The sequence below is a fragment of the Malus domestica genome, chromosome 07 (genome assembly GCF_042453785.1).
Source record: "Malus domestica chromosome 07, GDT2T_hap1".
Lineage (NCBI taxonomy): Eukaryota > Viridiplantae > Streptophyta > Magnoliopsida > Rosales > Rosaceae > Malus > Malus domestica.
The window spans coordinates 21,131,937-21,261,930 of record NC_091667.1 but is presented as its reverse complement, the minus strand read 5'-3'; the positions used below and the strand labels follow the sequence as shown (position 1 = coordinate 21,261,930).

Sequence of the window (129,994 nt, the reverse complement as noted above, 5' to 3'; positions counted from 1 at the left end):
TATATGCCCATAATAGATACATCCAAACACTTTTACGTGTAAAATACCTGGTTTTCTCCCACCGAAAGCTTCAAATGGGGTTTTATGTTCCACTGCCTTAGTTGGACACCTATTGAGCAAATACACATTAGTGTTAATTGCTTCTCCCTAAAACTCATAGGGTAGTCCCTTGTCATGAAGCATATTGTTGGTCCTATTCTTCCTCTCAGTAACTCCATTTTGCTGTGGAGAATATGCCACTCTCAACTGTCTTTCAAGTCTTAAATCATCACAGAATTGCATAAACTCATGAGAATTGTATTCTCCACCTCTTTCACTTCTTAGTTTGAGAATTCTATAACCACTCTACAATTCAACCATAAACTTGAATTTCTTGAACATTTTTAACACTTTTGATTTGTGATTCAGAAGTAAACCCAACACATTCTGGTAGCATCATCAATGAATGTTAAGAAATACCTGTTTCCTCCAAATTTTGTAACTTGCATCGGTCCACACACATATGAGTGAACTAACTCCAGAGGCTTGCTTACTCTCCAAGTTAACTCTTTAGTGTAAGCATCTTTATGTTGTTTTCTAGTAATACACCCTTCACAGAATCCAGTTGATTTCTTGAGCTTTGGTAGACCCAATACCATATCTTTATCAGACAATAGTTGCAAGTTGTTAAAGTTTAAATGCCTTAGCCTTTTCTACCATTCCCATGCATCACCTTCAACATTGGCTTTTAATGCATAACCATTCATATCTTCATGAGTAATGGGAAACACATGTTACCAATCATTTGTATAGTAACAACATGACCCTCCAAGCTTCTATCCTCAAAGATTGCAACCTAATCATCACCAAACAGCAAGAAATAACCATGTTGCATCATTTGGCCCACACTTAGAAGAATTTCATCTATTCTTGGCACCAGCATTGCTTCTTTAATGTGCCTAACTCCTCTCTTGGTTTCAATCACCAATGTTCTTTTTGCAATTGCCTAAACAATTTGTCCATTTCTCATATTGATCCTTGTTAAAACATTCATGTCCAAGTTAAATCAACATAGACTCATTTGAAGTCATATGATTACTGCATCCATTATCAATATACTAAACATGCTCATTCTTGACTGTTGCAACAAAATTAAAAGTAAAGAACATAGATGTTTCTTCCTCCATTTGTAGTGCAACTTGAACTTGTTGAACTGGTTTACTTCTGCAATCTCTAGCAAAATGATTGAATTTGCCACAGTTGTGACATTTTGGTTTTCCTTGAATCTGCATTCACTATAGTGTATGTTACCATAAATCTCACATGCCTCCCTTATGTTCCCTTGTTAAACCAAGGTTTGTTTGCATATCGAGGCCTGTCATTGAACTTGGTATCACCCTTCCTATCTCTAAACCTGAAATGCTACTGACCTTTGTATCCAGTGGTCTGTGATCCACTCTTATTTTGAATACTTAGGCTACTAAATGTTTTTTCATTTACTTCCTCATCTTCAGAATGTCTCTTCAACCTCTGCTCAAACACTTTTAGAGTTGTAACAATCTCATTTAGATCAATCTCATCCAATTTCTTTATCCCCTCAATAACAGATACAATATTATCATATACAGGAGTTAGACTAATTAACATTTTCTTAACTAGTCCCTTGTTTGGCAAAGTTTTACCAAACATCTTCATTTTATTCATAAGGGAAAATAGTCTTGTCAAGTTGTTGACCCTAAAAACTACCAAGTCTACATGGCGCATAGGCCGAGTAACTAATAAGCTAACTACGTCTTTCAGTTGTATGCGGGGCATGCCAACTCGTCGGCCGAGCTCGGCCAAAGAGTAAAATTTGTTGATGTTGCGTTGAGCGCTCGGCTGACTTCTCGATCTTGCGACTGCGGCCGAGGAAGGAACAAGCCTCGGCCTTCAGGTTCTAGAGCTTGAAGACAAATCTACTTGTTCTGCAAAGTTCACAAATCGTCAGTGCCGGATTCGGTCACCGTAATTATATTCATAAGAGTATAAGCACGCCGAATCAACACCAGAGTATAGGGACATAAGTATTCAAAACAAATATATATCTTAATTGTGAAAGTGGTTCGGCCGTCAGAATGCCGAACTCTAAAACTATTTACGAATAACCAATCATAAACAACTCGGCGTTCGATGTGCCAAGCCTAGTAACTCGTAACACCTCACTTCGTCGAGAAGGCTAATGAGATGACCTTTGTCGATAAGGATTCGAAAATCCTTCTCGACCGAGACTTGGATAAATAACCAATCGGCCCTGTCGCAGTGCTGTTTATCTAAACTGAAGGTGTTTCACAGTCGGTTGATTCTACGGCAATAGTGTTGTTTATCCAAACTGAAGGTGTTCACCGGTTGCCTTCATAGTACTGTTTATCCAAACTGAAGGTATGTTGGCGAAAAAAGGAAAAAAAAAATCTCAAGTTTGTTGAGAGGTTTCACGTAGAGAAGGAGTTTCGATAGGATCAGGATGCTGGAATTGAATACGGCCTGATAACAAGTTATGTTCAAAGTCCTAGTAGGAGTAGGATTTGCTGAGATAAAGTTGAATCAGGGAAATAAGTTCTAATCCAAGAGTGATTGAGATTCAATACAGGTTGGCTGCTATATATAGGGAGGGAAAACATCGAAACAAGCCCCTCCAATTGAACACACAAATTGCCCTGCGCATTCTTTCGCTCTACGCGAAACCTCTCAACAACCTTGAGATTTTTTTTTTCTTTTTTTCGCCAGCATACCTTCAGTTTGGCGAAAAAAAACATCCCTAATTCCCCGATGGGATATGGCCAATCTTGATTGCGTGGCCCATAAGCTAGATAACCCTCAACGACACCCATACACAGCCTCTGGGCCGAGAACAATTCTAAACTCGGCCCAACCAACACTGGGCCGAGAACAATTCTAAACTCGGCCCAAAACAATATTTTTAGGCCCAAACATTGCCCTCTTGCTTCTGAGGTCACCAACCTATACTCCTTAGTTCGAGCCTTGACCTTGAAGAAGTGAGACCGACTCTTGGGAACTACCACCATGGGCCCTTATCAGACGTAACCCCATGATCTCAATTTCCAAATCGTCCTGCCACATGTCAACCCCCTGGTTACCCTAGCAGCCTTTAATCATGATCCTCGAAAACATGTGACCGTCGAAACGTCTCTCTCGCATTAAACCTGCCGTAACACGCCATCGTGCGTCCTCAAACTGCGAAAACCTCGATCCTCTCACCTCGATTTTCTGAGCATGTACAATGATTAGTACCTCTCCCGCTTGATTTTACCCTTGATTTTGAAAATCAAACGTTTAGCTTTCCGTCCCAAATGCCTATAAATACCTGGATCCCTTCCATTCGTACCTTACGCTCTCCAAAACCCTTGAAATTTTCTCATTACTCTATTCTCAAAACCTTCAAAAAACCAGAGAATCTGAAACTTCCATCTCAGAAATTTTTAACCTTCATCAATGGCCTCATTTGTCTCAGAACTCTCCCCCGAGTGCAACAAGTGCAAGGATTTCATCGATCAGCACACCATCAAGATTCTGCACTTCAAGGGTGAGTTAAACACTACTCACCAAATTTTGGGCCCACTCTTCAAAGATACGGTGCTGTCATCCATCACCAACTTGTTCAAAAAAACACTGCTTGGTAGGTTTGTTACAGGGATTCGATTGGTCGAAGTGGTGCCAAACAAAACCCTAAGGCTCCTAGCCCTCGACCAATGCGAACTGGGTGGCTTGGGTCGTACGAATGGAAAAATTCTTCGGTAAAGAGTGGAAAACTATTGGTATCTACGAAACTATCAAGCTCTCGACCATGGAAATTACAATGGATAAAGAGCTCCTCATGGCAGCTCTAAGCCTCTGGTGTTTGGCCAACAACATCATGGTCATTCCATTCGGCCCTATGACTCCTACTATCCTCGACATCTCGGCTATCATCGGGACTCTTCCTTCTGGCATCCCATTCGACGCCACCCTTATTGGATGTCCATCCAATCTTGACCTCAATGCGCTATTCGACGACCTGGCCGTCGAGACATTGAGCCAAGAAGGTTAAAAGCCTTCAAAAGACAACGTTCAGAAATTGCACAAGAATTTTCTGAACTACAACAAGATTGATCCATACCAGAATGGACCTCTCTAGGTGTTCTAACTCTGGCTGCAGGTTTATTTCTCCACACTTTGGCCAGAAGTCTCCAGCCTCCAGTCTACTATAGCACTCAGCCTTTAGTTGGCCTCTCGACCAGTGCCCCATCACCAAGTCGAAGAAGTCTTTAAACACCTCTTCGCCCTGGATGTCCTTTCTGATGACAAATTTTTTATATGTCGTCGTCAAGAATACCCATGTTCCATTAGACTTCCCACATAGACTTGGAGTGAAAGCGAAGATGCCGCTTTTTGTCAAAACTGGGGGTCATTCGTGTTAACTCGCGACCTTTCCCTTGGTTGTGATGCTCGCCAAGCAAGTTGGGAAGTCTATCACCCCTATTTTGTCGCCTTTACTTTCTTCTCGCTCCCTTCTAAGCTTAGGGCGCTTTTCTAGTTCCTCAGAAAGGGAGTGTAGAGACACCGAGAAAGAATTTCAGGAACGGTGTAAGAAATTTCACCTTCGACCAGCTGTTCCTGAATCTCTCGGCATCGATACTTCGGTGACTGATGGGAAGAATATACTCACAAATTCTTTGGCTCTTCGGTCGAGGAAGTAGTCAACAAAATTTTTGGTGACCGGCCCAAGAAAACCTCCGCCCCTCAATCTAAATAAGCGCCCCAAGGTATACCCTTGTTTCTACCTTTATTCTACAAACATTTGAACGGTTTTACTAACGAGATTTCACTTTCTTAGGCGTTCGAGTACTGAAACAGGCGAACGTGGTTGTCCCGGCAATGGTCAAGAAAAAATTGGCCCCTTCCTCTAAGACAACCAAAGCCGCCACACAAAACACACGGAGCAAACGACCTCACCCGGATGCCGAGACGGTAGGTGAAGCTCCCCGTCCCCCAAAACGCATCAAGAAATTGGCGAAAAAAAAAGCACGGAAGATTTATATTATCTCTAGCCACACCACCGGGACATCTGTTCTGAGTGCCTCTCTTCCTACTCCCGTTGTTCAAGCTTCGGTAGAGAATCGGCCTTCTTCGGTCAACCCGGCAACCCAAGCTCGACCAATACCTGAAGTCCCCGAGGTCGTGGTTGAGCCAGTTGCCGTACCATCGATCGACTCACCTGCAGCTCCAGGGTCGACAGGAGTACATGTACTAGGGGGAACAACCATTTCGACTGGGAAGAATCTCCCTAAGAATCCAAAAAATTCGGCGGTCATCTTAGAAGAGGTATGATTATGCTGTCAAATCCCTTTACTTGTTAGGTCAAAAAGGTATTAACACTTTTTATTTTAGGATAATGAGAGTGACGAGATTCTACCAGCTAGTCACTCTCGACCAACCCAAGCTCATTCCGTTGATCCTCCCCCCGTGGTTGAAGCGGCCTATCAGGTTAATCCTCCTGTAGCTGATCGCGGAAAGAGGCCTATCGTCGAACCTGAAGCGACGTTGGAAACTCCAATTCACCCGTAAGGCCAAGACCTCGGCATCCCCTTTCAATAAGTGACCTCGACTTTTGTAAGGCTCAATTACTTTCTCTTGTCAATTTGTTATAACAAGTATGAACCGAGAAAATATTAAATGTCAGGTGCCCAATTATTCATTTCACCGAAAATTTTATGCGCCGAAAGGTGTTATCTATATTTCCTGGCCACCTCAATGGCCATCGAACATAGATAACCTTCATCAGCTTCGTGAATTAAGAAGCAGTCTGAAACATTGGGCTGGGCCATTAAGTTCTTTAGGTTCGAGCAAATGAACCCAAAGACATGGCCGAAGTCTCCTCTCGGCAAGTTTAAAACAAATCCTCCCTGCTACATTCTTTTATGATTTTCCTTGTGCCTAAACCGTTTTCTTGTGCAGCCTTCATGGGAAGTCAAGTTTGATGCTCTTTTATCAAGCACTTCGGGAACGGCTGGTCATTCAGTAGCTACGACTGAACCTGCCGAATCAACTGTTCTTGTTCGATTGCAAGAGCTTTTGTCTCGTTCAGCTTCTCAAGTCCTCGAGCGCAAAGGCCTTGATTTGGTGGGTGCATGTTTGAACGACCTCGGAGCCGATAGTCAATTGAGCGTCGAAGCTATCACTCAGGCGTTGTCCGCCTTGGAACAAACCTGAGAATATTCAGTATTTTCGAGAAAGCTCTTCGGGCTGACAATGACTTGAAAGCTGTAACAGCTGTTCGAAACGCTCTTTGTCCGAAGGTCGAAGTTTTAAAGAAAAAAAAAGAGACCCTTGACAAACTTAATCGTCAAATTGATAAACTTCAAAATCGAAGGTCGGCAATTACTTTTGAACTTGCGAAGGATTTTGAGTAGGGTGGTAAATCTTGCCTGACCGAATATGCGGCGAGCGTGAAGCGAGTCAAGCAGCTGAAGATGGACAAGAGGAATCGGCAGGGTAAGGTCACGATGGGCGAGGTGAGGTGGTTGGAGCTGAAGGCTGTTCTTGAAACTCTTCTTCCTTCATCACCCTAGGATTATTGTAAACTATTCAACCAATGTAGTGAACTTAATGAAATGAAATGAATTTTTATTCTCGCATCTCCCATGTGGCTGGATAGTATTTCTTTAAAACCCTTCCATTGATTGGCAACTTGTGAACAATGCAGGTTCGATCTTTAAGATGGTATGCCTCATTGCCGATGACTTTATGAATAACGAATAACCCTTCCCAATTCAACGACCATTTGCCAAACCTGGGGTCTTTAATTCCTACGGGTGGTACGGTTTGCCAAACAAGTTCTCATTCGCCGAACGTTTTTTGTCTAACTTGTTGATTATATGCAAACTCGGCCACCTTCTTTTGAGCCACTAATAAATTATAAGCATTAATCCGAGCTTCTTCTAAATCTTCGAGCTCTTATCTCATGGCTTGACTATACTCGGTGCTGAACAAACTACTTTGTTCAATTATTCGCAATGAGTTTATAGTTAGCTCGACGAGCAACATTGCGTCGTGTCCATAAGTCAACGAATACAGAGTGGTTCCGGTAGCTGTCCGTAGAGAGGTTCGATAAGCCCATAACGCTTTGTTTACCCTTAAGTGCCACATGTCTAGCCTTTCTTTTATCATATTTTCAAGAATACCAATAAGAACCTTGTTACTTGCCTCGACCTGTCCATTCGCCTGCGGGTAGTATGGCGTAGATTGCTTGAGTCGAATCTTTAGATTTGCCGTATAGTCCTTAAATTTGTCGGATGTAAAGATCATACCGTTATTTGTTATGATTGTTTCTGGCAAGCCGAATCTAGTCATAATGTTTTCTTCAACGAAACTACAAACTTCCTTAGACGTTAGCTCAGCATATGGCTTAGCTTCGACCCATTTGGTGAAGTAATCCGTTGCAACAAGTATCCACGCATGTTTGGGTGCACCAAAAGATGGTGTAATTTTACCAATAACATCCATGGCCCATCCTCAAAACCGCCATGGTTTGGTGACCGAATGTAATGATTCGGCTGATACTCTCCGTATAAGCCCATAGATTTGACACTGTATGGAACCTTTTGTGTACTCAATACAATGCTTTAAAATACTCGGCCAGAAATAGCCGTGTCGTCGAAGTAGCCAACGTATTTTTCGTCCAGATTGGTGGGCTCCGCAAATTCCTTCGTGTACTTCTGCCATTGCTTGAGCAGCTTCTTGCAGGCCGAGACAAAGCAACAGTAACCCATCCTCACCTTTTCGATACAGCTCATTCTGGTATAATACATAGTTTGTGGCATGCACCCTTGTCCGTCGGTCGTGTTTTTCATTTAGGTTATCAATATATCGCATAATCGTCCTTCTCCAATCGTCTGGTAATGTTTCGACGGCATAAACCTCAATAATGTCCTTCTGTTCTAACAACGAAGGTAAAGACATGACCCGTGTATGGATCACACAATCACGTTGGAGAACTTGCTGATTAATCAAGGTCGAATGTACTTGTCGTGACACAGGTATTTCGCGGCCTAATTTGCCTCCTATAAGTTGAGCTCTGGAGGTTATTTGAGCCAATTCGTCGGCATCAGGGTTATAAACTCGTGAAATGTGTTTGAAAGTTACGCCGTCAAAGAATTCGGCCAAATAGCTGGCAACCATGTGGTAAAGCGCCAGAGTACAACTCATGCAACGAAAAGTCCCGTTAAGCTGATTAATGACAAGTTCAGAGTCACCAAGAACAAAGACACGAGTTGCCCGCAAATCGTGCAGCATGCCGAGGCTGATAACAAGGGCTTTGTATTCGGCCTGATTATTCGTACAGTCGAAATCGAGCATGAGAGAAAAATACCAACGATTGTGAGTGAGGGATTGAATAACGATCCCAATGTCAGCCGAGACTGAAGTATTAGAACCATCAAAGTACATCATCCAATAATTATCACGTGTTTATATTAGGCTGATGTCGAAGTCATTGCCCCCAAACTCATATGGAGAAGGGTGTTGGGCCAAAAAATCGGCTAGAGCTTGACCTTTGACAACTTTCTGAGGTACATATTGCAAGCTGAATTCAGAAATGGCCATCGTCCACTTGCCGATTTGGCCCTTTACGATCGGAAGAATGAGCATATAATGAATGATATCAGTCTGGGCGATGACCTGAGTGACTCACAAGAGCATGTAATGTCTGAGTTTTGTCGCAGTGACAAATAAGGCAAGACAGAGCTTCTCGATCGTGGAGTAATTAATCTCTAGTGGGTTAAGGTGTCGGCTAAGGTAAAAAATGGCTTGTTTACGTCCGGCATCATTATCTTGTGCCAAAAGGCAGCCGATGGATTCTTCGGCCGTAGAGATATATAGTTTAAGAGGGCGATCCCGTCGTGGTGGAACAAGGACAGGTGGAGTTGTTAGAGAGACCTTGATTTGTGTGAATGTTTCTTGCCATTTGAAAGTGTCGGAGTCCTTGAGTTTCAAAAGCGTGGAAAAAGCTTTCATTTTCCAGGTCGGGTTGGCAATAAATCGTTGGAGAAAGTTGATCTTGCTGAGCAACGACTGTAATTGTTTCTTAGTCATCGGTGGTGAAGCATTAATGATTATGCGGGCCTTGTTATCGTCTACCCCAATACCACGGTGATGTACAAGGAAGCCTAAAAAATTTCTGGCTGATACGCTAAAAGCACATTTGGTGGGATTCATCTTCAGATTGTGCTAGCTTCAAAAGCAGGAATTCCTGATAGAGGTCATCCAAATGCGTCTGTCGTCGTGCCGATTTGGTGACCACATCGTCAATGTAGACTTCAACGATGGTACCAATTAAATGATGGAAAATAGTGTTCATAGCTCATTGGTATGTTGCATCGGCATTCTTGAGGTCGAAGGGCATGATAACCCATTCGTATGTGTCGAGTGCCCCAGGACACCAAAAGGCAGTCTTATGGACATCAGCTTCAGCGATGAAAATCTGGTTATAACCGGCATGCCCATCCATGAAAGATAGGATCTCGTGATGTGTTGTGGCATCAATTAGCAAGTCAAAAATCAGCATCGGGTACTCGTCTTTGGGCGTTGCTAGGTTCAGATTACGAAAATCGATACAACTGCGTAGGGCGCCATTTTTCTTTAGCACCGAAATAATATTGGCCAGCCACTCGATGTATCGAACAGTCTGAATAAACCCAGCTTTTAAAAGCCAAACAAGTTCATCTTTTATGCCGAGCTGTACTTCGGTTGATAACCGACGAGGGAGCTGGTGGAAAGGATTACAACCAACATTAATGCATAATTCATGTTCAACAAGGGTCCGATCGAGGCCCGGCCTCTCATGATAACTCCAAGCAAAACAATCTTTAAACTCGTTGAGTAATTGACATAGTTCGATTTTCATGACAGGGGGTAACAGTGCACTAATAAATAACAATTGAAGGTTATCGGCCGTTCCGACATTTATTTCCTCTAAGAGGTCCTTAACTTGGGGTCGATTATCTTTGAGTTCGGCCGGTGCAGCTTGAACTCTGTCTAACGACAGTACTGGGCTGTTATCTTTCTCGACTAAAAATTTGATTAAATTGATGCCCGAATTTGGGTGCTTGGAAATAACATACTATTGGGCCAACAAGCGTTCCATTGTGGATGAAACCGTGGCCCGACACATCTCGCCTTTGACATCAATCATCAGTGGTAGGGATCAAGTTGGCCAAGCTGAGTCTTACCGAATCCTGATGGACAGTCTCGGCGCCTACCTCGATGGCTTTCTGTACTAAGATCCGAGTCGACCGTCCATCTTCATTAAAACCCTGTAAGGTAATGTAGCCAACGTGATCATCATAATAGCGGGCCTAAATCATGTTGTTTTCAAATGGCTAAGTATAGGCTGGGTGGACCACGATCGATTTGCCATCCCAAAAAATGAGAACTTGGTATAAAGAAGAAGGGATGCAATTCGTTTGATGAATCTAATCCCTACCGAGCAAAGCATTATATTCAGTCTTGGAGTCGACGATAAAAAAATGCGGTCATGTGATTGCGACTTGCAATGTTTACCTCTAGAGGGAGTACTCCTTTGGTTTGAGACTTGTCACCAACAAAGCTGCTCATGGTTATTCCTGAAGGAATGAGTTCGTCGTTGGATCGTCGTAATGCAATGAGTTCGTTGTTAGATCGTCGTAATACTTTCATGACGAATACAGGCATGATATTGACCGTTGCCCCGCAATTGATGAAAATTTTAGAGATTAGATAACCTTCAATGTGGGCCGTGACACACAACAGTTTTAAATGCTGAAGATTAGCCGATGAGGGACGGGGAAACAAGATGTCCAAAGCTGTTTTAAGTTTATCATCATTGTTTGTTGACTCATCTTCAGTGGTGGTCACAAAATCACCTTGTGTTACTTCCAAGGTGACCACATCGCCATCCAAGGAACTTGGTTGGTGTATAGTCAACTGGAATTCAGCAGGTAGAACATGGAACATGCTGATTTCCATATTTTCAAGGACTGAAATACCCATTGGATCCTGGTCGTCATCTTCCGGGTTAGTGAGGACTATAGCGTCGTGTGTTAGAGCATCCTCGGCCTGATTATTGTGTGTCTCAACATGCTTTTGCTCTTGTGCCATGTAATCCGGCCTTGTGTCCTTTTGACTATCATCGTCGGGCTTACATGCGCCTGGTGTCTGATTTTGCTCCTGTAATGTCTTACGAGCTCGTTCCTTATAGGCGATCCGGGCGTCCCTTGTATCTAGGTAGGTGTCCAGACATGCCACCCGATCTTTCTTATTGTCCATTAAACCGAATAAGGATACGACCGAGAAGACTTCGAAGTGATATCGAAGGTGTTGAAGGTCTTCGAGAGAAAAAATGAGTTCGGCTATGTCAATGTCTGTGTATGGGTCGACCTCGAAGCCGAGAACCTTAGCCTCTCGTATGTGCTGGAATCTAGCTTTCATCGTTGGATCAATGATTTTTTTGATGATTTGTTCAACGTCGGGGCAAGTTAGTGCCAGGTTAAGAGCTTCTTGGCACGCCTTGGGTAAACCATACAAATCGTTGGCAGAATATTTCTTGTGAAACTTTTTCATGTATTCCAAAGATTCACCGAGGAATAGGGGGTGCAGATTCCACCGAACTCTGATTAGCGGTTCTTTTGAAATGTAACGGGGACAATTGGCTTTCGGCCTCTTTCTTAAATTGCTCGAAGCGAGCTTTCATTTCCCCGAGCCAAATGAGGAGTTTGATGCGCTTCTCGGACTCTTCGATGGTAGTTTCAAAGTCGCGATTGGTTTCCTTCTGCCCTTGTAACTCAGCCATGATTGTTAGGGTTGGCCGGTTATCTCCGCTCCCTATCTCTTTTTTCGGTTGCCATTTAGTGGCGGAAACAGTCTGGGCCGCCTGTCATTGAGCCATGCAATCTATACGCTGACGTCAATGTTTCTGAGATTTGGAAAGCGCGGTATACATGCCGGTGGGAGAATTGTAGCTGTACCAACGTTGGTCACGTGGTTCAAGCGGCCTAAAGGTTTTTGGATTCGCTGATGAGCTTGAGCTACTGGAATTACATGAATAATAATCCTTGTTATAAAACGGTGCGTCGAAATCAAGGCACCGTCAGACTGAGGTAGGGTCGTCCGTCTGTTTCTTGGGGCCGAGCCTATCAAACACTTTATGGCGCTGGCCTTTACTAGGTTTATTTGAAGGTGCCGCCGTGGTAGTCGATTGTTGTCGTGACATTGGCGTCTGAGTCTGAGGCAGTTTCTTCTTGGGTTCGGTTAACACAACGCATGCCTTACAATTGTTACACAAAACTCAGTAGGTGGCGCATTGGAAAATAGGTCGATCTTGAGTCGTGGTTGGGAATGTTTCTTTAAGATATGTTGTACTAGGGCAAACCCGACCTTCTCTTTCCCTTTGCTCTTGGGTAAACGGGCATCTACCATGCCAACTGTTGCCGAAGGGAATGGATCCGTGTCAACCATCATTTGTTTTTCAGGAAACTTTAGCTTGCCTTTGTTAATCCAGCTCTGGATATCATCACGAAATACGACACAATTGTTTGTGGCATGCTTGGTCGAGTTATGATACTTGCAATATGTCTTTCCTTTAAGCTCTTCGACCTTGGGAATGTTATGTCCTGGCCGAAGTTTGATGATCTTTGCTAATAACAATTGATCGAAAATTGCTTCAGCCTTTGTGATATCAAAAGTGTAAACTTTCAATGTTTTCGCCATCTCTTCAGTGGCCGAGCGGGTTTTGGTATCCTTGAAATTAATTTGAGTCAATGCCTTGAAAACGTATGGTTTATCTATTACTATTTTGGCCGCGTCCACGCTGACGTATTGAGAATCCTCGCCTTCAGTCGATGCGTAGCTAACCGTGGGATTTTTGTAAATCGTCCCTCGGGATGGGTATTCCAAGATCTTCTCTTCTCAGAGAAAATAAGCATATTCCTTGACATGCTGTGCTAATTCATACATATCCCGAAAGTTTGCCCCCAAGAATTTTTTTTTGTACTCCACGTCGAGTCCGTTCAGAGCAAGCCTAACAAATTCAACTTCGGGGAGAGGTACTCGGCACCAATTCCTAGCCGATTTAAATCTAGTAAGATAATCCATTGGTGACTCATCAGAGGCTTGGCCATCCTAGCCAATGAAGAAACTGACATTTCCTTCCCTGGCCGATAAAACTGTTCGTGAAATATCTCGACCAACTCCTCCCAGCTTTGGATAAAATTAGGTGGGAGGTTGATATACCATGCAAATGCTGAGCCTGTCAACGAAAAGTTGAACAACCGTAGTTTGTGAAAGTCATTATTAACATTTCCGCATTGCACAGTGAAACGAGCCACATGTTCTAACGAGGATAAAGACGATTCTCCAGCAAAAAGGATGAAATCTGAAATCTTGAAACCTTTAGGATATTCAAACTTTTCAACATAAGATGGATACAGGTGGATGAATTTAGGGAACTTCAACCCTTTTTTCATAGCCGAATCGATCATCCGCTGGACCTCGGTCATATCGACGGGTGTTGCTTCCACTCTCTGGTCGGATCCATCTGACTTACTACTTGATCCTCCCATTTTTTCTAAGTCAATCGTTTTAGGCTGAGTAGATACTACTTCGGCTTGTAAGGAATTATCTTTAAATGGAAGCTGCCAAGCCTGATCGACAAGTTTCTCTTCGAAGACTTTACTAACTAATAGTTCGAGCAATCTGGTTTGGGTCTCACCATTGCTTTGTATCACTTCAAGCAAACGGTTCATTTTGTGGCCCACTATCTGTTCAACTTGTCGAGATTGCTCATCAAGTTGTTTTCCAAGACACGACCTAGTCGGAGGATCAGAGCCTTTACTACCGTCTTCATCGCAGTCCTTCACTATTCCTTCAATGAAAACGTCTACGGTTCGGTTAGGTACTTATGTATTTCGAGGCTGGGCACCAAGGCACACTTCCTTTTCTCGGTGTGTCACACTTGCAGCCTCAGGGGTCACAGCGACGATAGGATTTCGCGCATGTGACACCTCTTGTCCAAGACTTTGAACCGGCAAATCGATCGTTGATTTTCCCATGGTTATTTTCTTTTTTACTGATCGTGTCTCGATGGTCATGAACTTCATAGTCTTAGCACTGGGTCCCACTGGGCGTGCTAAAATGTTGACCCTTAAAACTACCAAGCCTACGTGGCACGCAGGCCGAGTAACTAATAAGCTAACTACGTCATTCGGTTGTATGCGGGGCATGCCAACTCGTCAACCAAGCTCGGCCGAGGAGTAAAATTTGTTGATGTTGCGTTGAGCGTGCTCCTGACTTCTCTATCTTGCGACTGCGACCGAGGAAGGAACAAGCCTCGGCCTTCAGGTTCTAGAGCTTGAAGACAAAGCTACTAGTTCTGTGAAGTTCACAAATCGTCGGCGCTGGATTCGGTCACCGTAATTATATTCGTAAGAGTACTTGCGAATAACCAATCATAAACAACTCGGCATTCGATGTGCCGATCCTAGTAACTCGTAACACCTCACTTCGCCAAGGAGGCTAATGAGATGACCTCTGCCGATAAGGATTAGAAAATCCTTCTTGACCGAGACTTGGATAGTTAACCAACCGGCCTTGTCGCAGTGCTGTTTATCCAAACTAAAGGTACTTCACGGTCGGCTGATTCTACGGCAACAGTGTTGTTTATCCAAACTGAAGGTGTTCGCCGGTTGCCTTCACAGTGCTGTTTATCCAAACTGAAGGTGTGTTAGCGAAAAAAGGAAAACAAAAATCTCAAGGTTGTTGAGAGGTTTCACGTAGAGTGAGTGAATGCGCAAGGTAATTTGTGTGTTGAATTGGAGGGGCTTGTTTCGATGTCTTCCCTCCCTATTTATAGCAACCAACTTGTATTGAATCCCAATCACTCCTGGATTAGAACTCATTTCCCTGATTCAACTTTATCTTGGCCAATCCTACTCCTACTAGGACTTTGAACATAACTCGTTATCAGGCCGTATTCAATTCCAGCATCCTGATCCTATCGAAACTCCTTCTCATGATATGACTCATCCACATCCCCAATTCCCCGATGGGATATGGCCAATCTCGACTGCGCGGCCCATAAGCTAGATAACCCCCAACGACACCTATACACGGCATCTGGGCCGAGAAGGATTCTAAACTTGGCCCAACCAACACTGGGCCAAGAACAATTCTAAACTCGACCCAAAACAATATTTTTGGGCCCAAACACAAGTAATCAAAGATAGATTCATTGTTTCTCATCCTAGCATATTCAAAATCATGACGAATACCTTGTAGTTTCACAGCCATGACTTGAGCATCACCCTTGAATTCTTGCTTAAGAACATCCCAAGCATCTTTTGTAGTCTCCTAGTTTGCGATTCTAGGGAAGATTTCATCACTCACAACTCCTTGTATCAATCCCAATGCCTTTGCATCTTTGGAGATGAAATCCTGAGCTACAAGAATTTGCTTCTCATCCGTCTCATTCCCTTCCTTCGACAATACAAAGCCATCTTCAACAAAACTCCATAAATTATGAGACTTAAAGATAGTTTTCATTCTGATGCACCAAAATTTGTAGTTGACACCAGTGAAGAATGGTGCCCATAGATTAGTACTAGATCCAACCATATTTATGCGTCTGAGTTCTTCGTCGAAAACCCAAATGAACACTCACATGTTCACTCCTAGATTTAATTCCAACCTGGCTGTGAGACCATGTTAGTGTTTGGGATAGTTTTGAGCTAGATTTCTTAGTGTATTTAATCAAATCAACAAGTAATTGAAATGAGATTGAAGATGATGTATTGAAGATGGAATTTAGATGGAGTACATAGCTCCATCAATCTTCATTGGATTTGATCCACAGAACTCGGCTACAAAGTAGGTATTATAGCCGTTGCAAGCCCACCAAAGCATCACGTGCAGCTTACATGCTTTCACTTAACAGTTAACAAACTGGACACGTGTCAAACTATACACCATTGAGATGTTATAATCTTGACCATTCATTACAAATATATAAACTTAACTAAGAAAAACACTTGGACATTTTGAGCTTCTTCTTCTTCCATATTATAGCAACCTTGATGCATTGATCCAGCTACCATGCTTATGCTCCAACACTCCCTTCTAAGCTAGGAGCTAGTTTGACTCCAAGTTTAGAGAATACATAATCTATCTTTGGGCAATGCCTTGGTGAAAATATCAGCAAGTTGATCTTCTAATTTGCAATAGATTAAGTTGATAATGTTTGACTGCAAAGCTTCTCTAATGTAATGGTATCTCCTTCCAAGTTCTTTGATGAAATATTGGATTCCTTGTCATAGCAATGACTGAAATATTATCACAATAGACAGGAGTGGCTTCAGTGTGTTCTTCACCAAAATCTTGAAGTATAAATCTCAACCAAACAGCCTGAGTGGTTGCTTCAGTGGCACTCATGTATTCAACTTTTGTTGTTGACAAAGCAACACTGTGTTGTTTAACAGATGCCCAAGAGAAAGCTCCACTTCCAAAAGAAAAAGCACATCCAGATGTGTTTTTTATATCAGTTTCATCTCCACTCCAATCACTATCACAATAGCCTATTAAGATGGACTCCTTGCCTTTCTCATATTCAATCCCATAGTCTAATGTGCCTTGTATATACCTGAGAACCCTCTTGCCTGCTCTCAATTGTTTCTTTGATGGTCCATGCATGAATCTAGCAAGTAAGCTAGCTGCAAACATGATAACTCGTCTAGTGGCAATCAAATATAAAAGCCTTCCAACCAATTGTCTATACACGTTCTCATCTGTTTTCTCACTCTCATCATCCTTCTTGAGCTCGTAACTAACCACCAATAGAGTACTAACAGGCTTGTAGTCCTTCAATCCAAACTTTTGCAGCAAACTAATAGCATATTTTCTTTGGTTAATGAAGATCCCATTCTCAGATTACAGGATTCCCATTCCAAGAAAATGATACAAGAGACCCAAGTCTGTCATTTCATACCTATTCATAATGTGATAATTCCTATACTTTGAGTACTCTTTTGAAATGTGTGAAAATATTGAGACTAGTTTCGAATCACACAAAAGGGGAGGATTTAGTTACTTAATCCAAAAAATAAAGAATTCGAATTTGCAACCCAAACTTACAGTGAAAAGAACATCGGTATTGACAATTTTTGTTGCAACGAGGAAAATATTTGCAGTGTTATGCTGCAATCAAAGACTGAAAGCTTCAAAGGAAAAATAAAATATATTCCTGGCGTTCCCAGGAACAATGACGAGGATCTTTTATTCTCCAAAAATTGTTGTGATCTTCTGTCGCTTTTGTAAACCTTTCCCCACCATCATGACAAGAACATTGTGATTCGGACAGATGAAATCGCATAACTGAGTGATTTTGCTCCTTCAAGGTAGGTCCGTCTACGATTAAAAAGCCCGGTGAGCTTTGTACAAGTATACCAGAATTCCGAAACTAAAGCACAAGAACGATCCATGAATATGTTAGTTTTGATCATTGAGTGGTCAGATGTCTATAATGTAGAAAATACTTGACGACTTCGTATGAGGAGACAACTATGCCAACAGAAGGGCCAGCACGACCAACACGGGGAACGACTCCCATGAACAACCCCTTCATCCCTCCGTCCCTATCCAACACAAAAAGATTGAGGCCATGGTTGGTTAAAACCATTGAAAAATGAACATTAATTTAGGGAATTCAAATCATGTGATTGATGGCTTATATTGCAGATGAAGTCTCACGTACCTCCAAATTTCGAGCAACATTTTTCTTGTTGTCATCATTATTGCTCTTGTCGGATCCTTCTGCAAAAACAAAACTGTTAAAATTCAAACAAATAATCTTTTCAAATTTTGGTGCGCTTGAATCTCGTGAATAAACTCTGTAGCATATTTAGGATTGCCTTGTTGTTTCTTTCAGTACAATGACAAGAAAGGAAAGGAAACAAAACCATGGTGAAGCTTTTTTAGATAAATAACCTCTATTTGTCTCCGGGTTTTTGCCACATCAAGTGGACATGTAGCAGCAGCTGCAAGGCTTCCTGCAATAAATCCAGCAGAGAAATTTGCCCCGAGGACACTGGCTGCGGTGGGTTCATCACCCATCAGACCAATAATTCTTCGCCTGATCTGCACAGAATGGGCAAAAGAATAAGTTGAATCAAGCTATCTACACCTACTGGTGCAAGGCATAAACATAAATGAAAGTCAGAAGGTTGCTCCTGAATTTTCTTGAAATAATGTGACTCACTGGCTCAAGGGTTGACCAACAGATTGCAGAAAAAGGAACATCGCGAGCAAGTTGCGCCCCAAGGCCAGTCCACAAGAGGCGATAGTTTTGTACTGTTACATAAGACAAAAAGAAAGGTCATCAAAATCAGCTGCAAATCCAATTACTTAAGATAGATGGAAAAATAGTGATAAAATCAAAACTAGAAGTAGGGAGTTCACATACAGTTTTGAAGGGGCGTTTTGTTCTTGACAGGGTTGATGACCCTATTCAGTGTCCCCCAAACTCCTGGAGGCTTCACACCAGCTTGGCTTTCCTTGAATGCCTACATTTCAAGAATGTAGAATTGAGAAATTTCAATTTTGGGAGAAAATGAAAGAAAACAAAAGTTACTATCCACATATAGAGTAGTTCTCCTTGCCTAATCATCAAGATAAGTAGTCACTACATGAAGGACTGTTTATCAAAGATTGGAGACATGGTTTCTATTGGGCAAAATATATAGTTAAAGAAACTAATCACTAAACGTTAGTTAATAGCCATCTTCTTGTCTGATGCTAATTGTATTTTAGGGCTTTTAGATTCAGGTCCAAAAACATAGAATGTTTTTAGGAGTGAGTCCACTTATCTAATTTTATGTTTTTATTTCTTTTATACTCATTTTATATTTTCTAAAAATATTAAAAATCAATTAAAATCTTCTAATATTATGCATTTTCCAACTCCAAAAAATATAATTAATATCTTATAACAAAAAAACTAATATACTAACATAAATTTATCTGCAAAACATTCTACCCTAACTCAAGTAACAAATATATGAATGTATATTATACCTATACGTGAGATATGAAACCTAATTAAAAGGTAGAAAAAACATAACATACCTACAAGTAAAACACATTAATCTGTGACAGGTTGATTATTAAAAAAAAAAAAATGTCATATAGGTAGATAAATATAATTAACCTGTGATACAGGTTAATTATAAAAATTTAAAAAAAAAATCTATAAATAGGGTTTAAAGCAGAAGGAAGAATGAGAAATAACAAAAAGATAAATAAAAAGAAATAAGCAAAGAGATAATTGGGAAGAAATTTGATTTTAACAATAAATCTTAGGGAACTTTAACGAAAAGCTCCCGGTACTGTTCACTTTAACGAAAAACCACATTTTAACACTAAAAAGTCAATCTTGGTACTATTCACTTTACCCTTTATTTTGTCCTTATCGTTAAAACTCAAAGTTTTCAAGCCCTTTTCATTAGTTTTCCTTAAATCTTATCCTTGAACAGATAACTATTGATAATTAAATAATTAAATATAACAAATTGGACTTATTTTAATAAACTGGACTATTCCTACTATTGGCTCAAAAAATTGGACTTATATCAAGTTTCCCCTTGTATGTATTTTTATTCTGAAATAGGTCACAGATCCTCAATAACAATTGTTAATTCTTTTTCAATTTCAAATCACATCATAATTTGTACTCATGCCAGAAACTAAGATAATTTGAGGTAGAGTTATTGACATCACATTCATGGGATTGGTCGAGAGGTGACATATAAAAGATAAACGAGGACATCAAATCTACATATAAGATACCTGCATGCGCGTCCTTGCCAGCTCAACAGGGTAACAAGAAATGCAAGCTAATGATCGTGCTATTGACCCTGCAACTAATGGCACATATGGTGTTAAATTTGGAGCATTCTGAATCGTGAAATCTTCCATCCAATTGCGGAAAATGTCATAACAAGGCATGTAGATCCCCACCTGATTGACATATAGAAAGTAACTACTAGCAACATAACTCCCAGAACAAAGTGCGTGGAATCTAACGCTACAAGGAACCATTTGGATAAAGAGGTAATTCTTGGAAAGAGAAAGACTTACAGTTGGCATGGCCAATGCTAAGCTTGCAGTAGTGCCTCTCCAGAGTCTCCAAAATCCTTCCTGTGAAACCCCTCTAATATTACTTTAAGTTTGCCTACAAACTGAAAGACGATGATCTGAAATATAAACACATTGTCCCTTAATGGGGATACATTAGGCACATGGACAAGGCACTGAAAAGTGTCTTAACATGAAATATACCCAGTTACTCTCTATCTAATACTGTACACAGCACTTTCAAGACGTCCGCAATTAATGAGAGAGAGTGAGTAGATTTTTACTAAAGATTAATTAAAAAACCTATGCCTGGTTTAACCTATGAAACAAATACTTAAAGTCGACACTTTACAACACAATATGACAGGAGCACGCTATTGGATTGCAAAAGTTGTTTTAATGATAAATACTTTAACTATAAACACAAAGGAAGATAAGTTACTTCTTTTCAGATATTAATATGCTAGATAGAAATACTGTGTATATATCCACTACCTGGCGTATGACTTTGTACAGCACATCCAGTGTTCCTTTATACTGGTTACACACCGGAGGGCAGACAGTCTTTGTTCCAAGTAATGACCTTATGCGTGGCGTGGAAGATCTCAACTCTGAAAGCATCTAAAGACAATCCCAAAGCCAAAATTAAAGGTGCTTCAGTACAAGGAAATATCCATACATGAAACAAACTAGCTACGATTCAAGCTTATTGCAAAGTAATTACGAATCAAAGATGAACACAATAAAAGAGTAGTACTAAACTACGTAATCGAAAGCCAGTTGCTCACATACCGCGTTTGGTTCCGGACAAGCCACATCACATAGCCCTTGATAAGGAACTCCAGCAGCCTGTGCTTGCAACCTTGTCTGAAGGCAATGCAATAAAAATGCATAACACCAATCAATTCCCATAACACAAACATTAAAGCAGAGAACTTTCTAAACACGCAAGGGCAAACGCCAATCAGTTCAAAAGGGTAACTTCTAAATCAATAAAATTACCCTTTTATCAATTCACAGCAGAAAAAATATATGATCTTGTCAATCACAGCATATGGGAAAATGGGAATTTCACTATACAAATTGTCCAAATGATGTAGAAATGAACAAATTTAAACACAAATAATCCAAAAAAAAAAAGAAAGAGAAATTGCAGAACCTTGGCAACGTCAAGAGGGTTAACGACAATCGCAGAGACGAAGGCGGCGCCGGCGGCGGCGAAAGCCCGCTCTCCGAAACCCAAATTGTCGTCGGAAACGCGCACGGAATGGAACTGTTTCTGATGATCTTTGGATTCTCTGAACATGGTATCCACGTTTCCTTCGAAATCAACCCTGCTGCCAGCCGCGGTGCTCATCCGTGAAGGCAGACCATGCCATGAACCCACCATTTCCTCCTCCTCCTGGTCTTTGTCGGTTGGTCTTGCAGAAAGCCCGGAGATTTATTGAATATTTGGAAGAAGATTGTGAAATTGTTCATTGGGAAGACGCGAGAGAGTGCGTCATTGCGTATGAGTTTGAAACGACGTATGATTCTTGGCATAAGGTAGCGTGGAGCTGAGGGCGCCAAACAAATTGGGGCTGTTGCGGTGCTGCTTGCTGGCGGTCGATGTGGACTCCCTGTGGGAGAAATTTGACTGGGCTCTTTTTCTTTTTAGTTGCATTATGACCGTTAAATGGTAATGTGTTAAGTAAATACATGTATTATTTTTGCTTCTTTTAGTGCAATCATTCTTCGAAACTCTCACTCTAAGAACTAGGGGTGGGCACGGGTCGGGCCGGGCCTAATTTTGGAGGAACCGGACCTTACCCGTTTTAAACAGTAACGGGGCGGGACGGGCCGGGTAGAGGGATTTTGAGTTTTGGAACCGAACTTAACCCGGCCCGTTTGAAACGGGCCGATTCGGGACGAGTCCACGGGTCCAACTCTTTTTTTTTTTTTTTGTAATTTATAAACTTCACTGCACAGCAACACATACATGTTTTAGAAAATTACAAGACCTAAAGCTCCACCACATACTGCAATACATAGCTATCCAAGGTCTTAAGATCTTCTCCACATAAACTGTCGCAATAAAAAAAAATTTCCATAGCTCATAGAATCAAAATTATACCACCAAATATAGCAACCAAAATACATTCCACAACATTAGGCATCAAAGGGACATCTTGAAATTAGCAACAACAAAAAAACTATAGCCAAATATGCAGATATCCACAATATCTAAGCACGTTGAAACAAAAGTTCACACCTGTCAAGCAGATCTGAGCACAACTCCTCAAACTTCACCCTTGTAAGGGTTGTCTCAATGTGCTTCAGCCCATAGGCAGTTGCAGTAATGAAAGGCAGACTGGAACAAAACAATTATCACCAAACAGATGATCACAAGAGAATACTCAATGGCTAAAAAATGCTTTGGAATAATGAAGGTTCTCAGATATTGAAAGCATACCTAATGTTAGCCTGAGTCAAAGATGACAACTCCATCATGGTGAACTTATCAACCTCAATGATTTGAGAATTGCCAGATGTATCAACGCGAATCCAAGACCACCAAAACAAAAACGAAAGCATCAGAAATCCAAAAGCTACAAGCTTGGTGGCTCAAATCTGTGATTAATTTCAACATGTTCAGAAGGTAATAACTAAATCAGAACCAACCTTCATTTTTTTCTTATGGCAGATTATAGGTTTTATCATGTATCATCACCAAATATACAATTCAATAAAACGGATTAGAACTTTATCATCATCATCATCCCAGATGGTCAACTTTTAACTCATGCAACTTTGACCACTTGTTGGATTCAGCTGAATCCATAAATCCCTCTCGGTTTTCTCAACAATCCATCATAAAAAAATAAAAATTATCCAATGAATTATAGAAACAAAACAGAATTAGTACAAGATCAAACCTTTAGCTATTCATCTGACTAAATTGGAAAATAAATTAAAAAACAAAAAAACAAAACCCTAACTCAAATTCATCAACGGAAATCTAAAGCTCAATCCAAACATACCCAATCGCAATTTCGAAATAAGACGGAATATGAATTGACAAATAAAAAAATTGGTTTTAGAGGGACTCACTAAGTGATCGGATACGGGAGGAGGCTGATTGACGAAGGTGAATTACAGGTTTAAATTTAATTAAATAAAGATATTAATTAATTAATATGGAGTAAGAGATTAATTATTCATCCCGGTTTACTGCTGAGCCTGCAAGTACAAAAACCCAGATCCTAAACCAGAGTGCGAAATTAAATTAATCCCTAGAATGGAACACAATAACTCAAAATCCCTAAATCTAGAAAGAAAAAAAAAACCCTAATTCCATAAATCCCTAAAGGCTAAAATTAAATACCTTGTGTTTGAATATTTGGCTTCGAGATGGACTCAGAAGTTTGGAGACTCAAGATCGTGAGGTGGTGGTTGAAGTTGAGAGGAGAGGATGGTGGTGGCCAGAGACTCGGAGTCAACTTCTGAAAAGCTGCGGGATCTCAACTATCGCGATTCGAGTGGGAGTCCGTCTGGACGATAGAGATCGCAAGGGAGGAGAGTGAGAATCAACGATAGAGATACTAGAGGAAGACTGAGGAGAGAAGATTCAACATTCAATCTGGGAGTCGAGTCTTTGCGAAAGTGAACGGTAGAAAGTTCGGCCCTAGACTGATTTGTGGGTGAGATATGAACGGCATAGATGTAATCTCCAACCAAATACACTAGATACGGTTCGGGCCGGGGGCCCGTGTCTTCAGGAATTAGGAACCGTCCCACCCCGTTGTGATATAAAAAAATATGTACCCGCCCCGAACCTGTCCCGAACCGCTAGTACCCGCCCCTACCCGCGAGTCCAGGACCCGTTTGCCCACCCCTACTAAAAATCGTTGAATTTGTTGGAAATGTGCCCTAAAACCAATCATATGATGATACTTTACGGACATTTCACATGTTAAACTAATCTAGTTTAATATCAAGGGCAAAGATTATTGTTTTAAGCCGTCTCATATAAATGTTATATGCTTAAACGATAAGTCCAAGGAATATGTAATTAGGAGAATGTAATTTAAACAAGTTAGATTAATGAGACCATTCTCTTTCGTATACATATCCTAAACGTTCCTGATCATAGGATTGCCAATTGGGCATTGACAGTCCGTTAAGATCAGTACATGCTATCTCTTCTCTTAGTGAGAGTGACTAGTCTTGAGTCATTTGTGTGATTGACACCAAGACAAGCATGTAGGTGCTCAATAACGAATGAGTCCACTGAACACGATCAACGAGGAGTTCTCATACTCATGTCACATGAGAACTCATGGTTGGGATAATGCAAAGTAGTCCTTTGACCTGAGGCATCATAGTTGTCTTGTGGTTAAGTCCTTGATCTTTGATTATGTCAAAGTCACTCCATCAGGAGGGTGTCCACGGCATAGTTGGGATTAGGCCACTTAGCCATGGAGGCAAGTGAATACGCAACAAGGGATCTCTAACCTTCAAACTGTTTGAGGGAGAATACTCTATGATATGATTAAGAATCTCTGGCCAGAGTATGAATGAGATTTAGGAAGTCGTTCCAAATCACATTCGAGGTAATCATATAAGTAAATGAATCACATTGGATAGTAGACATGATTAAACTATCAAACCAAACAATGTGGTCAAGAGTATTGTATTAGAGAAAGACCGTATTGCATTGTAATCCTAAACTGAATAAGTTCTCCACCTCTTCTGATTAGCTTGGGTAACCATGACATACTGCTAGGTGTCACTCATGGTTTGTGGAAGCCCTAAACATGTATAATCACTAAAGGGAGAATTGAAAGTAAGTTTCAATTCACAATCGATTTGAAAGAGTTCTAATCGCCCACTGCCTCGTTAAAAGGAACCTAATGGATCGTACACCGTGTAAGGTGGAGATTGAAGAAACAATGGAGATGAGTAAGAATAATTAAATGGTTTAATTATTTATGGTAAGGATTAATTAATATGTTAATTAATCAAACGAATAAGTTCGTTAAAGACCTCGGGATAGTTTTGGACCTTAAGGCCCAATGGGCTTCGAACGTCAAGCCCATTGAATTAAGTTGTATGACAACTTAATGAATAATGATTCACAAAAGCCCAATTAGCCCAATAATACCCTAAGGCCGGCCATTTAGAGATGGAGTGAGTTTTGGACTTATTTACAAGTTTGTCACTCCAATGAATTAAAGTATAAATATGACTTTATAGCCAAAATTCATTTAGGGTTTTCTTTTGGGGAAAGGATGAGAACATAAGCTCTCCTTTCTCTCTAAAGTGGCCGGCCTCCTTGAAAGGTTTAGCTAGCAATCCTACTACTCCAAGGTCACTCATTTCTTCTGCAATCTAACCTTGGTGAAGAGACTTAGAGGTTCTCAATTTTGGGAACTTGGAGAACCATTTCATCCATCCAAATCCATAGATCTAAGATGCAAGGAATGAAGGCCCTCTCTTTGGGTGATTAGCCTTTGCTTATGCAAAGAGGAATCTACAAAGGTATAATTTCTTAACTAACAAATGTTGTTTTAAGTTGAGTCAAGGTTCACCAATCTACTAGGCTTTGAATTTCATGGTTGATGTTTTGTTTTTGAGTGCATGCAAGCATGATTCCGCCTTTAATTTGTTAATTGCATGCTATAGATGTTGCTCAAATGAACATGTTTTTCACAAAATTTCCTTCAGAATTATATGTCTGTTTGAAGTATTAGTAAGAACCATTGGATTATATGACTGTTTGAAATCCAATGGCCCATATTTAGCCACGTGTGCCTACCGTTGGGTTTGAATTCAATTTTTTCACTGTTGGAAATCCAATGATTAAAATCCAACACACAAGAACAGGCCACGTCGCCCATGCGCTGGGAGTGTTGTAGCACGGGCCCCATAGACCTTTTTTTGTCCCCTGACACACGTTTCACTCTCACGTTTAATGTACACGCCTGACGCAAAAAATTATAAGAGCCATTTTGGTTCCGGTCTCTAATTAACCTAATTATTAAATTGAAACCTTGTCTGTTTAAATATTTTGATTGAGGTGATTAGCATCATTTAATATATTTAACTCGTGCAATTATGCATTTAATGTCTCACAAATTATGAAATCTAAACAAATTCTAATTATATTTTTAAGATATAATAAATAGTTAAAAATCAATTTTAGAGTTATATTGTTCTTCACAAAAAGTATAGCAAAATTATAAATGGGTACAAATACAAATAAAAGTTAAAAAATTATGGGCACAAAAGGGAATTAATATATGGGTACAAATTAAAAAAGAAAATGGGTAAAAATTAAAAAAAAATGGCTGCAAATTAAAAATGGGTACCAACTAAAAAATATATGATAAAAAAATTTGGTCATAAATATGGATATACCAAATGTAACATTTCTAACACTAAATGAATATATTTACTTATTTAGAAATAAAAAAATATTTTATTATTGAAATAATTAATGATGTTTATTAAAATCTAAGGACCTTGATCAAAAATTTAAAAGGAATAAGATTTTAACTAATGGAGGAGGAAAAATAAGGATGAGAACCTAATTTTTCCGCTTTTGTTTATTTTGGTTCTTGTCACATCCTGGCCTGGACCCCCACCACATCCCAGGCTCGACTCCACCGTAGCAAGATATTGTCCACTTAGGACTCCGACCACGCCCTCACGGTTTTGTTTCTAGGAACTCACACGAGAACTTCCCAATGGGTCACCCATCCTAGGATTGCTTTCGCCCGAACTCGCTTAACTTCGAAGTTCTGATGGAATTCGAAGCCAGTGAGCTCCCAAAAGGCCTCGTGCCAAATAAAGATGGGAATATACATATAAGGCTTACAAGATCCTCATTCCTGGGTGAAGTGGGATGTTACATAGAAGCCAGTTGTTTTAACGATGTTTTCCACTTAGGTAATCAAAACCTTTTCAACTAGTCACATTTTCGATCACTTCCACAGGTAGACAGTAAAATCAGAGTACAAGTCGATTTCTCACTGTTAGAGTAATTTGAGTATCAAGAAAGATACGAAGACCTATTCGCACGTGGCATAGTGAAATGAAGTAGTATGGTACATCCGAAGACATACACCTCTGGCGTTAGATTGGATATCACCAAATGGTGGAGTGAAGTACAGCATCGATCCACTTTCTTGTACTACACCGGTTTTTCCTTGCATCATTTCGTACAAGTCCTATATCATTGAGAGAACCTAGTTACAAAAGCTTACTGATTAGAAATTTACCCAACCAAACACCTTATCTAGGGAACCTCGAACTTATTCGTGAAGGCGAAAGATCGAACCTTAGTACCGTACCTAGGTTTTAGCAACCCAATCAAGTGACGATTAAAACCGTTAATACCCATACTTCGAATTACTGGTCTACACAACTGACCTTTGTAACCCGAGTTTTCCTCCATGGCCTGACGAATTTGTAGTGGTCTTATCGACGACCTTCTCATCTACCTCGATAGTGAGACCAAATTCTCTAAATATCAATAGTCGCTTTATACCAAAGTCCTTAACTATTAAATTTGATTAAATTGGTACTTTTCTTGGGAGACGTGATTTCCGTAAACTATTATATTTTTTTTTTCCAAAAAGGGTTTAGCAGAAGAAAGTTGAAATTCTCACAAACTATGGTGAAATTTGAGATATCTTTGGTCTTGTCGATTTTATCGACAATTTGTTAACGATCCTTCAACTATAGTGTTTTTCGTCATTCACAACCAAGGAAAGTTAGTTTAGTTGTGATGTTGATTATGAATAAAGTGTCTGACAACTGAATTGTTGTCTCATCTTACCTTTGTTTTACACCTTTTGATGATAATGATCATTTCGGAAATCCATGATGATGTGTTCTTTGGACGTTTCAGCTGTATAGAGGAAACATGACAAAATATCGCTTATATTGCCCAACGTATAGAACTGTTCGAAATGAACCATCTTATTCATGACTTAGAATCAACATTTACCATCTTTACTTGAAAACCGGATGACACTTCTCTGTAGAGAAACGTGTCCAAAATCTCTATCAATCTTAGACCTCGCAAGTACATATCCATTTGAAAAGAATTAGATTAATGACAATGGTGATAGAGGAACCAAATTAACAGCTACGATTACATAATCGTGTATCATCCCCGTTGTGTAAACGTAATTACTGTTTACCGCAGCAAAAGACATTATCTACTCCCGAAATGCTTTCGGCCTGTCTATTTCATTTTAGTTGAAACTCACGAGCGTTGGGTTGACATTACTTACAAATTATCAAGAAATCGTTCAAGTGGTTATACTTAATTTCTGTATCCGAATGGAGATGGGAAATATCACCATAAGCTGCTGGTACGAGGTATCTTGTACAAGTGGATATCATGATAATGTTTTAGTGACTATCGACCGATTTAACAAGTCAGCTCACTTTCTGTTGGTCTAAAGGGACAACATTTTAGACCATTTAGTTAAATTACTCATTCTTGAATTTTTCAGATTTTTTGACGTTTTGGTCAACATCTACTTTGAATGTGATTTCATATTCACCTTTTGTGCCGGAAGGCATTCCAGTCACCCTTGGGTACATGTCTACCCTATTGCACTTCATACTAATTTGAAGCGAACAGACTGTTTAGGTGAATCGCCCGAACATTTATATTTTAGTTGTGACTATTAATTCTTCAATAACCCAACAAATACTCTGATAAGCAAATCCTTACAGTTGGTGATTGAATGTTCCAAAAGCTACCATTGTAGCAAGATGTCATGCATTAATTTCAATTACCTTGTATTCTAGATTTGATGGACTTGTTTAACCCTCAAACTCTTGATTGTTCTTCTTGGCATAGTTTTGCTAAACTCGAGGGAAATTCAGTATAAACCTGCTCACTATGGCGTTATGAACTGGATTGTTTGGTTATATGGTGTGTGTGTGTCACTATTATATCTCACCGTAACATGTGTTTCATTTCCAAGTCTTGGGAAGCCTTCTTGAAGGCCATGTGTACTAAGCTTTGTCACATACCACATTTCACCCTCAGACTAACGATTAGTCTGAAACGAGCTACTTCAACCTTAATGGACATGTTGCATTTTGTCCGTTCTACAATTAGCATGGTTGTAACACATAGTTATCTTTATTTTAGTTGCTTGTAACTACGATTACAATTTTTGGTTTTGGGTATGGCATTGTTGAGACGCAGTACGGAAATTTTATGCATAGCACATGATTGACAAAAGAGTATTGTGAACAGGTAGTTGAATCATCGAGATTACAATGTAGCAAATTGTGTGCTATTTACGTTGTCGCCTGAAAAGGCAGTACGTGAGCACGATTGAGGCACTAATTGGATGATTTATGTGTTTTGTCCAAGGAGGGGCATGATGGTAATATTGCATTCTCGGGAATTAGTTACTTACTTATCAAGACAACTGTAAGTTGTCGATATTGCGTGCTGCAGACTGTAATATCGATAACTTATTCATTGGACTAGTTAAGCAAGTGGACAATTAGGCCGTTTACGTTAGTTTATTTATTTATTGTTTGGGCTCGACCCAAAGTTACTACATGCTTATTCTCGGAGTATGTGACTCTACAAGTGCGTAAGTGAAAGTTTTCTATGTTCAGTTTTGACTTCAGCACAACTATTTTAAATTGTACGTTATATTATATACGTATTTTGACTACATGTTACTATATATCTATTTTGACTTGATGTTTTGATAAAGGATTTTATATTGTGGTATTGTATTGAAGGAGAAGGAAAGTTTGAGTTTGGAGGCATGAAAGAGGAATCACTACAATCTGATCGCAACAGAATGGCATTCTCTTTTATGCAACCGCTCTAACTTGATATCTTCTTTACATATTTATTTTTCTACTATTTTTTCAATATTTTTGTCTAACAAATGATTTTGAATTTCGGGGATGAAATTTTTTTTAAGGTGGGTAGATTGTCATAACCCGTCCCTAATTTTACAATTTTATTAATTTATAAAAGAGTGAATTGACAAAAATGCCCTACTAGCGAGATTGTTGATTTTCGTTAACCATCATTTAGTGACGCGTGCAAGTTACTATTTTACCGTACTCTCAAAGTTCTCGACGGGAGGATTGCATAAGCGTAATCTAAATCAAAACCGAAGTTACCATAGGGATTTTACAGAACTACAAATCCGAAAAGTAATTTTGTAAAGATTACTATTTATTATTTTATATATTTCTCCTAATTATTATATTATTATTTTAATATAATTTTGTGAGAAATGAGTAATAAAGGAAGAATGAATCGGAAAGGAGGGGAAATGAGGAAGGAGAGAATGAGAGGAATTGTTCGGTTCCCTTTTGACCTGTGACCCGGTTATGACCGATGAGTTTCTCCAGCGAAATTCACCGTTTTTCCGATGAATTGGGTAGATCCACCATTCCCAATCATCATCTCGGCCCTTCCTCTACCATTTCCACACAAATTTAAGGAAATTGGGTTCGGAATTGTGGAAAATTGCAAAGATGGGTGCGACGGGCTTCGGGGTGGCAATCCATCAAATCTGAAGGTAACTCTGTCAACCACCCCCACCAATAGACTTCCCTCAACCCCGGGAACAAAGTCCAAACAACTATAGGGGCGGTGGAACACCAGAGAAGACTAATTGAAATGCACCCATTTCTAGGGTTCCAGCGGGGCTCGTGGCAATTTAAGGCTTTTCCCAGCCAAATTGGACTTGGCCACAGGTATAAAACATGTTCTACTCGTTGAGATCTTCATTCCTGTAAAATTTGACAATTTTTTAAAATAGTTGAATTTTCTAACGAGTCGAGGCAGTTGGTGGTGCGTGAGCAGAGACACCATTTGACATCCCTAGGCTAAAATGGGTGCCTCGATTTCATATTAGACATCTGATTGACGAAATTCCGTTGTTTGGTTATATTTCCGTTAAGGGCCGCCATTTGGTTATTATATGATTGGACGATCCGACCTTTGGATCGTCACCAAACTTTAATACATAATATTTAAGGATATTAGAAACTGACGGATTAGGAATCTGATTTACGGATCTTCTCGGATGGGTTTTCTAAGTTTATAAATCTAAATGACAGCCGCCACTTAATTTTAGCGATTGGTAAAGATCCGACCGTTGGATCGTTCCGAAACTTTAGGATGTTGTTCTAGAAGCTTATTGAAACTCTTGGGATACTATGGATCAGAAATTTGAGGTGTGGATCTTCTGGATCGAGTTACGTAGGGTTGTGGACCCTACCTTTGACATACGGTTGACTTTTGGTCAATGGGTTACAAATCATCCTAGAACGTCCTTGGGGATGTGTTTTATGTAAATTACATATTTTATCGATAACAATTATGAGACGTGATTTGATATTTATTCTAGGTGACGATCATTCATGATGCCTCGATATTCATGTTAGAGAGTTGTAGCGCGAACTTCAGGTGAGTGGATTTTTTTTTTATATAGTATATACGTATTTGTTAGTTTTCATTTATACATTGAAAGAGAATTTACTACGTATGCCTAGCTTAGACTAATGCTTATAAGAATTAGCAAAATAACGGAAAATTACGAAGTAATCATAAACCCTACAGGATGCACAGGTATGCATATGTTTATTGATGCCATAATTATACCTACAGCTACGAATGATATTATGTTGATTAGAAATATTGAACCATTATGGCATGACTATATTTATGTTTTATGCTCATCGTTTGCTGCACCGGTGTTAATGCTTGCCTAGGGCCAAGGCCAGTCTTTCACGTGTATGTTCGCATCCGCACCGCACATCGCCTTGAATCCAAGTAGGTGTTAGTTCTATCGTACAAGTTGCAATAAGCAACTCCGACTCGTATGTGACCATGAATAGTGCCAGTCTTCACCTTGATTATAGCACTAGAGCGTATATCATTATTACACCCAGTCATGTTCATGTTAGAATAACTCTACATGAACTTGTGCGTCAGCATGTGTCAATGAGCACTTGATTTGATATGTTTGCTTATGTGAAAGTATATTACTGACGTCATGCACTTATATATAAACTATTGTGCCGTATTGATATCTTGATATTTTGCAGGATACCATGAGTATTTTCATATTATATGTAGTATGTATATCTTGGAAACTATACATGTTTTACGGCGAGGGATTATAACATTTTCAAAGGTTTTTATTAAAATTTTATTTTTAGGGCTGAGTTTTCTTATTGAAGTATGATTGGGGCAATAAAACCTGTAACCCTTAGTTCTTTCTGGATACCCTATAAAGAAGCATGTGATTGTCTAGGGTACAGCTTTTTTTCCATTGGATTGTATGTTCTTGCTTCTACGGTGCATCCCCAAATTCTCAAGTGATTTAGCACTAGTTTTCTGTTAGTCCACAACTCGAAGGGTGTCTTGGGGACAAACTTGCTAAGGACCCTATTTAGCAAGTAGTTTGCAGTTTTGATTACTTCTCCCCAAATAAAAGTAGGTAGCTTCGAATTACTCATCATGATTCTTACCATTTCAATCAAAGTTCTATTTCTTCTTTCACTAACACCATTTTGCTCAGGGGCACTAAGATTGGTGTATTTAGTAACAATTTCATGCTCTTGCAGAAGCAATGCAAAAAGACCAGGTTGTCTACCAGATTCACTAAACTTTCCATAGTACTCTCCACCCCTATTAGACCTTACCACCTTGATTTTGTAGTCTAATTGATTCTCTACTTCTGCTTTATAAATTTTGAAAACAGCAAAGGCACTAGGCTTCTCAGTCAACAAGTATACATACCTAAACCTAGAAAAGTCATATGTAAATGTGATGAAATACTTATAGCCATCATGTGTTTGTGTTGGGAAAGGTCCACAAATGTCTGTGTGGATTAGTTCTAGCAGCTTTGTATTTCTAGTCGAACATTTCTTCTTCCTATTCATCAATTTTCTCTTAATGCAGTTAGTGAAAATTTCGAAATCACCATAGTTCAGTGATGGCAGGATTTGTTCTCTAGTTAATCTTTGCATTCTCTCTTTAGAAATATGTCATAATCTCTTATGCCATAACTTGGATGAGGTATCGTTTGTCAATGTTTGTTTGTGCCCTATTGTGTTAACCACACTCATTGGTATATTGCAGTTAAGCTTGAACATGTCACTAGTCAACACTCCATCACCAATTAGCTTGGAACTTCGAAATGTTGAAAAACCAATCTCATTAATATCAAACTTAAACTTTGATATAACAAGTCTACTAACTGACACTAAATTCCTTCTCATGGAAGCTATATAAGCAACATCAACCAAATGTAGCAAAAAACCAGAAAATAACTTAAGCCTAACTACTCCAATGAACTCCACCGCAACACTAGCTCCATTGCCCACGAACACTGACACCTCATCATTGTTTGGCACCCTTTTACTAATGTACCCCTGCAATGAGTTTGTTACATGAATTATAACACCAGTATCAAGCCACCAGGTATCATAAGATATCTCAACCAAATTTGTTTCAAAACAAACTGAAATTTTATGCACCATACCTTTTTTTTCTTACTTTCTTTGTTTTCCTTCCAACGTTTATACCTAGTGCACTCCTTTTTTTTTATGTCCCACCTTTTTGCATAAGAAGCATTTTATTCCAACACCGTTATGAACTTTCAGATGGTTATTACCCCTATTAACCCTTCATGCAGCCCTTTTATTGTTTTTCTGTGGAGCATTGTCTTTCTCATTGGGAAGATTTGCAGGGTTGACATTCTGCATTGCATTGACTTGTTTCTTCCTTTATCTTGTCGAATATTTTGCTCTTCATGCACACAGATGGCAATCAACTCGTTCAAGTCCCATTTTTCTTTATGAGCTATGTAAGTACTCTTCAACTGAGAGTACTCAGGAGGTAAGGAATTCAGGACGAGATGAACTAGGAAAAGATCATATATCTTAATGTTAAGTGTATTAAGTTTTGCAGCTACATCAACCATTGAGAGAATGTGCTCTCTCACATCACCACCAAGGTACTTAGTGGTTATAAGGGTGTTCATTAGTGTTCCAATTTCAGCCTTCTCGGATTCCTTGAACTTTGCTTTTATGGAGTCAAGGTATGCCTTAGCATTGTATGACTCAGTGATTGCCTTCGAACCAGATCAGACATTGATCTTTTGATTATTAGCAACACCATTCTGTTAGCCTTAACCCATCTTTCATATTCATTCTTCTTTTCTGCAGTTGCATCGTCAGCAGGCTTGGCTGGTTCATTATCTCTTAGAGCTAAATCGAAATCCATGAGCCCTAGTGTTATTTCAATATCTTGCCTCCACTTCTTATAATTGGTTCCATTGAGTGTTTGAATTGAATTCAAGGAGCTAATTACTAAAATATTTTCAAACAAAATAAGTATTCAAGACTCTATATTCTATATAACTGAAACAACTCAACCTTTGTTTGGTTTTTCAAGTTTAATCAGTATCAGTGCAAAACATATAAGTTGCATAAGTAATGGTACAACATGAAAGCCATCCACCTTTGTTTGGTAATTAACTTTCGCAACTTATGCATCTTGTATGTTTTCATTGAGCTATCAATAATTGAACCAATGTCGATTAGTCACACCTTTATTTGGGGATATAACCTCATTGTTATGGCTACTGATACAAGCTGATCAATTAAACCTTGAATGTTTTAGCAGTTCTTGAATGATTGAAATGAATTTGTTTGTGTTTCATTCATTCAATTACATCTCAAAAACATTGATCATGTTATAACTTTCAGCATGCTATGAACCTTAAAACTTTTGATCATTAAACATGCTTAACAATCAAGACTTCTTAAGCAAACAATTTATGAGTTTTAATAGGCCAAAATTAGTTCTTACATCAGTTATGCATGGTAGACAGTTTTAGGGTTGTTGTGAATGCAATCATAATACAAGAAGCAGTCATGGCACTTGTTTGTAGTCTTATATGTATATGTTACTTAGTTTTATATTCAGTCGAGATTTGCATACATGTGCAGGGATATTATCTCTCAAACTTTGTACATATACATATGCATGCAAGCATTAAATATAGTAGCGGAAAAGAAACCAAAATCAAAACATGAAGAAACATCAGTTCATTCAAGAGCCCTTACTCTCCAATTATAACCGGATTATATACCTTTCTTGGAGTCCAAGTTATAACTTATGACTAAACCCTAATCGCACTTACATTCCACAACAATCCTTATTAACTATATTGATCTATTAGCTGTTGGATTAGAGTATAACATCCAACATAAAGCCCCCATTGGAAGTACTCTCACAAGTTCTCGCGGGGGAATCGACGAATACTTCTTTCTTTTGTCAGGAACAGTGTACAGAAGAAAAAATGATGATTCGTGGGGCTGAAGGGAGCAATCAAATTGGGCCTGCTGGCTGTGGATGAGGATTCATGTGCGAGAAATTTGAACGGGCTTTTATGATATTTGGGTTAAAAGTTAAATCTGATCCCAAATGACTCCCTCGTAGTGAATAATTTGATCTTAGTAGGTCATATTTATTCTGCTTCTTCTATGATATCATTCTTCAAAGCCCTCCATTTGAAAGTTTTTATTCATGCTAATCTTCTTAGTTTCTTATGCACAGTTGGATCGCTAAAAACTGAGTTTTTCTTCACAATCGCACCTTGTTCTAAAATTCTTCCTAGTTATATGTGGTGAGTTTGATATCCGCACTCCAGTTGTCATTTGGGTTTATGGGTTATTTTAGGGTTTTGGTGGTTTTAGGTTCTTTAGACTTAGGATAGTGATTAAGTCTAACTTTAATGAGTGATTAAGTTGATTCTCGTTGTGTGTATTGTTAAAATTCATAGTCATCACACATGACCATGATTTTTAGATTGCTTGTGCATTTTTTGTATGTTTTTGTTTTTTCTATTCTTGTTCCAAAGAGCTGTTGAATTTGTGTCCATTTTCAAATTAAAAGTGCCCACAAGAATACAAGATATACACAAAAGTTGTAGTTTTCAAGTCCTTCCAACTATCAAATTTTGATTTAAATTTACAAGGGCAGAACTAGTTGAAAATATCATACAAGACATTTGATGACTACCTACTCTTACAAGTGGACAGCACATGCTTACATGAAAAAGAGAGAGATCCGATCTCATAACATTTCACATTAATGATCATTTGGTCTAGTGACACTCAGTCTTTACTTAATTTCTTGTCATGAATTTAACTCTCACAAACTTTACTGTTACGTAAATTTAATCAAAAAATAAATCTCTAAAGTTTTCTTGACAAACTACGAGACAGAGTGACATAAAAAATAAAAAGAATTAAGAATCATCCCCTACCAAAGAAGACATCAAGAGGGTTCTTTGAGAAGGTTAATAGACTACTACTTTTTCCTGCTTCTTTGAAACTCAAAAATGGAATCATCTTTCTTGAGCTGGTGCATAATAATTGCCTGGTACTGTAAGCAGCAATTACAGAAGAAATGCTCACAGAAACCATTGCTAGTTTCACTGCAATACCATAAACCTTTTGCCACTTCCATGAGACGAGCAACTTTCTTATGCAGTTAGTGAGAAAACTTCTGCTGTGAAAACCACCTGCAGGTTCATTCTTTTTAATCAGTCTCCCTCCAAAATCCCAATTAAAAGGGACATTATTTTCACTGCCAAAACATGCATTCAGTTCTGTCACCACATCAAGTTCCCTTCTTCCTTTATATTCTGTCACCTTTGCTACTAGATTTAGCCTGCTTTCTTCCAAACTGTTGAATGCTGCCTGCCTATCCATCCGCTGCCAAGAACTCATTCTCTGCGTATGTATATTCCCACAAGTGTAAAAACCTAAATAAAAGATCATACAAATCTAAAAATTGGTCAAGGTGCAATATTGCACATTCCGATTTAGCATATATTTCTTGATGCAGCGTGATATATAAACTGGAAAATCGAATGGAATACCCTGAGCTACGTTGGAGTTCACCAGGAATTGAGAAAACCACAAAGTTTATTGATTGAACGCGACTTACTATTAGATACAAATTGGACAACTTTGCAGACTTGGGCTTAATCTAGTTGGCTTTAATTAGCAATGTGTTTCTACTTTCTACCTCTGCACAAATGTTCAATTTCCGCTCCTCGTAGTTTAAACAACCTAATTAGTGTAGATTATCCTAGATTTTGTCATAAAAATGAATTTACAAATTGAACAACCGCCACAAAGGAAAAGGATGAACAAATAATGGTGAGGGGGCAAGTAATTACCTGTAAAAACATGAATTTGTTCTCAACTTCCTTCACTTGATCTTTAATTGCAATCAGTCTGTTCCTCTCCTCAAATGGGGCCTCTGCAATGTAACAGTAACACCCATTTTCTGAACAGAAACTACACAACCTGCTATTTGCCCCAGTTTCTTTGCTGCTGAGCCTACCATGAAATCCCATGCTAAAAAAACTGCAGGTCTTTCTTTCTTAAAACTCCCTCTAACAGATACATTTCCCTCAATCAAATACCCGCTACAATTTATGATTTTCAATGGCCTTTTTTCTTTAATATTATTCTTGACTTGCCATGTTAAATTTTACCAGGTTTTCTTTTTCTTTTGCCTGTGGTTTGGTTGGAATATGATGAAGTAGGGCTCCTCTTCTTTTCTAGTTTTGTTTATTCTTTTCTTTGAAGGGAAGATTTGGTGGCTTTAGCTGTTCATGCCCCCCCCACACCCTCACTATCATCACGTTCTTCTTCTTTTGAAAAATAAAATATAAAGTTCACATCAAGTTGAGTCATGCATGTGATACATTTATATTGCATATCATCATAGCTTACTTATGTATAAAGCCATGCTTAATTATGACGTGCACAACTTGTATATTAGATTTTATTTCAGAAAAATAAACAAATGCAATTGATTACGAAATTTTAATTAAAAATGAAATTCGAGGAACACAAATACATCAACAAGGAGCATAAAGCTATGGTTTATTATTAGTTCACCTTACTATTAGATTTTCATTAAAATTTGTTAAAATTTCAGAGAGTGTCAATGGGAAAACTACTAATCATCATCCATACTTTCTTCAAGTTAACTACACGTGTATTTCAAGAGGTGTGGGTTTTTATTACAAAATGTATCGATGCAATTAGTAGTTGGACGATTTAGTATAAGCTATATGTAGTTCAATCCCAATACGGGATACGCTTTAACAAAATTTATAATGAAGTTTTCTAGTAGTGCATTTCTTAATCCCTCTTATCACATTTTTGTGATCCATTCCTTTTGGTCTCAATCTAGTGGAACTCAACATTTACTCACCCAAACATGACTATAGAAAAATGATAAACACACACATTTTTTTCCTCTTATACACTCGTGTTTAATAATGTTCGTTGTTTTCGTTTAATTAATTCAATTAAATTGTTAAAAATAAAGAAAAATGTGTGAAGCTAAAAATCAGGTCACTTTCTCTTATTCTTTGAAATCTTTCTAGCATTAGGGCCCATGTGATTTAACTAAAATCATGTTGACAAGCTTAACATAAAGACAAATTTGGGGGCGGCCCAAGTGCTTTACAAAAGTGGGATATGGACCCAAAACTTTGAATAGACACCACCATCCTTCAATGAGAGCAGCATGAAACACATCGGGACTTCCTCCGACTGGTTCTGCACATATGCACCATATAAATGGAAAAAAGTCAAATACAACAGAAGCTCTGCTGCATTTGAAATTGGCCATTTTAGTTAGTTATACACCACTGACCATGCACCGTTCACCACTCAAAAATGTATGTAGTCAAACGATTTAAAACCACATTTTTACAATAAATTCTTGTTCTCAATGTGAGTAGAGGAAAATGTGACCAACTCGACCTTGCATTTCCATAGGAGGTAACAAAAGGCTAAAACTTGAACGTGTTCCAATTCCACAACATTCATCAACTTCTGTTAACCTATATTAGTGGAACTATACGTAGACTACAATGTCTAAATGCGGGTTTTAGCCTCAAAAACCAAGAATATTGCTCCACTCTTCTATTAGAAATGGTTCTGTAGACATGTAAAATTCATTGCATACAAATGATGCATCGCAAAGCTCCACGTGGCATATGACTCATCACAAATGAACAAGTCATCAATGATATGTGGCACAAAACAAACAAAGGAAGTATAAAACTTCCCCAAAATTCGGCAACAAGGGAGAATCCCCCTTAAATTTGGCTAGGGAATCCAAATTGATCATAAAACTAGAAAGAAAGCTAAAGCATCTTCATAAAACAAGTAAAAATTAAAGACTGCTCACAAAATAGGCAACCGGATCCTTAAATTCGGCCAAGGGACTAAAGTGGCTGAAATTAAGACACATAACAAGCCTAAAATCATCCCAAAGACAAGCCTTGAGAAGCCTATACATACAAGGTCCTCCCACAAGCATAATAGTCAAAAAATCTCTACACAGAAGAATTTCTGTCAAACCTTTGAAGACTAATACGCTGCCAAATCTCTTCGAAGAACATTCAACCAAAGCCGAAGCTTTCTTTCGACCAAAGTCGAAGCACTTCCTTGAAGAATCAACAAGCACTCATGCCGATTCCTTTAAGACTTTGTTGCAAGCTTATAAACTTGTAGCAACGTTCATTTCAAGATCAAGTCGCCAAGATCCTTGAAGCAATGAAATCCCACATCAAGCACTATTTTTACCGCACCCTTGAGGTGAAGATCATCCACGCGTTGTTTTCAAGCTCAAAACTTGAAACAATCGTTCAACTGTTCGTCCGAGATCAAGTCATCGCGACCCTTGGATCGTCAATCACGCATCTACATCAAATTTGAAGACTGAATCAGAGGAAAAGTTGTAAACAAAGATTGTAACCTACAAATTCATTAATACAAATCTACTTTGCACACGTGTTCTCATTTCATTCGTTACAGAATTTTTGTGTTTACAGGTTCTTCCTTATATACAGATAACGGTTTGTTATAAACAAAAACATATTATTAAAAACAACTCAAGCTGTAGTTTGTCTTTGATGGAAAATGTCGTTGCGAGAAGGACCTGTATATTTTCAAGTTAGAAAGGTCATCAATGGCTTCATGGACCCAAAGATCTCAAGTAAATATATATCCTTGTTCTAGTGGTAGGTTGAATGGGACCATTGATCCCACCTATTCTTCTAATTCATTTTCCTGTTGATGTGTAAATTGATGAACTGATGTGGAGAAGATTACATTTTTTTATTAATGTAATGCTTCAGCTCATTGATTGAGCTTATCTGATTAAAATGTAACTAGTTAGTTAAGTCTCATAGGGCTTGATGAGTGACAAGTGTTCTAATCTTAGTGTACTGTAGGATGAATGGCTGAGATTGAAACTTGAGTGTACCACTCTCCCTCTTCTCTCTAACGGTTATATTTGTCTTGTATGAGCTCATATGCTCAGTGTGTGCAAGTTTAATGGAAGGAATTGCAGAGACATATTCTCTATAAATTTTGATCAAAAAACTTCCATTTTTCTTCGTTGAGTTCTATGTGTATTTCTCCATAACTCCTAACATTATTTCTTTTTAATTCAGTATCTGAAAACCATCTCTAACATGGCTTCAGAGCCAGGTTGGGTTTGAATTTCTGGGCGTCGTATCTGTGGAGGATCAAGCTCGGATTCACAGCAAAAGCTCATTACAGTGATTTTGTATCAGTGATATAATCTAACATGGCTGGATCTGGAGAAGGAGAACTCAGAGCGTCAATTTTCAATGGTGAGAATTTTGATTTATGGCAAATCAAAATGAAAACTATTTTCCGTTCACATGAATTGTGGAATCTGGTTGAAAAGGATTTTGATACTTTGATGAAGAAAGAGGAGGAGCACACAGAGGCGAAGAAGAAGATGTTGCAAGAAATTGTAGTCAAGGATGCTAGAGCACTTGGAATCATTCAAGGTGCTGTTTCAGATCAAATTTTTCCGAGGAACACAACTCAAGAAAGTGCAAAGGCTCCGTGGGACATTCTGAAACAAGAATTTGTTGGCGATAAGCAAGTAAGATTTGTGAAACTTCAAGGTCTTAGGCGAGATTTTATGTATACTCGTATGAATGAAGATGAATCACTCTCTGTGTATATTGCTAAATTGTTTGATCTGATTAACCAAATGAGAAGCTATGGTGAAGATCTGAGTAATCAAAGAATAGTGCAGAAATTGTTAATTAGTTTGCCTAAATCTTATGATAGTATTGCATCTATGATATAAAATACTAAGGATCTGGATACCATAGATGCTCAAGATGTGGTTGCTATTCTAAAAGGTTATGAGCAAAGACTTGATAGGCATGGAGAGAGTAACATAGAGAGGGCATTTGCTAGCTTGAACATTGCATTTAAACCAAACAGGTTTAATGGTCAAGCTAACAATGGCAAATATCAGAAGAATTTTAATTCAAAGGAAAACAGTGGAGTAATAAGGCTGATTGGAGCAATAAGGTTGAGTAGAGTAATAAGGTTGTTGCTGTGAAAAATGATGCACACAACATTGGGGATAAGTGTAAATTCTGTGATAGACTTCACTATGGGGAATGTTGGGTTAAAAACAAAGTCAAGTGTCACAAGTGCAACAAAATTAGTCATATTGCAAGGTTCTACAATACAAACAAGGTTGTGCAACAAATAAATTTTGCTCATTAGGTAGGAGAAACTGGTAATCTGTTTTATGCTAGTCATTCTAGTGAAGTGAAAAAGGTAAATGATGTGTGGTACATAGATAGTGTCACGTCCCGGCCCGAGCCCCCACCACATCCCAGGCTCGACTTCACCGTAGCACGATATTGTCCGCTTTGGACCCCAACCACGCCCTCACAATTTTGTTTCTGGGAACTCACACGAGAACTTTCCAGTGGGTCACCCATTTTTAGATTGTTCTCGCACGAACTCGTTTAACTTCGGAGTTCCGATCGAACCCGAAGCCAGTGAGCTCCCAAAATGTCTCGTGCTATATAGTTGTGGACATGTACATATAAAGCACATCACCCCCTCTTCGTTGGTCGATGTGGGATGTTACAGATAGTGGATGTAGTAATCACATGACATCCAGAGAACATTTACTTGTTGATATTGATATAAATGTGAAAGCCAAAGTCCAAGTAGGCATTGGAGTTTTGGTTAATGTTCAAGAAAGGGAACACTGATTATTGAGACAATGAAGGGCATGAGATATATAAGGGAAGTGATGATTGTACCTGGTCTCGCAGAGAACTTGCTTAGTGTAAGCCAGATGACTGAGCATGGTTATTTTCTTCTGTTTAGAGACTATAGATTGGATGTGTTTGATGACAGGTCTCTAAGTAATCTAGTGGTTAGTGTGAAACATAAGGGAAATATAAGTTTTTCTTTGATCTTCAGTACAAACAAGGAGCTTGCATTGAGTACAAGTGTGCAAGAATGTGCAAAGATATGGCACAAGAGATTTGGTTACTTAAATTTCAAGAATCTCAAGCTATTGCAGAATCAAGGAATGGTGTTGGTGCTGCCTAAAATCCAAGATAGTGAGGATGTGTGCTAAGGGTGTGTATTTAGGAAGCATCACAAGGAGTCATTTCCTAAGGAGACTACTTGGAGAGCACAAGAACCACTCGAATTGGTGCATTTTGATGTTTGTGGACCTATGCAGGTTCCAACCATGAGTGGAAACAGGTATTTCCTCACATTCATTGATGATTATTCAAGAATGTGTTGGATCTAATTTATGAGAAATAAATCAAAAGTTACTACTGCAACAAGTCACTTGCACTTGTAGCAACTATCAAGCAATGAAGTTCAGGGCAATACAAAATAAACAAATTAAAAAGTTAATTACCACTGTGATGACGCTCTCAATCTCCACAACCATTCAAATTCAATGGAAATTGAAATTTAAGCCCCAAACGAGAAGTGACTTGCCCTAGATGAGAGGAGCACTCCTCTTGCCCTTACTCCACCACCACAACCTTGTCGTGCTTCTCCTGATCCTATGTGCTTCTCCTGATCCTATGTGCTTCTGGCCGTGGTGGTCGGTGCAGAAGCCAAGAAAAGAGAGATGAAATGGAACAGAGAAGCAGGGATGGAGAGAGACGATAGGGGAGAAATGGGGTAGGGGTTTAAAAGTCTTTTTCTAAAATTATAAACATGTTATTAATACTTTTGAGATTTTTTTTTAAAATATAGGTGGGAAAATAGAACAATGGGGTGGGCTTATTAACACTCTTGAATTAAAGCCCAATTGAAAGTAAATGTTTGTTTTCCAAAATTGCCCTTGACAGAACCCAACCAACCCCGTTAGCCTTCTAGTTCCCTTGCCACCGTTTCTCTTTTTCCTTCTTGTTCCAATTTCCTCGGTTGCTTCAAAAGCCAAACATCTCCTTAGCCTCTTGTTTATGTGTTTTTTATGGGATTGATCACCACCTGTACAGTTTTTTTTTTCTTTTTTTCTTTTTCTTGTTAAAGTGCTTTTAAGGTTATAATTATTAAATATTGGTTTGAATTAAGTAACACTCTTCAATTTTTCAAAAGTATCACAATTTGATCATAAATATGGTAATTGGGTTTGGTTTCGCCAAGAAATTTGTGTTATTGGTCAAAATCAAACATTTGTTTTCTACTTTTTTTATGATTTTGTGGTGGTCCCTGATGAGTAGATTTTATATTATATATTTTACCCTAATCTTAGTATATTTTGGTTAATATATTGGAAGAATTTTGATACTTTGAATTGTATTTTCAATATAGGACTTTCGACTTCCTCTGGAGCAAAACAGGACCAAATGGACGAATTTTGGAGTAATTCCAGTTGGAGGACGTTCGTGAGTCACTTAGCTTGATCGTATCAAAATTTGGGATTTTTCCGCCAAGCGGTTATTTTCTGGCGATGAAATAAAGAAGCAGTGCACAGTGCTGGAAAATGACGTTTTTGGGCTTAAATTGCGTTTTTGGAGCCCAAGATGACCTCGGATGGGTTCGTGGCCTTCTGGAAAAGTGTTCAGAATATTCCAAACATCAAATCCAGCTATATTGGGCCAGTTTTGGAGCAGCTTATGGGCCAAAACGTGGTTGTTCAGATTTTAGACGAATTTTACTATTTTTATTTAGGGTTTTTATTAATTTTAGTTTGCTAGGGTTTGTGTGGGGGGCTTAGCAGATATATTGCTTGGCCGTCTACAGTTTTAGAGAACACTTTTATTTTATGCAATATTGGAGACAGAGAGAAGTGCTAGGGTTTTGAAGATTTTCTACTTGAAGGTGTTTTCAATCCTTTTCTTAAGAATATTTTCTATGATTTCAATTATGAATATGTGGAACTAATTTCTTTTGCTAGGGCGAAGCCTTGAGCCTTAGCATGAATATGTGATTTTTATTTAATTGCTTATGATTGATTGCATGCATATTTTGAATTGTTAATCACCGGGATAAAAACTATCTAATTGTCTTAATGCCTGATCACCATTAGGATCTTTAGAAAAGTAATTTGATGCAATTTTGGTCGGAAGGTTCCCTGAAATTGACGCTGGCTTCTTGTGATTAATAATTGTAATTTCTCTTAAGATGAATATCACATCTTAAGGATTGCATGGTTTTTCAAAGGATTTTCATAAAGCATAATGAGTCTTTCATGTTTAGATTTGATCCGAACGTCCGGACGGGTTGCATGTTAGATATACGTTCTATGTTGGAGGTTCCAAGTAGAATATGAATTAGGAAAATCTAACCTTCAAAGTGGCATGTGTAGATCATAAGTAATTGGTAAAAATTCATAGGATTGCTAGGTGATGGTGGAACCCTAGTGCTTTCTTAATTTGATTTTCTCAAAACTGTTTTCTTCTCTCTAATCCTAATATTGCAGATTGTTTATTTTAATTCAATAAATTCGTTTTTATTTTAATTAGGTTTTAAAATCAATCACTTCAATTTCTACTTTACAATAATTAAATGAAATCTGATTAGTTCGAGTTATTTAATAATCCCTGTGGAGATGACCTTGCAAAATCCGTTTATACTACAACAACCTTGTGATTCTTGCAAGTAAAATAGAAGATTTTTATCGCATTCACATAAGCAGTAAAAATCCTATCAAGAAAATGGCGCCGTTGCCGGGGATTATTTAAAATAATCCCTACGAATCAGATTTTCAATTAGTATTGCTGTTTATACATATATAAAAAAACAAAAAAATATTTAATTTTCGTTTTCATCTATTTTTACAGATTACAACAGTACAGATTTCAGAAATCTGTGCATGGTCAGCACCCGTTCAACAGTGCAAAAATTGATTCCATTTGATCCAGAATTTGAACAGCATTTAAGGAGGAAACGCAGGGAACAACATTTGCAGCGGGTTCGTCCTCTGCAGGAGAGGTTTCTGGAATCAGTCTTTTCTGGGGACCTGCACAACAAAGAAAAAATGGCATTTATAATTCCAGAGGCAGGTCTGCCCCTGGGTGATTCACTGACTGCCCATTCCACAAATATACCCAGTTGCATTACATATCCGGCAGTAGAGGAAGGGACTGCATTTGAAATAAAACAGCACATGTTGAATATTCTACCTACGTTTCATGGGTTGTCATCTGATGATCCTAACATGCACATTGCAGAATTTTTAATGGGGTGCAAAAACATTTTGGTGAGAGGATTTTCAGCTGAATCTATTAAGCTGCGGTTATTTCCATACACTCTAAAAGATCAGGCAAGGAGATGGCTCCTCACACTCCCATCAGGAAGCATTACAACTTGGGCCCAACTCAGTGAAAAATTTCTAAACAAGTATTATCCGGCTTCTAAGACCCTTGACATGAGAACTCAGATTTTATCGTTCGCCCAAAAACCAAATGAAGAGTTTCATGAGGCGTGAGAGCGATTTAAGGAGTTGATTAGAAAATGTCCGCATTCGGGTATTAACACTACTGATCAAATGCACATATTTTTCAGAGGGTTGAATATGACAACAAAAACTCTTGTCAACGCTTCATGCGGAGGTACGTACAAAGACAAAAATGCACAAGAAGCTTGTTTGTTATTTGAAAAAATGGCAGAAGATACTCAGCAGTGGGCAGTGGAGCAGCCACAATCTAGGTCAGCTTTTGAGATGTCTACTGGTTCTCCATATGTTACAGCACAAATTGAAAAAATGGAGAAAAGGCTTGACGCAAAATTTGACATGTTATTACAAAGAATGCCAGGTTCTCAAGTTGCTGTACAGCAGCCCTTACAAGCTGCCTGCAACATTTGCAACATGATAACTCCCGATTTTATGAGCTGCCCACATAAAGATGTTTCACCAGATTTTACAGCAGAGCAGGTTAATTCATTTAACAATTTCCAGCGTCCTCGATATGACCCGTATTCTAATTTCTACAACCCAGGTTGGAGAGATCATCCTAATTTAAGGTGGGACAAGGAACAGCACACTAGGCCTCAATTTCAACAGCAGGTACAGCAACCTGCTGCACCTAAGGCTGCTTGGGAAGTTGCAATTGAAAAATTGGCAAATACTACCACTCAAGAAATTCAAAATCTACATGCAGCAGTGAAAAACATCGAAAAACAGATGGGGCAGATTGCTTTACAGGTTTCAGAAAGAGCTCCGGGTACATTTCCTAGTCAAACAGTACCTAATCCAAGAGGACGAGAAGAATGCAATGCTATACGGACTCTACGGTCTGGCAAAAGTTACAACAACAAACATGAAAATTCTGTTGGGAATTCACAGGCAGCAGAACTATCCCAAACTAAATCTGTAATTTTTGCAGATTCTGAAATTTCTGCAGATTCTGGGCAGTCCCAAGACAGATCCGAAAATACTGCAGAAGCTTCCACAAAAACTGCAGAGCGTGTTTACGAGCCCCCTATGCCATATCCAGAAAGGTTGAGACCTAAAGCTAAAGATCAACAGTTAACAGATTTTATGAAAACTTTGGCTAAAGTTCAAATTAATCTGCCGCTAATTGATGCCATCAAGAACATTCCGTCTTATGCCAAGTTTTTGAAGGATGTTTGCACAAAGAAAAAGAAGCTTGTTGATTTTGAGAAAGTGATTCTTACAGAACAATGCAGTGCGGTCTTATTACATAAATTGCCTCCAAAGAAAAAAGATCCAGGGAGTTTTACTATCTCTTGCACCATTGGAAATTATGATTTTAGTAGTGCTTTAATTGATTTAGGTGCTAGTGTAAACTTAATGCCATATTCTGTTTTCAAACGTTTAGGTGAAGGGGAGCTGAAGCCAACCTCCAGTATTATTCAATTGGCTGACCGTTCAATTACCCACCCTAGAGGAGTCATTGAAGATGTTATTGTGAAGGTTGACAATTTATATTTACCGGCTGATTTTATGGTGTTGGACATGGATGAGGATTTGACAACGCCCATTATTTTGGGCCGCCCATTTCTGGCAACAGCCCGGACTCTTATTGACGTTGAAGCCGGAACATTAACATTCCGGGTTGAAGATCAAACTGTTGTTTTCAAGTTGTTTGAAGCAAGCATACATTCAGGTGACAAGCAAGAATGCATGCGTGTTGATGCACTGGATGGTTTACCAAGTGCCAAGTTTATGAACAGATCATCAACTGACCATCTGTCCATAAAGCCTCCGAATTTAACTCGTGATTGTTCAAGTCCTAAACCACAGCAGCAAAGGGTGATACATGAAGACCAGCCAATTGACACTATGAAAAAACATGAAAATTTGCCATGCAGCCCAAATTTTAAGAAAATACAGCCTGGTAAAAAAGTGTGGTTATTAAGTTCAGATTTCAAGTCATTTCCAGGGAAACAAGAGTCTAGATGGAAAGGCCCTTTTCTGGTTACTAAAGTTTTTCAGAATGGTAATGTGGACATTAAGGCTAAGGGCACAGATTTCTCATTGAAGGTGACCAAACATCAACTAAAACCATGCATAGAGAAATTTGGTGTAGGCGAGTCTTTGACTCTAAAGGCACCAATGATCTAGCCACCGGACTTCCGCAACGTCTAGCTACAGACTTAAAATAAAGCGCTTATTGGGAGGCAACCCAATTTTTCTAAACTCTTTCTTTAATTTTATTTTATTTTTCGTTTGATTTTCTTGCATCTGTGAATGGCTTTTTATGTGGACTACTGTAAATTTCCAGCATAGTGTAGATGTGGTTGATGTGAACGTTAGGCTTGCTGCTGGGTGCAGGATTCCAGCATAGGACGCGCTTTATTTTCCACGTTCGCAACCTGCAATTAACCAATATGCGTCAAAAAATTAAAATAAAATCAAATAAACTGGGTAAATAAAATCAATATGCAATCTTCCATTTTTTTCAAATTTTGTTTTTTTTAGTTTTTATTTTAGTTTCCACACCTTGAGGACAAAGTGTAATATAAGTTTGGGGGTGGGAATATAACATTTTAGGTCTTTTAATTTTGTGCAGTTTAAAAATTTTCATTCTTGTTAAGTTTGTTGATGCACAAAATCAGCGAAGACTTTGGTACAACAGAAAGTGTCAGGTTTTGTGACCTTCGCTTGGTTGCTTGGTTGCTTCAGTCACTAGTGAGGATAAGTACGTAAATGAATAGAGACAGAGAAGCAAACACAGGATGTACGTGGTTCACCCAGATTGGCTACGTCCACGGAGTAGAGGAGTTCTTATTAGTAGTGAAGGGCTTACACAAGTACAAAGGATCAAGCTCTCAATTTAGTGAGTTCTTGTGAATGATTTAACACAAAATGGCATTAGGCAATATTGTGGGGGAATGACCCCTATTTATAGAAAAACTTGTAGCTTTGTCACATTGACATGTGTCATGTTATGATTGGTTCTTGATGTCGACACGTGCTGCGCTCTGATTGGCTTCTAATCTTGACACGTGTCGAGTAGTGATTGGCCTCCTGGTCGGAGGGGAACTCTTCTGGGTCCTTGACAGTATAGCGTTGGCCGGTGCTCGGTAGTTTCGGGATTGGTCAAGTATGGTACAAACAGTGCTCCCCTAAGTTCCCGAGTGAGGGAAACTCCTCGGTTGGGGACTTGCAAGATCCAATCCCTTGAGTAATCACGAAACTTCTAAGTACCGAAGTGTGGTCTGATCTTCATATGCCCTTCTCTGGAAGTACCTTTCCTCCATCCGGGAATGGTGTACTTAGCTGATGTTGACGCACAAGGTAATGTATCAATTTCACTTGAAGCTTAGTTGTAGTTTCGGGCTTAGTCAAGTGTGATACAAACCCTATAGTAGGAGTCCCCCAAGTCGCCGAGCTAGGAGATCTGCCGAAAGAGGTGACAGACAAGGTAAGCAGTCAAACTTCCAAGTAAGCAACCCAAGATCAGAGGTTTGACTTCGGCTTCCGGTTGATTGTTCTCCTTCTCCTTGTCTCTCATTCAACTGCCAGGATAAGGAGAAGCAAATGGATAAGAGATGATATGAGATACTTTTGCTTTTGAAGAAGTAACTTTCCACAGGCTTATTCTTGAACTGTGCTGGAGGGTTTTCTGGTGCCCTTCAGAGTATAAGGCCGACTCAAAAATTTGAGGGTCAAAACAAGTCCATCAAATCTAGAGTACGTTCGACCTTGATGATATGGGATACTTTTGCTGTTGACGGAATAATGAATGTGGTATGGAAAGGTGTCGTGCTATAGTGATCTGTTTCAGCCCACCGTTGAACCTTCTGCTTCAATCTTTTGCATGGCAGAAGTGGTGTGCAACCTTTGCATTTAAATGGTCCTTCAGAACATTCCTTCGTAGTGACTCATCCCCGCTTGGCAGCTTCAGTGTAAAGAGCCAATATCTGATCAACTGTCATGAGGTATTTGCCGGTGGAATTCGTGACCTTGACAGCAGTTGAGGATGAGTACTCGAGAGCAATGCTAAGTAAGCGACCAGGCAAAGGCTCCAGGCAGTCAGTTCCAAATTGGAGGTTTGATTTCAGGTTCCGACTGACTGCTCTCTTTCTCCTTGTCCTGCAGGTGTGGACAAGGACAAAGACAAAGACAGGGAGAAAGCATGATATGGGATACTCTTGCTTTCGACCCTGATGATATGAGATACTCTTGTTCTTGGTGTGGCTTATTTGCTGAGGTATTATCGGGGGGAAATAAAGCTGAGTATTTCGAGAGGTTATGTTGAGGGTGCCTTTTCGAATGCGAGAAAGGGTTGAACATTTTTATAGGTTTGCCTGTCCGTTGAGGAGGGAGGTCAATGTATATAGGGATTTCCCAATAACAAGTAGTAATGCTATTCCTTTACCCTTCTTGGTCACAGCAATGTAGTGGGAGCTGCCAGCTTCACGTGTTTTAATTTTGTCAGAGCACTTTGAAAAAGTGGTATGTGGTATCTGGAAAGCTGATATTACGTGTGAAGATTACAGACAAGCTTTATCTAAGGAAATCTGGCTCTCGAAGTTCTGAGAGTTGTGCCTCTTCGGTTTTCGAACAAGCAATCCCGTCGAGGATCTGACTCTCGAGATTCGGAAAGCGGTGCTACTCCGGTTTTTGAGAAAGTAATTATGTTGGGAGTCTTTTCTCGAATGTGAGTAAAGGTTGGACGTTCTTGCCAACCTGTCTTGCCGCAAAACACGGAGGTCGACACACATAGGGACTTTCCAGTTGTCAAGCAGTGGTGCTGTTCCTTTACCCTCATGGGTAATAGTAGGGTAGCTGGAACTTCGAAATTCTCGTGCCTAAACTTTGTCAGAGATCTTTGACAAAGTTATATGTGGTACCCGAGGAGTTGATGGTGCATATGGAAAGCGGTGATTGAACAGTAAGATTCACGTGCTTTCTACTTCACCAGAAATCTTCGACAGATTGCCCGTAATTTCCGCAAAGCTGAGTGTGCATGTGACAGGTGCTGACGAGGCTGAAAAAGCAGGTGCTTCTTCGATTTCTGAGATCGGCCCTCGTGGTCTCTGAGCAGCCCAGCTTTTGAGAAATCAAACGCCTCTTCGATTTCTGAGATCGGCCCTCGTGGTCTCTGAGCAGCCCAGCTTTTGAGAAAGCAAACGCCTCTTCGATTTCTGAAGCTCCGTCGAGTGCAGATTTTTATAGAGGCTGGCATTAAGTTCCACAGCACACTTGAATCTCTACCAGTAGAAGCTCATTTCTTGCACTTCTAAGATCTTGATTTGTCTGACCTCTTCCTTCTTCAACACATTTGAAAATGTCTGGACCCTCCGACCGTCGTTTTGACTTGAACCTTGGAGAAGAGACAGCCACGCCTTCTCCAGACAACATATGGCGCCCATCCTTCATATCCCCTACTGGTCCTCTTACCGTTGGGGATTATGTGATGAAGAATGATATGACCGCTACAGTGGTGGCCAGGAACCTTCTCACTCCCAAAGATAACAGACTACTTTCCAAACGGTCTGATGAGTTGGCTGTTAAGGACTCTCTGGCTCTTAGTGTTCAGTGTGCAGGTTCTGTGTCTAATATGGCCCAACGCCTATTTGCTAGAACCCGCCAAGTTGAATCATTGGCTGCTGAAGTGATGAGTCTCAAACAGGAGATTAGAGGGCTCAAGCATGAGAATAAGCAGTTGCACCGGCTCGCCCATGACTATGCTACAAACATGAAGAGGAAGCTTGACCAGATGAAGGAATCTGATGGTAAGGTTTTACTTGATCATCAGCGGTTTGTGGGTTTGTTCCAAAGGCATTTATTGCCTTCGTCCTCTAGGGTTGTACCTGGTAATGAAGCTTCAAATGATGAACCTCCAATGCCTCCTCCTTCTGGGGTTTTGTCAAGTACTGAGGCTCCGGATAACCACCCTCCGGTGCTTTCTCTTTCTGGGGCTCTACCGACTGCTGAGACTTCCCCTAAGCAACCTTTGTGAAGGCTCCCTTTTGTTTGTTTATTTTGACTCATGTATATGTACATATTTGTGGCTTATCGAAAATATTAATAAATAAGCTTTGCTTCATTTCAACATATTGTGTTAAATACACCAAAGCCTTCTTCATAAAGTTCTTTGAATTTTTGCTTTTGTTGAAACCTGTATTGTTGAAGCTTTGTGAGTGAAGCATGTAGTTTGAGGTAGTGTTCCCTTAATTTCCCGAGTGAGGAAAACTTCTCGGTTGGAGACTTGAAAAATCCAAGTCACTGAGTAGTCACGAACTTTTGAGTACCAAGGCGTAGTAGCATATGGTGGGAGTCCCCCAAGTCTCTAGTCGAGGGAGTTGACGAATGAGGTGTCTTGCTAATAGTCCATGTCGTAAGTACCAAAACTTCATTCTTTTGTTTTCTAAGTGGTAGCCCCGGACTTTTTCTTCATATATTTTGTTTATGAAGGTTGCTAGGCCCGAATAAGTGGAATTGCAGAAGGTGTAACGGTTGGTAGCTGTTTTATGGAAAGCCATCTGACTACGATAGTCTTGCACATGATGACTATAGGGAGATACACACACATACTGCTATGATAGAGGGTGTAGCCGTTGGTGCATTACAATCATAATGGAAGCATCACAATGATGGAAGCATCACAATGATGAAAGCATCATAATGATGAAAACACCATAATGATGAAACATCATAATGATGTTTCTTTGGTGGAATTGGTTTTCATTTCCCCTAACAACCTGAATTGGTTTTCAATATAAGACCCTCAGCTGTAGCTCGAATCACAAAGTTGTCTTCATGAAAGTTGTTCTTTAATTCCTTAACTACAACATATCCAAATTTGAGAGCCATCAGATCAGTACAACTCTAGAAATTCAGGTACGACGAGTGATTGTTCATCATTTGTCTGTCAACACGTCAGACCTGTTGTGAGCTTCAAAAACTCCATTCTCTCTTGCTTAGATCAACATACTTTCTTCAGCGAAGTTGTTCCTTAACTTGTGAACTACAACATATCCAAAATTGAGATCCCTCGGAGCTGTATAACTCAAGAAATTCAGGTATGATGAATGACTGGTTATTATTTTTCTGTCAACCCGTCAGATTTGTTGTGAGCTTCGAAACTCCATTTTCTATTGTTCAGATCAGCATGCTTTCTTCATTGAAGTTGTTCCTCATCGTCTCTTTCATAACATATCAAAAATTCAGAATGAACTAATGGTTAAATATTTCCAGATCTTCGAAACATCACAGCAGCTTCGAAATCTGCAAGAATCCGACTGTCATGCTTGGAGCTTCAACACTTTAATTTCCGTGGCTCAAACAGAAATGGTTCCTTCTTGAAAGTTGTTCATCTGCTCAAGAACTAGAGGGTGTCCAAAATTCAGCTCCATTGGAGAGAAGCAGCAGCTGCAAAAATTGGATAGAGAAAAGGAGGCGAAGCTTTGTTGGATTTCTAGGCTGGGGAAGATTCCAGTTTTTGTAGCAACTTCAGTACTGGTGAATTGCTTGTATTTTTGTCCATAACTAAATTTTGGACTTTGAATTATTATTTGATCTATCATAATATGTTTGGGAACATATATAAGTGAATAAATAAGAAGGAAGATTTTGGGCCCTTGTGGGTGTAAAACAAAAAATGTTTAGGTTTTGTGAACAAAATTTGTTTATTTGGAGCAAGGTTTTGTGTTGAAGCTTTGTAGGTGAAGCTTTGGTGTTGAATTGAAGCTTTCTAGGTGAAGCTTTGATGGTGAAGCTTTGTAGATGAAGCTTTGTAGATGAAGCTTTCTAGGTGAAGCTTTGATGGTGAAGCTTTGATGGTGAAAGTATGTAGATGAAGCTTTCTAGGTGAAGCTTTTTTAGGTGAAGCTTTGTAGGTGAAGCTTTTTTAAGTGAAGCTTTGGGCCCTTGTGAAGCTTTGGAGGTGAAGCTTTTCGGGTGAAGCTTTTTTGGGTGAAGCTTTGTGGGTGAAGCTTTTTTGGGTGAAGCTTTGTGGGTGAAGCTTTTTAGGTGAAGCTTTGTGGGTGAAGCTTTGGAGGTGAAGCTTTGTGGGTGAAGCTTTTTTTTTTTTTTTTTTGGCGCTTGACACGGTCTTCATTTGCTTGTTTTGTAGTGACTGTGGAAGACGGATTGCTTTCTGATTGAGAAGGGTTCCGGCATCGCTTTGCACCATCTTCATGTGGGTAATATAGGAACTTCCTTATGTTTTGATTATGCATGTAGTGATAGAATTTGTTTCTTCTTATTGTAGATGTCAGAGCCTGGAAGTTCTAGTGATGAGGGCTCTTCTAGCTTTAGCTCTAAGTCTGAGTCTGCAATGTCGGAGTCTTCAGGGTCTTTGTTAGAGTCCGGTACTAGAGAAACATTGGATGATCTTCCCAACCGTCAAACTTTAGCTATTGCTAGTTCTTCCTCCATGGCGTTGGGTGAGGGGGTTGTTTTTGATGCCATACCCATAGTTCGCTCTGAGTTCACAGCAGACCATCTAAAGAATAACTTGTTAGATAATGAGAAGCAGGTTGAGGCGTTAAGGCAGTCATGTAATATCCCTCGTAGTGTAGGGATACGTTTGGTACATGATGAAGAATGGCCTTCTGAGCCTCCCCAGGGTCATGTTATGTTCTACACCCAGATATTACTGACTTTAGGGGTGAGACTACCTTTACATCCGTGGTTGCAAAAGATGTTATCTTTGATCGGATATGCACCTGGGCAACTCAATCCTGGTTTCTGGGATACTTTGATTGGATTTTATATCATTTGGATGGAGTGTGGGTTGTGTGAGCCTTCCTTCCATCAGTGGCGTTACTGTTACAAGATGCGCCCAGCAAAATCATGCACTGGTTATGCCGAGTGTGCATGTCGGAGTGAGAGAGAGCGTATTGTGTATGGTAAGAAAAAGGCATACTACACATGGAAAAACCGTTGGTGCTTTCTGTATAATGATTGGGAGTATGATAAGGGTGTCACGCCTGAGCGACGTGTGCTTACTCACTTCCAGACTGTAGGTTGTAACGTATCAACCGTTCGTACTATTTGCTATTTGTTGTGGTCTTTTCTTGCTTCTAACACTTTGCTTCATGTAGTGACGCGGGGCACCATCCAACTGTTTGGGCAGGAGCTATCTGACATAGAGAAGGTGTTGAGGGTGCCCAAAGAGGATAGACACTTAAGCAAGCTACGACCCTTATTTCGTCGGTACGGTTTCCAACCCTTAGTTTCCGAGAGCCAGGGACGATCGAGTAAGTTGTATCCTTCATGTAAACTTAGCTCAATTCCTTACTTTATTTGGAAAGTTGTATTTCTTATTTTGATTTTCCTTATGCAGTGGAGAAGGTAAGCAAGAAAACAGGGACTAGCACCCATAAAAGGAAAGCACCAGTGTTAGTTCCTTCGGAAGACATCCTACCGCATAAGAAAATTCATAAGTTCCGAGGGGAATCATCCGTTAGACCTAAGTCCCAAGATGGGGTCCTTAAGGGGCCTGCCTTTAGGAAGACTGGAGTCGAGGCCGTTGAAAATGATGCTGCCGTAGTTGCAGGAGAAGGGAGCCGACTGTTGCCTCATCCTCTTACTATGGAGCACACTGTCCAGGAAAGTGATCCTGGTTCCCGCCATGAGGGGAAAGGCAAGGAAAGAGCTGGCAGTGTCCCGTGGAAAGACTTGAGGGTTGCCACGCGGCCAAAGGATTTTGGGGATATCAACAATTGCTTGGCAGGGCGTCGATTCGCCTTCGATGAGCTCGGAGAGCCCTTAGCTAAGGATGAATCGGATTGCGACCGGATGTTGAAGCTGTCTTCATATGTGAGTGTTACTTTGTCATTTCCTTACTTTTTCCTCTTTATTATCATTATTTAGGTAGTGATGATCGTCTTGCCATGCAGGTCATGGCCGAGTATCACGACAGACTGCAAGAGGTTGAGCGGTACAAGGCAAAACTGAAGGAGAATAAGCAGCTTGTGGACGAGGCCCGAAGGAATAAGGGACTTTTGACTCAGGCTCTCCAACTGAATGACGAAACCATGGAGAGCTTGAAAAGGCGAAATGGTGAGAACCTAAGGCTTAAGAAATTGTTTGAGGCAACTAAAAAACAGTTGGAGGTGGCTACCTTGGAAGTATCCAAGGTTAGGGGAGAATTGGATGGTGCCTTAGTTGAGATTTCTGAACTGGAGAAGAGCATTCCAACTGAAAGGGAGGCTGCTGTGCAAGAATACTTAAGTTCTTCGACCTTTCATCTTGCTATTAAACCCCACTGTGCTCAAGAAGCTCGCTTTGAAAAAAGGAAATGGATGGCCGTCCTTGATCGTTATGATGATGGGAGCATTCTTCGAAAATACCACGAAGATATAGATGAGCATCATCGAAAGGGCGAGACATTTGTCCTTGCTGTTGATCCTAGCAGCGAAGATGAGTCTGATAATGAAGGTAGTGCTGATGCACAGACTCAGCATGGTGAAGAGGGTCTTGGGGATGCAGAGGATGATGGTAGGACGCGGAGTGATACTGCCAGGGGTTCGGCTTCAGATGAGAATGAATAGCAGTGTCTTTACTAGCTGCATGTATTCTGGATGTAGTAGTCTGATGTGTGTATAACATGTGCCCATGTTATAAGCTTGAGAGTTTTGGATTTTAGGTGTTTATGAGTGTTTGCACTATTATTAATGCATGTTTGGCTATGTATGAATAGATCTATTGTTTGGATATAAGCCCTTGTTTGGTTGTTCCTTTCTTTGTATAGTCTTGTCGACACATACTTAGATTTTGTTTCGTGTTGGATATATCTGCTTTGAGGTTTCAACACTTGAGTGTTCCATTGCTAGGAATGTAAAAGAGTGAGGGCTGAGTTGGCTAAATTACCTCTTTATTGAATTCATTGCCAAATGGCCTTCATTACATAGGATGCCGAACGGCTATAGCTCAACACTTGTACATCGTGAGTCTATTTGTAGTAGTACTTCAAGTGATCAGCGTTCCATGGATGGCCAAGGGTCTTGCCATCGGAGCTTCTAAGTGTGTAAGAGCCAGGGCAACTGATGCCAATGACTTCATACGGTCCATCCCAGTTTGGACTAAGTGTGCCTTCACTCGGGACTCTGTCGCAGAGTAATCTTTTCTTTAAGACCCAGTCTCCTATTTTGAAAGAACGAGGCTTGACCCTAGAGTCATAATAGTTGGAGATGCGCTGCTTGTAGGCGACATTCCTCAAGTGAGCTTGGTTTCTGTGTTCCTCGACTAAATCCAAGTTGAGGGTGAGTTGTTTGTCATTTTCACTTTGAATGTAGTTCTGGACTCGGAATGTTGCTTGCTCGAGCTCAATAGGGACAACCGCCTCTGTGCCAAAGGCAAGTGAGAATGGAGTTTCTCCTGTTGAAGTCCGATATGAAGTGCGATATGACCAAAGAACTTGGGGTACAAATTCTGGCCAACAGCCTTTAGCTTTGTCCAAGCTGGTTTTCAAAGTGCGCTTGATTATTTTGTTGATGGCCTCAACTTGTCCATTAGACTGGGGATGAGCTGGAGAGGCAAAGCATAAGTTGATGTTGAACTTAGAGCAGAACAACCTGAACTTCTTGTTGTCAAACTGTCGCCCATTGTCAGTGACTATCGCATTGGGAATGCCGAATCTACAAAGGATGTTCTTCCACACGAAGTCTTCTATCTTTGCCTCAGTAATGGTTGCCAAGGGTTCTACTTCGGCCCACTTTGTGAAGTAGTCCACTGCAACGACTGCGTAACAGACTTTTCCTTTCCCTGCCGGCATTGGGCCGATCAAATCAAGTCCCCACTGGGCGAAAGGCCAAGGGCTGATCATAGGAGTAAGAGGCTCTGGAGGGGAATGAGGAATAGTTGCATATCGTTGACATTTGTCACATGAGCGGGATACTTTGATGGCATCCTGGTGGAGTGTTGGCCAGTAATATCCTTGGCGAAAAGTCTTGTGTGCTAGGGACCGAGATCCAGCATGATCTCCACAGACTCCCTCATGTATTTCCCGAATGACGATTTTTGCCTCGGCAGGCGTAAGACACCTTAAGTATGGCAGGCTAAAACCTCGCTTATAGAGTTGATCATTGATGATCAGGTAGCGGGTAGACTTGTATCGAATTTGCTTAGCCTGGACTTTATCATTTGGGAGGGTGCCATGAGCAAGGAAATTATAGATCGGGGTGATCCAACTATCCCCCTGTTGTAAGTTGCATACTTCTGCGGCCATGGTGCTTGGTGTTGCCAACAGTTCGACATGAATTTTTCTTCCAATCTTGTCTTCCACAGCCGAGGCGAGGCGAGCCAGGGCGTCTGCATGACTGTTTGCCGCTCGAGGAACTTGGGTGATCTGGTAGTGGAAGTGCTTGAGCAAAAGTTGTGTTTGCGCAAGATATGCTGCCATGGAGCTGTCCTTAGCATCAAAGTTGTTGGTAACCTAGTTGACCACCAATTGGGAGTCACTGAAAATATCAATTTGTTTAACCCCGAGGTGTTTGGCCAAACGTAATCCTGCTAGAAGGGCTTCATACTCGGCCTCATTATTTGATGCCTTGAATTTGAAACGAAGAGCATACTCCATTGCTACTTTGTCGGGTGTAGTCAAGACTAGTCCCGCTCCACAGCCCTGTTGGTTGGATGAGCCATCAACATACAGACTCCATGCTGGGGTTGTTGGTTCTATCTTCTGAGCTTCCGGGGGTAATGAAGCCACTGCTTCAGGTGTAGAAGCAATGTCAACCGGATATGTGAAGTCGGCAATGAAGTCTGCCACTGCTTGGCCCTTCTCAGCTGGCTTTGGTTGGTAGGAGATGTCAAACTCACCCAACGCTATTGCCCATTTGATCATTCGCCCTGAAGTGTCAGGACTTTGGAGTATCTGTCGAAGAGGATAATTGGTAAGCACGATGATGGAGTGCGCTTGGAAGTAAGGGCGGAGTTTTCGAGCAGACATGACCAATGCCAGAGCCAATTTCTCAATGTTAGAGTACCGTGTCTCCGCATCTTGTAAGGCTTTGCTAGCGTAGTAGACAGGTCGCTCAATATTCCCATCCTTTCGAATGAGAACGGAACTTACGGCTGAAGCTGATACCGATAGGTAGATAATGAGAATGTCTCCTACCTCGGGCTTGGAGAGTAGAGGGGCTTTACTCATGTACTCCTTGAGGTTTTTGAATGCCTCGGCACATTCATCAGTCCATGTAATGTACTTCCTACTTCCCTTAAGTGCTTTAAAAAAGGGAGCACATTTGTCTGTGGCCTTAGAAATGAACCTGGTTAAGGCTGCCACCTTGCCAGTAAGGCTCTGGATGTCCTTTGAAGTTACCGGTTCCTTCATGTCGAGGATTGCTTTGATCTTCTCGGGATTAGCTTCAATGCCTCGTTGGCTAATCATGAAACCTAAGAATTTGCCAGAGCCTACGCCGAAGGCACATTTGTTGGGGTTTAACCTCATTCGATACCTCTTCAAAATAGTGAAAGTTTCAGATAGGTTGGTGATGTGTTGGTTAGCATGTTTGCTCTTGACTAACATATCATCAACGTAAACTTCCATGCTCTTCCCAATCTGCTCGGCGAACATTGAGTTGACTAGTCTCTGATAAGTCGCTCCTGCATTCTTTAGGCCGAAAGGCATGACTTTATAGCAGTATCGTCCTCTGTCGGTAGTGAAGGCTGTGTGTTCTTGATCCGAAGGGTTCATGAGGATTTGGTTGTATCCTGAGTAAGCATCCATGAAGCTCAGGAGTTCACACCCGGCCGTAAAGTCTATAAGTCTGTCAATAAGAGGAAGAGGGAAGCTATCTTTCGGACACCCTTTGTTTAGGTCGGTGTAGTCAACACACATTCTCCACAAGACCTTTTGAAGCAAAAGACTTTCTTTGGTCGGATTTTTCTTAACAAGGACCACATTTGCTACCCATGTCGGGTAATTGACTTCGCGGACAAAGCCTATGCCTTTGAGTTTTTCAACTTCTGCTTTCATTGCCTCGTATCGTTCAGCGTCATAAGATCTTCGCTTCTGTCTCACCGGCTTGATCTTGGGGTCAATACTCAAACGATGACAGATGACATCGGGAGAGATGCCTGGCATGTCCTCGTATGACCAGGCGAAGACTTCAGTGTTCTCTTTCAAAAAAGATATCAATGCTAACCGAAGGGGTGGTGACAATGTGGTGCCAATCTTCACCATGCGATCTGGATAATCTCTTGAGATAGGTACCTTCTCCAACTCTTCAGCAGGTTGGGCTTGCTGGGTGAAAGAGTCATCTCGAGGATCATCGGGTTGATTGTTGCTATCAGGAAGATCCAAGTTCGCTTCATCTAGGCTGGTCTTTGTGACTTGGTCATGTACAGACAGGGTTTCCTTGGGTCCGGGCAAGTGTTGTTGCTTAACTGAAGTGTTGTAACATGATCGTGCACTAAGCTGATCTCCTCTGATGTAGCTGTTGCCATGGGGGGTTGGAAATTTCATCAACAGCATATGCGTGGATACCATAGCCTTGAGATCATTGATGCCTATGCGCCCAAAGATGACATTGTATGTCGTTGGGCAGTCAACCACTAGGAAGTTAGTGGTAATGGTAGCCGTGTAAGGGCCTGTACCAATAGTAAAGGGTAAATGTATGCTCCCTAAGGGTTGCACGATATCACCGGAGAAGCTTATCAGAGGAGAAATCGAGCGATCGAGCAAGTGTTCAGCTACACTGAGTGCCCTGAAAGCTTCGGCAAACATGATATTGACCGAAGCCCCCGTGTCTACGAGGATTCGTCGAACATCAAAGTTGGCTATGTGAGCCTCCACGATCAATGGGTCGTTATGAGGGTAGATGATACCTCTTTCTTCCTCAGGGTAGAAACATATCGGATCCCAGTTAGGTTTTTGATACTTCCCTCCCCTGATGTCTTCCACGTGAAACACTTGGTGACCAGGCCTCAGACTTCGTTCACTGTTTTTCATGGCCCTATTGGAAGATTCAGATATGGGTGTGCCGCCACTTATGGAATATATGACATTCACCTGGCGTTGGTTACGGTTATCCCTTTGAGGGTGAAGAAGGAATTGATCAATTTTTCCTTCTCGTGCCAAAGCTTCAATACGATCACGGAGGATGATACATTTCTCGCTATCATGGCCGTTATGCTCATGGTAGCAACAAAACATGCCCGCGTTATTCGGGGGCGTGTAATCTGGGTGCCTCGGCTTTGGCTTTGGTATCAGGTGAGCTATGCTGGGGTAAATGGCCGCGCATGTGGCATTCAAGGGCGTGTATGTCTCATACCTTGGGGTAGGGGGTATCTTGACGCGGGTTTGACCCACTGCATTGACTGCCTGGGGGCGAGCGTTATTGTGGCGATACCCTTGGTTATCGGGATAGTGTCCCTTACTCTTTTTACTGAAAGGAGAGTGGTGAGGATGGAAATCCTTCCTCTTGCCTTGAAATTGATATGTCTGTTGATTCGGTGAAGCATTATGCAAGGCATGGGGAGGTGCCACTGCTGTTTGGGAAGTCGAGGTCTTCTCATTTAGGTGAGTCTGGCTTCCACCTCCCACTTGTTGATAAATGATGGTTGTAGGGGGTTTCTCCTGATATGTCTTTGCCTCGGCGGAGGCATGGTTATAAGCCTGCGCCATCACCTCAGAGTAAGTCTTCCAAGTATTGGCATTGATCATGTATTTAAAGAAACAATCACGTAGGCCTGCCGTGAAGGCTTTGAGGGCAGTCTTGTCATCTGCCTCGGCACACCGGGAGTATTCATGGCTGAAGCGGCCAGCATACATACGTAATGACTCGTCTGGCTTCTGGCGGATAGTGTACAAGTCATCTGCAGAGTGCAAGCGATCGGTTTGGAAAATGTGTTGGGAAACAAATAGTTTCCTCAATTCCTCAAATGAGTCTACCGTCTCAGGTGTAAGACGACAATACCAATTTAGAGCTCCACCAGAGAGGGTGGAGGGGAAGAGAAGACATCGCTCTTCGTCGGTGTGCATCCGGTATGCCATGGTGGACTCAAAGAGGTTAAGGTGCTCAATCGGGTCCTCTTTTCCAGTATAAAGTTGCAAGCCAAGCTTTTGCTTTGTCTTTGCTTGAAGGGGGGTGTTGAGGATCCTCCTTGTAAGAGGGCCAGGCCTGGGTTGGTTCCAGTCAGGTATTTCAGCCTGACGTTCAGCCTTCAACTTGTTTACTTCCTCAAGAAGTTGTAGGACAAGGGGGTCCTGAGCGGAGTTATGTGTCACTGGAGCTTTCTTTCGTAAATCTCCATCTCCTCTTGGAATTAGGAAGGTTTGATCAAGGGCATGTGATTTTTCCCTGGACTCGCTGTACTGGCTTCCAGGGTATGTCTGTCGGAACACCTCTGAGTCCCCTGTACCCTCATGTCTCTCTGGGACTTGTTGCCCCTTCCCCAAATTGGTGGCCGGCTTGGGCCGTGGCAGGGGACCGAGTCTCTCAGAAATCCTTGGGTCATTAATCTTTGAGCTTATATGGATGGAATTCTCTCGACGTTGCTTCAGGAAATCCCGACAATCGCGAAAGACGGCTTTCGATCCTTCTGCCCCTTCAGTAAAGAGGTGTCTCCCTCCACTTCTCATGGTTCGGGTCGAAGCAACTGGGTTAAGAGAAGCCTCATGTTGATTATCAAGTCGAGGGGTAATCTGTTCCCTATCAGGGATATCTATGTCGAATGCATGTGACCCTCCATGTTGGAGGGCACCCAGTTGATGGTTGACTTCCACGGGGGCAACAAGCTCGCGTGTCTGAGCTTGCCTAGCTTCGTGGAGTGTCTCGAAGAGCTTCTCATATTGCTCCTGGAGGACCTCATTCCTCATTGCTATCTTGTTGTTCTGAGCTTCCAACTCATCGACTTTAGCTTGAAGAAGAACTCGTTTTCCTTCCTTCTTTCGTTGTTTCGCACTATGTGCAAGGGGGGTGTCATTCTGTGTGCTGTGGCTTCCTTCGCTTCCCATGTTGGAGAGGGATGCCTGGTCAAAAGAAAGTGTACGAATGATAGAAACCAGCTTGACACAGCTGAAGAGAGTAGGAATAAGTGTCGTTCCCACAGACGGCGCCAAATGTTGATGCACAAAATCAGCGAAGACTTTGGTACAACAGAAAGTGTCAGGTTTTGTGACCTTCGCTTGGTTGCTTGGTTGCTTCAGTCACTAGTGAGGATAAGTACGTAAATGAATAGAGACAGAGAAGCAAACACAGGATGTACGTGGTTCACCCAAATTGGCTACGTCCACGGAGTAGAGGAGTTCTTATTAGTAGTGAAGGGCTTACACAAGTACAAAGGATCAAGCTCTCAATTTAGTGAGTTCTTGTGAATGATTTAACACAAAATGGCATTAGGCAATATTGTGGGGGAATGACCCCTATTTATAGAAAAACTTGTAGCTTTGTCACATTGACATGTGTCATGTTATGATTGGTTCTTGATGTCGACACGTGCTGCGCTCTGATTGGTTTCTAATCTTGACACGTGTCGAGTAGTGATTGGCCTCCTGGTCGGAGGGGAACTCTTCTGGGTCCTTGACAGTATAGCGTTAGCCGGTGCTCGGTAGTTTCGGGATTGGTCAAGTATGGTACAAACAAAGTTAATATCCATAGATTATTTTAAACATTGGAACAAATGGACATGGTGAAAGTTAATCCCACATTAGAGTCTTTTCTATTTATCGTTGCTTAGACACTAATTCATGAATTATACTTTGAACTTTGCACATCACACCAACATGGTTTGTGGGGAGTGAGATTGAAATACTTGCTTTTAGTCTAAGTTTATTTTTATTTTTTATTTTTTATTTTAAGTAAAGTCAGTTATTAGTGTGAAAAAAAAAATAAATAAAGTAATAATTGTCTCACCCGAGGTTCTGCCTAGTAACCGGGCCAGTCCTGCCTAATCAGCAGTGATTCTCGCGTCAAACGGTAGAGTTTTGGCATGAGGCAGGGTGGTTAGTTGGTTTCGTAGCCTTTTCAGCTCGGGTTAATAAGTCCTTAGGGGTGTTCTACACCTAGTGCCCTAAAGCCCTAGTGGTTTGGGAGTCATTGACCTAAAGCTCGCTACATGGGTTGGATCGAAAGCTTAAGTAAACCGACATTGCACGACCACTACTGTTACTGGAGAAAAAAAATGTTATATATAAAAAAAAAAAAAAGCGAAAAAGAATAAAAAAAAGAAAAAGAAAGAGAGTTATATTTAAAGTTACTATGTGTGAAATAAATAAGGACGAGAGGTAAGGGTTTTAGTCGAGTCTCCTTAATTATGTTGGTTCACTTTACACCAAAGGAAGTTTGTAAATTCTTTTCTAATTGATTCTAAATGGCTTAGACTCTGTGGTGGGATTGGTTGGAACTTTTGAAAAGATGTTCTAGTTTTTAAAATTTGCTATGGATTGCAACTTTAAAGGTGAAAATTTTTGTCAGTTAAATTGAGCTAGTTGTCTAGTTTGTTAAGTTTTTATTTTTGGTTGAGTCTTGTTTTGCTTGAGGACAAGCAAAAAGCTAAGTTTGGGGGTATTTGATGAGTAGATTTTATATTATATATTTTACCCTAATCTTAGTATATTTTGGTTAATATATTGGAAGAATTTTGATACTTTGAATTGTATTTTCAATATAGGACTTTCGACTTCCTCTGGAGCAAAACAGGACCAAATGGACGAATTTTGGAGTAATTCCAGTTGGAGGACGTTCGTGAGTCACTTAGCTTGATCGTATCAAAATTTGGGATTTTTCCGCCAAGCGGTTATTTTCTGGCGATGAAATAAAGAAGCAGTGCGCAGTGCTGGAAAATGACGTTTTTGGGCTTAAATTGCGTTTTTGGAGCCCAAGATGACCTCGGATGGGTTCGTGGCCTTCTGGAAAAGTGTTCAGAATATTCCAAACATCAAATCCAGCTATATTGGGCCAGTTTTGGAGCAGCTTATGGGCCAAAACGTGGCTGTTCAGATTTTAGACGAATTTTACTATTTTTATTTAGGGTTTTTATTAATTTTAGTTTGCTAGGGTTTGTGTGGGGGGCTTAGCAGATATATTGCTTGGCCGTCTACAGTTTTAAAGAACACTTTTATTTTATGCAATATTGGAGACAGAGAGAAGTGCTAGGGTTTTGAAGATTTTCTACTTGAAGGTGTTTTCAATCCTTTTCTTAAGAATATTTTCTATGATTTCAATTATGAATATGTGGAACTAATTTCTTTTGCTAGGGCGAAGCCTTGAGCCTTAGCATGAATATGTGATTTTTATTTAATTGCTTATGATTGATTGCATGCATATTTTGAATTGTTAATCACCGGGATAAAAACTATCTAATTGTCTTAATGCCTGATCACCATTAGGATCTTTAGAAAAGTAATTTGATGCAATTTTGGTCGGAAGGTTCCCTGAAATTGACGCTGGCTTCTTGTGATTAATAATTGTAATTTCTCTTAAGATGAATATCACATCTTAAGGATTGCATGGTTTTTCAAAGGATTTTCATAAAGCATAATGAGTCTTTCATGTTTAGATTTGATCCGAACGTCCGGACGGGTTGCATGTTAGATATACGTTCTATGTTGGAGGTTCCAAGTAGAATATGAATTAGGAAAATCTAACCTTCAAAGTGGCATGTGTAGATCATAAGTAATTGGTAAAAATTCATAGGATTGCTAGGTGATGGTGGAACCCTAGTGCTTTCTTAATTTGATTTTCTCAAAACTGTTTTCTTCTCTCTAATCCTAATATTGCAGATTGTTTATTTTAATTCAATAAATTCGTTTTTATTTTAATTAGGTTTTAAAATCAATCACTTCAATTTCTACTTTACAATAATTAAATGAAATCTGATTAGTTCGAGTTATTTAATAATCCCTGTGGAGATGACCTTGCAAAATCCGTTTATACTACAACAACCTTGTGATTCTTGCAAGTAAAATAGAAGATTTTTATCGCATTCACATAAGCAGTAAAAATCCTATCAGTCCTGCAATTCATTTTGGGCCGGCATGAATCCGAGGTAACAGTGACGGCAGTATCCGAATGTTCGTTGATAAGACAACTATCTCTCTTCTCCTATCCTCTCCTCTCCTCTCCTTTGAAAGGAGATCGTTGTCATGTCATGAAGAAACGGGGGAGAGAGCATAGCAAAGATTAAACTCTCAAAGGCTTGTCATTAAGGTTAAATTTGGAAATTCATAATGAAGAAATAGTTCAGTTCTAGAAATAATGTGTTTTTGCACTACTTCTATATGAAAAATTGGTTCATTAACTACATGTTTTCTTCCCTTTTCAGAAATAATGTAGGTTATTTTGGTTCAATTTCATAAATAATGTAGGTTATTTTGGTTCAGTCTCAAACACCATAGAAAGTAATGACAACAACTTCACTCATTTCTCTTACTCAAACATTCTTTCATTTAACCCGATTTCCGACAAAACTCGAAAACAAAATTGACACTGATAGAGAAAAGTGCATGGCGTATAGCAAGAGGTTTGTCAGGTATTTTTTAGCATGGCACAAATTGCTTCCCTTTGCATCTCCTCCCCTTAAGGTCTATTTTTGGTTTGAATGCATATGATGTGAGAAGTTCTTCCTTCCTTCCCATCTATATGCTATCTTCTAGTAATTAAATTTAGAACCCACTCAACATATTCCTCATTTATTTCCCATAGTCATATACTCTTTTACTTGCAGAACATTAATCATATATAATTATTATTCTTTTTAAACAAACAATATTTTTACACTAAGAGGGGGGGAGGAAGGCTAAGTTTCACAATGGTCTAGCAATAATATGGTTCAAATTCGCCTTTGGTGAAAATTGAACCTAAGACCTCTCACTTACAAGTGAAGAGGAATACCACTAGACCGTAATACCAAATAACAATCATATATAATTAAAATTAAATTGGTTAAATCTCGATAGGAAAATTGGGCCAAGTTATGTATTTTATTTTTGCGTGATGGGGCTTAGGAGCTTCAACTACATTTATGGCGTGCATAAAAATTTATAAATGAAATTAAAGGAACTAAAATGAAAAAGAATATTTGCTTATTTACTAATTTATAAACTAGTAAACCAAATTAGAGAAATTGAATTGAGAAGGATTTAGATTGAGGAAGATTCAAAAACAAAATCGTGTTGAAATGCTTGTTGAAATATTTATAGAATCAAAGTAAGATTAATATAAATTTCACATATAAACTATTTATAAACTAAACACTGAATATTTCTTAAACATAAACACACCCTCTCTCCCACCCTCATTATTTCTTAAACTAACTATTTCTGAAACTGAACACGAATACTATACTATTTTTGAAACTTAACACTGATTATTTCTGAAACTGAACACGAGTACTATTACTATTTCTTAAAATAAGTATTGGTACTATGCATTAAACTGAACATAACTATTTCTAAAATTGATCACAGGTACTATCACAAATTCTCAAATTGAACACTGGTACTATTACTATTTCTAAAACTAAACATGGGTACTAAATTATTTCTAGAACTAACTATTTATGAAACTCAACACGGATACACTATTTCTGAAACTGACTATTTATGAAACTCAACACAGGTACACTATTTATAAAACAAACTATTTATGAAACTCAACAAAGGTATACTATTTATGAAACTGAAAACGAGTATGCTATTCCTAAAAACCGACTATTTATGAAACTAAAAATATATACGCTATTTCTAAAACTGACTATTTATGAAACTGAAAACACTATTTCTGAAACTTGGATGCACCACATCTGTAATTTTGATTGAAGGCTAAACCTTAGCAGTCCAAGTTGCAATTTTATTTGCATATGTTATTATATATATACATGCTTCTCATCCTTTTGAAAAAGGCACCTGCTAGATACGCCGAAGAACCTCCTCTCTCTTAGGCAACTTCTTTTTTGCTCTCATTACGCCCGACTGCAATGAAAAACTTCAAATACCCAGAAACAAAAATTTTCACATCCAGAACATTAAGAAACTACCAATTTAGCCTAGTATACCTATGATTACGAACAACATAATGAATGTAAACTTACACATGGAATTGATTACAAAGTCTTTATCAAAATCATAACCCAAGAGACTAAGAAGTCAATAAAGAGGCACCAAAACATGGTTTACATCCAGTTGACTTCGGTTTAGTAAATAAATGTACGTACTACATCTTTAAAAGGATTATATGCAACGCCAGTGGCCAACTAGAGCTATAATCTTCATCATTTTTTGGTCAATGAGTTATCATTCTTGATCTTGGTATCCAGTTCAATGATTGCAGCATGCAGCTGATACATAAAAACAATTAAGAATTGAACAAAGAACACTAGGTTAGCATATGTGGATTTATCAATTAATGAGTACCTCTTCCAAAAAAATACAAGAAGATTTGTTTTACTCTCGCTAAATTACGTGGATATTCTCATCTAAAAAATAATAATAAGTACAATTTTACGAAATAGGTTTAGATGAATTAAGGGTAAAAATATCACTTTAGAAGAAAGATTCTAATTAAGAACAAGTCCAGGATTTCATGAATGTGTAGTGATGAAAAATAATAAAGTAGTGATTAACTAGTTAATGAAAGTGATTAAGATGAGTAATTAAGTAGACATGCACTTACACTGGATGTAAACCTTCAATGACAAGAATCTTGGGGGAACTTGATGAGCTCAGGAGGATCCAAGCGACCAGAAACATTGTTGTAAAGGCTTCTCAACAGCCTTCCCTTCCTTGATTGCCTTCATCTGCTTATACATAAGATCCAAGTCGTTAGCTATTGGGTCTAGCATCGTCACTCCTTTCTTCTTCCTCCATGTCATGTCTAGGGAATGGTATTCATCTAAAGCATATTACCTCGTAGTGTTGCTGATGAGCATGTTGGAGTCAAACAGCCTGAAATATGCATTTGACAACTTCGCAATCAATTTCAACTTCAATGGACTAAAATTTGAGATAAAAACTAACATCTCACCTTGTAAAAAGAAATCATAGAGAGTATTGTATTTTTTATTTATTATTTTTGAAAGTCATCGCTGAAGTTTTGATTGGATTTGGTAGACCCATCAAGTCATCACACCATAAAAAATCATCGTAAGAAGAAAAGAGAAATCAAACACTCCCAATTCATTAAAAAAAATATACAATCCCCCATTTATCCAAAAAAAATAAAAAATACATGGATGCACAAATACAGAGAGACCACAAACAGATTCATTATAAGCATGGATGAATTTACATCATGGAAGCACTAATAACTTTGCATTTATTCTCTCAGGCACAAACATCATAGAGATTACATGACAAAGTCATAAGTAAATCTGAAGCTACAGCACCGACAAAAGAAGGAATGGATGGAGTTTTTCTTTTTACCTTATCATTCATGAATCCGCAAACCTCGAGATCTCCGCCGTTTGTTTGTTCATCCTGTTCGTTCCCTAAATTCGCCATGGGCCTCGCGGGCATACCGGGAATTTACTCAAACATGAGATTGGTGGGTGTGGGCGTGCCACTACTAGATGCCGCTAGTAGACGGGTTTTGAATGATTGAAGTTGCGCCTGAGATTGACTTCGAACCAAGAGATTGTGTCATTGAGTGGGAGTGGCTCAAATTAAGGTTCTTTATTTGCCTTAAAGATAAGAACTTTACTTATATGGAGAGATGGAACAATATGTAAATGGCAAGGTTGCTGGAAATGTTCATGACAAAGGAAAGTGAATGACTAATATTGTAGATTGCTTGTAGATTAAATGACTTGAAATGAGTTGTACATAAAGACTACAAATGAGATCGATACTACTGGTGAGCAGCAGAGCTATTAAACTAGACAAAAGATGGCTTTTATGAAGGCTGATCCTGAAAATGATTGAGGTTGGGGGCTGACTACATCTTCGTATGCAAATTTGGCTTGAGCAGAGTTTGTGTATTTGTTTGTTTGATTGGTTGAGTGTCCATAATCCTTGTGCTTTTGCTCCTTTATATAGAGATATGAAAGAGCCCTTTGCTAATAACATTGCACTTGCCCGAAAGAGCTTGGTCAGCTTGCATGTGAAATAATATTTAAAAAGGGAAGTTTGTATCTCCACCACATGCTTTCATCATATGTCTCCACCACTTACAATAAACTAACATTTAAAAGAAGCAAAGTGGCTTTTTTCACATGTTCTCTGCAAGAATGCCTATACGATGTCTTCCAATCCACTTGAAAGCATGCATTTGTCTTGATTAAACAAATCTCTTTGGCAAACCTCCACCATCCAAATAATAAGGAAATACATTATTATAATATCAAACTCTTCCACTTGCAGCCAAACATCTCTCCAAGTTTAATGTTTTGTCCCATTATCCTCCAAATGTCATATTTTACCCAGATGACCCAAATAAGTAAAATGGTGCACATTTTAGGTGCAAACACATCCAATATGAAGCCATAGCCTAAAATCAAAGTGCCACAGAGCAAAAACATGCATGAGTAATGTATTGAGCTTTTCATTCCAATTCTTTGAAGAATAAAATCAGAGATGAAGGTATGTTTGCGGTTTGAGCATCTTGGTGGCTCTGGGTGGTTGAAGGATGATTGAGGTAGTGTTTGATATTTGGACGGAGAAGAAGTTATTGTTCCACCATTTTCAGAGTTTGACGAAGAAGAAGATATAAAGGAAACATACCAAATAAATAGGCAAGACTTAGACACTAGGGGTAAATTCGGAAGCTCGATCATTTTTTTTGCTTGGGCCAACTTTATTGAGCTGGTTTGGTATTAGGTTTTGTCCTAACCATTAAATAAAGTTATTATATGATTTTTTGTTAAAATTTAAAGTTTTGAAATCATTTTCATTAGTTTTTCAATATATTAAAGGTTGATATAAACGTGTGTGATGAAACACAATAGTAATGGTTATAACTCACAAGTTTGGTTTGATTTGGTCTAATACTACACTTTTTTTTTTAATTTCGATCGTTGTATACATTTTATTCCATACCTTTGCTTGCTCGAGAAATTTTTTTCTATGGTGGTCTCACTGCTAACTAGCTTTACTAATACACATACTATAATATAGGTGGACAATATGATTGAGATTTGATGGACCCAACTTATAACGTTAACAAATAAACTTAAGTGTTACAACATGAATAGAATGGTAACACGACGTAGGGTGAGAAAAATTTATCAGTCATGTTGTATGAAAAAGTTTTACAACCGGTAGGACATGGTTAATTTGCTCTTTTGAATGGGACACATTGTGAATCTACTCCTGACTTATGAGGAAAATAAAGGCTTTTTAATGTGTTGTCTCAACATCGTCATGTGATGTTATACTGTTTCATAAATTGTAAATATCAGAATTGAGTTTATATTTGAGAAATTTTATTTGGACCCAGCAATCTTATCTCTACACCCAACTAAAAACATTTTCTCTACTAAACTTTCAAGTTTGCCCTTAAATAAATAAGAATAAGAAAATAAACATTGGTGTTTTTATCTCTACACCTACTAACTAAAAAAAATGGCACACATCTGCACTTCTCCATTATTTCTTGCAAAACACACCCAAATGACAACAAAATATTCTCCTGAGTTCATCAACACGTAAGCTCACCAAAAACCCTTGTTGCATGAAACCCTTAGGGACCCTCATTTATAATTTCAGCAAAGAAAACTTATTACCAATTCGTTGGACATGAAACAAATTCCTACAATATGAGAAAAAAGCTTCCATGTCAGTGTCTATTTAGAAGAGATAGGAACAAGGGTTTCTAGCAAACTGACTTGTTAGTTTTAATAATTTATGCAAGTAACCAACTCCCAGATAATGGTTCAAACAAGCAAACATATCAACCGAAAACCTACGTTGAAATTATAAATGAGGGCTAATAAGGGTTTCCAGTAAGCTGACTCGTTGATGAACTCGAGAGAATATTTTGCTGTTATTTGGATGGGTTTTGCCGGAAATAATGAAGGAGTGTACTGGTGTGCCAGTTTTGGAGTTATGTGCTGTAGAGATAAAAACACCAATGTTTATTTTCTTTTCTTTTCTTATTCTTATTTATTTAAGGGTAAACTTGGAAGTTTGGTAGATAAAACTTGTTAGTTAGGTGTACAGATAAGATAACTGGTCCAAATAAAATTTCCTTTTATATTTTATGATATTATGAGTAGACTGTAACGCTCGTGATAGTTTGACCGCCGAAGAATCTCTTGCATGTAAGTTTTTTTTTTTTTTTTTTTTTTGGTAAACGCATGTAAGTTTTTCTTTTGTGAAGAGATTGCCAAATGCCAATCAATATTGGGTAAAGGTAATCAAACCTCGATCTAATCTCTAGTTAAACAAAAAGGGTTTTTTTCATTAACATAAAGGTTGAGAATTGAGATCTAATGGCTATTACGCTCTGGACAAAAAGAGTACACAGGGGACCCAAAATACATGTTTTGTCAGAAGATCTAATGACCAAAATTTGAGATAGCAGTCATTAGTCACAGAAGAGGGCTTTGCACTTACAAGTTGGAAGTGTGGGTCTGATGCCGACATGAACCTTGAAACATCGTATTCCACAACAAAGGTCTTAAATGTTCAAATTTACCTGCAAATCCGTGGCTTTTGTGCAAATTTTGACCACGAAAAGATACAACGGACAGCTTCGGTTGGCCGGAGATTCAAGAAGCATGCCGGGGATTTTCCCAAAGACCAAACTGACATGGTCTGGGATCTTTCTGGTAAAGCAAATCCCCTAGTGTGTATATTTATATATCGAGAACAAACTTACGTTGTACGAGTATAATGTCACGTCATATCTTGTATCAATACTAACGCAGATCATCCCCCATTGTTTCACCATTTTCCAAGTTTTCTTGTACTAGACGTGTAGGCTTATTAAAACTAGTATTTGCCTACACACTTGGTGTGTATGAACACATTTTTTTAGAAAATGAGGGGAGAGAGAGAGAGAGAGAGAGAGAATGTATTTTTTTAGAAAATGAGGGGAGAGAGAGAGAGAGAGAGAGAGAGAGAGAGAGAATGTAGGGGGAGTGGAAGGTTTTTTTTTTTTTTTAAATATTAGAGGTATTTTAACATCACATGTAGATGAGATTTCAATAAAAAACAGTAAAATTTAACCTATGAAATTACATTATTACCCATCATTTTTTTTTTTAGTGATAGAAAATTAAATAGTATTTTCACCTTTTTTTGGTTAACAAAGAGAATTTCATTAATTAATAGAGATTAAATAACTAAATGATTTTCTAAGTTCGGAGCAACAACACCGATCACACTTCTCAGTTCACACCATTGAATTTTACAGTCTGTTCGCTCTTCCGTCCATTGTCTTCCAGAGACAGACTGAGACAGAGAACCCTATTTGGGTCAATGACCTAATGCTGCCGTGGAACTAATGTTTCATTTCAACCACTGTTAAATCACTTCCACTAAACATTTTTATTATTGTTTTTAAAACAAATCACAAAAACTTCAAATCACATTGTCAAGTTGGGATTTGATGATCAAAACAAAATACAGAAACAGATGTGTTGAACTTGAGTTGCTTTAGCAGTTAAAATTCAGTATGAGATGAGTTGAAAACTCAAACCTCGATGAGATAAGATGTGAACTCAAACGTCTTAATTTGAATTGCATCAACATTCAAAGGGTAAGTAGGAAACATCTTCATTTGAACTGCACAAACGCTCAAATGGTAAGTATGTAAACGTCTTCATTTGAATTGCGCAAATGCCCAATTGGTAAGTATGAAACATTATAATTTTGAATTGCAACAACATTCAAAGTATGAACCGATAGTAAAATCATAGGTTTTAACCGTTAATATAATAAGCCACTTTATGAAAAAATCAAGATATACATTCCAAAATTTAGGATCAAAATCAATATACCAACACCTTAACCTTATACAAACGAATTTACAAAGTCATCAATTAGTAGTAATAATAATAAGGGGCTTTTAGATCCAGGTCCAAAAATATAGAGTATTTTTAGGAGTGACTCCGGTTATCTAATTATATGTTTTTATTTCTTTTATACTCCCTTTATATTTTCTAAAAATAATTAAAATCAATTAAAATCTTTTAATATTATGCATTTTTCAACTCCAAAATATCTAATTAATATCTTATAAACAAAAAAAAAATTAATATACTAACATAAATCTATCTGCAAAACATTCTACCCTAACTCAAGTAGCAAATATATTAATGTATATTATACCTATAAGTGAGATATGAAACTTAACTAAAAGGTAGAAGAAGAAAAAACATAATAAACCTACAAGTAAGACACATTAATCTGTGACAGGTTGACTATGAAAAAGAATCTGTCATATAAGTAGATAAATACGATTAACCTGTGATATAGGTTGATTATAAAAATTTTAAAAAAATCTATAAATGGGTTAAAGTAGGAGGAAGAACAAGAAATAACCAAAAAAAATATAAAAAGAAATAATTAAAGAGATAATTAGGAAGAAATTTGATTTTTACAATAAGTTTTTTCTTTTAAGAGATAATTATTGATAATTAAATAATTAAATTTAAAGAATTAGACTTATTTTAATAAATTGGACCATTCCTAGTATTGGCTCAAAAATTTAAAGTTATATCAAGTTTCCTTAATTACTAATAATTTAGTTTAATTTATATAAACTAATTACTATATCACAAACTCTCAACCAATGATTAAAATATCGATAATATCGGCGATATATCGCCGATATTATCGTTTTTCAGAGACACCGATATTTTCCTACGTATCCGTCTCATTATCGTCAAAATATCGCGATATTATCGATAATATCGCGATATATTCGATATTATCGAAAAAGTCGTCGTGGCTCCGTCGTCGGAAAGGCAGCCGAGGCTGCGTCGTCCCAACTGCCCAGATCTCTCTTTGCAATCCAGGCTCAAACCCAAGATCTGCGCCTCAATGACGCCGATTGCCCCGCCGTTGTTGAAGTCGCGACGAAAAAGCTCGCGGAACGGATCGCAGTTGTAGATCCAGAACCCGTGGTCTGTCCCCACGGCGAAGCAGGCGTGGTCTTGGTTGAAGCAGACGTGGAACAGAGACGGAGGCGAGCGCGGCGCCGGCGAGGCAGGCTCTGGGGGGGGAGGAGGAGAATGGGTGGTTGTTGTGGAGGTTGAGGTTGGGGTTTGGGGGCGATTGAGGGTCATGGTGGTCGTCGCTGGAGTCAACGACAGAGGTGGGGTTGTCGTCGGTGGGATCGGTGAGGAAGGCGGGTGCAAGGCGGAACCAAAAACACAAAAGCTTTGTGGAAACCCAGAAGCTGTGCGCAAACCCAGAAGCTTTCATTTCAGACTTGAAACCCAGAAGCTCTGTCCATCCTACAAACCCAAAAGCTTCGTACTCCCCATTCATCGACCACCAGATCAAAAGAGACACCCAAAAATTTATGAAGCCAAAACAGAGAGATACAGATAAAAGGATTCAAAACACAACAATCAAAAACTCAGATAACGATAGTTTCGAACCCAAATTTACAAATTTACAAAGAAGAAAAGGGGAATTTTAGGAATTTTCCTGAGATTTTTTTTTTTCTTCTCAAAACCTAGATCTCAGAACTCGATAATTACGAAGAGAACTAATGCACTGCAAGTCTGCAACTTTTTGTGGGTTCTAGACTAAAAGTAGCAGCATAGAATAGAAAGGTCAAAGAGGCAGTTTTTTTTTCTATTTTTTTATATTTTGTTTAGTATATAGAAGCAAATATGTGATGATATTTGGGCTTTAAGCCGATGGGCCATATTAGAGCTCATATTTGATGTACCATTATGCTTTGCAAGCAATCCATGTGTCTCTTTTTCCTCCAATAAACTCAATAAGGTCTCTATACTTCATTTAATTTTTTTTCAAATTCTCAATATATTACAACTACAAGTATATAGTTTTTTTTAATTGTAAATAGACATTTATTTATATAATATTTTATAAATTATTTAAATCCGTCTAGCCCGCCTAGGCGCTAGGCCCCAGTTCACCGCCCGACTAGCGCCTAATGTCTTTTAGAACTTTGATTTTATCTAGTTGGGGTTCATCGACTTGTACCCAGTTCCTAAATTTGAAATGGAAAGGAAAAAGAAAAGGAATGAGTAGAAAGGAACGGAGAAGCTTTGACAAAAAAAAAAAAAAAAAAAAAGGAACAAGAAGCATCTGGAAAGGATAAGAAAGAGGGGGGGAGAGAAATAAAGAAATGACAAAAAAATATTTAGATCCCAAAAATAATTATTCCATTATTTAGTCAGACAATGTACCAAATATTCAATTATTCTTATACTAGTTAGTCTACGTCAAGCCAATCCAATTTAGTTCTTGAACTTAATTTAGTCCAAGATAGTCCGGTGAAACAAATGCACCTTAAGTTTATGACTAACTATGCACATGGATATACTATCATTTAACCCCTAAACTATTGCTGATAACTAATTCATTAAATATAAATGATTATGGTGTGTTTAAATTTCTTTCATTAATTACTACATATTTTCTACACTCACAATGTTTGCCAACTCGTTATATAATCAACTTCAATCAGTTAAATCCATCATGCAATGCATTTCCTTCCAATTTTTTGTGATAAACTAATAGATAATTGACTAAATAAACATCCTGCAAAGTTTCAATAAAAATTTCCAAGTTTTTCTTACAATTTCCGTGGTTTCCATGTAATTTTTATCGATATCGATATTATCCCGATATTTCCGTGTTTTCGGACTACCGATATTTCCGATATTACCGATATTTTCTTCCTTGCTCTCAACCACTTTTTGGCGCTCAAAATCTTTTGAAGCATTATTCAAAATCCACAAGGCCACTTTCGATGATGATCATTTTAACTCATAAGCACCTTGAAAGTAATCCTCCACGTCATCCCAATTACACGACCGGAAATCGAGCGATAAATCGGAGAAATCCTCATTTTTAACAGCGTTTCGGGTACGACTCTCATTTCGTCGAAACATATCGGAGGTTCGAAGCAATCTTTCAACCAAAAGTCTGTATCAAAAGCCCCGAAATTTTGTCGCTCCGAAACCCCAACAACCGGCTTCCTGACGATTTCAGCATCTCGGCCACTGAGAACAGAGGTCGGCGACCGCACACAGTGACTGCCATCCGAGTTGTGCGGAGACTGAGAGCAGTCCACGTCCGAGTTGTCCGGAATGACATTTTCGGGAGGCTTGAGGAAATTGGTCAAAGCCAGAGGTCCTTTAAACGCAATGGCGGCCCTATCGTAAGGCATACCGGCCTCCTCCGCCGTCTCGAACGTTCCGAGCCAGACCCGGACTCCACGATGCAGGTCTCGAATCTCCGCAGCCCATTTCCCCACGGCCTCCGCCGTGCGCCTCGGTATTTCTTCCCGTTCGGCGAAACCTCGTTACTCTTCTCCACCGCTTTGCACCTCTGAGCCTTCGGTTGGAAGGAGCATCGTCTGCGAAGAATAGTCCTCGATTCTGACCTCGTTGATGACGCGCTTCACGAGAACCCAGTGTTTCCGGCTCGGCGAGGGTTCTGCTTCGTCGCCGGAAGAGTCGGTGGCGTTGTCGTCGGTGACGAAAATCCATACGATTTTGGGGGCTCCGCTAGCATTGGATTCGCGGAAGTGGGTGGTGAGCGTCTTGACGAGTTTGCTTATGACCGTACGACTCTGAGTGCGCTGCTTGGGCCCATCCATGGCTGTAGCTTACAGGCTAAACAACAAAATAATGAGATGAATGGTGGGAGGAAGAAGAAGGTGAGAAATTTGGAGGGCAAATGTTAATGGCGGAGGAAAATGAAACTGAACTGATGGAGCATTAAGAGATAGTAAACGCCAGGAATAAATATGAGAGTTTTTAGAGAGAGATAGTTTAGAGAGAGAGGAGGGAGCAGAGGAGGAATCAAATTTCCAAGGATCGGTTACATATAGAGAGAGAATTTTTAATGTGATCGTCACACGAATGGTACATCATGTGTCGTTATATAAATGGTGTGATATATATATGTTAGAAGTTAATAACTTACAAAATAAAATTTCCACCACTTACATCAAAACATATACGTTTTCCGTCACAATTAAAAATTTCTCATATATGGGAGAATCTTAGCAGTCTCCAACATTTTCGTGTTTTTCCTTTTATTATAGTATACTTGTTAGATAAGTATTAAGAATGTTTTTATCTTACCAGTTCAAACTGAAGATTTGCTTCTTTTTTTTTCTTTTTTTTTTTTTTGATAGAATTCCTTCCTAATAAGATTTGCTCTTTTCTTCATACCAGCCAAAGTTTCCTTCAAGGTTTTCATCGAGGCTTATTATTTGCACTCTATTTTCAATATTTGTTTGTATGTATTTCAATTTAAATCAATGAATATCATATTTTCTTCAAAAATTACCCAGCTTGGGGTTCATTATTTGGAGTAATTTTTTGTTTATAATTTTGGCGTATTTTCTTGAATATAGTCGTCAAACTGATCATGTACATTACGATATGAGTGAATGATATGTTGGTATTCAAATGGTCATAAAGTATAGTATTAATAGATAAATACATGTATCTTGATATAAATAAAGTAATACGTGATGGTGTAACTGTAACACTAAAAAATGTGTATATCAATCATATGAATCATTTCCAATATAGCAAAAAAATAAATATTTGACCTATAAAATGACGGAAAACATGTGAGAGTAGCCTATGTTGTTTCTTTTTCCTTTGGGAGAATTTGAGATTATTTGAATTGATATCTCCTATAAAGTATTTTGAGGTTATTACATTTAGTTAACCGGATATAGCAACCCATAGTTTTCTTTTCTTGGGGACTAAGTATCTGCTATTCTACATTCCTTGTATTGTAGAGCGTTATTCATACATTCATTTTTACCTTTCATTCATTTTTGTTAATTTCTTCCATTGAAAAAAAATTCAATTCATACGATTTGATGATTGTAAATTGAGATGATGTGTAAAAAGTAAAATTAAGTGTGTGGATAGCACCACTCCTTATATAAATGTATTGTTGAACGGGTAATGTTAATGGGACCAAATTTTTTAAACAAAATTTACAAACTAAGTGATGTGATTATAGATTGTTAGATTATTAATTAAGTATCAATTAACGTACTTGTTTCTTATTGGTAACACATCATTTGATTTAAAAATTCGGTCTCTCTAATATTATCCTTGTTGAATAAGTCACAATAGAGTGTCAAATTGAGCTATGTTGGAATAACCATTGCTACAATTGGGTTAAAGTTGAGAGACCATTACTCCAATTTGGTTAAAGATGAGAGACAATTTCTCTAGTTGAATTAAAATCGAATGACTAATGGTAATGAATTTTTAGTTGAGAGACCATAGCTACACGTTTTGATGAGTTGAGGAACCAATAGTAATGAATTTTTAATTTAAGGATCATTGCTCTAATTAAGTTAAAGTTAAGGGATTATTATTATAATTTACTCTACGACATATCCAAAGACAAATAAATATTGCGGGCCTTGTTTATACTTGCGGTCAAGTTCCCATAAAAGAATATATTTGTCTAGTAGCTATCCCCTGTCGTCATTTAACCACCAAAAAAACAACAACAACAAAGTTTTTTCCCACTAAGTGGGGTCGGCTATATGAATCCTAGAGCGCCATTGCGCGCGGTTTTGTGTCATATCTTCCGTTAGATCCAAGTACTCTAAGTCTTTTCTTAAGGTCTCTTCCAAAGTTTTCCTAGGTCTACCTCTACCCATTTCGGCCCTGAACCTTTATCCTGTAGTCCCATCTTCAAACCGGAGCGTCAGTAGGCCTTCTTTGTACATGTCCAAACCCATTTTGTGTACGTGTTGATGCTTCACCGCCCAACATTCTATGCCATACAGCATCGTCGGCCTTATTGCCGTCCTATAAAATTTTCCCTTGAGCTTTAGTGGCCTACGACGGTTACACTACACGCCGGAAGCACTCTTCCACTTCATCCATCCAGCTTGTATTCTATGGTTGAGATCTCCATCTAATTCTCCGTTCTTTTGCAAGATAGATCCTAGGTAGCGAAAACGGTCGCTATTTGGTATTTCCTGATCTCTGATCCTCACCCCTAACTCATTTTGGCCTCCATTTGTAATGAACTTGCACTCCATATATTCTGTCTTTGATCGGCTTAGGCGAAGACCTTTAGATTCCAACACTTCTCTCCAAAAGTTAAGCTTCGTATTTACCCCTCCTGAGTTTCATCTATCAACACTATATCGTCTGCGAAAAGCATACACCAAGGAATATCATCTTGAATATGTCCCGTTAACTCATCCATTACCAACGCAAAAAGGTAAGGACTTAAGGATTGTTGATGCACAAAATCAGTGAGGACTTTGGTACAACAGAGAGTATTAAGTTTGTGATCTTCGCTAGATTGCTCTAGTCATTAGTGTGGATAAGTATGTAAATGGATAGAGACAGGAAAGCAAACACAAGATGTACGTGGTTCACCCAGATTGGCTACGTCCACGGAGTAGAGGAGTTCTCATTAATTGTGAAGGGTTTACTCAAGTACATAGGTTCAAGCTCTCCTTTAGTGAGTACAAGTGAATGATTTAGTACAAATGACATAGGTGTAGGCTCTCGTCTTCACTTGCCTTAACTGTCTCATAGGTAGATGTGGCATCTTCTCTGGAAGTACGCTTCCTCCATCCAGGGGTGGTATCTTTAACTGGTGGAGATGCACAAGGTAATGTATCAATTTCACTTGAAGCTTACTTGTAGTTTCAGGCTTGGTCAAGCGCGATACAAACCATGTAGTAGGAGTCCCCAAGTCACCGAGCTAGGGGATCTGCTGAAAGAGGTGACAAACAAGGTAAGCAATCAGTCCCAGATCAGAAGTTTGATTTCGAGTTCCGGCTGATTGTTCTCATTCTCCCTATCTTGCAGGCAGCATGAAGGATAAAGAGAAGAAAAGGAGAATAGATGATATGAGATACTTTTGCTTTTGAAGAAGTAACTTTCCACAGGCTTATTCTTGAACTGGGCTGGAGGATTTTCTGGTTTCCTCCAGAGTATAAGGCCGACTGAAGAATTTGAGGGTCAAAACACGTCCATCAAATCTAGAGTACATTCGACCCTGCTGATATGGGATACTTTTGCTGTTGACAAAGTAGTGGATGTATCGGCACGTGTTCTGTTACGCTTGTCTCCACATGCTTCCTTGTATCCTTCTCACTTTTCCTATCTGTTCCTCAGGCAGATGTGGTATCTTCTCTGGAAGCATAAGATGTTGAAGATGGGTACTCGAGAGTAATGCCAGGTAAGTAATCAGGTAAGGGGTTCCAGGCAGTCAGTTCCTGACTGGAAGCTTGATTCCAAGTGCTGACTGATTGCTCTTTTTCTCCTTGTCTTGCAGGTAAGAACAAGGTCAAAGGAAAAGACAGGGAAAAAGCATGATATAGGATACTCTTGCTTTTAACCCTGATGATATGAGATATTCTTGCTCTGGTGTAGCTTGTTTGCAGAGGTATTATCGGGGGGAAAGAAAGCTGAGTATTTCGAGAGGCTTCGTTAGGAGTGCCCTCTCAGATATGAGGAAGGGTTGAGCATTTTTGCAGGTCTGTCTGTCCGTTAAGGATGGAGGTCGACATATATAGGAGTTTCCCTAACAACAAGTAGTAATGCTATTCCTTTACACTGCTTGGTCATAGCACGGTAGTGGGAGCTGCCAGCTTCACGTGTGTCAGAGCACTTTGAAAAAGTGGTCTGTGGTATCTGGAAAGCTGATGTTGCGTGTGAAGATTACAGACAAACTTTATCCAAGGAGATCTGGCTCTCGAAGTTGAGAAAGCGGTGCCTCTTCGATTTTCGTACAAGCAATCATGTCGAAGATCTGGCTCTCGAGATTCAAAAAACGGTGCCTCTTCGATTTTTGAGAGAGCAATCCTGCTGGGAGTCTAGCTCTCGAGATTCGGAGAGCGGTGTCTCTTCGATTTTTTAGAAAGTAATCATGTTGGGAGTCTGGCTCTCGAGATTCGGAGAATGGTGCCTCTTCGATTTTGGAGTAAGCAATCTTGTTGGGAGTGTTTTCTCGAATGTAAGTAAAGGTTGGGCATGTTTGCTAGTCTACCTTACCACAGAGCACAGAGGTTGACACACAAGGACTTTCCAATTATCCAGCAGCGGTGCTGTTCCTTTACCCTTGTAGGTAATAATATGGTAGCTAGACCTTCAAAATTTATGTATCTAAACTTTGTTAGTGCTGTTTCTTTGCTATTCTTTTACCCTTCTTGGTCATAGCGATGTAGTGGTAGCTGCAAGCTTCACGTGTCTAAACTTTATCAGAGATCTTTGGCAAAGTCATCTATGGTACCCATGAGCTGATGGTGCGTGTGGAAAGTGGATGATTAAACAGTAAGATTCACGTGCTTTCTACTTCACCAGAAATCTTCAATAGAATGCCCGTAATTTCAGCAAAGCTGAGTGTGCATGTGACAGGTGCTGACAAGGCTGAAAAAAGCAGGTGCCTCTTCGATTTCTGATATCGGCCCTCGTGGTCTCTGAGCAGCCCAGCTTTTGAGAAAGCAAGCGCCTTTTCGATTTCTGAGATCGGCCTTTGTGGTCTTTGAGCAGCCCAGCTTTTGAGAAAGCAAACGCCTCTTCGATTTCTGATATCGGCCCTCGTGGTTTCTGAGCAGCTCAGCTTTTGAGAAAGCAAACGCCTCTTCGATTTCTGGGCAGACGCCTCTTCGATTTCTGAAGCTCCGTCGAGTGCAGATTTTTATAGAGGCTGGCATTAAGTTCCAAAGCACACTTGAATCTTTACCAGTAGAAGCTCCCTTCTTGCACTTCTAAGATCTTGATTTGTCCGACCTCTTCTCTTTTGCAACACCTTTGAAAATGTCTGGCCCCTCCGACCGTCGTTTTGACTTGAACCTCATTGAAGAGGTAGCCACGCCTTCTCCAGACAACATATGGCGCCCATCTTTCTTATCCCCTACTGGTCCGCTTACCGTTGGGGATTCCGTGATGAAGAATGATATGACTGCTGCGGTGGTGGCCAGGAACCTTCTCACTCCCAAAGATAACGGACTACTTTCCAAACGGTTTGATGAGTTGGCTGTTAAGGATTCTCTGGCTTTAAGTGTTCAGTGTGCAGGTTCTGTGTCTAATATGGCCCAGCGCCTATTTGCTCGAACCCGCCAAGTTAAATCATTGGCGGCTGAAGTGATGAGTCTCAAACAAGAGATTAAAAGGCTCAAGCATGATAATAAACAGTTGCACCGGCTCACACATGACTATGCTACAAACATGAAGAGGAAGCTTGACCAGATGAAGGAATCTGATGGTCAGATTTTACTTGATCATCAACGGTTTGTGAGTTTGTTCCAAAGGCATTTATTGCCTTCGTCTTCTGGGGCTGTACCGCGTACTGAAGCTCCAAATGATCAACCTTCGATGCCTCCTCCTTCTAGGGTTCTGTCCAGTACTGAGGCTCCGAATGATCCCCCTCCGGTGCCTTCTCTTTCTGGGGCTCGACCGACTGCTGAGACTTCTCCTAAGCAACCTTTGTGAAGACTCCCTCTTGTTTGTTTATTTTGACTCATGTATATATACATATTTGTAACTTATCGGAGATATCAATAAATAAGTTTTGCTTCATTTCAACGTATTGTGTTAAATACACCAAAGCCTTCTTCACTGAGTGGGGTCAGCTATATGAATCTTAGAACGTCATTGTGCTCGGTCCTGTGTCATGTCCTCTGTTAGATCCAAATACTCTAAGTCTTTTCTTAGAGTCTCTTCCAAAGTTTTCCTAGGTCTTCCTCTACCCCTCCGACCCTGAACCTCTGTCCCATAGTCGCATCTTCTAACCGGAGCGTCAGTAGGCCTTCTTTGCACATGTCCAAACCACCGTAACCGATTTTCTCTGAATTTTCCTACAATTTCGACTACTCCTACCACCAAAAAAACAAAAACAAAAATAAAATAAAAAACAAAAACAAAAAACAAAAAACAAAAAACAAATATTAAAATAGTTTATGTGTTTTACTTGTTTACTCAATTTATTCTTTATGTTTTTTAGTTTGGCTGTTTCGGTCCTTGTGGTTTAAAGAACTATTTTTCAAATTCCTATGATGAGCTTGGTGCGGTTCTTCTACACCTAGTGTCACATCCCGGCTCAGACCCTTACCATATCTCGAGCTCGATTTCGCCGTAGTACGATATTGTCTACTTTGGGCCCCGACCACATCTTTACTGTTTTGTTTTTGGAAACTCACACAAGAACTTCCCAGTAGGTCACCCATCATGGGATTGCTCTCGCGCGAACTCGCTTAACTTCGAAGTTCCGATGGAACTTGAAGTCAGTGAGCTCACAAAATGCCTCGTACTAGGTAGAGATGAGAATATGCATATAAAACATAAAAGATCCACTCTCCCGACCTGGGCTGCCACCACATCCCGAGCTTGAATCCGCCGTAGCACAATATTGTTCGCTTTGGGTCCTGACCACACCCTCACGGTTTTGTTTCTAGGAACTTACACGAGAACTGTCTAGTGGGTCACCCATCCTGGGAATGCTCTTGCCCGAACTTGCTTAACTTCAGAGTTCCGATGGAACCCGAAGTCAGTGAGCTCCCAAAAAGTCTCGTGTTAGGTAGAGATAAGAATATACATATAAGGCATAGAGGATCCACTCCCTTGGACGATATGAGATGTTACACCTAAGACACCAAAATATCAAACCGTGAACCAAAAAAAAAAAAAAAAAAACTATTAGTCAATTTGGTCAATTTTGTTAATTTACGGTTAAATATTTCATTTTAAATTACTAAACACTCTATTTATTTAAGAAACATGAAAAGCTCAATGTAAAATTAAAAAAAAAATACATAAAAATAAAATAAAAGTTCAGATTAAAAACTCAAGGCAACATCTCCAACCACAAACATACAGTGGGGAAAGGAGATCCACAAAGGAGGAGAAGGGGTGCAAACGGATGCTACGAAGGTGGTGGATCCAGAGATGACACAGATTGGGGTCATATGTGGTCAATGCTAGAGCAGGGGAGCGAAAGGTGGAGAGCAACGCAATGTCGAGGTATCGCTAGAGAAATGACCCGGAATTCGATGGCAGGTGGGAAACGTGAAATTTTTCCAGAGAAAGATAGGATGGGTGGTTAAGGGCGATTCATGGTGGTTGGAGTGTTTTCTTTGGATGGATTTGATAAACGGTGGTGGCTAGGATTAGGGTAAAAGTAGGAGCTGGGCGGGTTTCAATTTTGTTCTTGTTGAATTTTTATCATTTTCTTTTTCAGTATTTTTAACTTCTTTTATAGTTTTTTTTTTATTTTCTTAATTTTACTCTTTTTATCAATTTGAAACATGTGTGTAAATTTTTTACGGTAATTGAGAGCAAATTGGTCGGATGAGTAAAACACAGGCCATCTTAATATATAGAGAATTTTAACGAAAAGCATCTGGTACTGTTCACTTTAACGAAAAACCACATTTTTACACTAAAAAATCAATTCTGGTACTATTCACTTTACCCTTTATTTTGTCCTTATCATTAAAATTCAAAGTTTTCAAACCCTTTTCATTAGTTTTCCTTAATATATAAGCCAAAAAAAAAAAAAAATCCCATGTCATCAAGTATTTCAATCTGATTTGAAGGCTGACGGCTGATATTGGGTTGGGTATCTCAGGAAGAGACCTTCCGACGGCTCTGTTGTCCCAAAAGGAAGGGCGACTAAGCATGGAGAGGTGATATAGGAACACGACACGTGGCGATAAAAATGAAAAATGTTTGACAGTCGAAACAAAATTGGCATATATACTCAGATCGAGGCATTTAATTCAAGTTAGTGGACAGTAAAAAAAAAATTATATATATATTCGCTTCTTAAAAACCTTCAAACCAGGAGTCCATGGTCAAGGGTCCCAGAAGCAAGGGGCAATGTTTGGGCTTAAAATGACAATTTAGTCAAATAAGGCCGATCTAAGAATTGCAAACCTCAGCCCAATGGACATCGTCAAGGCTAATGGGCTTTCAGCCCACAAATAAGGTTATCACGACATTGTCCTTATGACGAAAGGGCTCTTGATTGTTTATCACAAAAACTTCATTTATTCAATTGTAAAAAATTGAATTCAAGTATAGTACTAAACAGATTCTTAATTTTTGTAAGCTTTGGACCCTCAGCCGAGAATAAATTCTTTTGGGTTGTCATGGATTTGGTATTTGATTGATTCCTGAGATTTTAAGAATAAATTCTTTTGGGAGATAGTGACGTTGGGATTAAGAGATGGTTATGCATAGAGGAGGGATGGAGAGTTAGGGAGAGACCTTTTTTTTTTTTTTTTAAATTATTGGTTTTTATTTCAATTATTTTTATAAGGTACTGTTCAAAAGTTGGGTATTTTACTCTCTAAGGAAATCAAAATTTTAAACCAAATTTTGTAGAAGTCTAGCATTGAAAAATTATAGCATTAAACTCTGAAAGATCAGTAAAAGTCTAGCATTGAAAAAGTGTGAATTTCATGAAGTTTCAAATAGTCAATAAAAATTTACGAAATCTACAAAAGTATATCACATGAAAAAAAAAACTATGCAAAAATCTATATAAATCTAAGGATTAATCTCAATTTACTACCTGAAGTTTCTTAGTTTTCAACATTAAATAATTGAAGTTTTTTTCATTCCAGAGTGGTACCTAAAGTCATAATTTTGGGACATTTTCACACATCTGTCAAGGTTGCTGTAAAATTAGTCGTTAATTGGTGACGTGGCGCCCACTTGGACAATATCTGGGCGCCACATGTCAATATAGGTCACACATGGTGTTGATCTTAAAAACTACCAAGCCTATGTGGCACGCAAGCCGAGTAACTAGTGAGCTAACTACGTCCTTCAATTGATGCGGAGCGTGCCAACTAGTCGGCCTAGCTCGGCCGAGGAGTAAAATATGTTGATGTTGCATTGGTGTGCTACTGACTTCTCGATCTTGCGATTGCAGCCGAGGAAGGAACACTCTCGGCCTTCGGGTTCTAGAGCATGAAGACAAGGTTGCTAGTTCTACGAAGTTCACAAATCGTCGGCGCCAGATTCGGTCACAGTGATTATATTTGTAAGGGTATAAGCACGCTAAATTGACACCAGAGTATAAGGGCATAAATACTCAAAAACAAATGTACGTTTTAATCGTAAATATGTTTCGGTCGTTAGAATGCCGAACTCTAAATCCAACTTATAAGTATCCAATCATAAAACAATTCGGCGTTCAATGTGCCAATCCCTAGTAAACTGTAACACCTCACTTCGCCGAAAAGGTTAATGAGATGACATCTGCCAATAAAGACCCGAAAGTCTTTCTCGACCGAGACTTGGATAGATAACCAGTTGACCTCAACACAGTGTTGTTTATCCAAACTAAAGGTGTTCCGCGATCGGCCTGTTCTACAGCGTCCGTTACCCATGAACCGATGTGGGGAGTCGAAAAAGAGATGAGGGTTAGGTGGGTGCAGAGGAGAGAAGGTAGGGAGAAGGGAGGGGAGGACGAGGGGTGGGGTGAGGGAAGGATGGATGTGCAGAGGTTGGGTGGGTGCAAATGAGAGAAAAGAGGGGAGGGGGGGGTTGAGGAAGAAGATGCCCTTTTTTCCAATTATTTTTTTATGTTTAATTTTTTATTTTTAATATCCACGTGGCTAGTCAAAATACAACAAAAAAAAAACACTGCAGCTAGTCAAACACTATTACACTGGTGATTGTGATCTCAGAATAATCCTAAACCCTCAATAATTTCCAAGATGGGGCAAATTGTATAGGGCCTTGTTTCACAATCACCACGTTATGCTAGCGGCACGGTGATGCCATATAGGCATATACAACTGCCCCGAAACTAGTACAGCAGTGCAGGCATTAGGGTAAACATAACATCATGCATAAAATCATCACGAGCAATGTCACGAAAAACTTTGGTTTTCACATATAGTTGCTAGGATAAATATCCATTAAACCACCTAAAACATTATAGTGATTTATGAGGGGTGTACATGTAGATCTATTCTTCCGTGTCTATTACAAAAGTACGAACCACACTTCTTTTATACATAACAAGAAGGAATACAAACCAGTCTCCTACATGCCCTCGCGACAAAGCACACTAGCCCATAGCATACTTCTGGGTCCAGCTCCTTGCGGTTGTCTCGTACTTTGACCTGTCTGTCTTGTACATATGAGCAATTTCCGGCACCAAGGGATCATCTGGGTTTGGGTCCGTCAACAGGGAACAGATGGATAGCAACACCTGAAATAGGAAACAAGAACCTTTCCCACCCACTTAAAAACCGGCATATATGAAAGAGTGAAAAGGGTGCAAAGTAACCATTTATTAACAAATGACAGCCATCCACGGTGCACCCATTCATTGTAATCACCATCCCATCTCTAGTTTGTATTGAATAGGGAAATTGAAAACAGATTCAGTTATTAAATCACAACGTGGTCACTAAGAGAGCAGAACCTTAGATATGGTGAGAGCCGGGCTCCACTGCTCTTTCAAAATGTCAAGGCAGATACTTCCATTGCTGTTGATATTTGGATGAAAGACCTTAGTCCTAAAGGCAACCTGCAAAAACAATTTGGTGAAAGAATATTAACAAATTAAAATTCATCTAGACGTTTATAGATCTTTTGAGGAAAAGCATTGGAGACAATTCAACACAATATACTATTGATAATTCGTCAAAATGGGTCAATTCATTAAAAGAACCAATGTGCCAGCCAGGTTCAAACGTGTACTCGCAGGCCATGACCAGCTGTGCCCTAAATCATACACTGAACTGAACCTGCTGATACAATGGTTGATGGCTCAGACCTAGGACTAAGGCTAATGACTCAGTCCAAGACCCAAGCCAATATGTTTGACTTGAGCATCTAAGGCTTGGCCCTATATACTTACAGCATCAAGAATGTTTAAACACATAATCATACTATTAAGTAGTTTAATAACGCATATCATATAAGTGGAAGAAAATCGAAGAGACTAAGAGTTAAACAGGACAAAGAATTGATCATGACCAACAACCAAAGCAAACAACAATTTTCCTCCCTATCAAAGAGCATCAACTTCTCTCCAGTTTGTATCATGCCAGAATCAAATAGACAAAAATTAAAAAATGTTGGATGACTAAATCATACCCAACCGTTTAAGGCACAGTAAAGAACTCCCAAAAAACTACAGTAGAAAACCGCCACTTGATATAGTGGTTGTTCTTAGAGGTCACCATGCCTATGCCTGGACATTTGTTGTCATCCATTTAAAAACTCACCTATACACCAGCCACGGTTTCCAAACTTACTCAGCCTATTATTTTTCTTGATATCAGTAATTTAATAAAGTTGGTTACATTTTCTATTCTAACTTTATAGCCAGTGAGTTGTGGATTTGGGATTCAATTCGACATTGGACAGACTAATGAATAAGAAAATAATAACAAAACACCAATATTATCTTGAAAAGTTCAGAAATTTTCAGAAAAGTATCTCCAATATTGTGACTATAAAACCGCACCATCTATTGGATCTCCCGACAATGCCTAATGCCTGAATGCTACCCCAAACCAAAACCAAAGGGACTGCAAAAAAGGGGGTCGGGTAGAGAACAGCAGTTAACCATAATACAATTTCTATTAAGTAAACTAACAACTTCTACAATGAAAATTAAATTGATGTCATACCTTAGGTGGTTTGAATGGATAATCGGGAGGGAAATGGATGGTAACTAGAAAGACACCCCCTGCATAAGGACTATCTGGGGGACCCATTATCGTTGCTTGCCAATGGAACATGTCCTCAGCAACAGGCCCTGACATCAAACACAAGTAACCATTTTTAAAATACATTCTACACATAAAATTATCACCACGAAGTTCAAGCAACTAAATGCATGCCTTCTTTAGCAGCCAGAAATCAAAATGATGGAAGTACAAATTTTGAGGACAAAATTTACTTATTACTTCCACAGTTTAGTAAATTTTAGAAGAAAATAAACCTTTTTTTAAACGTGTTTATCTTTGATTCTGTTTCGATTAGGCAACAACTCGGTATAAAATCAATGATCATAAACCATGACAAATATGCTACCGGATGCAAATTCCCTCCATAGAGCGCAACTCAAATTTCGGTCAGCACAACACAACACTGAACATTCACAAGAATTCAACATCGTTCTATCACAAAAATTTATATATCCAAAATGTCTCCCAACCCCGTGATGAAAAAACAAAAGATCCAATATTTCATTGACAAAACAAAACTATCCGAATAGATCAAGTCAAATTCCAGTTAGCACAAAAATGCATTTGAATCAAAACAAATAAAAAAAATGCCTCAAAGATCCAATATTTCAATGCCTCAATAACACAAACACTGTAGCAAGTCCACAAACAAGAAATCTATCACATAATTTCCACAAAACCCAAAATTCTTTCTACAAAAATTAACTTGAGCTACATCAAACACAAAACCAAACAAGCGAACAAGCATGCAATAAAATAAGAACAACCCATGTCAGAATCTACCATTTTACAAAAAAACCATACACCCAAAAGGATTAAAATTCGTAGATCGAGCTTCGAAAGAGGCTGAGGACGGTGAAAAATGAAAGAAAACGGCAAAACTAAACAAAAGAAGGTAAATAAGAATAGGGGTCGAAGAAGGGGGTATTGTACCTGCGCTGCAAGAGGTCGGGGGGTCTTTCTGGAGATCTTTGAGCTCCTTCAAGATCCGTTTGGAAGCCATGGATGGACCTCGTAGATCGTAACGGATCTAAGGAAGGGGCGTTGCTTTGACAAAGAGGAGAAAGAAAGAGGAGTGAGCTTGACGAAGTGTAGCGTACAATAATAATAATGATGATATGATGAAAAAAGGACGGAATAATTATAATAATAATGACTTTTTGTTAGTAATGGGCCTGAGAGAGAGGGGAGAGATTCAAAACAGATTCTTGCTTTTATGTGAATCTCATTCTATCAGACTGAGATTAATTTCAAGCCGTTGATTTTGATGACTTTGTTTTGATTGCGTATTTTGGACGGCCGAGATTGGGTTTTCGATGGTTTTTCAAAATCCTTTTGAGGGATTAAAAACGGAAAGTAGGGAGCGATGCATTTAATTAGTGTGTTGAAATCCTTTCGAATTTCAACGTTTGGAGTCCAAAGGTCGAGATATCTGGACCGTTCAAGAGAGTGGGATTCGATTTTTTGTTTTATGTGAGGTGGGTCAGTGGAATAAGTTAATGAGAACCGTATAATTTAATTTAAGTGGTTTTCATTTCTTAGTCTTTTGGTTTCGTACAATGAGATTCGAATAAGATATCAACTTTTAATAAGTGGTTTTGGGTACCGCTGAACCTTCAAAAGCCGGAATAGTACTTGACCGCTTGACCATGCTTTGATTCTTGGTATGGTATCGGGTCAAGTAGAGACCTTGATATGGAACATACTTGGACGTAGCTATTTTGGTTAAAGCAATTTACTTTGTGTTTTAAATGAAATGTGCAAACTAGAATCAGTCTTATTTTATGAGGTACGATAGTATGGTAGAAAGATTCAGATATTCCCTCTTTTTGCATTAAAGTTCATATCTTCTCTTGTGATTTAACCAAATCGCAATTAGTTTGATTATGTTCAACTTAGTTTGTTTGAACCGAATCAAATCATTCACCACAGATTGAACGTTATGGTTAGTGGAGGAGCTAGAATTTTGGCTCAGGAGGGGCCAAAAGTCTCACCTATAACGCTTTTCTGATTTAAGAAAAATAAGGATATGATGTGTTCTAACTACAAACCACCATCATTTGGGTTTAGTATGACGTCGTTCTTGTCATCCTCTTCCTCAACTCAACCCTGTATTATCATGACTCAAATTCAAAATAAAAGTCCCTTAGTGGAAGAAGAAAGGAATGAGGAGGGGAACAGATAAAAAAAAGGAAGAAAATAAAAAGCAAAAGTAACAGTATTAAAAGACTTCAAGGAATTAAATAAAAAATAAAAATAAAAATCAGCTCTCTTGCCTACTTCCTCTCTCTCCCTCTTTTGATCACCTGAGTCCCTCAAAATTGACTGTGACGCTGGTTAATTGCATTAAGAGCCACCAACCTCAAATCGAACCCATTAAAGGAATAAGGCAAAGATTTTTGTTAGGGCTCTAATACCTTGAAAAATCTTTGAAAATTAAAGGGTTAACTCTCATTGTTTATGTGTGAAAAAGATGTCAAGGTAGGCCTGGGACCATTCTAGTCCCTTCATGGCTCCACCCCTGGTTATGGTCCCGCTCAACCTCTTGTTCACTACCTTCTCTCTCTTCTTTAGTTCTCTCACCAATCCGTTCCCAAAATTGTTTAACACCTACATTACTCTCTCCCCCTTTCTCTCCCTTCTTCTTCTGCAACTCTGAAGCAAGATCGTCGTCCTCACTCATGCGGCATCATCTTGTCACATGTGTGTGTTGTGGGAGAGGGATTGAGAGGAGAAGAAAAGGGGTTGGAGTAGGCAGTGTGGGTTGTTAGGAAGTGCAGAGGTCCGTGAAGGTGGAGAAAAAGAGAGGAAGAAGAAAATGAGGAGCAAGATCGTCCTCAAGGTCTGCACATAAAGGATTCGGAGAGGATCTTGGTCCGCATTAGCGAACCATTACCACGTTAAGGCAAGGCTTTCAGCACAGCTACATCGGTACATAAGACCCGAAGCTCCGAATCCCCAAGTACAAACTTCTTTAGGTTGGATGGGCTCACGCTCACTACTTTAGGTGATCAAAATTTATGAATCAACATTTGACACAGTCTGCGGAAATGAAGTCAATTCCCCATGACACAAACTGTCTTCTGGCCTTTGCTTCCTTTCCTTTCCTTTCCTTTTCTTTATGAGGCAGCCCCTCTTTTGTAGTCGTCCATAAGTTGTCTCCAACTTTTACCAAACTAATAAAAAGATGTCACAACTTTTTAGTTTACAAATAAATACATATGGCAAAATGTCAGGAGCCAAACAAGCTTTGTTATAAGGAAAAAAAAAAAAAATATATATATATATATATATATATATATATATATATATAATTAAAATTTCAACCCATGCTCCTTCTAAATCGATCTAATTCCAATTGCATCAGAAGGATCGAAATCATGTTAGCCTGTGTTTAGGAATTTAGATGAACACATAGATACTGCCCCCTCCTATTCTTTTTCCTATTTTTGAAACACCAAAGAATATATGATTTTTGTATAAGATGTCTGCTTGAAAGTTGCAGGATCCAGGTAGGTGATCGATGAGCTGACCAAATCAAACTCTCCCTTGTTTTGTCATCAGTTGAACATGTTATGTCAGGATCATGACATCAACGAATGTTGATCCTGCAAGGTGCACACACAGATTGACATCATTACTGCGCTTAATATTCCATACAAGAGTATAAAAGTCCACTTGGGGCCGTAACAAAAAAAATCATCATGCACTCTCTTTTTAAAATCCATTATATTTATTGAGCATGTAAATGGTAGGCATAATAACATTGTGTAAAGTTTCATATTCCAACCGATATGTCAAATTAAAATGTTTTTGGTTATTTATAAAATCAAGTAGGTCAAAATTAAATAATAAAATAATTAATATGTGAAGAAAATAAAGAAATAAGTGGGGCCACCATTAAAATAAAACAAAAAGAAAATAATTTTACGTTGCCTTCAAATTTGGCATCAAAGTGGAGAATGTCAATTCATGTAAGATCTTGACATAATTTTACGTTGCCTTCAAATAATTTTACGTTGCCTTCAAATTAGGAACCAGAAAACCACTTATTTTTGTCAAAATATTCCACATAGAATTTTTGACACCTCCTCCGAAAATGCTAAGTATATATTTCAATGTGATTGCTAACAATTATGGACCTTTACTTTTTGAGAATGCTATTCAAACTTCCCAAACACCTCTAAGTGGTGAATTTTCACGGTGGTTAAGAATTTTCTTTTCAATTCACTACATTTCGAATTCAAATCATTCTTCTTCACTTAATGTAATTAGTGTATAATATCGCTTTGATCTTTTGTCATTAAAATTCAAAGACAATTAGAACGCAATAACATCACAAAGAACATATTTATATACCACATGATGTGACTGGTGTATATGCCATATTAAAAGAAAGAATCTAAAACACGAACACACATGCAAAATTCAAAATAAATAATTACCATTTGAATGCATTGATGGTGCACTTAGGCATCTCCCCTGCATCAACCACCTTCAACTTCACGCCGCCGCACAGTACATTGATCTTCACCGTCCCAATCCTCCACCCTTTGATCACGTACCCAACCCTCGTCTTTCCCTCCACCGCCACTTTTATCTCCTTACTCTTCAGCTGCGCCGCCAGCCTCCGCCCCACCGTCTGATCCACCACTTTATTCCTCACCCTCATATCCATCTTGAAATTCGTCGTGTTCCGGTGCCTCTGCGTGAACCTTCTAAGCTGCTTCGACCCCAGCCCCATCCCGACGTCGTTCTCGTCCCCAAGGATCGCGTGCATCTCGATCCCCTCGCCGTAGAAGATGTCGAGTTTCGGGTTGGGGTTCCTCACCTCGACGCTGGTAACAGCCTGGACGTCCAGGTGGGTCCCGTCGGTCTTGGAGACGGGGTCGAATTTGGGGATCTGGAAGGAGAGGAGGTAGAAGGCCGGGAGGCGGGGGTCGAAGTAGAGGTAGAAGATACCGCCGGCGAGGGCGACGACGATGATGACGATGAGGAGGAAGGTGCAGAAGACGCAGCAGCATATGCGGCAGCATCTACTCCCCCGGCTGCGCTTTGGGCGGAAGGAAGGGGGGACATTGGGTTTCCGGGGTGGTTGTCCGGGTACGGGTCGGCCCGGTTGATATGGGTCTCGGTATCCCGGCGGTTTGTGCACCACCGGTCTTATTGGCGGTTGTTGCGCCATTTTGTTGGATTACTCTGTTTCTGTTATATTCTGGGAAATTTTGCAGAAGAAAACAGAGACCCAAATGCGATTTAATTGAAATTTGAACGAATTTGAAAAAAAAATGTGTAATTATAAAAATGTGGATTGAATTCAAGGAATGGATTGATTTGTGGGTACTGAAATTAATCGTACCGAGCAGGAAGAAGGTGGCAGCACATTTTGAAAACAATGGAATTTGAATTTTTTGGGATTTTGAAGTGCGATGAATTTTTGAATAGCGGATTTGAATTTCTGGGAAAAAGATGAAATGGGTAGTGAAATTTGGAGGATGAAGGTGAAGAATGGAGGGAGAAAGGAAGGGGAAGGATTGAATCTCAGGAAATCGAATCACCAACACAGAGTCTTTCAATTTATGACAAGGAGATAAGAAAGAGAGAGGGAGGGGCAAGCACTAAGGTTTAGGCGCGATATTCACGCGCGCCGTTGGATGCTGATATTGGCGGTTAGGATTTTTGGACAAGATTTTCTTTATTCTATCTTATTTTTTATTTTTTTATTTATAAAATAATTTATTTCAAATCTGGTCCTCAACTTTAGCTGGCTATACTTACCACATATTTATACCATTTCTCTAAGATCATCTTCAACCCTTGGGGTAAAGCCAGAGAATTTTAAGTCATAAGCTAAAAACTGTTTTCTCCTCCAACCCTTGTAGCTTAAAATTTTAACCTAAGATTATTAAACAATTATTTTAGCCTAACTTTTTGTTTTTGGTAACTTTTTTTTGAAAATAAATATTATGTAGATTATCTTAATTTATTTTTATGAACATTTTAATTTAAAAATATTTAAATTCCGATAAGTAATTAAAATCATACAAATACATAGGTGTTTATACATTTTAAAGTTAAATTGATTTAAATTATTTTCTTAATTTATTTTAGACGTTAGATTTAGTTTTGGGCCGTCAAATCTTTTTTTTTACTATTAAATTTGATTTCATTTGATCATAGCTGTTAGATCATAAGTAAAAAAAAACAAAAAAAAAGTTTGAAATATGACAGTTTGGTGGGTCCAGAATAATTTAAGTCATGCTTAAATTCTAGGAGGAATCTAACCTAAAGATATATTTTCTCCCCATGGCTTATTTTAGCTCATGGTTGGAGATGGTTTTTTTTTTTTTTGGAGGGGGGTTTATAATTTAAGTTTTATCCCATAGGTTGGAGATGGTCTGATTGAAGCAGGGTTCATCAACACATATAAGTCTCATATGTATTAAAAAAATGGTACAAATGTGCAATAAAACTAGCATTTTTGCTTTAGAGGTGGTTTCACTTTGGTCTTCAATTTTTTCGTCCCAAGTTGATCCATGAGCGCTTAAGAATTTGTTAATGAGGACAATAGTGGCATGGATTCCAAAATTAATAGGATTAGTGGTGGGTGCTATTCTATTCCACTAGTTTTTGTTTTTAGTTGGCATATACATTAGATTCGAGCAAGAACGGAATTAGAAATTTTTCAACGGGTAAGCTAGCTAAAAATATAGGCACAAGAATTTACGTAGTAGTAGGCAGAGGACGTTTTGAGTAAAATTGAAAAAATAAAATGCCTTTAAAAATTATTGTGTGTCATTTTCTCAACTTTTGTAACAAAAGTTTATTTCTTCCCTTGTTAATCGCACAATCAAAAGTTTAGGGACCAACGTGAGATGGAAAGAACTTAAAAAAATAGATCTGTGAGTGTTTCACTTGTTACCTGAATCACACGTGACTAAATCCCAAACAATACTACCATTCCTCTCGACGATCTTCCCGATTTCATATAAATATTGTATATAGGTTCGCATATGTTAACAATCAGAGTGGCGCAGCGGAAGCGTGGTGGGCCCATAACCCACAGGTCCCAGGATCGAAACATACATAACATAACACGTTATGCTCTCGGCTAATAGCACAACGAAAACCACGTCCTACTCTTTCACAAAAAAATAATAGAAAGCCGGGTCTCGGTGTTTCATTTTATGATCCTAGTTCCGAGAATCCAAGTTTAACAAACTACAACAGGACTGACCCCTTCTACAGTATCCTCTAGCGGCCTAGTGCTACGTAAACTGAAAGCACTTTACCCTATATAATCTGTACTGGTCTTCGAAAACCTCCCTTCTAAAGATCAAGGTGCTCGCTACAGAAGCTCGAAGGCACAACTGAGAGCTGCAGTCGCCCTGTCCACTCCTTGCCTGGCTTCAAGGTGGTTGATTTCTCTATTGCTGCCCCATCCACACAAAGCATTTGTTTGTACTCCTCATCACCAAAATCAACCATAGCCTTCGACTTTTTCTCCCACGGGTTCCAAACAACTGTACGAGGGGAAATGAAAATGCAAACAGAAAGCCAAATTCAGTATCAACAACATATATCTTGGAGGGCAACGCAAAGATCACGCATGAAGTCATCTTTATGTTCAACATGTGAATGTGATATGCTTAGTTTTTCAACAGTCCATTTTTTTTCAATCGTACTGGTTGACATAACAACACTAAGAATTTCACTTTCCGTAAGTATAATAAATAGTGAAAATATCAAATATGTGCCAGCTTACCAACATCTGGTAGTCCTTCCTTTCTGATTACATATGTTCGTTTTTTCTCATGATCAAGGACTGCAACTACATTGGGCGAACTTAGATAAAGTCGACTGACCTGCAAGGGGAAAGTTTTTGTATCTATAAGCCAAAAACTCATACTGCATCAACACTACTAGCAAGAAAATCAAAAATTAGCTAATACTTGTCTCGAACACATTAGAAAGTCGAGACTGAATGAGTTTGGAAGAAAACATTATGAATATAATACTGTTCTAGGAGGTCGAATCGTACTTATTCTTCCATACCACTTACAATTAATATCACAATATGCAGAAATCAATTAATGACATGTTGCCAAATGCCAACTCCTATTGTTTCCGAATTACCTTCAAATTTGACTCAAAATTTTAGAAACAACGGCAAATGAATGAGACAATGAACGAAGTGAACGTATGGGATAAACTTTCACAGACTTTGTGCAAAGACTTCACCATATTCACGGACTGCAACTTCCTGCATTATATGTAAAAGCAATTTCATATGCGTAAGAAACTTGCCTCAGACTCAAATGTTATGGCGTCTCCTTGTTCTGTAAAGCATTTTCTTTCACAAAGGTTGTCTAAGTAGTCAAGTGTCTCCAGCCCCTCTATCCTCACCTCACTATGGACAGAAGTCATTTTCATGTTAAAAAATCGTATCACGTGCCTATAATGGAAGCACATATGCAACAACCAGAAGGCAGATGATTGTGAATTCAACAATAATAGCATTGTGAATTCAACAATAATAGCTACATACCTTATATCAGAAACCGAAAAATAAGTGTGGTAGGCAAAGGAGAAACTAAATGGCTTGCTGTTGACATTTCTAACTCGTGATGTCAGGTTCAGATCTCCATTTGTTGCAAGAGACACCCTAAGTCGAAACTCAAAACTGCAAAGGGAACAAAGAAATGAGAAAACAATTATCTAGGATTTGCTTTTTGGTAAAAAATAGACCATACAAATTTCAATCAACAGGAAACGAGGTGCTTGTCCCCTTTACCTAATGAGAGAGCTTATTGTAGTTTTATATAAGAATACTGCATCCAAGCTCATACCTATGGGGCCAACACTTCAGGTCGTTTTCAGACGGTTTAAGTAGTAGATCAATGAAGGATTTTCCATTCGAATCGTTTGGTTGATGCATTTCAGGATTATCATCAATTGCCCACACCTTGTTCCTCGCAAAACCATGTTGTTCTAGCGATCCACAGTTCCCAAACTTCAAAAGGATTAATTAAAAGCATTAGTTGGAGTTTTCACTTTTTAGTATCTTTTTAAACAGATAGTTTATACAGGAATAATTGATAATACCTGTGGGAAACAAATGACAATTCCTCCTCGCATCGCTTTTGCGGGCTTGAAGATTGCCTATGGTTGATGAAACGCATGTTAAAAAGAATCTATTATCCATATCTCTAGCAGGTAAGATATGTCTTAAACCACTCTTGTAACAGTAACTGCATTGTGCCAAATATCGGCTGCAAAGTTACCTCTAGTATGTATCAGGACATAGCTTTGTATCAAATATAAAATGCAGTTGAAGTTCTGATCCAACTGGAAATCTGATTCAAACTCATTCATAAACTATGAACTAGCACAGATTAGATTATCCTAAAGCAGAGTACTCGGTCAACCCAGTTTTGGTTCTACGTCCAGTCTCCATTGTACGGAGAATATTAGTTCTTCACCAATCAACCAAGTCTTATGAATTGAAAACTCCGGTTTGATCTGGAAAATGTTATAACCCTTGAAAGGTGGTTCTATACATATCTTGTGATTATTTGTCTGAATAATTAGACAAACAACATTTATAAAACATAGAACAATATCCATGCCATGATAAAAGACGAAATCAAATGCTTTCAACTATGACAGCCACAAAATTGTACAAAATAAACAAATGGATGGAAAATATATACAATAGGAAGTGAAAAGTTATACCTTGTTACTAGTGAACAGGAGTTCTTGGCCGTGCTTATTCCTCCACGAAGTGACCTGTCCTCCATGTAAGCTAACCTATGTTATCAGAAGAGAAATCATTAATCACCCCACTAATACAGAAACCGACGTGGTATAGGAACAGAAAATTTCACATTATGAACTAACAATTTAAGGACAAACTCCAAATTCATAGCCTTGGGAAACTTAATCAATGGCGAAAAGAAGAGATTCTCGAATCTCACCCGTGCCGAAGCCCCTTGTTGGTTCTGAAGCACTACCTGTTCTACCCCATTCCTATCTTTTGTAATCTCAATTGCTGCCCTGTATTGACATTCTGCTGCTGAATGCCCCATTTTGTAAAAAACAAGCAGAATTCTACCTCTCCCAACTCAACAAATCCCAGTGACACAATCAAAGATCTATACTTAACCAAACTCCTAAACTTGAGAAAAAAGCAGTAATCTTTCAAACTAAAAGAGAAAACCCAACTACCATTACTCCTCAGATCTACAAAATCTCAACTTTTACAACCCCAAAATGCTAATGCCTCTTCAAGTGTCATTAAAGCACCAAAACCCCAAATCCAGAAAACCCAAGAAGTGAAACTTGGCAGCTGCACAGCAAACCTCCAACACCCACCTAAAATTCATACAATCAATTGAATGTCAAAGATAAGGGCAAAAAAATCCAAATTTGTGCAGCCTCACTTCTGTGTAACTTTGAATTAAACACACTCATAAAAAAGAATAAAACCAAATTCTCAACTGTAACATGCCTTTTTCATAAAACCAATCAAGGGAAAATTGAAAACAAAAAGAATTCAGTCCTTAATTACTTGAAGCAACCTTAAAAGTCTTTTAAGTTTTTAATTAAATTTTCAGGCAGAAGCCTCTCTTAACTTGCAAATTAAACAATGCACAGACAATACGTTGAACAAACACCAAAACTGAGTAAATGTCTAAGTGCAAAGGCAACCCCTTTTCCTAGGAAGCATTCAGTGTTTCGAATTTGGTATTAATAACAGAAGCTATTTCTCTTTACCGAAAAAAAAAAAAAACAGAAGCTATTTCTGAAAGGAACCGAAAAGAAAGAAATTAAAATAAAAAGACCAAAACAAAAGTGTAGGGGACAACATCGTGGGAGAATGAGAAGGAAGTGAATAAAAGAAAAGGAAATATGTTTGAAGATAATGGGAAAAAAAAGCAGTGTTTTGTTGCAGAGATCTAGTAGGAAGGAGTAGGGACGTGGAGAACGAGAAGTACATGAACACTGAACGAGAAAAGTTTGAGAAGCCATTTGTTTGGACCTCACCAACGTCGGCAGCTCTTTTTTGATCTAGCGAGTGCCAACTTTGAATATGGACTGAAAATGACAACGTTTGTGTCCTATGTTTATTGTGGGGTGTTCAGTTTGCTTTTGGCCAAGGATTTTGACTTTAATTTGGATATATTGAGGTGGTAGTAGTGAGCAAGATGAATGATTTTTATGATACTGTAGAAATTGTATGGTTAGGCAATATATTAATCAAGTCAGAGTATTACTCTATTATGATGTCAAACTATTTTTATTTTGTGGTTGCAATAAGATTTACGATTAATATCCTTGAGGTTTTACTTTGTTGGTTGTATTTTTGTTTTTAACATTCTTATTGGAAGAAATTCTGCGTTCAGGTATCACCGATACTTAACTATAAAAAGAATATTAGTGACAATTCTTCATATTATGCAAAAAGGGAGGCTATAAAAAGACTCTAGAACTAGGAGTTGCAAGTGTGAAAGTTTAACATAGTATTCAAAAATAGGATGCTTTAAATTCAATATCAATATATATTTGGTTCAAATGACAACAAGAAACTCGTTTTAGTTACGTCTAAAGTATTATGTTATCTCATTCCACATTGTCCTTGCTTTACTTATCTTCTATTTTGCCCTTTTGTCCAGGTCCACGTTCAACCTTTCGTCTTCGTCTGCTTCCTGTTTTTTTATTTATTTTTTTTATTTTTTACTAGAGAAAAATGTTAAGGAAACTCGTTCAAAGTGAGATTCTTTGTCATCTGACAGTTTAATGTCAATTTTGTGATAACAATATAAAACATTGTGCTAAAAACATGAGGTAGCGGAGAGTTCATGAAGAGTTCCACTTTTAAGATAGTTCTTTGACATTTCAATTGATTGAATTCCCACGCCCTTTATGCATTTTGAATCATCCGAATCATCACATGTAAATGTAACATTAGACATGTGCTTTATAAAGGAGAAATTTTCAGTATGATTGTAACCTCACTATGTACTTGAGACGTGCTTTATAAGGAAGAAAATTCTAACGTAACCACAACACTGCTGTGTATGGCCATGGGTCAGCTGTCTTTGTTTATGTGTTTCTATTGTATCTCTTTGCTAATATTTTGACATATTGTCTCATGACTTAACTGAGAGATAACTTTATGGGTAAATTACATAGTAGTCCCTCAGGTTTGAGGTCTATTACAACCTCATACAACAACTTTAAAACATTTCACTTTCATACATCCAGTACCATTTTATTTCAAAATAACACCTCTGTTAGATTTTCCATCCATTAGTCTGTTAAATGCTGACGTGGCAGCCACATTTGTGTTGATGTGGCGCCACATGGAAAAAAAATATTTGTTATACATTAAAAATATTATAATATTAACCCAATTAAAAAAAAAAAAAAAAAAAAAAAACTAGAAAATCTTGAAACCCAGATCCCTTCTCCCCCCCCCCCCCCCCCCACCCTTCCTTCTGCAACTCCTAAAATCCACTATTCTCCCCGCAACCCCCAAACCCATATACCCCATCTTCATCTTCTTCCCTGCAACCTAGAAATGATAACCCCCCACCCCACCCCACCCGCGTCCCCCACCCCCAACGACCTCACCCCCTACCCACATACCTGCAACAACAAAAAGAAGAAGAAGAAGAGGGAGGAAGAAGAAAAAAAAGAAACCCCCCCGGCCTTGCCGCGACCCTCGACCCACCTCCCTTCCCCCTGCTCCGCCTCAACCCGCGACCCACTTCCCTTCCCTTTCCCCCCCCACCCGCGGCCCTACCGCGACCCGCGACCCACGACCCACTTCCCTTCCCTTCCCCCCACCCCCATACCCCCCTCTCACGCGACCTTCTGGCTACCTTCCCGCGAATTGGGCTTTTTTTTTTTTTTTCTCCCTCTTCTTTTTCTTATTCTTCTTGCAGGTTTTGATGGGGGGGGGGGACGAACTGGGGTTTTTTTTTTTTTCCTCCCTCCTCTTCTTCTTCTTCTTCTTGTTGCAGGTTTTTGGGTTCTAGGTTAGGGATAAGGATGTGGGTCACTTGGGGGGAGGTCGCTGGGGGGTGGGTGAGGGATAGTGGGAAGGGATTGCAGAGAGGAGAGGGGGAAGAAAGGGGATCTGGGTTAGGGTTTTTATGTTTTTTTTTTTTTTTTTAATTGGGTTAATATTATAATATTTTTAATGTATAAAAAATATTTTTTTTCCATGTGGCAGCCACATCAGCACAAATGTGGCTGCCACATCAGCATTTAACAGACTAATGGATGGAAAATCTAACGGAGGTGTTATTTTGAAATAAAATGGTACTGGATGTATGAAAGTGAAATGTTTTAAAGTTGTTGTATGGAGTTGTAATAAACCTCAAACCTGAGGGGCTACTATGTAATTTACCCTAACTTTATTAATTTTTTAATTTGGTATTTAACAATTAAAAAAGAACTTAAATATACAATTAAATAAGCGAGCGTAGGTCAACCTTCTTCTCGATGCTCATATCTCAAACTCTAGCAAATCTCAGCAATCTGAATCATAATCTCTACTCTCCTAATATCTGCAGAAACAACACCATTAATCTTGTACAGGTTTTGTCTTCTGCTTTCTCAAAGCCCATCTTCACTTTTTTCTCCCTATTTGTTTGTTAAAAAAGTGAGCATTGAGCAAATCTCTGCCCCAATCTGTTCTCTATGGATGTACCACTATTTTCTTTATAATAATGAAAATATCAAGAGAAATTTTTATTTGAAACCATATAGCTTCATTCTACATCAAATTTGCTCTCTAGTTTTAGTCCATGAATTATCGTCTGAGTGAACTGCAGATTTACTTGAGAGTGAGCTGCAAATTTAGTCTCTGAATTATCATATGAGTGAAAATTAAGTCTCTAAATTACATTTTAGAAAAATCAGTCCTAAACTACATAAATCTGCCAATTACATTCCTAATATTAGATTCGAAGCTATTTTATTAAATTTTAAGTCAATTAAACTCACGTGAAGGTAGGTTGGTTGTTTTCACAAGTTTAAGGACTTATTTTTTTCTAAGAAATAGTGTATGGAATTAACTTTGGATGGTAGATTAGACATTATGTCCACAATCTAGATGCAACTTTAAGCGCTTATAGGATATGAAATGACGGTATTACCCTATATAATGTGTCATGTGACTTAAGTGGAAAAAAAATTGAATAAAGCAACTTGTAATGAATTTAAGAACTTATTTTATCGAAAAAATAATTCAGATACCTAATTTTTACTGCAGTGATAATTTAAGGACTAAATTGGTAGTTCACCCTTTAAAAGAAAAAAACCCAAAATCAAAATATATGTTCTCTCCTTAGATGTTTTCTCCTTCCAACAAGTCTCGTCTTTCCTTTCAATTCTTCATAATTCAATTGAAATCAAAATCGAAATTAATAAGGACCGGTGAGAATTAATCCCACCAATGAAGAACTATTTTTCCTTTACACAACAAAAACACGTTAGAATGAAGAATGCACCCCATGGAAAATCGCATGGATGCAAGCTTAATTTTAGCATAACCCCACCAATCAAACACCCTTATTCCTTTAACTCTCCCTCTTTCTCACGGCAAAAGCTAGGGCATAAATCCCTTTTTTCTTTCTTTTGTTTAGCACACAAACTTGGGTTCCTTTTTTGCAGGCAATACGTACTCCTAAACCCTAAACAAAAAATTAAAATCAAATTAAAAACACTTGCATAAATTGAATCATACATTAAATGGAGGATCCAAAATTTCAAAATCATCATCCATCCGTCAAAAAGAGTTTGTTTTTTTTCTCTAAGAGAGCGTCTTAGGTTTTAGCTAGAATAGAACGATGAAAGGTTGTGTAATCGTTAGGGTTTGATTATTAGGTGTGGGTATATTGATAAATTTTAATTCAAGTGTTAATTTCATCTTGTACTTTATGGTAATTATACAATAAGGTAAAAAAAACAATTCACATTTAAAGCCTAAGTTGGTGTAGATTGAGGTAATATGGATTCAAATAAAATTTTCCAAATCTCAATAGTATGGAAATATTTTTAAGGGATATTTTATTTAAACTCATGTAGCTTTTGAGTGATGATAAACTCACCCCACTGTCTTATTTCCTCACCCACTTTTTAATAAAAAATTTAATACCAAATTTACTCTCCTATAAAATGACATCTAAGACCAAAGAAAAGAAAAACCCTGCTCTCTGGGTTGACAGGTTTGTTCTTACCCATCTTCTAGAACAACCCACCTCTCTAAATCTTCAAAAAATCAAGTCCCCAATACCTTTGGCCATTTTAATTTGATCTGTTTGTTTTTGTTGTCAATACCAGCAAATTGAAAACTAGGATAGATGCTTGTCTGTCCACAATCCACAATCCACATGCCTATTGTTGTGGGAGGTGCAGATGAACTGGAACACAGTGTTCTCGGGGCGGGTGGCATGCTGAATAATGGAGAAGACACCGGGAATTGTGTAAAATGTATTGTATAGATGCGATCCTCATTGTGCATCTTGATCAATTGAATCGTGTTTTTGTAGATTTTGTTTTACTTAATATAAATAAAAATAAAAAGAATTTCAATATAAAGGTTATTTTAGGAATAAAAGTTGGTGTGAAGATAACATTTCAAGTTTTTAACTTTTTGTGGTGGGTGGGATTATAACGTGGGTGGGGAAATATGACACTGGAGTGAGACTAGTAGCACTTACATCTAACTTAAATTTTAAATGTAAATTATATTTTTTACCCCTATCACATACTACCATTACCATCAACTACAAGATGAAATATTCAAGAAAACTAAAAGTTATCAAAAATCCCACACCCAATAATCAAACCCTACCATCATGTAATCTTTATCTTACTTTCATCTTAGCTAAAACCCTAAGACGCTCTAGTAAAGATAAGCAAGCTCTTTTTGACCAATGATGATTTTGAAGTTTTGAATCCTCAAACTAAAGTATGAAGCAATTTATGCAAGTATTTTTCGTCTGTTTTCAATTTTTTTTTAAGGTTTAGGAACAAAATCAGCGACTTTTCCAAAGCATATTAATTATAGCACAAACATATATGAGATTTAAAATTTTATAATCATCCATATGGGATTTAGCAAAATTAGTAGATGAAAGATTAATTAAGACATATATGAGATCAAGCAAAATCAGCAAAAGAAGGATAAAGCACGAGACAAATATGTGAGAGATGTTGCTCTCTTTACGCCTTGAATGAGTTGAAAAACATTGATTCTGAGTTTTTATTAAAGAGGTGTAAAGATAAATTTATATATTGAATTGTATTTGTGAGGATAATTTAGGTAGAAAATTTGAGTTTAAAAAGATATTAATAGTTTAAATAAAAGTAATACAAGTGTAGACAATCAATTGGTGTAGAGAAATGTTATAGGGTTCAAATAATTTTTTTGTTTTCTAATATCTTCAGGTCTTCCAAGTATCCAACAATGTTTAAAAAACAAAAATAAAAACGCAAAAAGGTGATATAAAAATTCTCATCTTCATGTCACTTAATACTACGGTCTAATGGTATTCCTCTCAATTGGTAAGTGAGAGGTCTTCGATTCAATTCTTGCCAAATGCAAATTTAAACCACATTATTGTTAGCTCATTGTGAGGTTTAGTCATTCCCTCACCCCTTTAGTGTAGATATAGTGTGTTAAAAAAGGAAAAAAAAAAATCTCATCTTTAGGAATTATGGCATTAATTGATGGCATATTTGTTGATTTGCCCCAAAACTTGTATGGAGCTGCTAATTCCTCATGTGAACTTTAATTTTAGTCAATTATCTTCCTGAACTTTTATAAATAGCCAATTTTCCATCCATCTTGATCACAGGAACAACACATGATAACTGTATGAGGGAGAATGTCACATCCCGGGCTCGTCCCACCACCGTAGCACGATATTGTCCGCTTTGGGCTTGCCATTCCCTCATGGGTTTTGTTTCTGGGAACTTACGAGTAACTTCTAAGTGGGTCACCTATCTTGAGAGTGCTCTGGCCTCTTTCTCGCTTAACTTCGGAGTTCCTATGAAACCCGAAGCCAGTAAGCTCCCAAAAAGCATCGTGCTAGGTAGGGATGGGGATATACATTTAATGATCACTCTCCTGGGCGATGTGGGATGTTACAGGGAAAATGGGGGAAATTTGAATGGATGAAAAATTGAATGAAATTTTTTTTTAATGTAATGCCAATGGGAGAATTAGATATTTATAAAAGTTTAGGGGGTAATTAGCTAAAAGTAAAGTTTAAGGGGGAATTGACTAATTATACAAGTTCAGCAGGTAATCGGCTAAAATTAAAATTCATGAGGGAAGTTAGCAGTTCTATACAAGTTAAGGTGGCAAACCAACAATACCTCTTAATTAATGGAGAAGGTGTGAGTTTCAGCCAATTGCCCTTTCGATAATTTACCGAGCCCTCCATTTTCCTACTCAGGTCATCTTTAACCGAAGGGTCCAGAGGACCAGAGGGCTGAAAATAGCCCTAAAACCGTCTCCAACCGAGGGCTAGGCCAGAGGGCTCTGGAATCTGGGAGGGCCCTATGGAATTTCAAAGGGCCAAAGGGCCAAAGGGCTGGCTGCTTTCGGCCAGCCAGCCAGCCCTGGGCTGGCTATTTTTTTTTATGGTTTTCCCATTGCTGTCGGTTATAACCGACAGTAATAGTTATTCAAAGGAAATTTTTTTTTTAATTAATATTAGTGTCGATTATAACCGACACTAATAATTTGAAAATTTTTCAATATAACGGCTAGTAGCTGTTGTATTAACTTTTTTTTTTGTTTTTTTATATGAATTTAAACTTCTTTTTTCCCCTTTTTTAGTCCTTTTCATAAGAATCAAATTTGATTTCATATTTTTTTTCAATTCTATTTTACAAAATTTGTTTCATATTTTTTTAAATTCCATTTTTTTCCTATAACTTATATTTCACAAAATTTGTTTCAATTTTTTTTTAAATTCTATTTTTTTCCTATAACTTCTATTTTACAAAATTTGATTCATATTTTTTTTTTCATATAACTTCTATTTTACAAAATTTGTTTCATATTTTTTTAAATTCCATTTTTTTCCTATAACTTCTATTTCACAAAATTTGTTTCATATTTTTTTTCAATTCTATTTTTTTCCTATAACTTCCTAGGCCATTTATACAACATTAAATTAAATTAAGTAACATTAAACAATATGAAACAACATTAAATAACATTAACCAACATACAAATTATACAACATAAAAAAACATTTAACAACATGAAACTTAAACAACATTTTTAAAAACATTTAATAACATAAAACTTAAAAGCCTACTCCATGCTTCTTTTGGCCCAAAGATGTGCAACAAGATCCTGTTGTAGGTACTTATTTGTGGCATGAGAACGTATCATTCTATAGCGCCTCATGTACTCATTTATAAAGATACTACCAGTTCTTGGATTGAAAGGCAAATTAGGCCCATCATATATTTTTGCTAGAGCCCTTCTTGACCTATTTGGATATTCTTGGTCGTCATCCGACTCTCCATCAATATACCCATCTCGCTCATACTCCACTATCATATTGTGTAATATGATTCAAGACATCATGATGGAGTTCAAATTGGATGAGGATCCAAAGTTGGAATTCATTGCAAACTTGAATTGAAAGAGATTGAATTGCAAGAGATTGAATTGAAGTAGATTGAATTCAAAGTTGTGTGAATTCTAGCCTAATATCTACCCTATTTATAGCAAAAAAAAATTCAAATCCAACGGCTAGTTGACGTCATGTTAACGTCACTTAGCCGTTGGATTTGAATTTAAATTATAGTTTTTAAATAATAAATTATGTTTGGCCCTATGGCCCTTTGGCCCTCGGTTGGAGACGGTTTTTTGTGACATGGCTAAAACGAGCCTTCTGGCCCTTTGGCCCTCGGTTGGAGACGGAGGCAAATATGGCCTTATACTGTTCATTAAAATATTAATATCTTGGGGAATCTTGGAGGGCCAAAGGGCTAAAACGAGCCATCTGGCCAGCCCTCGGTTAGAGATGGCCTCAATCCCACCCAGTAGAGTAGACAGTCCGATCTGCTCCAAATTAATTTTACAAATCTGAAACTTATATGAACCCTGCAATGTAGTCTGATGACGACCTCTGCATGCGCTTTGCCGAAAATAATGATAGGATCAGACATGATAAAAGGGTAATTACAAGAAAGTAAATGCAGAAAATGGAAAAGAAATCAAAGTAAATTCCTATCTTCATTCCTAGTCTTTCTACATCATAAAAGAGTTTTAAATACACCCAAATATAGTTAGGATTTGAGATGTAAATGTGCCTAATGGTATTACTGTTGGAAATGTGCCCTAAAGCCAATCATGTGATGATACTTTACGGACATTTCACATGTTAAACTAATCTAGTTTAACATATAAAGGGCATAGATTATTGTTTGAGCCGTCTCATATAAATGTTATATGCTTAAACAATAAAGTCCAAGGAATATGTGATTGGGAGAATGTAATCTAATGAAGTTAGATTCTTGAGACCATTCTTTCGTAGACACATCCTAAACGTTCCTGATCATAGGATTGCCAATTGGGCATTGACAGTCCGTCAAGATCGGTACGTACTATGTCTTCTCTCAGGGAGAGTGATTAGTCTCGAATCATTGGTGTGTGTGACATCAAGACAAGTGCGGTAGGTGCTCAATAGAGAATGAGTTCACTGAACGCGATCAACGAAGAGTTCTCATATTCCATGTCACATGAGAACTCATGGTTGGGATAATGCAAAGTAGTCCTTTGACCTGAGGCGTCATAGTTGTCTTGTGGTTAAGACCTTGATCTTTGATTATGTCAAAGTCATCCCACCAGGAGGGTGTCCACGGCATCGTTGGGGTCAAGCCGCTTAGCTATGGAGACAAGTGAATGCGCAACAAGGGATCTCTAACCTTCAAACTGTTTGAGGGAGAATACTCTCTGATATGATTTGAATCTCTGGCCAGAGTATGAATGAGATTTGGGAATGTGTTCCTAATCACATTCAAGGTAATCATATAAGCACAAGACACACATTGGATAGTAGACATGAGAAAATAAACTATCAAACCAAACAATGTGGTCAAGAGTATTAGATTAGAGAAAGACCGTATTGCATTTGTAATCCCAGACTGAATAGGTTCTCCACCTCTTCTGATTAGCTTGGGTAACCATGACATACGGCTAGGTGTCACTCATGGTTTGTGGAAGCCCTAAACGTGTGTAATCACTAAAGGGAGAATTGAAAATAGTTTCAATTCACAATCGATGTAAAATGGTTTTAATCGCCCACTACCTCGCTAAAAGGAACCTAATGGATCGTACACCGTGTAAGGTAGAGATGGACGAAATAAATGAAATGAGTAAGATTAATTGAATGGTTTAATTATTTATGGCAAGGATTAATTAATATGTTAATTAATCAAACGAATAAGTTCGTTAAAGACCACGGGATAGTTTTGGACCTTAAGGCCCAATGGGCTTCGAACGTTAAGCCCATTAACTTAAGTTGTATGACAATTTAATGAATAAAGATTCATTAAAGCCCAAAAGCCCAAAAATCCCTAAATGGCCGGCCATAAGGAATGAATTAGGGTTTTGGTTATTTAGGTCACTTAAAGAAGTGACTATATAAATGACTTTATAGCCAAATATTCATTAAGTGAAATAAGGGTTTATTTTTGGGGAAAATGGGTGAGAATTGTCTCTCCATTTTCTCTCTAAAGAGGCCAACACCTTGGAGGTGATTAGCTAGTCATCTAATCCTCCAAGGTCACTCATTCATCATCCAATCTCTCCTTGGTGTAGAGACTTAGAGGTTCTCAATTTTGGGAACTTGGAGAACCTATTCTTCCATCCAAATCCATGGATCTAAGAAGCAAGGAATGAAGGCCCTATCTCTTTGGGTGATTAGCCTTTGCTTATGCAAAGAGGAATCTACAAAGGTATTAATTTCAACTCACTTATTTTTGAGTTGATTATTGGTTCACCAATCTACTAGGCTTTGAATTTCATGGTCATGTTTTGTTTTTGAGTACATACAAGCATGATTCCGCCTTTAATTGTTAATTGCATGCTATATGATGTTGCTCAAATGAACATGTTTTACAAAATAATTCCTTCAAGTGGTATCAGAGCCTAGGTCTAGTAGTTGGTGAATCCTTTTGTGTTTTGAAGTTCATAAGTTTGTGATCTAAAAGTTGTAATTGTTACAAGCTTTATTCTTGCTTCTTTGAAAGTAAATTTTGTTGGAAAATTTGCTATCTCAAATGTTGTAGATGTTGTTCATATGAGCATGAATATTGGAGCTAAAATTTGGTGCCATGCTTTTGGGAAAATTCGGCCAAAATCAAAGGGTGAATTTTTGGGTTCTTGTTTGACTTGTTAAAAGTGTTTTCAAGTGACTTTTGGAACCCCTATGTACCCTAGTTTGGTTAGATGTTATTTCCCTTAAGTAAGAATGGTTTTGGAATGTTTTTGGGTGGAAAAAGTTCATGGAAAAATTTGGGTTTTTCATGGATGTTCTTCATTGTTCTTGATGTTCTTGCCAAGAACAAAAAGGTTTGGTGTTTTGATTCAAAGTTTTGATTTATTTCATAAAGTATATGTGATATGTTTTTAAATGATTTATTATGTATTTAAAGTGTTAAATATTTGTATAAATGATGATTGAAATAATTGTGTTTGAATTATTTCAAAAACATATCTTATCTTACATACACTTGCATGTTTTTGACAAAACTCACAAATCAACACACACACCAACCTTATCCCTCCCTAAAACCAGCCACTCCCTCAAAGGGAGTACTTTTGGGGCTTTTATGCAATTACATAAAGTTTTGATACTTTTGTGTATTTGCACTTTGGCCCAAAAGTTTACGTTTTTACGTTTAGGTCCAAAAACGCTAAAGGACAAATTGTTTTGTTCCTTTAATGATGTTTTTGCATTATTAAAAGTTTGGGTTCTAGTTGTATTTACATGAAGTTGTGACTTTTGTGTATTATACAAAGTGACCCCAAAAGTTTTTGTATTTGCAATATGGCCCAAAAGTTGAGGTTAATTGCAAGATGGCCCAAATAGGATGAGAACAAAATTGTTTTGTCTCTTTAAATGAGAATTGGATTTTCATTTTGTTTAGCTCCATTTAAATCAATTTTATGGATACAAAAACCAAATGAAAATGTTGCATTCAATTAATTAGTTAAAGTGTTAATTAATTAAAGGGTGATTATGAACCTAAGCCTAATATAATTGAGCTATGTGAAAGGCGTTTCAAATTTGTTTGAACCATGGGAATGTGTAGATTAAATTTTGGTTGTAATTTGATTTGATCAAATGTTGTAAAAGGGCTTAAGCTCTTCTTTACTTTAAAGTAATTTGTTATATGCAAATGTTGTAATGAGCATAAGCTCACCTTTACTTTGAAGTACTTCTTTCTTGCTTTATACGATATGCATGAAAATGAAGTAGTTGGGTCCAACGCCCATAAGACAACACGCCTTAATGTGATTAAACGCGTAACTAAAATCAATCACCATTCCTAGACCGAGATTCAACACAAGGCTCGTGTTGAATCTAAACAAAGGTTCATAATCATCCTTAGGCCCTAAGACAACTATGTAGTCCATCAAATGAATGCAAAGTTTATGTTAGTAGTATCATATACTCTTGCTTTAAAAATCGTTTTAAAAGCATAGTGGGAGTATTATGTACAACTAAAACAAAGGGATGGACCAATAGTTGTAATAGGACCAAAATTGTTTTAATAGAGATTAAAATGTATATTTATGTGATGAGACCAAAAACCCTCAACCAAACTAATATTAAGTTGATAAGCGGAGAGTGCTTAGAACACTCTTTCGTGGCCTTCCACTGTGGTGGGATCCAATCGTTTATGACTTGTACACCGGCTTCACCCTATCATGGGGGAGTACAAAGTGCATGCTTATACTCAGGAGGAATCCATATACATATGATGAGGTGAGTGTAGGCAACGAGGATAGCTATATATCGTATCATCGTGAGGCTATTCTTGAACCCCTTCACACACTAAGCATGGTGGGAAGAACTTAACTAAGTGCAATGGAACCAATATCATATCATTGTGAGGTTACATTCTCTAGAGGCCAAATAAGATGGGTACTTGCATGAGTTGCAAATGAGTAAGCGTACTCTCTCATTATTATTGTTGCTAGCCATATATCGTATCATCGTGAGGTGGGCTTGGTAATAGTGAGCCTCCCATAACCTACTAGGAGTTTCATCCAAAACTCTCGAATTCCAAATGAGGGATATGGAATTTGCCAAAAATAGTGGGTGGTGCTATTTTGATTTAAAGACCCGAATCAAATGGCTTAAAATCAATCAATTTATATTTGTTATGTATTTGTTTACCAATATATTTGCATACGCTATCCAACACTTGACAAAACCGAATGTTTTAGTTTCCGGACTTAGGTACCACAATCCCAAAGAATGTCTTAAAAGGATTGCATATGTATCTAAGTAGTCTCATCCTCACAATCTTACTATTGATAATGTATCATTAGAAGAATATGTTAGAAAAGGTCTATCATAAAGAGGACAACACTTTTAAATGTCATAATTCTTCAATTACAATTTGTTGTATGAAGAAATAGGAGTTGCTTTGAACAACTCTTAGTCAATGCAAACACTAGTGCTTGTTTCTTTGTTAAATGAACAAAGAACTTGAGAAGGTTTGTAATTATGTTTAGAACATAATGGTTGGTTGACAAAAATAGTCCATTAACATGGATTTATGATGATTTTGAATCATTGAATGTTGAAGTGATAAACCACTTAACGAGACGGGAACTAGGCAAGGACTTCACCTTTGTGTCCCTATCCTAATGGTTCACTAAGTTTATTGTAAACTATGTAGTGAACAATAAACCACATGCTCTCCAAAATTGTTTGATGTGTATAACACAATTGAAAAAGGTTTCAAGAGAGATAGTGGGAGTTTAGGGACTATGACTATTGTAGTCCAAGGAGAAGTCAAATAAAGAAGATAAATAACTCCAAGGGAACAAACTTTCTTTATGAAAGGATGGACATTGGAAGGGGTATTTGCAAGAAATGTCTTGCAAGTGTCAAGAACACATCTTTCGAAGGTGTTGTAAATTGTTCTTGAAAAGTTCAAAACAGTTGGTTCTTCTACTTGAATGCATGATTCCGTATTAGTGACTATGTTTTACAATCGTTGTAAAAGTGTGGCTAATAAGAAGTAGAAGATTAATGAGAGAAGAGAAAGTACTTCACATTCGAAGTGTGAATCAAATGTAGATCTCTGCGAAAGCAGATGGTACTTACTTCCTCATATGAACTACCAAAGAAATTGGAAAAACATAGATTGTCTTTGTATTCCAATTTTAAAGAACTAAATTCCGTCACTATGTGAAATGGATAAATGTTTTGTTTGACAAAACAATGTTCTTTATTAATCAATGATTAGATTATGGTAATCTAATTAATTGTCTCTATAGTAGAGATAATATGGTAGTGTTAACTGTTTAGAAAATAATGATGCTTAAAACCCAAAATGTTGCAAGGTAGTGACTAATCTCAACTAAAGTTGTGATACCTCTAAAACATAAATTACGAGTTGGTCATAGATGGACGCTTTGGATCGTTAGATCCGGATCCAATACCTTCTTGTTAAAATTGTATAGAGGCAAAATGTTTGAATCTTTATTCTTTTGGAAAGAAGAAAGAATCACAAAGTTGTTGAGGTTAATTCACTTAGATGTTAGTGGCACTTGTCCACAAACATAATACTACTCATGTTGAATTACATTTACCGAAGATCACTCTCGGTTGGACTATAGTTTATTTTGAATAAACACAAGTCCGAATACTTTGCAAAATGTTTCAAAGAATTCAAGTAATGTAAGTTGATGAGTAAGACGTCTAAAGTATTTACCTCCTTAGATTTGATCCAAGGAAAGGTAACACTTTAGATGAGTTTCCTTGAAAGATATCAAGGAAAATAGCATCATAAGATAATGTATTTCTCCATTAGGAGAAGAACGAACTTGAATAAGATTTAGTTCGTTAGATATTATCAATTACCCATATATAGGATATATACTTCTAAAACAATATGATTGTCAATGAGAAGATCTTCCAATATTTTCATGACTCCATAAGATGTAGTTGGAAAAGAAAGACAAATCTTAAGAATGTTAAAGATTTGGGGTTGTGTGCTAACAAGCAATATTTGTTTGATAACAATCTTGTAGGATATCCTTAAAATAACTTTTGGATATCGCTTCTATAAACCAACTAACAAATGTTGTTTTGTTGGGTAGTTCATTGTAATTCTACAATGTGATTTGCCTAAAAGCAAATGAACAAGAGATAGAACTCGAAGAATGGGTTCTTTGAGAGACAAGAAAGTAATCAACAAATATAACAACCTAGTTCCTATACCACAAGCTCCAAGGTAATCGATAAGGATTTATAATCCATCTCAGTTGAATGGTTTTGAACTTTATGACTATGTCATAGAGTTGCACCTCTTAATTCGAAAGAAATAAGAATGAAAATCCTTATGACTACATTGAGTGCATATACGATATATACTCAAGAAAATGGTAAAGTACCATTTGACTCGAAATAATGAAACCTTCAAAGCTAATTGGTAGTTTAAGGTGACTACAATCAAATAGAATGGTTGACTTTAAAGGAACCATTTTTGACGTAGTCTTAGTTTCAATTAATTTGAAGATTGTTAGCTACAACTAAATGGTGATTCAATGTTTTGACATAATATGGGTTTCCGAAACCATTATTAAGATAGTCTTGATAATATATGTTAAAACTATGAATCACAAAACATGAAAGTTGTAGAGATCCATCCATCATGGATCTTAGCAAGTTAGTGGGAGCTATTTGCATTTTATGAGAAAATGATCAAATCGTTTGATTTCTCATAAAGATGTAAATGAATCTTTTGTTTACTAGTTTTACAAAAGATTAGTGGGAGTTAATCATGTTCCTAAAAATTTAAATATATATGATATATTAATTTTGGAAATGAAAAGAATACTTCTTCGTTAAAGTTATGACTTTAATACATTATATGAAGATAGAATGTATATGGGAGATATAGTCTATATACATGGGATGGAAATCTATAATGATATATTTCATGATATAATTGGATTATATCAATCCCTAATAATAGACAATGGATGCTAGGAAGTTTCTCATATGATGATAAACTTCAATTAGAATGACGATTCTAGTGAGACTAGTAAGTTGCCCTTCTCAAAGGGAACGTGCCCCTTTGACTCCCAAAGAAATAATGCGTAAATTGAATCCTTTATGCATAAGCAGAAAGGTGATTTATGTATTTCATATTGTATGAAAAACATTGATATGAGTTGTACCTAGAACGGTACAAGACGATATCAGTGCAAGCCCAGGATCAGAACCATGGCAACTGTCAAGTGAGTCCTTAAGTATTTGAGAAATACTAAAGGATAAATTCCTCAAAGAATGAGGAAGAATCAAAGTAACGTAATGGAAGCGTAAATGTATTAGATTATGAATCTAATCCATCATTGGATGTTTCTTCATTATGAATGAAGAGATAAACAGATATCTCTTTATTATGACTAAAGAGATATTTGGATGGAAACATTAAAGTAATGACTTTAGTGTGTTCCATTATGAATGCAAGATATCTTGCCATATAGAAGTTTACAACAATGTTGTTTGGATGGGAAAGTTCATTTATGAACTCTCTATTCGGTTCCAACCAGAAAGTGTATGACACTAATGGGGCGATAGCTCAAGCCTGGGAATCAAGGTCTCATCAAGATCCGAACACAAATGAGAGACTGAACCACATGATTGAGAATCATGTATAATGGTGACGTCGTTATTCTCAAGGTTGCTTCTGTGGATAACACATATAGATATCCACTGTCTAGGCCTACTATTCAGCCATTTATGAAATGACTACAGAAGAGATATCATCATTGATGATCAAGCTGATTGGCTCTAGTGCAAGTGGGAGATTGTTGGAAATGTGCCCTAAAGCCAATCATGTGATGATACTTTACGGACATTTCACATGTTAAACTAATCTAGTTTAACATATAAAGGGCATAGATTATTGTTTGAGCCGTCTCATATAAATGTTATATGCTTAAACAATAAAGTCCAAGGAATATGTGATTGGGAGAATGTAATCTAATGAAGTTAGATTCTTGAGACCATTCTTTCGTAGACACATCCTAAACGTTCCTGATCATAGGATTGCCAATTGGGCATTGACAGTCCGTCAAGATCGGTACGTACTATGTCTTCTCTCAGGGAGAGTGATTAGTCTCGAATCATTGGTGTGTGTGACATCAAGACAAGTGCGGTAGGTGCTCAATAGAGAATGAGTTCACTGAACGCGATCAACGAAGAGTTCTCATATTCCATGTCACATGAGAACTCATGGTTGGGATAATGCAAAGTAGTCCTTTGACCTGAGGCGTCATAGTTGTCTTGTGGTTAAGACCTTGATCTTTGATTATGTCAAAGTCATCCCACCAGGAGGGTGTCCACGGCATCGTTGGGGTCAAGCCGCTTAGCTATGGAGACAAGTGAATGCGCAACAAGGGATCTCTAACCTTCAAACTGTTTGAGGGAGAATACTCTCTGATATGATTTGAATCTCTGGCCAGAGTATGAATGAGATTTGGGAATGTGTTCCTAATCACATTCAAGGTAATCATATAAGCACAAGACACACATTGGATAGTAGACATGAGAAAATAAACTATCAAACCAAACAATGTGGTCAAGAGTATTAGATTAGAGAAAGACCGTATTGCATTTGTAATCCCAGACTGAATAGGTTCTCCACCTCTTCTGATTAGCTTGGGTAACCATGACATACGGCTAGGTGTCACTCATGGTTTGTGGAAGCCCTAAACGTGTGTAATCACTAAAGGGAGAATTGAAAATAGTTTCAATTCACAATCGATGTAAAATGGTTTTAATCGCCCACTACCTCGCTAAAAGGAACCTAATGGATCGTACACCGTGTAAGGTAGAGATGGACGAAATAAATGAAATGAGTAAGATTAATTGAATGGTTTAATTATTTATGGCAAGGATTAATTAATATGTTAATTAATCAAACGAATAAGTTCGTTAAAGACCACGGGATAGTTTTGGACCTTAAGGCCCAATGGGCTTCGAACGTCAAGCCCATTAACTTAAGTTGTATGACAATTTAATGAATAAAGATTCATTAAAGCCCAAAAGCCCAAAAATCCCTAAATGGCCGGCCATAAGGAATGAATTAGGGTTTTGGTTATTTAGGTCACTTAAAGAAGTGACTATATAAATGACTTTATAGCCAAATATTCATTAAGTGAAATAAGGGTTTATTTTTGGGGAAAATGGGTGAGAATTGTCTCTCCATTTTCTCTCTAAAGAGGCCAACACCTTGGAGGTGATTAGCTAGTCATCTAATCCTCCAAGGTCACTCATTCATCATCCAATCTCTCCTTGGTGTAGAGACTTAGAGGTTCTCAATTTTGGGAACTTGGAGAACCTATTCTTCCATCCAAATCCATGGATCTAAGAAGCAAGGAATGAAGGCCCTATCTCTTTGGGTGATTAGCCTTTGCTTATGCAAAGAGGAATCTACAAAGGTATTAATTTCAACTCACTTATTTTTGAGTTGATTATTGGTTCACCAATCTACTAGGCTTTGAATTTCATGGGTAAATGTTTTGTATTTGAGTGCATGTAAGCATGATTCCGCCTTTAATTGTTAATTGCATGCTATATGATGTTGCTCAAATGAACATGTTTTTCAAAATAATTCCTTCAATTACATATGTAATGGGCCTAATAGATAATAATAACAATAGTTTGTCTAATTGATCTAACAGAAGCCCAATAATTTAGAGTCGCATCAAATAATGGCGGCCCTAACGTACCACCATGGGTTCTCCGATTTCAATCTTAGGAATTGCAGGAAGTCTTGATCCTTCACCCCGCCATAATAATCTTCCTCGCTCGGATAGGGTTTAAGATATGAGAATCTAGAAGAAGATTGAGTTTGATTAAGAATACGCTTTTGTATTGGTTTTTTTTGTTAGTATCCTACATATTGTTGAATACACCTCACATAAATATATATTATTAAATCACTCATGTATCCTAACATAAAATGATTATTTAGCCCCAAAAAATTTCAAAGAAATTGAATGCACAAATTATTTACTAATATGAACCCTGACTCTAACTTGGTTGTCTAAACTTGAACCTTAAAATCCTAAAACCCTTAATTGACAAAAACCCCCAAATTGATAGAAACCTAAGCCCTAATAATAAAAAAATGTTACGAATTCGACGTACTTCATTATGGATTTTGTAAGAACTATTTATTATCAAAATCTATAACTACAAAACAAATTTTCGATCTCTCAAAAAAAAAAAAAATCCATTATAATATAAGCAATTTTTTCTCTAAGTGGTAAGCTTGGCAGTTGGCACTACTTTCTTTTAAGTTTTGTACAGTAAAAAGAATTGAACCCATTATAATTTTGAAAAGAACAAAAAATTCACCCATGTCCTATCATTTTTTTTTTGGTCAAAATTTTGTAAGATTGACTTTAGATGAGTAACAGAGAGGGATACAAATTTTGGATTTATGCTCTAACAGTAAAATAAACCAACAATCGAATGTCATGCAGTCGACCTCATAATTAACATTTACATGTTTACCGAGAGTCTTGAAATTTGGAGGTGTGGTAATGAACAATGAGAGAATGTGAATGTATGTGAAGAATGTGGGGGTGTATGTAGAAAGTTTGGGGTGTGATGGTAGTACAGGAAAGTATGTAGAGGTGTACTAAGATAAATTTTGATTGAAAAAGTAGATGTAGAGTGTATTCAACAATATATGAGATGTTAATAAAACAACCCTTCCGTATTTCATTATATTTTTCAGTTTTTTATTTTAATTTTTAAATATCAAATGAGAAAAGTTAACCGAGTTATCTGTCGATTTAAGTACTAGGACAGGTATTGAAAAATTAAAAAGAAGACACAATGAAAACACAATAACGAGGACAACAGACCCGTGGTGCTACGTAGTTATTAAGTCATACTAAAGTTTTCATGTTATTCAACCCCAAAAAAAAGTTTTTTTTACGTTACAACGATACTTTCATGTTTGGAATTTCCAAATTAGTTAAATCTCACGTCGGTCGCTAGAAATGAGCATGACAAACTTGTTTTCTTGTCTGCAACTAGTTAGACATGTGCTATGTTCATATCTATTCAATATATCCGTAATATCGCATGATGAAAGAGATGGAGACGAATATTTAAAAATGTGTCACAAATAAAAGCATACATTGACGTAGCAGAGTCATCACATTTAACTGTTTAAGTTTACATCACACACACACGCATATAATTAAGGTTGGTTGTTGTGTTCTAAATCTCTCCACTCTTCAATGTACATCACCCTTCAGTGGCCATTCCAGCACATCTGAATTCTAGTCTTTTAACTCAAGATTAAATCAGAAAAAATAAGCCATTACTTCTTCCATGAGATAACTAACCACACTGTAAAAATTAGAGCCTCAGCTTTCACCGCGATTCCAAGCCGGCTCAGCTGTCGCGTTCTCCGGCTTACTGTTAGCAGTAATTTTGGGCTTGTAATATGCCAAAACTACATAACTAAATAAACTGCACAAATTACCGGTCTATTGATCAGCCAGCGGCGACTGCATCTGCCCTTGGACTCGCGTCCAGGAGTTGGTGCAGCTTCGCCCCATTGTTTTTCTCATACATGTCATTGTCACCGTCTTTCTCAGCATCCCTAGCAATGGAACCTGCGTTATTAACTCTTGACAGTAGGTTCTCGGTACTGAAAGGCTGGACCCTCTTATCATCGATGTTCATGATGATATCTTCCATTCTTCCTGCACGTGCGTTTTTCAGTTTATCCTAGTATGTTGAGAAAAGAAGGTAAGTTAGCACAAGAACAATGGCCGCATAAATTTTCATCAATCTCCGAGGAAAGAAATGATTCTGAAATAGCATGTGGACATACCAATAATGTAGTGTTTTCTAGCTTGAGTGTAGCAGAATTCTCTGTTAATCGGTTTATTTCAGATTTAAGTGCCACATTCTCTGCAGATAAGACGTCAACCTGTTGTGCAAGTTCTTCAGTCTCAGCCTGGACGGAATAAGCATTAGCATCATATCTTCATATTATGAACACATTCTACAAATAGAATATTATTACATAGCTCTTTCACAATTTCCATACCTGCTTCCTCAACCTGGATCTTCTAGCAGATTCCCGATTTGATTGTTTCCTCCTTTCCCGTTTCATCTCCCGATCATTCTGCAAATCATAATCAATTACATTCGGTGGTGCAAAACTTGGATGAAAGTATGAGAAACTAAAGCATATCTAACAACTACAAAGTGACATGCGCAAACCATACATCTATCCAGGTTTCAGGAGGCAAAACTGCACAGGATTGTGGAACACAGGTAGGACTCGTCTTTGAGTTCAAGATAGGTGGGTTATTGAGTTCCAACACCGTGGTCACACCAGGAGAAACAGCTGGTCCTACCACTTTTCCCGGGATACTAGCAGCAGCAATAGTTACACCCAACACTTTATCAGTAGCCGCATTTGCCTCCTTAGCAGAAACTGGACCAGGCTGCATGTCAGTCTTCCTATCTCCAGCTGCTGGAACAAATATTGAGCAAAAATACGTGTCAAAAGCAGGTTAAAACAAACTACTTCAGATTTTGTGTACTGTAAAACACCAGTGAATCTATCACTGCATCAAAGCGGAGGATCCTGATTTTAAACCTCTAAAAATATTGCCTATCAAAGTCTCAGTTAAGTGGTGGAGAGATGTTCACATGTGAGGGAGTGTGTTTGGATGTAAAACAACAATTGACTCACATCTTAAGATTTTAAGCTTTCTGAAATAAGAGATATTTACTAAAAAAGGATACTGATTGCAGGCCAACTTTATTGTTCATCAAGTTGTAACACTTGGTGAAGAACAGAGTAATACCAGTGGCTGGTGTTCCCTCACGACTTCTTTTTCTTCTGGTTTGAATTGCCTGGACATAAAATAGGCAGATAGTGCAATTTAACTTCGCTATTAATCATCAATAAATATACATAGAATATTCAAATCAAGTGAAAAAAAAAAGGATGGAATAGCAGAAACATGCTACAAGCAAATGAAGAAGTCCTCACCGCAGCAGTATTCCCATCACTTCCATCGCTAGAACCTTCAGTTTTAGAACTGTTAACATGGTAACAAACTCACAAAATCAGCCCTTAAACAATATATTCACACGAAAAACGTAGAGCCTAGTGAACAAATTTTCCAGATACACATGAGCAAAAGGAGAATTCCAGTCCACCAGAGAGTGGACCAGAGTGGTGTGCTAGGGGGGGGGGGGCATATCTAAAAGGTGGACCAACAAAAGGAAGAAATAAGATAAACTGGTTTACAAACCTCCGGGAGAGACTCTGTTCAGCTCCACCTTCAGCATTCATAACATTACCACTGCCTATTGACATTGCAAGCCCATCAAATTCTTTCAGCTTTTTCATTAACCCTCGTTCTGTATTACCAGATGACTTTGTAGGTGTTTCCATATTCAAAGGAGTTGCGGCCTGCATTATTGCACCACAATAGTTACATTCAAAGATAAAGATGAAACACTCTGTCTAAGGACATATGCAAATCAGGAGGTGAATCTTCACTTACAGCAGGTGAGGATGGAACATCTTGACCATGGGATGCCTATATCAGGAACAACAATTCGTTAATGCATAAGAAACTTCCAGTCTTGTAAACATTACAGTTATATCACACGGGAAAAAAGGGGGAGGGACGTGGAAGGCACTGGATTGCGCAATAACTTTTAACCAAATAGGGTGGACGGAGTTATGAATTATTGATTGGGAGCTATATCTAACTCTACATCATTTCCATTGGGGAAGCATGGGAAGATCAGCGGCAATTGGAATGTCCAACAAGAACTAGTACAAATACGTGTACACAATAATAGTAAAGAATGTGGGGCAAATACAATCTAGCCTCCGCTTTCAAAAGGTATAGCACTAAAGTTGGGGAACTTTAAAAATCAATAAATCACTCTTCAAACCGCGAAGCAAACAGAAAGTCTAATGAAATGTAGGATCTTCAACGAAAATGATGAAAATTTAAACTTACAAGGGGAACTGCCGGATGTGCGTAAACACCTCCATGTGAGTATACTGCGTAAGGTGCACCATAGGGTGGCATCATGTGCTGAAAGAATTAACAAGTCAACAACTTCTCATACAGTATATTCCAGCATGCATAGGCAATTGCTAACTTAAATTGAATGTTTGAACCACTTTGATGAAAAAGAAAGTACCTGTGGTGGTCCCCACATATAGGGATGAGGAGGGTGCCCAGAAGCCATAGCTGAGTTGTAATATGGAGGGAGAGCAACTCTGGGACCATAATAAGCCTGAAGGTACAAAAGTTTAGCACGAATCAGTTCACATGAAACGGTGCAATATAATTTTACTGAAAGTTGTTCGGGCAAAAATGCAAAACAAATGCGTAACCTGCATGGCTCCCCAATCAGGACAGACTTGCATATTGGTCTGGTTTGTATGATTTGTCTGATCCTGTCAGTATAAAACGATTGGGTAATACTTAGAAACAAGCCCCAATAGTAAACCACTAAGGATATCACAAAAACAATGTATATGTGCTTACTCCCGGCAGAGGCGAAGATGATTTTTCAGATTTAGCAGACTTCGCATCATCATCGTTTCCCATGGATAAGGACTATAGCTTATTCAACGATAACGTGAAGAAGTATTGCGATCTTCCTTGATTAGAGCATCACTCCTTTCATCTGTCCAGACTGCACAGAGCATAAATTAGCACACCCACAGTGACCGAAAAGGCGAAAACAAAAACTAGCAAACCAATAGGCAACTGTATGACTCAAAGATGACAAATTTTGGTAAAGATTTTCTCATCTGAGATAAGAAATGTTGAAAATTTTGGATAAGCAGCTTACAGAAAATATGCTTATAAGTTTCTGCTACTTGCACATTTTTCAACAAACTATATTTTACCTATGCCTTGCATACAAGAAATTAGTGTACATCTATCACCCAACCTTTCTTACGCTCTTTCAGAAATAAATTAAGACCGATGAATCGATTCGCCTCCATAAACAAACTCAATTAACGCTAAAGCAACGACAAGAAAACAGCATGTTACTTGAGATTGCTTGATGCACATACGAAATGGAGTTCATATCTTCCAAATCAAAAACAAACCGGTCGAAACCAGAGGAATCGGATATCTGCGGAAAATTTGGAAAATTGATTGAAGACGGTGCTGAATACTTCACACTAGAACAACAATTGAGACTTCATTCATTTACCAAATTTTGTAGCAGCAATAGCATTAGCATTAGCTGTTTGGTGAGTGTTCATCAACTAAAACTATATTAATCACTAATTTGTCTTACTTCAAAACAAAACAAAACAAAAAAGAGATTTCTTCCAGATCAATCAAAATATTCCACTCTAATCCTCAGTTTGGTTGCTAAGGAAATCTCAAGCTGACGGAAAAAATTATAAAGACGCATACTTTGAATTCCTTCATCTACCTACACATGTTCTCACCGTTATTCCGTTCAAGTAATAAAGAAATTATGCCCCTTCCCCTTACTTTATCCATTTTCTCAGCAACCAAACAGAGCCTTAGCCTAGCCACAGTCCAAACGTAAAAAAATCAACCGGAACTCCAAATTCAACGTACCTGGAACTCTCAATTCCGAATCTTCACCTGCAGACGTCCGAAATCAAAGCTAAAAAGAACAAAAAATCTGCAGAATTTGCTTCAAAATTCCTCAAAGGTTCAACTATCTTCAATGGCTACCAGGCTTCAAAACCCCTGCATTTTCCTTCTCTCTCTAAAATTTTCGAGAGAAAGAACTTGTTTTATATCGCAAGGGAAAACAATAGAGAGAGGGATTGATGGAGGAGAAGAGCAAGAGGGAAAGGGAGGGGGAGGAAGAAGAAGGGCGCCAAGGCAACGCCCACGTCACGGAACACGTGTTGTATGGAGGGAGGCGTAGACGGTACACCGTATATACGAAGTTCGTGTAGTGGTTGTTGAGCTGGCCCGTCGACATTCGCGCTGGCCATTTTTATTTATTCCAGCGTCAGCTTGTCCGTACACGTGTTCAGCGGCCACTCGATCTACGCGTCCCGGGTTCCGGGTCCAGCTTGGTCTAAGAGAACTTTTTTAATGTGGTCAAGGTGTAGTAGCCTACATGTATATGAAAAGGTCTTTTGAATTTTTTTTTAACAAACAATATTAGTTACACCGATGAGAAGGAGGTATGATAAGTCTCACAATAGATTAATAATAATATGATTCAAATTGGTTTTTGATGAGAATCGAATATAAAACTTCTCACTTACAAATAAAGAAAAATATTACTAAATCATAGTATTCATTTGAAATTATCACCAAAAGAAAGTTCCTTTGGACGGACTAAATGGGGTCTTTGAGCCACACGTTAGCAAGATCGTAAGATACTTAGATTAAGAATGTGATTTGGCAGATATTTTAGCTGGCGCCCGGCGGGACATGATTTTCAAAAGTCATGACGTGAAGATCCAAGCTATGTGCCACATGCCATTGTTGCACAAATTAGCTTTTGATTAATCTATAGATAGTTTTTCATAATTTAATAATTTAATTATTAGTAATGCTAGAAATATTAAATTTATAAACAAAATTTACAAGCTAAATGTTATGTTACCAATAAAAATGAGCACATTTATCAACGCTTAAATAATACTTCGATCATCAACCTCTATATCATTTAGTTTACAAAGTTTTATTTATAAATTAAATTTCTCTAATATTATTCTTTAGTTATTGTGCCCCATATTTTGATTGCATGGTTGCTTCTCATTGGATAACGTTTTCTTGAGATCATTCTTATTGGACAACATTGATCCTCCGATATAATTTTTGGAAAAGAGTGAGGGAGATCCTGTTTTTATATCGTATTTTGATAGTAAGTCAGTAAAATATTATCTGAAAATATGATTTCTCTAACATTTTTATTTTATAAACACCAAAATAGATCCTTTTATTTTAAGGAAAACTAATGAAAAGGGCTTGAAAACTTTGAGTTTTAATTATAAGGACAAAATAAAGGGTAAAGTGAATAGTAGCATGATTGACTTTTTAGTGTAAAAATATGATTTTTCGTTGAAGTGAACAGTACCGGGTACTTTTCGTTAAAGTTCCATTTATTTTATTGGTTATTCTTTTCGGCTTATTGGCGATTTCTTTGGCAAATGTTAATGACGACAACCAATACGGGAAGTGATTTCTTATTAGATTGAAATATTGTAGGAATTAATCGCGCTTCATTTCTAATCACTCAAATGTTGCATAAAAACTTTGGTATAACTAACTAACTATAATATTTTTCACAGCAAATTAAACTAACGTTAATTCAAATACGACTAAAATACAAATATATCATATTTTTGTGAAAGGTGTTCCATACTTGAGCCAATACCTGTGCAAATGTAGACGATGCCAAAAACGTTTGTTCTCATAAGCAAAGCAAGCAAGCACATCTCATCACCACCGAGTCCGACGCGGCGTCCACTCCTTGTCTGACGCATCCTGCCCTTTTGACTCGAATCTTACCCAGTCGCCACCGCACTCCGCCCGCCTTCCCCCACATCTCCATCTTCTACCTCACCATTGCGTCACGCCCAATGCCTCGCCTCGGTCGCCATCCCAGAAACATTAGAAATTGGAACTCATATATTCGGCCAGATATCGCATGGGTCCCACCCCGACGCAAATACAATCGGCGGTTTACATTGATCCCATCCGACGGCGAGGAGATCGACACGACACGTAAGAGATAGAGAGGGAGAAAGTATGGAACTGTCCAACTGCCAACGAGGCCTTTCCTTCCTTTACCAAAAAGAGAAAAAACAAATGGGCAACGCACTCATCTCAACACGTACTTCCTGCTGGGCCCTACCTGCTTCCGCACATGTCGGTGTCTGTGGTCCCGTCGGCTGACGTGTTCCACGTAGATTGACTCGGAAAGGATGTGGGGTGCAGGCGAGCATCGATTGTGTAGCCAGCTCAAATATCATGGAAAGGAATCATATGGATCCCTTCCTCCTAATTCATCAAATCAGGAAATTTGTACTATTGAAATTTAATCTCACGGATAAAGTTATTATAATTTTTAAAGTGAGTCCACGTTTGTAACTATTTGATCAAACTTTAATAGTACGAATTTCCTGATTTGGTTGATTAGAAGAAAGAAATCCTTCCAAATATCATGTTGCCGATACTTTCTAGAGATCTTGAAACTGCTAACGGGTCAACACTTGCATCCACGTGGGTGCTACATTCTAGTGTACCCATCTCTGAATAGAAATTCTATCCGGATCTTCTTTGTGAAAATTCTTATAAATTCTCAAATCGTGTTCGTTTCATATATCTGGTGTGATTAGAAATTAAAAGACAGAAACTCCTTAAGAAGATACGGAAGTTAATGATACATTCCAAGGTAAAACATTTCGTTTGGCTTCTTGTTCATGAAAGACTATATACTATGATGAAATTGAGTAAATTCATTCAGAATATTAACAAATTGTGTCCTATGTGTGGCAATCAGGACGAGACTTAAAATCACCTTTTTCTTAATTGCGAGCATGCTAAAGAAATGTGGAACCTTTCCCCGGTAAGTTCCTAGAAGAATAATTTGACCCAATTTAATAATGTGTTAGATTTGATGGAATTAATTGACAATACTGAGTATAGTGATTTGAGTGATCTTAGTAAAGCTCTTCTAAATTGTTGACAAATGTGGAATGATAGAAATAATAAAGTTTTTAGAAGTATGAAACATAGTTTGGCTAGGAGTATCTCCATTGCCGCAAGTGTAGGCTTATCATTTTTTAATGTTAATTGTAAGAAGATTTCTAGGGGTGATGCTTACCACCAACACCCCATTTGTTGGCGTCCTCCTCATCATGGTTATGTGAAAATTAAACTTTGATGGGTATGTTAGTTCGGATCGTTCTACAGTTGCTTTTGTTCTTAGAAATGAAGAAGGGCAACTTGTTGGTGCTGGGGCGTTGAACCTTGATGGCGCCACCATTTCGGTTGCGGAGCCTGTTGCTTTAAAGGAAGGAGATTCTAAGCTTTTGTTCGCCAAGCGCAAAGGTGTGAAGAAGTTGATGGTGGAAGGAGATTCTAAGCTTGTCCCTCATTTTTAGGATTACTGCCTTCCGATTTTGGCTACAGGGACCTTTAATTTTGATTGTATTGGAAACGGTTGTATTATAGATTTTAAACTTTAATAAATTTCTTCTTCATAAAAAAAGAAAAGAAATCATTTTAAATACTTTTATTTAAAATTAAATATGAACAATATATGACGAAAACTGACCGTACGATATATGATAAACATACATAATTTAAAGATCTCTAGAATCCTCACAAGGAAAATCCGAAAAAAAACCCTCATTCCCCATCCCTACCTTCTCATTTTGCTACACACATTGGGGAATGGGTGCACCTCGTCAATCTTAGTAAAATCGGTCACAAAAGGGGTTAAAATTGGAAAAAATCAATTAATGTGTGGACCAAAACTAGGGCATGCCTAATTATCAATTATTTTTAGGTTAATTGTTTGTCAATTGCATATGATACTACGTACGTTTACGGTTCTACCATCGATTCTGTCGACTATTATTTTTTTTAAATTTATTCAATCTAAATACTAAAAAATTGAACACGAAAGAATAGAAAAGATAATGGGATAGAAGATAAGAAATAACACAAATTAAATGAAAATAAAATATCGACAGTAAAAGTAACTTAAAGTAATTTTGTTGTTAGTGTTTAATTTCATTATGTGCATTTTTGTCTTTGAGATGTCATAATTTCTCATTTTGGTTGTTGAGATTTAAAGTTTGTAGAAGTAGATCTTGAGATAGTCCGCCGTCAATCATTATGGCTCTTCTGTGAACTAGTGGTTTCTTAAATTTAACAGAGATTTTCACAAAAGGACCAAAATGATAAACGGTGGACAATCTCAGGGATCACTTTTATTAATTTAAAATCACATGAATCAAAGTAAGGAGTTATGCCAATTTCAGAGACCACTAGTACTACAATCTAGTGATATTTCTTTTCACTTGTAAGTGAGAGGTCTTAGATTCAATTATTGTCAAACGTGAATTTAAACCACATTATTGATAGCCCATTGTGAGGTTAAGCATATTTTTCATTTTAGCGTAGATAATATCGTTTGTTAACAAAATAAAAAATAAAAAATAAAAAATAAATTATTAAATGAGTTAGTGCTAGCAGATTTTGTTTAGTTCGACTACAAAGTTAAATCTCTCCCAAAAGGCTACCTTAACTTTGTATGTTAAGTTAATACTCGCGCTCCAAACAATTACTCTTGCAATGGGAGTGCCCGCACCGGAGTCGCGCATGTGAGACCAAGTGGAGGTGGTGTGGCCAAATAGTCAGAAGGAACACGTCATGCAAAAATGGGCCGTTGATCTGCTGGCCGGATGAATGGCGATGCGTTTAATGCGGTGGACTAGGAAAAGGACATGTTATTGGGGGGATCTGACGTGGTAGCCTCTTTTGAAAAAATGAATGAGATTCTCTTCGAATCTTTTCTATCAAGGTAAATCAAATAATCTGAGCTTTCAAAATTTCATTAAACGACCTACTTGTTATAATCTTATAAAAGTTATAATAATTTTTTACGATTAAATAAAATTTTAAAAATCCAAATTATTTGATCTGGTGATCTTAATGGAAGAAATTTAAAGAGCATCACTTTCCTTTTAAAAATTTAATGGCGTGGTGAATAAGTCCAGGCAATAAAAAGCAACCTTACCCGCAAGGTTCTTCAAACACGTGGATAGCAACGCCACGTTGGTGGGCCCCAGTTGACGTGGACCTTAAGACAAAAGGTTTGAGATCCGATCTATTTTTTTTTTTTTGGAACTGAAAAAAATAAATGCAAAAATATAATAAGAATGTGAAAAAGTAAAAAAAAAGAAAAATTAACGAAAAATCCAA

At 38.3% G+C, this 129,994-nt stretch overlaps 8 protein-coding genes, 3 long non-coding RNA genes, 1 other non-coding gene and 1 pseudogene across 15 annotated transcripts; 5 read left to right on the top strand and 8 right to left on the bottom strand.

The window, feature by feature from the left end:
* Positions 1-17,098: 17,098 nt before the first annotated feature.
* LOC103420690 (mitochondrial carrier protein MTM1-like) lies at positions 17,099-21,854 on the bottom strand. Its single transcript, XM_070824778.1, has 10 exons — positions 21,326-21,854; positions 20,959-21,033; positions 20,662-20,787; positions 20,170-20,229; positions 19,879-20,049; positions 18,497-18,596; positions 18,293-18,384; positions 18,022-18,171; positions 17,789-17,847; positions 17,099-17,669 (listed from the first exon to the last, which is right to left on the bottom strand). The coding sequence occupies exons 1-10, from the start codon at positions 21,554-21,556 to the stop codon at positions 17,534-17,536; spliced, it is 1,200 nt and encodes a 399-aa protein (XP_070680879.1). The 5' UTR covers positions 21,557-21,854; the 3' UTR covers positions 17,099-17,533.
* A 14,304-nt stretch (positions 21,855-36,158) lies between these two features.
* Positions 36,159-37,761, bottom strand: LOC103439293 (uncharacterized). Of its 2 annotated transcripts, XR_011582783.1 has the most exons (3): positions 37,422-37,761; positions 36,889-37,001; positions 36,159-36,758 (listed from the first exon to the last, which is right to left on the bottom strand). It is a non-coding gene; the product is annotated as an uncharacterized lncRNA (long non-coding RNA). The 2 variants fall into 2 exon arrangements; XR_529945.4 differs by lacking the exon at positions 36,159-36,758 and having other exon boundaries at positions 36,870-37,001.
* Positions 37,762-40,864: 3,103 nt separating this feature from the next.
* On the top strand, positions 40,865-41,662 carry LOC139197758 (uncharacterized). Its single transcript, XM_070825716.1, has 2 exons — positions 40,865-41,327; positions 41,427-41,662. The coding sequence occupies exons 1-2, from the start codon at positions 40,865-40,867 to the stop codon at positions 41,660-41,662; spliced, it is 699 nt and encodes a 232-aa protein (XP_070681817.1).
* Positions 41,663-45,964: 4,302 nt separating this feature from the next.
* On the bottom strand, positions 45,965-46,069 carry LOC114824671 (small nucleolar RNA R71). The gene has a single exon (XR_003772943.2). It is a non-coding gene; the product is annotated as a small nucleolar RNA R71 (small nucleolar RNA).
* A 132-nt stretch (positions 46,070-46,201) lies between these two features.
* LOC114824540 (uncharacterized) lies at positions 46,202-48,350 on the top strand. The gene is made up of 2 exons (XM_070825715.1): positions 46,202-48,046; positions 48,288-48,350. The coding sequence occupies exons 1-2, from the start codon at positions 46,202-46,204 to the stop codon at positions 48,348-48,350; spliced, it is 1,908 nt and encodes a 635-aa protein (XP_070681816.1).
* A 4,371-nt stretch (positions 48,351-52,721) lies between these two features.
* LOC139197406 (uncharacterized) lies at positions 52,722-53,594 on the top strand. Its single transcript, XR_011582782.1, has 2 exons — positions 52,722-53,037; positions 53,213-53,594. It is a non-coding gene; the product is annotated as an uncharacterized lncRNA (long non-coding RNA).
* Positions 53,595-54,057: 463 nt separating this feature from the next.
* On the top strand, positions 54,058-55,397 carry LOC139197405 (uncharacterized). Its single transcript, XR_011582781.1, has 3 exons — positions 54,058-54,155; positions 55,063-55,218; positions 55,305-55,397. It is a non-coding gene; the product is annotated as an uncharacterized lncRNA (long non-coding RNA).
* A 155-nt stretch (positions 55,398-55,552) lies between these two features.
* LOC139197757 (uncharacterized) lies at positions 55,553-56,518 on the top strand. The gene is made up of 2 exons (XM_070825714.1): positions 55,553-55,780; positions 55,861-56,518. Exons 1-2 carry the CDS (start codon positions 55,553-55,555, stop codon positions 56,512-56,514), a joined length of 882 nt encoding a protein of 293 aa, XP_070681815.1. The 3' UTR covers positions 56,515-56,518.
* A 20,289-nt stretch (positions 56,519-76,807) lies between these two features.
* On the bottom strand, positions 76,808-77,652 carry LOC139197515 (ethylene-responsive transcription factor ERF069-like; annotated as a pseudogene).
* Positions 77,653-87,888: 10,236 nt separating this feature from the next.
* On the bottom strand, positions 87,889-90,896 carry LOC103420683 (ubiquitin-conjugating enzyme E2-17 kDa). The gene is made up of 4 exons (XM_008358734.4): positions 90,658-90,896; positions 89,665-89,792; positions 88,449-88,553; positions 87,889-88,232 (listed from the first exon to the last, which is right to left on the bottom strand). The coding sequence occupies exons 1-4, from the start codon at positions 90,725-90,727 to the stop codon at positions 88,089-88,091; spliced, it is 447 nt and encodes a 148-aa protein (XP_008356956.1). The 5' UTR covers positions 90,728-90,896; the 3' UTR covers positions 87,889-88,088.
* A 2,164-nt stretch (positions 90,897-93,060) lies between these two features.
* On the bottom strand, positions 93,061-94,909 carry LOC139187441 (NDR1/HIN1-like protein 6). Its single transcript, XM_070825713.1, has 2 exons — positions 94,170-94,909; positions 93,061-93,332 (listed from the first exon to the last, which is right to left on the bottom strand). Exons 1-2 carry the CDS (start codon positions 94,907-94,909, stop codon positions 93,317-93,319), a joined length of 756 nt encoding a protein of 251 aa, XP_070681814.1. The 3' UTR covers positions 93,061-93,316.
* A 1,970-nt stretch (positions 94,910-96,879) lies between these two features.
* Positions 96,880-100,876, bottom strand: LOC103439308 (putative glucose-6-phosphate 1-epimerase). 2 transcript variants are annotated; one of them, XM_070824777.1, is made up of 9 exons: positions 100,722-100,860; positions 99,702-100,098; positions 99,460-99,534; positions 98,830-98,886; positions 98,574-98,737; positions 98,273-98,407; positions 98,032-98,134; positions 97,490-97,589; positions 96,880-97,247 (listed from the first exon to the last, which is right to left on the bottom strand). In XM_070824777.1, the coding sequence occupies exons 2-9, from the start codon at positions 99,810-99,812 to the stop codon at positions 97,054-97,056; spliced, it is 939 nt and encodes a 312-aa protein (XP_070680878.1). In that variant the 5' UTR covers positions 99,813-100,098; positions 100,722-100,860; the 3' UTR covers positions 96,880-97,053. The 2 variants fall into 2 exon arrangements, with proteins under 2 accessions (XP_070680878.1, XP_070680877.1); XM_070824776.1 differs by having other exon boundaries at positions 99,702-100,876.
* A 19,274-nt stretch (positions 100,877-120,150) lies between these two features.
* On the bottom strand, positions 120,151-125,016 carry LOC103439291 (common plant regulatory factor 1). Of its 2 annotated transcripts, none has more exons than XM_029105725.2 (13): positions 124,649-125,016; positions 123,587-123,737; positions 123,433-123,495; positions 123,237-123,332; positions 123,050-123,127; positions 122,582-122,617; positions 122,327-122,487; positions 122,062-122,110; positions 121,874-121,922; positions 121,286-121,536; positions 121,105-121,182; positions 120,886-121,011; positions 120,151-120,779 (listed from the first exon to the last, which is right to left on the bottom strand). In XM_029105725.2, exons 2-13 carry the CDS (start codon positions 123,647-123,649, stop codon positions 120,543-120,545), a joined length of 1,287 nt encoding a protein of 428 aa, XP_028961558.2. In that variant the 5' UTR covers positions 123,650-123,737; positions 124,649-125,016; the 3' UTR covers positions 120,151-120,542. The 2 variants fall into 2 exon arrangements, with proteins under 2 accessions (XP_028961558.2, XP_028961559.2); XM_029105726.2 differs by having other exon boundaries at positions 121,286-121,533.
* Positions 125,017-129,994: the final 4,978 nt, after the last annotated feature.

What these genes read in the sequence shown, in the direction of transcription:
- LOC139197757 (XM_070825714.1), top strand. Translation starts at nt 55,553, where the DNA reads ATGGAGCACACTGTCCAGGAAAGTGATCCTGGTTCCCGCCATGAGGGG. An exon ending in TGTTGAAGCTGTCTTCATAT is followed by an intron (nt 55,781 to 55,860) that starts GTGAGTGTTACT and finishes CTTGCCATGCAG; the next exon opens with GTCATGGCCGAGTATCACGA.
- LOC139187441 (XM_070825713.1), bottom strand. Translation starts at nt 94,909, where the DNA reads ATGGCGCAACAACCGCCAATAAGACCGGTGGTGCACAAACCGCCGGGA.
- LOC139197758 (XM_070825716.1), top strand. Translation starts at nt 40,865, where the DNA reads ATGGCTGGATCTGGAGAAGGAGAACTCAGAGCGTCAATTTTCAATGGT. An exon ending in AAGCTATGGTGAAGATCTGA is followed by an intron (nt 41,328 to 41,426) that starts GTAATCAAAGAA and finishes TGGATACCATAG; the next exon opens with ATGCTCAAGATGTGGTTGCT.
- LOC103420690 (XM_070824778.1), bottom strand. Translation starts at nt 21,556, where the DNA reads ATGGTGGGTTCATGGCATGGTCTGCCTTCACGGATGAGCACCGCGGCT. An exon ending in GTTGGTCAACCCTTGAGCCA is followed by an intron (nt 18,172 to 18,292) that starts GTGAGTCACATT and finishes CATTCTGTGCAG; the next exon opens with ATCAGGCGAAGAATTATTGG. An exon ending in ATGTTGCTCGAAATTTGGAG is followed by an intron (nt 17,670 to 17,788) that starts GTACGTGAGACT and finishes TGTGTTGGATAG; the next exon opens with GGACGGAGGGATGAAGGGGT.
- LOC103439291 (XM_029105725.2), bottom strand. Translation starts at nt 123,649, where the DNA reads ATGGGAAACGATGATGATGCGAAGTCTGCTAAATCTGAAAAATCATCT. An exon ending in GTGATGGGAATACTGCTGCG is followed by an intron (nt 121,923 to 122,061) that starts GTGAGGACTTCT and finishes TTTTATGTCCAG; the next exon opens with GCAATTCAAACCAGAAGAAA. An exon ending in TGAGGGAACACCAGCCACTG is followed by an intron (nt 121,537 to 121,873) that starts GTATTACTCTGT and finishes TATTTGTTCCAG; the next exon opens with CAGCTGGAGATAGGAAGACT.
- LOC103439308 (XM_070824776.1), bottom strand. Translation starts at nt 99,812, where the DNA reads ATGGGGCATTCAGCAGCAGAATGTCAATACAGGGCAGCAATTGAGATT. An exon ending in TTGTCATTTGTTTCCCACAG is followed by an intron (nt 98,738 to 98,829) that starts GTATTATCAATT and finishes ATCCTTTTGAAG; the next exon opens with TTTGGGAACTGTGGATCGCT. An exon ending in CCATAACATTTGAGTCTGAG is followed by an intron (nt 97,590 to 98,031) that starts GCAAGTTTCTTA and finishes TTCCCCTTGCAG; the next exon opens with GTCAGTCGACTTTATCTAAG.
- LOC103420683 (XM_008358734.4), bottom strand. Translation starts at nt 90,727, where the DNA reads ATGGCTTCCAAACGGATCTTGAAGGAGCTCAAAGATCTCCAGAAAGAC. An exon ending in ATCCATTCAAACCACCTAAG is followed by an intron (nt 88,554 to 89,664) that starts GTATGACATCAA and finishes TTGTTTTTGCAG; the next exon opens with GTTGCCTTTAGGACTAAGGT. An exon ending in CGGCTCTCACCATATCTAAG is followed by an intron (nt 88,233 to 88,448) that starts GTTCTGCTCTCT and finishes TTCCTATTTCAG; the next exon opens with GTGTTGCTATCCATCTGTTC.
- LOC114824540 (XM_070825715.1), top strand. Translation starts at nt 46,202, where the DNA reads ATGGCAGAAGATACTCAGCAGTGGGCAGTGGAGCAGCCACAATCTAGG. An exon ending in GCACAGATTTCTCATTGAAG is followed by an intron (nt 48,047 to 48,287) that starts GTGACCAAACAT and finishes GTAAATTTCCAG; the next exon opens with CATAGTGTAGATGTGGTTGA.